Source organism: Vulpes vulpes, chromosome 9 (assembly GCF_048418805.1).
Source record: "Vulpes vulpes isolate BD-2025 chromosome 9, VulVul3, whole genome shotgun sequence".
Taxonomy (NCBI): Eukaryota; Metazoa; Chordata; class Mammalia; order Carnivora; family Canidae; genus Vulpes; species Vulpes vulpes.
Genome location: NC_132788.1, coordinates 107,438,047 through 107,574,683, shown reverse-complemented (window position 1 = coordinate 107,574,683; position 136,637 = coordinate 107,438,047). Strand labels below are relative to the sequence as shown.

The 136,637-nt window shown below is 60.7% G+C and overlaps 5 protein-coding genes and 1 long non-coding RNA gene across 47 annotated transcripts in view; 5 read left to right on the top strand and 1 right to left on the bottom strand.

Moving 5' to 3' along the window:
• GNA11 (G protein subunit alpha 11) overlaps positions 1–10,954 on the top strand; it is a 19,844-nt gene extending 8,890 nt beyond the window's left edge. Inside the window, exons 2-7 of the mRNA XM_072721854.1 lie at positions 1,987–2,171; positions 5,018–5,172; positions 5,705–5,833; positions 9,015–9,144; positions 9,276–9,429; positions 10,598–10,954. Of these exons, the coding sequence (XP_072577955.1) occupies positions 1,987–2,171; positions 5,018–5,172; positions 5,705–5,833; positions 9,015–9,144; positions 9,276–9,429; positions 10,598–10,788 (944 nt within the window). The 3' untranslated portion in view covers positions 10,789–10,954. The remainder of the gene's footprint in view (positions 1–1,986; positions 2,172–5,017; positions 5,173–5,704; positions 5,834–9,014; positions 9,145–9,275; positions 9,430–10,597) is intronic.
• A 9,358-nt stretch (positions 10,955–20,312) lies between these two features.
• Positions 20,313–40,402, top strand: GNA15 (G protein subunit alpha 15). The gene is made up of 7 exons (XM_026019399.2): positions 20,313–20,944; positions 27,582–27,766; positions 31,844–31,998; positions 32,608–32,736; positions 34,981–35,110; positions 36,401–36,554; positions 39,510–40,402. The coding sequence occupies exons 1-7, from the start codon at positions 20,800–20,802 to the stop codon at positions 39,734–39,736; spliced, it is 1,125 nt and encodes a 374-aa protein (XP_025875184.1). The 5' UTR covers positions 20,313–20,799; the 3' UTR covers positions 39,737–40,402.
• A 7,631-nt stretch (positions 40,403–48,033) lies between these two features.
• S1PR4 (sphingosine-1-phosphate receptor 4) lies at positions 48,034–49,604 on the top strand. Its single transcript, XM_026019457.2, has one exon. It carries the CDS (start codon positions 48,034–48,036, stop codon positions 49,180–49,182), a length of 1,149 nt encoding a protein of 382 aa, XP_025875242.1. The 3' UTR covers positions 49,183–49,604.
• A 3,813-nt stretch (positions 49,605–53,417) lies between these two features.
• Positions 53,418–70,849, top strand: NCLN (nicalin). Of its 2 annotated transcripts, none has more exons than XM_072721853.1 (15): positions 53,418–53,762; positions 57,950–58,140; positions 58,926–59,070; positions 59,817–59,911; positions 62,380–62,460; positions 64,377–64,480; positions 64,866–64,954; positions 65,031–65,170; positions 65,331–65,509; positions 66,744–66,831; positions 66,915–66,953; positions 67,034–67,197; positions 68,687–68,740; positions 68,886–68,964; positions 69,145–70,849. In XM_072721853.1, exons 1-15 carry the CDS (start codon positions 53,579–53,581, stop codon positions 69,202–69,204), a joined length of 1,692 nt encoding a protein of 563 aa, XP_072577954.1. In that variant the 5' UTR covers positions 53,418–53,578; the 3' UTR covers positions 69,205–70,849. The 2 variants fall into 2 exon arrangements, with proteins under 2 accessions (XP_072577954.1, XP_072577953.1); XM_072721852.1 differs by having other exon boundaries at positions 53,460–53,762; positions 67,037–67,197.
• Positions 70,850–82,023: 11,174 nt separating this feature from the next.
• Positions 82,024–131,304, top strand: CELF5 (CUGBP Elav-like family member 5). 41 transcript variants are annotated; one of them, XR_011994514.1, is made up of 13 exons: positions 82,024–82,721; positions 101,719–101,801; positions 112,629–112,677; positions 114,415–114,543; positions 117,080–117,159; positions 119,201–119,347; positions 119,978–120,119; positions 120,215–120,361; positions 121,858–121,920; positions 122,326–122,409; positions 125,699–125,801; positions 127,948–128,115; positions 129,425–131,304. XR_011994514.1 is itself a non-coding variant. In XM_072721820.1 (13 exons), exons 1-12 carry the CDS (start codon positions 82,463–82,465, stop codon positions 128,073–128,075), a joined length of 1,458 nt encoding a protein of 485 aa, XP_072577921.1. In that variant the 5' UTR covers positions 82,024–82,462; the 3' UTR covers positions 128,076–128,115; positions 129,746–130,716. The 41 variants fall into 41 exon arrangements, 36 of the variants coding, with proteins under 36 accessions (XP_072577921.1, XP_072577920.1, XP_072577923.1 ...); XR_011994513.1 differs by having other exon boundaries at positions 112,629–112,680; positions 129,746–130,715; XR_011994512.1 differs by having other exon boundaries at positions 112,629–112,680; positions 129,425–130,713.
• Positions 130,975–136,418, bottom strand: LOC140593979 (uncharacterized). Its single transcript, XR_011994516.1, has 2 exons — positions 136,043–136,418; positions 130,975–132,263 (listed from the first exon to the last, which is right to left on the bottom strand). It is a non-coding gene; the product is annotated as an uncharacterized lncRNA (long non-coding RNA).
• Positions 136,419–136,637: the final 219 nt, after the last annotated feature.

Below are 136,637 nucleotides of genomic sequence, written 5' to 3'. Positions count from 1 at the left end.
CTCGGGTCTCCTCGAGTGTGGTCAGCCCCTCGGATGCGGCCGAGGGCCTCCGGACTGCGGGACAGCGTGGACACGTCTCGAGGCCCCGGTCCATCAAGGAGGCCAGCCGTAAACCCCGGCAGGGAGGCTCCCCACTCGGGCTGCAGTCGTGGGTCCGAGCGTGGGAAGGGTGCCCGCCTGTGGGGCGCTGGAGCTTTCTGGAGCACAGGCCACGTCGCGGGTGTGAGTGGGTGGTATCTGCCTGGGGACACCGCTCAGCCAGTGTATGGACGTGGGGGGACCCGGTGGTGGAGCCGCAGGGGCAGGGCTGGGGGTTCTGGGCCCTGGGAGGAGGCTCCGGGGCTTCAGTCTGTGGGGGCACCAGGCGGCCGCTGGGGGCAGTGCGCTCTTACACTCGGAGGCTCTCTCGCCGTGTAGTGACGTCACCCCATGACGTGGCCTCATGCGACAGGCTATCACCCCGCGGGGTCAGGAGTCTGGCCGTGCAGCTGGGGGTCCTCACGAGGCTGCGGAGCACATGTCAGCCGAGGCTGGAGGAGCCCGTTCCTGCCTCGGCCTCTCCCCGGCACTCGTGAGTGTCCTCCCGGCGTGGCGGTGTCCGCTGCTGTCCCCCTCCGCCAGTGTGGAGCAACCCGCTGTGCCCCTCATGACCTGGTCTCGGAGGTGACACCCCATCCTCTGCCCTACTCTTGGCTGGAAGCGAGTGGCCGAGTCCAGCTTATGCTCCTGGGAGGGGATGGTCTCCAGCCTTTGCGGGGGTGAGGCGAGGTTTGCGGGCATCCCCTCCCCAGCTGCTGGCCGTGTGTGGGGGCTGAGCCAGCGGAGGAGGCAGGCCCGCTGCTTGGCGGGAGAGACTGTCGCCCGAGGGGACCCGGGGCCGCGCTGGGCCAAGCGGGCTGGAGCGGGAGCAGAACGTGCTGCTCGCGGCTCAGGTGGAGCGGGGATGAGGGCGCCGTGGCCCCGTGCCCCTGTCTGGATGGCCTTCCAGGTGACTCTCTGATCCTTTGGATCCCTCGAGGCTGAGGTGGGGGTCAGCATGCTGCCCTGGGAGAGCCCGCTGAGCCCCGCATCCCCTCAGCGCTTGCGGAGGGGAAGGGAGACGCGTAGGTGTCATGTTATGTGTGCCAGGGCAGTGGGCCGGGGTGACAGCAGTGGACGCCCGGGCTGAGGGGGACCTGGGGGCCGTCTGCGTGGGCGTGGGCCATGGGGCTTGGACTGGTCCAGGTGCTGCGGTCACTTTGGCTGAGTGTGGAGTGCTCAGCAGGTGGCGTGATGCTGAGTGGGGGTTTACGAGTTCACTGCTACTGGGGAAGGAGCTTTTGGGGATCATTGTGGGGACAGATTCCGTCCTCAGACCACTCTGGCCGCCATACAGATACCAAACCCTTGCCCCAGAGGAAGATTGGGCCTGGGGGGTCCCCCAGGAGAGGAGTGTGGTTTGGGGGTTCACAGAGACGTCAAGTTAAGCTTGGTGTCCCCAGTGGGCGTGGGAAGGTGGCTTCCCACCAGCCTCCTACGGGGCTGGTGCCGCGTGTGGGGTGCGCCGTGTGGGGCCTAGAGGAGCTGTAGGTGGTCCGCCTGAGTGGTCACGGAGGCAGTGGCACCCGGCGGAGGCTCACGGTCTGGGCCTCTCGGCAGCCTCGGGGCTACTTGGTGCGCGTAGGGGCCGCTCACCTGCTGTGTGGCTAGACAGGACGCTTGGAGTTCCCGCCTGCGTTGGGCTTGGTGCCAGGTGCCCTGCAGACACCACAGCTCCCCACGCTGAGCCTCAGTTTCCCATCCTGTAGAGGGTCGTATGCCTGGGTGCATGACCCAGGTAACACAGGGGACGCCCCTCGCAGAGTGGCCGCCCGCTGGCCAGCTGTGTCCCACACCCCGTCTGACGGCTGAGTTCTTGAGCTCTGACCCCTCTCACCCCCCCACGACCCTCGGCGTTGGGGCCACAGGCCTGGGCCCCGCCTTGTGCTCACGCGCCCTGCTCTGCAGGTACGGGCGAGAGCGGCAAGAGCACGTTCATCAAGCAGATGCGGATCATCCATGGCGCAGGCTACTCGGAAGAGGACAAGCGGGGCTTCACCAAGCTCGTGTACCAGAACATCTTCACCGCCATGCAGGCCATGATCCGCGCCATGGAGACGCTAAAGATCCTGTACAAGTACGAGCAGAACAAGGTGAGGCCTGGGTGCCGTCGGGGGGTCGCTGCCATGGCAGCAGGTGCAGGGGATGCAGCATGGCCTGGCTCCCCTCCCCGTCAGGTCAGGACCTGCCGCCTCCAGCCCCTGCGCCTGGTGTGTCCTGCCATGCCTCAGCCCTCCCGCGGGGTGGCCCCCAGCGCCCCCAGCACCCCGTCCTATGGCGGAAGCTGGCCCAGGGTGCGCAGTACAAGCTCCCGGCCCTCGGTCGGCCCAGCGTCCCGCAGGCCCCGCACACACCGCATCCGATGCTCTGGGGGAGCCCGGGGGTGGGGCGCTTCCTTTCCTTTTTCTTTAGTGATGGCTTGTTGAGACCAAATTCACTCACCGGGCAGGTGTCCCCTTAAAGCGTGCAGTTCAGTGCTTTCTGACACACGCAGCTGTGCAGCCACCACCAGTGTCTAGTCTGGGGACATTCTCATCACCTAAAAGGCAACCCCGTCCCCATCAGCCGTCGCCCCCCCTCCATCCTGGCCCCCCCAAGCTCCCTCCCCATCCATGCAGCAGCCCGTCCTGGACGTGTCACACACGTGGACTCACACCCCGTGGGGCCTCTTGTGTCTGGTTCCCTCCCTGAGCGTCATGGGCTCAGGGTCCATCCCTGGGGTGGCGAGTGGGCGCCTCGCCCTTGTTTGCAGCTGGGGGATGTGCCCGTGGTTGAGGGACACAGTGTGTGTGTCCACTCATCTACTGATGGCCACCTGGGGTGTTTCCAGTGTTTGGGGCATGTGAGTCATGCTGCTGTAACAGTCATGAGCAGGTTCTGTGTGCACCTGTTGTCACTCTCCAGGCTGTGTTCCCAGGTGACCGGGGGGTGGAGGGGGTCACAGGGCTGCTTGAGGTCTGCCCTTGGGAGGAGCTGCTGGCTCACCCTTGCTGCAGCAGCCCCCACCCGTGCACCAGTGGGCTCTCAATGGTGGCCTCCCTTGGCTTTCCTTTTGTAGAAGTATTGGGGGCTGGGATCCCTGGGTGGCGCAGCGGTTTGGCGCCTGCCTTTGGCCCAGGGCGCGATCCTGGAGACCCGGGATCGAATCCCACGTCAGGCTCCCGGTGCATGGAGCCTGCTTCTCCCTCTGCCTGTGTCTCTGCCTCTCTCTCTCTCTCTCTGTGTGACTATCATAAATAAATAAAAGTTAAAAAAAAAAAAAAGAATTATTGGGGGTTCTTATTGGACCCCGGAAGTTTGCCCTGGGCTAGCACAAGGCACCGGAGTCCATGTTTATGCAGTGTGGTTTAAGTGCATCCGGTTGCTCTGAGGCTTAACAAGGTCAGTCGGCCAGATGCTGCTGCGTCTCCGATTGGCACCTGCCCCCCTTTACCCCAGTTCTCAGATGATCAGGGACCCCGTATGGCCTGGCCTTGGGTCGGGGGGCCTGCTGGAGCCCCTTGTGCTCTGAGTCTGGGTTTGTATGGTCTGCTCCACTGAGGCCCTCCCCAGCATCCAGCCCACGTGGTCTAGCTGGGCCGGCGTTTGGACCATCGATGTCCGTCAGCACCTAGAACAACGGTCGCCAACTGTGCCCGCTTTTGTAAATAGAGTTTTATTGGTACGGGTTGCGCCTACTCACGTATCATCCTTGCTACAGCGGCAGGGATGGGCCGCAACCCTGGAAATACTACAGTCTGGGCTTTTGTAGAAGCAGCTCACGGATCCATGATCCTCACGCATCGGCAGTGGGGTTTTCCGGGGCTGCTGTCTGCTTCTCTAGGGCAGACGGAGGGGCAGACGGAGGGGCCGCCGAGGGCTGCAGGCCACGGCTGTGGGGGGAGGAGAGCACCACTCGGAGGCGGCTCCCCAGCCCAGGAGGAGCCTGCTGGCTTTCAGAGCCCAGAGTAGGGCTCCCTTAGTCCCCATTTAGGCTTCTGCCCGGGTGTGTCCTCCCCAGTCCCTCAGCTGGTGGCTGGTGCGGGCACACGGAGTGGCTGGAGGAGAAATGCAGAGGCTCCAGAGTCGTGTGCCCGGGGTGTGTGTGTGTGTGTGTGTGTGTGTGTGTGTGTGTGTGTCTGTGTCTGGAGCATCGCCCAGGGCCTGGTTCCTGAGGAGCCAGCGGGTCTCCAGGCCACGCGGGTCACAGGGTCTCGGGGGCTCCATCACGCTGCTGGTGACAGTTCACCTGCAGCCCCTCCCGCCCCCTCCCCTGGGGGCTGCCTCTGGCTGGTGTCCCGCCCCCCCACCCACTCTCCCTCAGAGATCACTGGGGTTTTGGGAGCCCTGTGCCGGGAAGGGGGTGCAGAGCACACAGACTTCTGAGGTGACGCCCTCGCCTCGTCGGTGAGATGGGGACGGGGAGCAGCTGGCCGGGGTGTGTGTTCCATTGCTCTGTGTGTTCTCTTCTGGGTCCAGCCCTGGGCCCCTTTTTAAATTTTTTTTAAAAAATTTATTCATGAGAGCCACAGAAAGAGGGGCAGAGACACAGGCAGAGGGAGAAGCCGGCTCCATGCAGGGAGCCCGATGCGGGACTCCATCCGGGTCTCCAGGATCGCGCCCTGGGCTGAAGGCACCGCTAAACGCTGAGCCCCCGGGGCTGCCCCCTGGGCCACTTTTTAAAGAGCCTGCTGCTCGATTTTGCTTCCGGTCCCACCTCCTGCCCCCCCAGAGCAGCACCCCAACACTGGGACCCATTGCACCGGGCAGGGCCTAGCCCCAGAGCTGCCCGGTTCTCGGGCTTTGCTCGGGGGACCCCGCCCCGAGGGACGGCCACTGTTGCTCACTGGGCTCCTTCTTGACTTGAGCTCGTGCCTGACGGGGTCAGTGGTCCCCACCCCGTCAGGCACCCCCGGGGCCCAGCCCCTGACGAGCCCATGTTCTCCCTGCCCGGCTCCAGGCCAACGCGCTCCTCATCCGCGAGGTAGATGTGGAGAAGGTGACGACCTTCGAGCACCGGTATGTCCACGCCATCAAGACCCTGTGGGACGACCCTGGCATTCAGGAGTGCTACGACCGGAGGCGGGAATATCAGCTCTCGGACTCCGCTAAGTAGTGAGTAGGGCGCCCGCCCCTCGGGCCCCAGCCAGGCCGCGTGGGGCTGTCGCACGGGGGCTGTGGCGCAGGGGCTCTCGGGCGCACAGGCCGATGCTGGCTTGCTGCTCGGGACAGATGGCCGGAGTGGCGGGAGATGCTCACGGCAGGCGCCTGGCCGGGCCGGAGGGCCGTGGAGCACCTGCCGTGGACTCTGCCCCTGTGCTAAAATGAGACGGTTCGTTTGGGGCCTGGCCAGTCCCCTTCCTCCCGCCGCAGCAGGCGTTCTGGGGCAGCTCTAGGAGCGAGGACCCCAGCGCCGACCTAACATCTGTCCTGTGGCTCCCTGTGCCCTGAGAGCCCAGTCAGGGGCGAGGAGGCCTCTGTCCCATCTCAGGTCCGCCTCGTCCCGAGTCTTTGGAGCCGCTGTGCCCCTGTTGCTGACGCACGGTGCCAGGCCTGTTCCGGCTGCATAGGGGGACCGTGGTGGCCGGGCTGTCCCCTCCCTGCCTTGCATGCTGACCTGAGCAGCCCTGTCCCTGCTGTATTGCAGCTACCTGGCCGACGTGGACCGCATCGCCACCTCGGGCTACCTGCCCACCCAGCAGGACGTGCTGCGGGTCCGAGTGCCCACCACTGGCATCATTGAGTACCCTTTCGACCTGGAGAACATCATCTTCAGGTACCTGTGCCCTGGTGCCCCAGGGCGGCTCCATGCGCTGTAGTGGGGGCCGCTCACACCCCAGCACCTTTGCGCCTGCTGTGAGGACAGCAGTGGTTCACCCAGTCCCAGTCTTTGCTCTTGGGAAGCTTTCAACCCAGGATGGGAGAAGGCTTATAAATAACTGCCACCGAGTTTCGGGGTGAGCCACGTCCCAGTAGTGGTACGCGGGGGGCCTCTGTGACGGGGCCGTGGAGGAGGGAGGGTGCCCGTGTAGATGGGGTAGGTGGTCTGGAGGTGCGGCCAGAGCTGGGTGGGCTGTGGGGCGGTGGAGAGGTCCTGACGGCCCTGGGGGCCTGTGCCGAGAGCCGGGTGACAGATGGTTCCCGGGCTCCGGTGCTGGGGCCCACGGTGGCTGGTGGCACATTGGCAGAATGGGGGGGTTCTCCCTGGGGGCCCAGTCCTCCCAGTTGTGCGGCCGGAGTAGATGTGGTGCCATCCTTGAGGAACGGCCCGTCACTCCGCGAGGTCACGGTGTACCTAGAGCTGCCAAGCGGCAAGGGCGAGCGTGTGTCTCCTGGGGCTGCCGCGACAGAGGACCGCTCGTGGGCGCTTTCAAGCCACAGGTCTGACTTCTCTCCCGGCTCCGGAGGCGGGCGGCCGAGGATCGCTGTGGGCAGGGCTGGGAGGAGGCGTCTGTCCCCTGTGCCTCCGGGCTCCCGGGGGTCCTCGGCCATCCTGGGCGTCCCTCGGCTTGTAGACGCGTCGCCCCATCTCTGCCTCCGTGGTCACGTGGCCTGTCCCCCTTGTGTCCATGTCCAGACGTCCTCTCTTTGTAAGGACACTGGTGACGGGATAGGGCCACTCCATTCTGACGTGACCTCATCCTAACTGATGACATCTACAGTGAACCTGCTCCCGAGGCAGGTCACGTCTGCAGGTTCTGGATGCACTGAACTTGGAAGACACCGCTCAGCCCAGCGCTCCGAGGGCCGGGGGCGGGGGGGCTGTCTGCCGCTGGGAGCCCCCCCCGCGCCGCCCCCACCCTGTGGTGATGCCCTCTGCTCCTCTTGCGTAGGCTCACGCTGGGGAAGGAGGTGATGCCGCCCAGGGCGGGCGTCCCAAAGACCTAGTCAGCTGTGGCAGTTGTCACTGGCTGTGGCCTTCTGCTCCTTGGCCTCAGAGCGCTAGCTCTGAGGAGCACCTGAGGGGACCGCTAGGTGTGCTTTGGGGTGCTCTTTGGCCCGAGACCCACCTGGGCAAGGGACCCCTCCGAGGAGAGAGTGGGGGCGCCGCCAGCCCTCACCCCTCCCTGCCCTCTGCGCACTCTCTCTCGCCCCCCGGGCTCTGTCGGGAGCCCTCGGCGGCTGGCGGCCTCCACCCTGCGCGGTCTGATGGCACATTTTCCGGGTGAGGGTTCAAGGTGTTAGTTTTCTTTCTTTTTTAATGGGACTCCTGATGGGACTGTAGCCTCTGGATTCCAGTGCCCCCCAGCCCCCTCTGCAGGGCGTCTCGTGACCTCAGCCTGACCACGCCACAACCTCTCTCTGCCGTGTCCTCTGCCTGGAAACCTGTCCCCACCTCCCCGGTGCCTCCTCCCCGGTCTGCGCTCTGCTCTGTCGCGGGCCCCCGCCTGCCACTGCTGTTTCTCTGCCAACCCACCCTTTCCTTAGCAGTGCCCCTCCGGGGCGGCTGTGCACCCATGGGGGCAGCCTGGGACGCTGGCACTGAGCTTGTGGCCTGGCCCCTGACTGTCCCAGTGTGTGACGAGATGGGCCCGGTTCCGGGGAGCCTTGTGTGGAGACCCACTCCATACCGGGGAGGCCTCATGCTCCAGAAGGGCAGTGGTCCCAGGTCCCGTCGGCCCCGATGGCATTCCCCAGACAGGCCACAGCTGTCGCTCTGGGCCTAGCAGCCTCGCACGGGGCCCTTGGCCAGCCACCACCCTGCTGTCACCACCCTCCTGTCCCTTCAGTGTCATCCTGGCACGTCTCCCACCCACCTGTGCTTCCTGGAGTCTCCTCTGAAAGCTCCGCCAGGCGGCCCCATTTCTGTTGGCGGTGCCTAGGAATATCCTGAGTGTTAGCCCCCCGACCCTGCAGCCCCCGAGGGGCCCAGTTGCGGGACCCCTGCCCTCTCGGGGCCTAAGGGCCACTGTCCTTGCCTGCTCGTCGTCCTTTTAAATGATGACATCTTTGTTCATCATAGAAAACTGAGGGAATTCACAGGTAGCCAGTGGCAAACCCCTGTGCTGAGTCCACCAGCTGCTCCCTTCCACCGGCTGCTCCTTTCTGCTGGCTGCTCCCCTTGCACAAGCTGCTCCCTTCTACCAGCTGCTCCCTTCCACACTGCTGCTCCCCTCCACCAGCTGCTCCCTTTTCACCAGCTGCTCCCTTCCACCAGCTCCCTTCCACCCTTCTGCTCCCTTCCACTGGCTGTTCCCCTTCTACCAGCTGCTTCCTTCCACTGGCTGCTCCCTTCCACACTGCTGCTCCCCTTCCACCGGCTGTTTCCTTCTACCAGCTGCTCTCCTTCTCTCCTTCCACCAGCTGCTCCCTTCTACTGGCTGCTCCCTTCTACCCTATTGCTCCCTTCCACCCCTCTGCTCCCTTCCACCCTGCTGCTCCCTTCCACCAGCTACTTTCTTGTGCCTGGAAGCCTCTTGTTAGTTCTGTTATGTTGCACGTGCTTCTTGTGTAGGACAGGAAACTGTGCCACTTGCTGTTGCTCCTGGCAACAGGGGAAGCGTGTCACTCTCCGAGCCGCCCCCTTGCAATGCCGAGGCGTGTCCACTGCGTGGATGTCCTCAATATATCTTGGTCTCCCTGTGGCAGATACCGAGGCAGTTTCCTGTGTTCCAGACAGCACTCTGGTGGGCATTTGTGCACGTCGCCCAAATGAGAGGGTGGGTCTCCAGATGGGAGACAGGAGGTCCAAGGATTGGTCTTAGGTCCCATGCTCCCTACAAGTGCTTGGGTTCTGGGACCCCCATAGTCGTGATGTCTCCTTCAGGGGCAGGTGCAGATGCAGCACCACCAGTGTGTGTATCGTGTTCTCCTGGCTCTGACCGATGTGAGAGACAGGGGCTCCCCTGGCTCCAACGAGTGTTGGGGGCCCTGGCAGGTCTCTGGGCCATGCTGGTGGAAGGGTTTTGTCAGAGGGACCCTGGTGCTGAGCCCTATGGGGTTCCTGTTTCCTGTAGGATGGTGGATGTGGGAGGACAGAGGTCAGAGCGGAGGAAGTGGATCCACTGCTTTGAGAATGTGACGTCCATCATGTTCCTTGTAGCCCTAAGTGAATATGACCAAGTGCTGGTGGAGTCGGACAACGAGGTGAGGCACCTTTCTCTGTGTTCTTCCCACCCTGCACCTCTGGGTCCTCCTGATGCTGTGTGGGTTGGGGCCCTGGGGGGACCCCCCTTCCATCTTCCATCCTCCATCCTCCCACCTCCTTCTTCCCACAGAACCGCATGGAGGAGAGCAAAGCCCTCTTCCGGACCATCATCACCTACCCCTGGTTCCAGAACTCCTCGGTCATCCTCTTCCTCAACAAGAAGGACCTGCTGGAGGATAAAATTCTGCACTCCCACCTGGTGGACTACTTCCCCGAGTTCGATGGTAAGCCAGGATGGAGGGATGGGTGGGGAGGCTAGAGCAGAGAGTGGGGTCCCTGCCCCTCTGCACCCGTGTCCTGGTGGGGAGGGCCAGGCGCCTCCAGCACATCCCTCATGCTTCCTGGGCCTCCATGTCTTTGTGATTTGGCGGCTGGGGTGAGGAGGGCGTTTCACGCACGCCCTGATGGAGGCACAGTGTAGGCCGGGGAGCTTCCTGGAGCGCTGATGGCTTCACGGTCCCCCAGCCTTTGACCAATGGAGGGGCCCTTGTGTCCCAAGGGAGAGTGTCCTCTCAGGGAGGGGATGCCTGGTGGTGTGTGCACAGCCCCAGGGGGGATGCACGGAGACACTGCCCCCCAGACCTGGCCCCCTGTTTGCCTACAGCCTGAGTGGGGAGGAGCGAGGCCCTGGGAATGAGTGGGTGAGCCGGGACCCTCTTCTGCTCCCCACTTAGCTTGAGCTCTACAGAAGGCTGAGCGCTGACCATCCTCACCTCCTTTCTGGCCCCCCTCCCATGTGAGCACCAGCTGCAGCTGCTGTCTCTCGGGACACAGGACCCTGGGGCAGTCTGGGCCTGGCCACTGCCTCCCTGGCAGCTCGGTCCCAGCTGGTGGAGGAGCATCGGGGACCTGGCTGTGGCCCCGGGAGACAGCAGCTGTGCCCATGTGTGGTGTGCACAGGGGAGCGTAGGGCCGTGTGCGTGTGCGTGTGGGCACCTGTGTACATTCAGTAGTGGTGTTTGGGGGGATGTGGTAACACAATGGGATGAGATGGGGCCGGGCAGGAAGGTCGGCGCAGTTTGGAGGTGGTGGGGGTGTCTGATGTGGGCTGCAACTGGCGGAGAGGCAGAGGGGCCACAAGGGGAACAGGGCCCAGAGTGGAGGCTGCCTGATGCCGGCCGAGCTGCCACCTCGGGAGACCCCCAGCTCGCCTCCAGGCCGGTGGTGTTGCTCGGGGGGCCGGTTGCTCAGGGGCGGCAGGAGGAGCTGCCTTTGCTCGGCCGGCACCGGGCCCACCCTCAGTGGACGTCGTCTGCACCTGGCAAGTGTCAGTGTGTGCACGGCAGGTGTCTGTGCACACTGTGGGGGGGTCGTGTGTCCATGCTTGGGGGTGCGCTCGCTCGGCAGGTGCAGGCCGGCCTTGCTCACCCGCCGCTGCCTCCGCCTCCCCAGGGCCGCAGCGGGACGCCCAGGCCGCCCGGGAGTTCATCCTGAAGATGTTTGTGGACCTGAACCCCGACAGCGACAAGATCATCTACTCCCACTTCACGTGCGCCACCGACACGGAGAACATCCGCTTCGTGTTCGCGGCCGTCAAGGACACCATCCTGCAGCTCAACCTGAAGGAGTACAACCTGGTCTGACCCGGCCGCCGCCGCCGCGCCCAGGAACAGGGACCGCCGCCGGGCGGGGGCCTGCCTCCGGTGCCGAGCCCGCCGCGGCTCTGCCCGCCCCGCCCGCCCGGCTCTGCCCGCAGACGAGTTGATTTTGTTTTCATATTTTTAACAAATGGTTTTTATTTCACAGTTATCAGGGGACGTACGTCTTTCTTTCTATACACCTCGTGCACCTTCTCACCTGTGTCAGCGGCGAGGCCGCCTTTTCCTGGCCTTGACTTGTGGCTCGCTTTTTTCTATTAAAAAAAAAAAAGGAAAAAAAGAAAAAGAAGGAAAAGGAGACAAGAGCAGCAGAGACGAGACACATGAGCGCACCGCGCCCCCACTGCAGGCCCCGCGCCCGGGCCGGCGGCCCCCCGGCGCTCAGCGGGGACAGAGCCACCCGCCGGCCCCCTCCTGCGCTCCTGGCCAAGGCTGGGGACTGTGACCTCTCCTCTCGCTCCCTAAGTTATTGACATCCCGGACTCCAAGAAGTGGGGGTGGGTGGCGCCCCCCGCTGCCCGCCCTGGGAAGTGCCTAACCTTTTTTTTTTCTTTTTTTTTTTGGTGAGGAAACAAAACGCAGTGTGTGGGCTCCCTGGGCCTGGGGGCTCCCCTGCCTCCCGCAGGCTGCTGCCCAGACACCCCCGAGGGGCCGAGGGTGCCTGCTACACCCGGGGAGCCAGGAGCAGGGCCTCTGGGATTGGGAGTCGCTTTTGATTTGTTCTGTTTGGAAACCGATTTGAAAATCGTGGGGGTGGGGTGGGGACGTTTTCAGAATATTCTCAGGTGTGTCCCCGAGAGGCAGAGAGGGGAGTCGCCCGCTGTGGTGGTACCAGGCATGGCCCCAGGCGCAAGGCCTCACTCCCACTCCTATCCCTTCTGCCCCCAAACCCCCTGTCGTCCCCCGCCCCCGGGAGGTGAGCACGCAGCACGAAGCGCACTTTGCCCAGAGCCACGGAGGGCCGGCGGGAGCGGGCACCGCGGCCCCGGGTGGCTTCCAGGCCTGGCCACGTCCACGGCCGCGCACTGAGCCAGAGCCACGGGCCTTGCCTGGGCCCCCTCCTTCCGAGGGGCTGTGGGGGTGGGAACAAGCGGGGGCTGCTTATTGGGGGCAGTGGCGTTTTCATCCGATGTGGACTGAGCACTACAGTGTTTTTCTGTGGGTTTGTTTTGTTTTGTTTTGATTTGCACAACGTAGCGGGAATGAACTGCCAGTGATGCCTTGGACCCGCCCACCACATCTGGACGCTGCATGGTCGCCGTCGGCCGCTGCGTGTTTGGGCCGGCAACACAGTGGAAACAAGTCGGGATCCACCCGGATGCTGGTCCCGTGTGTCCGGCCGCCTCCCTCCGCTCTCCTGACGCACAGGCCCTGCTGCTGAGGGGGGCCCGAGCCGGGAGGGGTTCTGTGGCCACCACAGGGAGCCTCTCTGGGGTGGGGCGGCTACATTCCTGGCCATCAGCCCTCTGTGGGGGCAGAATGGTGGGGGGGGCAGCTTTCTGTGCCAGTTTCCCCTTGGGGTCTCTACCCAAAGGGCCCTTGTGCCAAGTGTCTACACGAGAGGGCGTGTGCCGCAGCCTCCGGGCGCACCCTCCGTGCCAGAGCAGATGGTGCTGCTGGCGGTGGGCCTGCCGGGGGAACTTGGGGTCCTCGCAGGTGGGCATCTCCATGTCTTTGGCCCTGGGGGGCGGTGACAGGAGCATGCGGGCCTGGGCGCCCGAAGTATTCTTTCCGGAGGGAGAAGTGTGCCAAGCACCTCACAGCCAAAGCCTGGCTGGAGCGCCAGCGCCCCGCCCCCCCCCCCCCCCCCCGCATCTGGGACCCCAAGGGCCCCGGACCCGAGGGCGGGGACGGTGGTGTGCGCCCCAGGGGGCCTGAGGCCCGTCCTGTGCCAGTGCCGGGAGCCTGGGGGGCCGGGGCCCCTCGCCCGTTGTGTGAGGTTGGTTTCTCGCGTCCTCCCTGGGGATCTCTGTCCCCCTCCCACTGTGTCAGGCCCCCAGCAGAGGCAGGGCCGCCGCCGGGGCCCCCGGCCCCCCAGAGGTCCCGAACCAGCGCCCGAGCGGCGGTGCGGGGGGCGCCGGCCTCGGCCTCGGCCTCTGGTGACACTTGTACATTACACAGTCCTGATTTCAGACGGTTGAAACCTTAACCTATTTTAAAGAAGAATATTATATAAAAATACTGTTTTTAAACCTTTTGTCATTTGAGATGCATGTATTGTCGTGCGCGCCGGGGGACAGGCGCTAGCTCGGCGCCCAGCTCCCGGGCCGAGGCTGCGGTTCGGCGGGCGGGCGGCAGCTTCGCTCAGCGTGTCGGGGCCCTGACCCCTTAATCCAGAGGTAGCTGACGGAAGCGGACTTTTCATATCTTTCTCCTGAAATGAATTCTGTTTTAAATTGGAATAAATTTTGTTCCTAAACGCTGTGGCCCCCTCTGGCTTATTTCCTCCTGGTGGGCGCGGTGGGTGGGGGTGGGCGGTGCGGGGGCGCCCACCAACCGCAGGGCTTGCCCGGGGCCTCCCTGGGGTCTGAGTTGCCCCGGGGGGGCCCCCTGTCCCCCTGCCCGGCTCCGACCCGGGCCCCTGCCCTGCGCTGGGCTCTTCCCTGCCCCGACCTCAGGTCCCGGAGTCTGCACCGCGGGGCTGGAGCGGCGAGCAGAGCCTCCCACGTGGGGGCGGGGATGGAGGAGCCCAGCTTCTGGACCTTTCTGTATTTATTTCTGTAAACTGGGGAGGTTGGCTGTCGCTGCAGTCTTCTTCGGCTTTTTTTTTTTCCGTTTTAAAAAATGGTAAGCACACATAACAGAATTCACCCTCATAACCCCCTGCAGGCGCACAGCTCAGGGTGTGGAGCATGCTCACCCCACCCTGGACCCCCCCCACCGTCTCCAGAACCTTCCATCTCCCCACAGGGAGATCCCGTCCCCAGGAAGCACTGACCACCACCCCCCCCCCCGGCTCCCACCACCTCCTCTGTCTCTGGACAGGCCTCCTCTGGGGACCTCCTGGGAGTGGGGTCCTGCGGGTGGTGACCTTCTGGGTCTGGGTCCCCTCCCAGCACGGTGTCCTCAGGGTCCGTCTGCGGGGGGCAGGTGTCAAGGCCCCTTCCTAGGGCCGAATAATGAGTTTACGGATGAACCACTTTTTGCTGTATTGTTCATGCCTCAGTGGGCACTGGCGTGGTTGCTACCTCTTCACTAGCGCGAGTCATGCTGAAGGGAACATGGGTGTGCAAATATCTGAGGCCCTGCCTTCCTGGATCACGGGGCAGTTCTGTATTTGACTTTTTTAAGATTTTGTTTTATTATTTATTCATGAGAAATAGAGAGAGGCAGACAAAAGGCAGAGGGGGAAGCAGGCCCCCGGGGGGAGCCCGATCTGGGACTGGATCCCTGGACCCCGGGGTCACGACCCGAGCCAAAGGCAGAAGCTCAACCGCTGAGCCCCCAGGTGGCCCTGTACTTAACTTCATGAAGAACCACGACGTCCACATTTCACACCCCACCAGCCGTGCGCAGGGTTTCCGTGTGCACATCCTCCTGTGGTTCTATTCACTCATCAGCAGGATCTTCCCCGAAGGCCCCTGTGCCAGGCGCTGTGGACGTGGCAGCGGAGGCGGCCGGTTACCACCAGGACTTAATCTCTGAAGAAAAGTAGAGCAGGAAGGCAGGATGGGTCATGAGAGGGATGCGAGGGGAGGGCATTCCAGGCAGAGGTCACCGCCTGTGCAAAGGTCCTGCGGCGGAACAGCCAAGGGGGCCGGTGTGGCTGGAGCCAAGTGAGCGATGGGTGGAGCGGGAAGGGGGGGCCTGCGGGAGGGGACAGGGCCCAGGGGACTGCGGGGACGCGGGAGGCCCAGAGGGCAGGGGGAACAGGTGGCCCACCCGGCTCAGGTGCTCATGGGCGCCCTCTGGGGGCCGCCGCAGGGAGGACGGAAGGGGGCAGGAGGCCCGGCCAGGCTGCCTGCCCCCTGGACGTCCTGGCCCATCGACCGTGTGTCCAGCAGGTGGGCAGGTGTTGCTCCCGCGCCCTCAGCCTGCCCCCCGCCCCTCCCCCGCAGCTCTAACCTGCCTCTTGCAGGTGGGGGAGGGCCCCTCATCTCGCTCTAATAGGGAAACCGAGGCACGGAGTGGCCAGTCCCCTGCCCCGACTGCAGCGCAGCGGTCGCCGGGCTTGGCCTCCAGCTGCGAGCTGCCCAGCTAGACGCAGGCGGGGGCGGAGGGGAACACAGGGCCTTTGTTAACAGCAGGAGGATTTCAGGGCGGAACAGCGCAGAGCGGGGTCCGAGCCCCGCAGCCCGCCCTGCTGACCTGTGCACGGACAGCCCTTGGCTGCTGAGCGCAGTGCGCTGAGCCGCAGAGCACATGTTTAAAAAGATGTATTTATTAAAAAAAAAAAAAAAGTATTTGAGAGACAGAGAGAGAGCTTGAGTGGAGGGTGGGTCCGAGGGAGAGAGAGAGAAACCCAAGCAGACTCCCCTCCGAGTGCAGAGTCTGACGTGGGGCTCGACCCTAGGACCCCGAGGTCACGACCTGAGCCGAAACCAACAGTCGGACGCCCAACCAACTGAGCCACCCAGGCTCCCCGAGAAGAAAGGGCGTTTTTATTTTTAAAAAGATTTTGTTTAATTTTTTTAGACTTTTTAAAATTTTTATTTATTTATGATAGTCACACACAGAGAGAGGCAGAGACACAGGCAGAGGGAGAAGCAGGCTCCATGCAGGGAGCCCGACATGGGACTCGATCCCGGGACCCTGGGGTCACGCCCTGGGCTGAAGGCAGACGCTAAACCCGGGCTGCCCAGAAAGGGCGTTTTTAATACCAGAGGAGCAGCAAGGAGTACGAGGTTGTTTAGGAATAAAGGCGACCGGGAGGGAGTAGTGCCCCTGAAAACTCGCCGGAGCTCGACGGAGCGTAAACCAGCGCTTGCGCTTGGGCAGAAGGTCGTGTCTGGGAAACACCGTCTCCCTAGCACGTCCACACTCAGGCATTTGTCCACGGACAGTGGTCCAGGGGGTCGCCGGGCGGCGTGTGCCGGGTGTCGGGCAGCCCCGAGATGCAATTTAACCAGATGCCCATGCAACGGGGCAGTCAGCCCACCTGCAAGCTGCTGAGCGCAGATCGTAGTTTTCATCGCAGGAAGACGCAGCGTGACTACGTGTGGCTGCGGATGGTAAGTGGACCCGCTGCGGGGATCATTTCACAAGATACCCAAATATCGGGGCCTTATGTCGGACACCTGAAATGAATGCAAAATTATATGCCAATTAAAAATAATAAGTTGGGGATCCCTGGGTGGCTCAGCGGTTTAGCGCCCGCCTTCGGCCCAGAGCATAATCTTGGAGTCCCGGGATCGAATCCCGCGTCAGGCTCCCTGCATGGAGCCTGCGTCTCCCTCTGCCTGTGTCTCCGCCTCTCTCTCTCTCTCTGTGTGTCTCTCATGAATAAATAAGTAAAATCTTTAAAAATAATAATAATAAATATGAAATACTGATCAGAAAAACCAAAGAATGGACGAACAGACGGTGGGATATTCGGCCGAAGCAGCAGCGAGGACTAACGACCTCCCGCCGTGGGCAGCAGCACCACGTGTGTCCCAAACCAATGCAGCGCGATAGGTGGAAACCAGACTCGCCACCAGAGGTCACCTTGAGCAATTCTATGTGAGGTTCAGAAGCGGCTAAAATGAACCGCGACGTGGAGGTTCGCCCGATTCTGAGCAGCAAGTTGCTGCAAGGGGCGACTTTCCGGGAGGGCGTCGTCGACTCAGCCGAGGCCGTGATGGTTCTCGCGTGCAAGCAGGAGATGCACGGAGCCAAGGGCCCGGGGTGTGGGGAGGAGTGGGTGCGTCCACGCACCGCCCCGGCCATCAGCCCGCCCCACTCAGTGATCCTCCCGGTGAGCAAGTGGAGTAGCCGCAGGGACACATCTGAACGGGACCATCGATCCCAGACTCGCAGAAATCCGGGGATGGGAGCTTTGGTGCCAGAACAAGTGGGCATCGGTGTGCAGAAGAGGGAGGAGGAGACGAAGGGGAAGGGGAGGACGGAGAGGACGGGGAGGGAGGAGAAGAGGAAGAGCTCCTTGCTCCACACAAAGCGAGTACGTGGACCACAGATCTAAGCGTGACGTGCAAAGTGGTAAAAGTCCCAGAAGAAAAGCCCAGGGAGCATCCTGACGGCCTCGGGTTGGGCGAAGAGCTGTGATAGGACGCGGAAGGCACGGTCCTCGGAGTTAAAAAACAACATGGGGGGATCCCTGGGTGGCGCAGCGGTTTGGCGCCTGCCTTTGGCCCAGGGCGCGATCCTGGAGACCCGGGATCGAATCCCACATCGGGCTCCCGGTGCATGGAGCCTGCTTCTCCCTCTGCCTGTGTCTCTGCCTCTCTCTCTCTCTCTGTGACTATCATAAATAAATTTAAAAAAATTAAAAAAAAAACAAATAAAAAAAAAAAACAACATGGGTACATTGAACGTCTTTGAAATTTTTTAAAAAAGATTTTATTTATGAATTCCTGAGAGACACAGAGAGAGGCAGAGACAAGGGCAGAGGGAGAAGCAGGCTCCCTGCGGGGATGCAGGGAGCAGGACTCGATCCCAGGACCCCAAGGCAGACGCTCCACCGCTGAGCCACCCAGGCGCCTGGAACATCATCGAAATTTAAAACGTGTGCTCCTCAAAAGGCCCGGTGAAGGGATGAAAAGCCACCATCTGGCCTGGGAGGGACTATCCGGGAACCCCGCACCCCATAAAGGACTTGTATCCCGACTGTCCGAGGATTTTCCAAATGTAGGAAGGAGAACACAGGACACAAGGCACTAAGCGCGATGGCAGATTCGGTGACCAGCTCCTTCCCAGGGGAAGCACATTAGGTCCATGATGGGACGCCACCACGCACGAGCTTAGATCGGCTGAAACGAAAAACACGGGCAACGGCAAGCGTCGAAGGGGACGCTGTGCACCTGGGTGTCTCATCCGTCGCCGCTGGGGCTGCGAAACAGCGCGGCTGCTTGGCGACCCGGTTAGCCGTGTCCTACAGACCCTGGCCCTGCAACCCCAGCGCTTAGGGATTTGTCCCAGAGAGATGCCCACGCGCGTTCGCAGCAGCCCTCTTCTCGAGCACCCCGCGCGGGGAACAGCCGCGGATGTCTGTGGGTGATCGTGAACCCCGCTGGGCGAGGAGGCCCACCCGGGAAGCTACGTAATGGTAGGATTCCGTTGACATGACGTCCTGAGAAATGTGGGAAAAATCATCGCGACGAAGATCAGCGGTTTCCAGGGACTGGGGACGGGACGAGGACCTGACGACCCAGGAGTACCTGGCGGGACTTTTTCTGGCAACTGCACGGGGGTAATTTCCATGACTCTGCACTTTTGTCCAAACTCGTAGAACTGGGGCGCTCGGGTGGCTCTGCGGTTGAGCGTCTGCCTTGGGCTCAGAGCATGACCCCGGAGTCCCGGGATCGAGTCCCGCATCGGGCTCCCCGCGGGGAGCCTGCTGCTCCCTCTGCCTGTGTCTCTGCCTCTCTCTGGGTCTCTCATGAATAAATAAATAAAATCTTTAAAAAGCCCCAGCTCCTAGGGCCCCGATGATGAATTCAGCACCGCGTAAACCTGAGAAATGAAGGATGAGATCAATCTTCCGACCGAAAACTACCCGCGGGCACAGGAAGACGGCGGGGTCGCAGCAGCGGGGACCGTGGGGCAGAAGCGAGGCGCATCTGGGTCCCCTCCCGGGGCTGACGACGTGCTTCGGCTTCTCCTGGATGCGGATCACGTGGCCGTGGGTTTCACAAGAATTTATTAGGTTATATATTCATGTTTTATGTGTTGTGTGTGTGCGCGTGTCTTAAAAACACACGCACAAGCTCGCCCTGGTATTCCCCGTGCACTAAAACGTGACAGATGTCCCGAACGGCGCCTGGCACGGGGAAGGAAGCAGCTCGCCGGTTAAGGGACCGGAAAGAAGATTTATTTTGAAGCTGGGGACGCTCAGGGCGCCCGGGGCCGCTGCCGGGGGGGCCGAGGGAGCAGCCGGGGCTTTGCTCTGAGGCCAGTGGGAGCCACGGAGGACGTTAGGCCGCGGCCCCCACCCGGTCCCGCTGCGGCGTCCCCTCCTCCGTGTCCTGCGCTCGGCACTGGCATCGGCGTCTGTGACTCAGCTGGGCCTCCCGGTTTTGCCAAGCTGGTTGTTTCTGTTCTGCCGCCCGCCCCCCCTCGCCGCCCCCCTGCCCGCCCCCCTGCCCGCCCCACCTCAGACCTATTTCTGCCTTTGGTCCTTTGCCCCAAGACTGGGAAGTGGCCAGGCCGCGGCCTCGGGGAGCACCTCTCCTCTGGGCCATGGCCATGGGGGGGCGGGAGGCCAGGGGGGCGGGGGCCCGGGGGTCGGGAGAGCGGGGCCGCCCCTACCAGGCCCCGGGGACCCAGCAGGGGCCTCTCTGGAACTTCCCATCTGCCGAGCGTTATGAATCAACGGCCAAGACAACCGCGCAACCTCCGGCCGCGCAGGGGGTGGGCGGGGAGGGCTGCCCGCGCTGCTGTGCGATCCCGGGCTCCTCGCTCACCCTCCCTGAGCCTCGCCCCGCCGCCATCTGAGAGGTATCCAGACCTCCCGAGTTATGTGTAGTTCCGGGGCTGGGTGGGCGTGGGGGTAGGGCTTCTAGAACTTTCCAGAGCTTTCTAGAACCTCTCAAAGGGCAAAGATCTGCAGGACTGGAGGCCACCCAAGACCTCCCCTTTTGCTGTGAGTGTCCATCCAGGAAGCGGCCGTGTACTCACCTCCCGTGTCACCGTCCTACTTCTAGAGCTTGGGGGTACAGGGCACAGGCTCAGGTGGCCCCGCAGGCTGTCGGGAGAGACCCTGAGCTCTCCCCGGGACCCCTGTGCCCAGGCTGCCTGCCCCCCTCCTCCTCTTTCTGGTGCCTCACGTCATCTGGTCAGCGTGACCTTCTTGACCCCCTATGTAATGCCCCCAACTTGAGCACCCCAGCACCTCCTACCTCCTGCTCTGCTTTATTATTATTATTATTATTATTATTATTGGACTCAGACTGTATCATCATCCGACAGGCTTCACTATTTTTTTTTTTTTTTTGGCTTCACTGTTTTTTAAAAACGTATTTATCTGTCCCTCTATCTAGAGTGTTGGGCGGGGAGGCCAGGGATTTTGTCGTTTTGCTCCCTCTCGTGCTAGAACCGGGTCTGGCACACAGTAGGCCCCCGGTAAACGTCTGCCGGGGAAGGACGGCCGCTCCCAGGCGGCCCGGTCAGCGCCTAGCGCCCGGGCCTGCGGGCTCCCCAGCCCATCCTGTCCTTCCGCCAAACACTCATCTGGGGCTGCCCGGGCACGTCATTTCCTGGCTCTCGGCCTCAGTTTGCTCATCTGCAGTTGGGGGGTGAGAAGAACTCCCATACACGGGAGCCCCCCCATCCCCACGCCCCGCCCCCCAGCCTTCAGGGTTTTTTTGAGAAAGATCAAAGATTGGCATTCTGATCACCTCTCCTAACTGGTTCCCCGGAGGGGAAGAAGGGGTGGGCCTGGGGCCACCCTGGAGGCGGCGTCAGAGGCCTGGACGATGGAGTCCACCCCTTCTCCAGAATGAGGAAGGAGGGCCCAGCGGGCGCTGTGGGGACGGGGACGGACGCTGACTGTGGTCGGGGCCTTTCCTCGCCGGCAGCCCGCCCTCCCCGGGGGCACCCACCCTCAACCAGTTTGGCAGGGCCGGGCAGGTCTGCAGATGGGCGGGGAGCCCTGAGCCTCCACACCTTCTCGGGCTCCTCCTCTGCCCCCCACCCGCCTGAGCCGGGCACTCAGGCCTCGTAGAGCTGGGCCCCCGGTGCCCGAGGCCGGGACATCAGGGGTCCCTGGGGTGACCCCCCAAGGAAAGCCCCGCCCCCGGCCAGGCCCACGCGCCGGCGCCAGGAGCCCTCCCCGGGGCCGGCCGGGGTGCCCTCCCGGGGCCGGGGCCATGCCGCCTCGTGCCCGCTGAGGCCCCCACCATGGCCCGCTCGCTGACCCGGCGCTGCTGCCCCTGCTGCCTGACGGACGATGAGAAGGCGGCGGCCCGGATCGACCAGGAGATCAACAGGATCCTCCTGGAGCAGAAGAAGCGGGATCGCGGGGAGCTGAAGCTGTTGCTGCTGGGTGAGTGGGGCCGGCAGGGCGGCGGGGCACCCGGGTCCCGGGCCAGGACGGGGGGTGGGGGGGCTCACTCCTGGCAGGGCCGGGAGAGCTGGAGACTCGCTTCTGGGCGAGAAGACTAAGGCGCAGAGAGCCCCAGGTCTGGTCCCAAGGGGTGGCCCGCGGCCCGGGCCGGCCAGCCGCCTCGCGGGGCATGTGCCAGCGGAGGTGGCCCCGGGGGCGGCAGGCCCAGCCCGCCCTACCGGCTCCGGCTCCGGGCTGCGGCTCCCGGGCCTCGCTGGGACTGCGGGTGCGGGGTGCCCTCCCGCCCTCTCCCCTGCCCGCCGCAAGGGCCCCGCCGCGGGGAGGGCTCGACCCCGTTCGTCCCGGGGCGGGACGTTGCCAGTGGGCTCGGGCGACCGGCCAGTTGATTGACTGACTGACGGATCCACTCATCCATTCATACCCACGATGTATTGGGTAACTCCTGGGGCCCAGCGGCCAAGGACACGGGCAGCGTCCGGGCCCCCGAGGACCACGTCGTGCCGCGATGCTCAGACGTTAGCCCATAAACCAAAGAGCAGATAAAATAATTTCCTGCAGCAAGAAAAGCAAGCAAGAGAAGAAAACAGGGCGGGAGGGAGGAGCGGCGGGGCCGGCAGGCTGTGGGGCTCGAGGCCGTGGCCTCGGAAGCTGCAGGCCGCGTCCCGCACGTGTGACACCCCCCGCCCCCCCCCCATCCGCCGCCGCCTCGCTCTGCGTGGGACGTGGGATGTCCTGAACCCCGGGCGGGGGTCACTGGGGAAGCGGTCGGGTGTCCCCGAGGCGCGTCTGCGGGCCCCGGGCCAGGAGGCCGGCCGTCTGCACGGTGGCCTCGTTTTTCCTGGTTTGGGGGGGAGCGGGAGGTGGGGGGAGCCCGGAATCCCAGGGTCGCGTCTGAGCCCTTCTGACTCGAGCCTTTTATGTAATTCAGGTTTATGTGATTTCCAAGGAAGCCAGCCTGGGGGGCCCCGGGGGGTCCCGGGGGGCCCAGACCCCGGCACGCGGCCTCTCACACCCCGGCTCCTGCTGCTTCCCCACAGTCCTTCAGGGGCCACCTGGCTTCTCTGCTTTTCGGGGAATATTTTGTTTTCCGTAGACGGTGGTGAAGTCATCAATGAAGGCTGTCAGAGCCGGGAAGGTTTTAATTAAGAATTTAATGACTTTAATAGGTGTGTCTGATTTCTTCAGACTCGTTAGGCTATTAGGTTAATAATACGTATGATATACGATGTTTTATTGGCTGCTTTTTAATAATACTGTTAATGAGGGCTAGTTGGGCTTTTTTTTTTTTTTTTAAGATTTCTATTTATTTATTCATGAGAGACACACAGAAAGAGGCAGAGACACAGGCAGAGGGAGAAGCAGGCTCCTTGCGGGGATCCCGGGCCCCGGGGTCACGCCCTGAGCCGGAGGCAGATGGTCACCGCTGAGCCACCCGGGCGTCCCGGGTTATTTCTTCTTGAATGAGTTTTGGCTGTTGGTGCCTTTCAAAGAATGCGCCCATTTTTCGAAGCTGTCAGAGGTCTGGGCATGCAGTTGTATACCACAGCCCCCGTGCCGTCATCTTTTTCAGGCCTGGAGCATTTGGAGTGGTGTCCCCCCCCACCCCGCACCCCTCATTCCATTCCGTCTGCTAGCTTTTTCCCCATCCATCAGGCTCAGGGGTTATCAGTGTTGGTGATCTTCCCTTGCACACCTCAAGTTCATATGTGCAAACCGCAGGGCCTTTGCACTTGCTGTTCTCCTGCCGGGAGCTGTCAGCGTCCCTCAAGACAGCATAGGCTCATGTGTCGCCCCCTCGGAGGAGTCTTCCCGGCCTCGCTGGCTACGAGGGCAGCCCGTCCTTCCCGTTCCTCCACGTGATGCCCTTGATCTTTCTTCAGCGCACTCACTCACCGACACGCTCTCAGATTTGTTTATTTGTTCTTCATTTTCTGTGTCTCCGGCTGCACAGCAAACAGCACAAAGGTGGGGACCGTGTCTCTCCCCAGTTGCTGGGTCCGGGGCATCGGCCCTGGAGTGCGGGGGCGTGACACAGAGCAGAGGCCCAGAGCGAACTTTATACACCAACAAGGCAATGGATGAGCATCCTGTTTTGGGGGTGCCCTCCCCTAGAGCCGCGCCGCGTCCCCTGGCCCACCCACTCGGTCCCCTGCACCCCGGCCAGGCCCCCATCGGGAGCCCCCTTCTCCTGCCGTGGTGGGGTTGGTTGTCCACGGCCCCAAGCACTGACCGGCCCCATGGACGGCGCCGTGGACTGTGGTCTTGACCGCCTCCCCCAGCCCCCAGCCCTGAGGCGGCCTCCACACCACTCTCCCCTCTCGAAAACAGGAATTGAATCCAAAAGTTATTTTTTCCTGGAGGTGGCTGATCTTTTTGAGGAAGCAGGGTCGGGCCGGCATCTGTCCCCAACAGGAAGCCCTTGGTGTGTTGGGGAGTGAGGAGCATCTGAGGGAAGCCGTTAAAGGAGCCAGCTCTGTCCACCAGTGCCCGTCCCTGGATGGGGACACCGCGGCCCAGTGAGGCGAGGCCATCGGCCCAGGGTCGCACGGTCAGGATCAGAACCCGGGATTCTGGCTCGAGAGTCCGTGTATTTGACCTCCGTGTGTGTGTGCCCCCTGGAGAGGAAAGCCCCTGCTCCCCAAGGACAGATGGGGAAACTGAGATCCAGGGAGGGGATGGACCATGGGATTGGTCTGGGGTCTCCAGCCTGAGCCGCCTGCCCCCCCAACCCCCTAGGCCAGCTCCCTGTGCCCCCCGAGGCTGAGTTCTTGGAGCGTCCGAGGTGCCTGGGCTGCATCCTCCAGGGAAGGAGCCGCATGGGTGTCTCGTGATGCTCGGGGTTGGCACGGCCCCTCCTGGCATCTGTGAGGTTCCAGTTCCTCATCCATCCCCAGAAGGAAGCAGTCACTTCCCTTCTGGCCCCGGCCGGTGGGAAGAGCTCTCCCCGCAGCCCCCAGCCCCGGGGGGGGGGGTCACGTTCCCGCAGGGGACCTGGAGCCTGGGGCTGGAGACGGTCCACAGCCCTTGGTGGCCTCAGGACAGTCACGGGCTGCAGGCGTGGGGGGGGGGGTCCACCCTCAGACATCAGGTTGTGACCCATGTGTGAGGCACACAATCCATATTGTGGGGGTGACCCAGACTTATTTTTATTTTATTTATTTGAGAGAGAGAGAGAGAACACAAGTTGGGGGGAAGAGGGAGAAGCAGACTCCCCCCTGAGCAGGGTGCCTGACGCGGGGCTCGATCCCAGGACCCCGGGATCATGACTTGATGCTCAACCCACTGAGTGACCCAGGCGCCCCGGGACCAGGATTTTTTTTTCCCTTTCTCGAAACAGAAGAGAAGAAAATCGAGGGAACTGTTGCCCTGTGAGGCCTCTGACTGCCCTCCTCACTCCCGGGGGAGCCCCGAGGCCCGGAGGTCAGAGGGCGCGGTCCCCGGGGCTGGCCTGAGTGCACCCCCGCCCCCGGCGGAACCCCGGCAGCTGCCCGGCTTCCGAGTGTCCACAGACGGACGTTGTCTGATGCCCTGGTGACGCCCCACCGGCGGGGGGGGGCTCCTGCTTCCCCGCTAGCTGTGTGCCCCTGGGAAAACCGCCTCACCTCTCTGGTCCTCGGGGTCCTCTGGTGAACCAGAGGGCATGTCTGTGTGGACTGACCGAGGACAGGCACGGAGTATCGTGGCCCCGGGCCCGGCGGACGCCAAGAGTTAAGTCATGCTCCCTGGGATTACTGTTATGGGGAACTTTCTGGTGTCGTCCTTAACACCCACGAGCTCTGGCCTCAGGCAGAACGAGGTCTGAGGCCCACGGCGATCCCATCAGCCAGTCTGGGACTCAGTTTCCCCACATGAAGAGTGAGCCAGGAGCCGTCGGTCCGTCAGGTGAGGCTCTGGAAGATGGTGCGTGTTGGGCTCGGGGGAGCCCCGGGGGCCGGAGAGCTGTGCCCCGACGCCTGACGTTCACGTGATCGCAGCGGGGACATTCGCTGGGCCAGAGGCGTCCGTCCCGGAACCCGAGACATTCCGCAATGTGGGGCACATGCGGCTTCACGTTGCGGAGTTTCAGGCCGTGGACCCGTGGCGTGGGGCGTCCGGGGGCAACTTCTTATGTTGGAACGATTCTAGAAGGACAGGAAAGTGGCAAAGGTGGTAGAGGGAGCCGCTGCTCCTGAATGGCCTCCCCTCGCGTTGGCATCTCGGGTAACACACACGTTTGTCACCGCTGAGAGATGCACGTGGACGCCGCTCGGGCCGGGTGGGGCTGGTTTACACCGCGGCCCTTTTTCTGCTCCGGATCCCACTCCGTGTCTCACGAGCACCTGACGCCGGGAGGTTTCTCCCCCTTCTCCACTCTTCCTCCGCCCCCCCCCGCCCCGCCAGACGAGCAGGTGTCTATATTCACAATTGACACGGTGACACGGTGCGTAACAGCTACAACTTGCGTGCTCTGTAGTCCTATAGTTAACACACACATTCTCGTCGTTTCCCTGAACGGTTTGCAAGTACGTTGCAGACCTGACACCTTTTGTCCCTAAATACTTGGTGGGTTTGAGCCCACCACGAAGCGGGGCGCCCCAGGTCAGGGCTGAGAGCAGGTGAGGAGTTCCTGGCCTGCACCCCTGACCCGCAGCCCGAAAGCTCGCCCCGTTTCCCCGCTATTGTCCCTCGGGGCTAGAGCTTGGGGTCTAGCGGACCTAACGAAGACCCGGTGTCCCCCCGGCCTGCCCTTGTTGCCCTCGGATGTGTAGGGACAGGGAGCCCGGGGTGGGGGGTGACGCAAGACGGCACCTGCTTGTCTCCCCGCTGCCCCGCTCCCCGCTCCCCACCCTCCACCTCCCTCTGCCCCCTCTGCCCCGTTTCCTCTTTCTGGGCTCCAGCCAGGCCACCCCTTCCTTTGCTGCTGCTTCCCTGTTCTCCCTCCCAGCCCACCAGCCTGTCCCTGGAAGGACCCCATGCCAGGGCCCCCAGGAGGAGCCGGGCAGCGCGGGGTGGGGAGATGCTGGAGGAGCCAGGAGGGAAGACAGAGACACCAGAGAGGGAGGCTGCGGGGCTCAGCCTCGGCTCTGGGCTTCCAGCCCCGAGGCCGCAACACCCAGTGTCGAACATCCAGGTGTGACTGCGGCAAGTCCAGGGCTGGCTTCTGGGGCAGGGAGGGAGGACCTGGGCAGGCCCGCGGCGCCCCAAGCTCAGGAGGGCCTCGTCTTGCACTTGGCCCCGTAAATCGTGTCCACTGGTCCCCACTTGTTGAGTCGCCTCCCAGATTCTCTCGAATGGCCCCTTCTCTCCACCTGGGTCCAGCCCCCACTGAGCTAACCTCCACCCCGGCCCCCGTGCTCCGGCCCACGCGCACCACAGTTTGTCTTCACTACAGCAGCCACCCAAGGACACCTGTGAGGACGCGGGGCAGGTGTTCCACTCCCCCCTCCCACTCTCCAGGGCTCCCTCTTCTCGGGAGTAAAAGTCCAAGTCCTCTCCGCGCTCCCTGAGGCCCTACGCACCTGCCCTGTCCCCTCCCTGTCCTCCCTGTCCTCCCTCTCTCTCCCTCACCCACTCTGCTCCAGCCATACAGGCCTCCTCGCTGCTCCTCCAACACGCCAGGCCTGCTTCTGCCCCAGGACCCTTGCACGGGCTGTGCCCTCTGCATGATGTGCCCTTCCTCCAACCTTCCCAGCCTTTGGATCTCAACTCCACAAGTCACCTCCACGGAGAAGCCGCCCCTGACATTCAGCTAAACACTATTTATCCTATTGTCTCTCCTTTGTAAAAGTTTGTCTACTTGAAAGTATTAGAACAAATAATAACAGCAATTCTAACTACAGTCAATGCTACTACTCCTGACGATAGCGCGAGCGCTGCAGGCATCTGTAACTCTTCCTGTACAAGCAGATAGTAAATATTTTCAGCCCTGGGGCCCAGATGGTCTCTGTCTGGCTGCTCGACTCTGCTGTTGTGGTGAGGAAACAGCCGTAGACAATTCGTACACATGTGGAGGTGACTGTGTGCCAATAAAACTTTATTTATAGACACCGAAACATGAATTTTGTATCATTTCAACATGTGACAAAATAGTTTTTTTTTTTATTCCTTTCAATCGTTTAAAAATGTGAAAACCACAACCATAAAAAGTGTTAGAGACGCAGGGCGACTGGGTGGCTCAGTGGCTGAGCATCTGCCTTTGGCTCAGGGCGTGACTCCGGGGTGCCGGGATCGAGTCCCACATCGGGGTCCCCGCAGGGAGCCTGCTTCTCCCTCTGCCTGTGTCTCTGTGTCTCATGAATAAATAAAATGTAAAAACCCACCAGTCTTAGAGACGTAAAAGCCATCCTACAAACTGTAAACTTGCTGGCCGTGCAGGAACAGGTGGCCAGCTGGATGGCCCCTCGGGCCATGGTTTGCTGACCCCTCCTGGGAGCACCTGACGGTGAACTCCTTTACCATCAGGTAGAGCCAGCGGGCAGGGTCTGTTGCGAACCACATCTTACAGCTGGGGAAACTGAGGCCCAGAAGGTGAAGGCACTCGCCCAGGGTTGCAGAGTGCGGCCCTGGCCGAGCCAGGGTTTGAGCCCTGGGGGTTGGGGGGGGACCCCGGGGCTGAGCTGGTGGTGTGCCTCCCCAGGGCCTGGCGAGAGCGGCAAGAGCACGTTCATCAAGCAGATGCGGATCATCCACGGGGCGGGCTACTCGGAGGAGGACCGCAAGGGCTTCCGGCCCCTCGTCTACCAGAACATCTTCGTCTCCATGCGGGCCATGATCGAGGCCATGGAGCGGCTGCAGATCCCCTTCAGCAGGCCTGAGAGCAGCGTGAGCATCCTGGGGCCTCCCCTCCTGGGCTCCAAGCTGGGTGGGGCCTTGGGCTTCAGGGTGGGACGTGTCCCTTCGGACCCCAAACCCCGGCTGTGTCCACTAGGGCCCCCAGGGGCAGGATGTGTGTCCTCAGACCTCAAAGTCCAGCACTTGCCCCCTCAGATCCTCCCAGGTCAGGACTGTGTCCCCTCAGACCCTGCAAGCAGCACCTGGGGCCGGGCCGTATTTGGGGTCCCCAGGGCTTGTTTGTACAGCCCAGGAGTTTCCTGGGGGTGTTCTGTGTGTCCAGGCAGCTTGGTGTCCCTCCATGTGTCCCCGTGGACCTGTGGGCTCTGTCACCTCTCCCTGGGCCCCAGCTCCCAGGGGGGAGTCCTGAGCCACCCCGTTTGGCTGGGGTGGGGGGGCAGCCATGCGGCGGCCGGCACATCACCTTCCAGGGAAGTTGACTCGGGAACGCTCTGTGCCATGTGCCCCCGTAACTGTCTCGGTGGCCGGTGCGCGGTGGCCGGTCCGGTGGCCTGTGCAACGTGCTCATCCTGCGTAACTACGACGTCGTGCCCCGCTGGTGGCCCCCGAGTCCCCTCCGCCAGCCCTACTCTGCTCTCCATGTCCGTGGGTTTGCCTTTTCTCAATGTCGCGTGGGAGCGGGACCGTCTGTGCCTCGCTTATTTCTGTTACCACGACGTCCGTGGGGCCACGCGCGCTGTTACCGAGCAGAATCCTGTCCTCTCCCACGGCTTGTGCTCGCGCCATCCGTCCGGCGACGCGCAGGGCCGCGGGCCGCCAGGACCTCTCCAAGATCCTCATCTCCGCCTGCGGGTCAGACCCCCAGAAGCACTCGCTGGACCCCAGGGCAGGCGGGTTTCAGGGTTTTCGAGGAAGCTCCGGGCTGTTTCCCACGGCCGCCGGGGCGCAAGCGTTCCAGTTTGTCCACACCGCTCGTCTTTTCTTTGGGTTTTATAAGAGCCATTGTGACAGGTGTCAGCTGACATCACCTTTCTCAGATCAGGAGGCTTCTGAGTTTGAATCTGGGCCGGTCCCGGGCTTCAGGAGATCCTCACGGGGCTTGTGGTGAGAACACGATAAATTAAAGGAGCCAAAAGCTCTCGGCACGGGGCCTGAAGGGGGTAGGGGGCGGTGAGCATCAGTGGATGGGATGACTTTAACCCCCAGGAAACCCCTCCCGCTGGGGACCGTCATCCCCACCTCCCAGACGAGAAGCAAGAGGAGAGGGGACACTTAGCTTGATATTCACAGTCCCCAAGTGGAAGACTCAAGATAAGCACCTGCTGGCCCTGTCACCACCTTCCGTTACACCGCCTTTCCTTACAAAGTAACGTATTTTTTTTTGTTTTGTTTTTTTTGTTTTTTTTTTATTCGGACATAACACGCGAGCCAAAGAAGCCAGGTGGTGGGCTCGGTGAATCATCACAGAGCAAACACGTGGGTAACCACTGCCTGGAGACAAGAAGCAGAACATGAGGTCCCTTCCCGAAATCACTACCACCCTCCGGCCCAGGCCTAACCACTAGCCCATCTCCCATCAGCACGTTGCCTAGTTTTTGAACTTCCCCTACATGGAATGACACGGAATTTTCTGCCATGTGTGGCCTGTGGCACTGCATGGTTCATCTGTGGCCCTTCCGTGTTTGGAGGCGCAGTGGCGGTTGGTTCGTCTCCACCATGAGCCGTTTGTGAAAGTCTTAGCGTTTCCGTTGGGTGTCCGCGTAGAGGTGGATGCGGATCATAAAGTGGATTAGGTTAGGGGGAGACACCGAACTGTCTCCAAGCAGTTGTACCAGTCCACGCTCCCGCCTGCAGCGCACACGCACGCTCGAAGACTTCCACCTGCCCCACGTCCTCACCTGCACATGGCGCCGTCACCTCGGTGTAGCCGTTCTGGAGGGTTCTTAGTAGTGTTTTTACTGTGGTTGTGATTCGCCCCGCCCTGATTAAGGGGTGTTGCACACCTTTCCATATGTTTGTTGGGAACTGGGATGTTCCATTTGGTGAGGCGACTGTTCACATCTTCTGCCCATTTTTGTTTTTTGTTTTGGCCTTTGCCCATCAAAAAAGAAGTAGTTCCCTTTTTGTTTCTTCTTCTTCTTACAGATCTGTGGCATAATAAATTTTATTTATTTATTCATTCATGAGAGACACAGAGAGAGAGGGGCAGAGACACAGGCAGAGGGAGAAGCAGGCTCCATGCAAGGAGCCCGACATGGGATTCGATCCCAGGTCTCCAGGATCATGCCCTAGGCTGAAGGCAGTACTAAACCACTGAGCCACCGGGGCTGCCCAAGAGATGGTTTTCCACCCCAAAGTCATGATGAAACTCTCTGCTGCCATCTTTTATTTATTTATTAAGATTTTATTTATCTATTCCTGAGAGACACAGAGAGAGGCAGAGACACAGGCAGAGGGAGAAGCAGGCCCCACGCAGGGAGCCCGATGTGGGACTCGATCCCAGGACCCCGGGGTCACACCCTGAGCCGAAGGCAGTCGCTCAACCACTGAGCCCCCCAGGTGCCCCCATCTCTGTCTTTTATTGTTTCGTATTTAGACTTACATTCCACCCGGAATTGATTTTTGTGTACGGTGTGAGGCAGGGATTATGTTTCTCTTTCCTTCCCCACCCACATCCTGCGGGCAGATATTCAGTTGTGCCAGCGCCACTTACACTTTTCTCATGGTATCAAGGTCTCGTCTTGGTGATAAATCAGGTGTTCAAATATGCCTGGATCCGCTAATCCTCCCTGTTCTGTTCCATTGACCAATTTATCTGCCTTTGAGTGAATATCGCTTCATGGTGATGAGTGTAGCTGGTATCTAGGCTTCGAGCCTGCCAGTGGAAATCCTGCCACTTTATTCTTCTCCAGAATTGTCTTGGCTACTCTGGGCCCTTGTGCATTTCTACATAGTTTAGAATTATCTTGTCAGTGTTTACACACACACACACCTTCACACCTTTCTGGGGTTTTGGTAGAATTGCGTGGCATCTGTGGATTGCTTTGGGCAGAATGGGCAGCGGAAAAAGATGCTCTTTCAATCCATGAACATGGCATAGCCCTCCAATTATTTAGATCCTTAAAATATTTTCTTAGTGATGTTTTCTACATTTCAGTGTAGAGAGCTTTCACGTCTGTTGCTGGATTTATCCCTAGGCATTTGATGTCTTTTGGTGCTACCATAAATGGGATTTAAATTTTTAAAAATTTGCATGGTCAGTGGTGACTATATGGCCACCCGTTTGATTTTTGTTTATGGATCTTGCATGCGGGGACCTTGCTAAGTTATATGTTCTTCTGATAGCTCATCTCTAGACGATTTTGGATCTTCTACACATAGTCGTGTTACCTGTGAATAACAGTGTAACGTATCCGTTTCCAAACCTGACACCTTTCGTTCCCTCTCCCTGTTGTATGGCACCGGGGAGGACCTCAATGCAGCGTGAATTAGAGCTCTGGGACATCTTTGTCACACTTCCAGCCTCGGAGGGACACACAAGTCCACATAAGCACACATGCATGTGCCCAGATGCGCGCACGCACATACACGCACAGATTCACAGCGTATGCAAGCCCACCTGCACACATACCCGCGTGCATGCACACAGCGGTGCACACACGTGCCTGTGCACAGGCCAACCCAGGAGTCTGAGCAGCAGTGAGGTGTTCCTGCTGGAAAGAAAGGAGGACAGAGGAGCAGAGGTTGCTGTGAGGAAGAGGACACACGAGGGGCCACTGGGCGGGTGGCTGAGGCCGCACGTGCCTCTACCTCCCCGAGAGACCTGGCCACCTGGGTCATGGCACTAAGTCTCTAATGGTGACACCTGCGGCGACCTGCCCCGTACACGTCAAAGAACCAGAACTGACATCCCTGCACATGTGTCCTCTGCTGCCCTTCTGCCCTCCATCTGCGGACAATCACGTCGGGGAAGGAAGGAGCGGAGCGGAGGGCAGGAGCGGGAAGGGCAGCGGGCAGCGGGCACGGAGACAGGCGGCGGCTCGCAGGGCTGCACGCAGGATGCCCGCCCCACAGGCTGCCCTGACTCGCCCGTCCGTCCCTCCCCAGCACCATGCCAGTCTGGTCATGAGCCAGGACCCCTACAAGGTGACCACTTTCGAGAAGCGCTACGCCGTGGCCATGCAGTGGCTGTGGAGGGACGCCGGCATCCGGGCCTGCTACGAGCGCCGCCGGGAGTTCCACCTGCTTGACTCGGCCGTGTAGTGAGTCTGGGGTCTGTGGGCAGTGGGTGTGGGGTGCAGGGCACAGCGGAGACGCCCCCAGGGATGAACTCCCAGGAGGATGGTGCCCAGGCTGGTTGGCTGCCACGGTGGGACACGCTGTGGGGTGGGCTGGCTGTAGATGGTCTTGCTCCAGGGTGATAATGTCATTCCTGCGGGGATGTAGCTCTTGGGGTGATGCTGTTCCAACAGTGACATCATTCCGGGGGTGACGCTGGTCGTCATCACACAGTGACACCGTCCTGAGTACGATGCTGCGCATCTAGGCTGATTTGGCAGCTGGGAGCCTACTCCCAGGCCATCACTTTTCTTGGGACAGCACCACCCCTGGGGTGACAGCTCCCTAAAGGTGACACCCCTCCCCAGCGACACTGTCCTTGAGGTCACACTGCTCCGAGGGCGAAACCGCTTCTCCTCGATGCTCCCACAGCCTCAGGGTGATGTTTCCGGGCCACCTGCAGACCCACAGATCCTGGGCCCTCCCCGGGAGCTCCCCTCCCCGAGCAGGCACCTCATTGGGCTTGCGGGGGGGCGGGTCTGAGAAACAAACTAAGGCTGCAAGACCGGGCCTCAGGGCTCCTCACTCCACAGCTACCTGTCCCACCTGGAGCGTATCACCGAGGAGGGCTACGTGCCCACAGCACAGGACGTGCTCCGGAGCCGCATGCCTACCACTGGCATCAATGAGTACTGCTTCTCCGTGCAGAAGACCAACCTGCGGTGAGCTCACAGCCTGGGGGGTGGGGGTGGGGGGAGCTTCCTATAGGAGGGGCAAAGGCCCTGAGGCCCTGAAGGATGAGTAGGAGTTCCCTAGTCACAGTCCTCAAGGGGCTTCCAGGCCACAGAGGGCAGAGCTGGATCTAGGCACCTTCAGCCCCCTCGAAGGGGGGCAACCAGAGCTCCAGGGGTGCAGGTCTATGGAGAGGACATCGATATTAGGGCATTGAAGGATGAGTAGGCGTTCACTAGGAGGACTCTCGAAGGGCTGCTGGGCAGGAGGAGACAGAGACTGTGTGGTCAGTGATAGTCCAGAGGGATGGGCTCAGGGCTGGGGAAGCTCAGAGGGTGACCCCCTTGAGGGCGTGAGGCTGGGGGTCAGGAGACTCAGGAGGAGGCAGGAGCCACGATCCAGGCAGGAAGGGTTGGTAGGGGCCATGGCAGTGGTCATGGGGATTGTGCAAAAATCGTTTTGGTGTAGAATGGGCAAGACTAGATGCATGTAAGGATCTGAGAATCAAGGGGACGGGGTACACGTTGGGCCACAGTGGCGGCAGCAGCGTGGAGGTATTTGATTAGACAATGAAGTCATTTGGGCACTGCAGTCTTTGGGGTCCGGGGCATCTCAGAGGTAGCTGGACACACAGAAGCCTGAGCTGGAAGGCAGAGGTGTGAGTGGCCAGCGCAATGAGGGGTCGTCCAGGCAGAATGAGGGCCAGTGTCAAAGGCTAAGGCGAGGTCAGGAAGAGTTCACTGAGAGCAGTGACTTCTGGGGTTGGTGATGAGAGGGTCATCGGTGACCTCCACGAGCTCTGTGTCTGTGAGCTGATGGCAGGGAGCTGTGGAAGGTGCAGGGTGCAACACGGGTGTGTTCACTTCACCCCACTGTGTCCCATGCTTCGCTGGATTGACCCCCCAAACATGCTCCTCTGGCCTTTTCCTGATGAAGATGGTTCATAATTTTCTGTTTGCCATCAGTCTCCCCTGATGGGGAGCCCCCCAAGGCTAGGGGATGAGTTTGATTCTCCTGCTTTCCTAGTGATGATCAGCTCAAGATCAGAGGGGAAGTTGGTGAATGTGAGAGGATGACTGGGAAGACGGAAGGATGAACAAATGGATGGAGGGATGGGTGTATGTATGGAGGGTGTGTGGACGGGCGGGTGAATGGATGGATGCATGGGGGGTAGGTGGGTGGGTAGATGGATGGACAGATAGATGGGTGGATGGGTGAGTAGGTGGGCAGGTGGATGGATGGATGGGTGGGTGGACGGATGGATACATGTGTGATGAATGGATAGGTGGGTGGGTGGGTGGGTGGATGGAAGGGTGGATGTGCAGATAGATGGATGAATTGATCAAAGTTTAGGAATGAAGGTAGAGGTTGGAGAAGCTCACAGGAAAGGCTGGGCTAAGGCACCGATTTTCAGGTGGGAGCCTTGAGTGTGTTCTTAGGCCTAATCCAGGGAGCGAGGCTCAGAGGAAGCTGGGACCAGGAGCATGGAGGCTGGCAAGGAGCCTCCCCACATCTGTCTGTCTCCAGAGCCCCACTGTCAGCTACTGCTCGCCCCGTTCTGCTCTGGGGTTTCAGGGAGTCTGCACCAGCGGGGTGGGGCTCAGGGATCGGGAGCCACAGGGCACCAGCCTTGGTTTCCCATCCGTACAAAGGGGCAAGTCTCTTCTTGCTCTGGGGCTCCTGGCATTTCCTGTCGGCTGCCTGGGTAACAGTCCCATCCCCGGGGAGATGATGCAAGGCTTGTTATCAGTGACCCACATTTCTTAGAGAGAAGAGGAAGACGGGAGGGCTCGGGCTTTTGTTGCGGTGTGTGGAGGTGGAGGCTGGGCCCTCGCCCTGGGCCACACACAGAGGGATGGTGTCCGCTGGTCAGAACAATGCGCATGTCACGGGTGGGGAAACTGAGTTCTGGACATGTTCTGCAGTTTGCCCCAGGTCACCGGGCCGGAACCGGGGCAGACCCCGGGTGTGTCTGACCTGCTGTCCTCCGCGGGGTGCAAATCAGGCAGCCCAGTCCAGAGGCTCGTCAAGGTCTCCCCTCCCGTGCCTCAGTTTCTTCACGGGCCGAACAGTAACACCTGCCTCATGGGGTGAAATGCGGTAACACAGCAGAGGCATTGGCCCAGAGGCTGGCATTGATTATATATTGATCTCGACATGCCCCAGGGTGCCCGGGGTCTGGGGTGCCACAGCAGGGGGGGTTAGGTCTGACGGGGTGATTCCCGAATCGGCAGGATCGTGGACGTCGGGGGCCAGAAGTCAGAACGCAAGAAGTGGATCCACTGCTTCGAGAACGTGATTGCCCTCATCTACCTGGCCTCGCTGAGCGAATACGACCAGTGTCTGGAGGAGAATAACCAGGAGGTGAGGGCCACCGCGGGGACAGGGCGCCGCCTCCTCCTGGCCCGGGCCGCGGCTGAGCAGGGAACCCACTGCCACTGTTGAGCGGGCCCGTGCGTGTCCGCCGTGGCTTTCAGCTCCGCTCTGCACCCTTCCGTGGCCAGAGCACTGAGTGCCCAGACCCAGATCCATGAGCAGTGTGTGGCCAGGACCCTGGACTCTCTCTCTAAGGGACACTCAAGCCCCCGAGACAGGGCCCCCAGGAAGCACAGTGCAGCTGGCCCGGGAAAATGGGTCCCGCCCCGGGGATAGCGGCCTGCCTTCATCCGGAAAGGCCGCGCTTCGCTCTTTTGTGAACTCTTCTCCCGAGTAAGACCCGGATCACTTCAGACCTTTGCGCTTTTAGGGTGTGAAGCTTTACACGCACAGTCTGAGGGTCCAGGGGTCAGATGCTATAATTTTTACTTTCAGACCAAATGAAACAATGAGTTTGAGGTCATGCCGCCACAGATGTTGCTCGAATGCAGCCGCATGCGATGTCCTAGTTTGCTGGGGGCTGTCGTGATAAAGGACGGCAGCCTGGGGGCAGGAGCCACAGAGACGCCCCCTCTCCCAGCGCTGGAGGCCACACGCCCCGCCCCGGATCAGCCAGGCTCCTTCCTCCCGAGTCGTGAGGGAGACTCTGTCCCCAGCTCCCCTTGCTTCGGGGTCCCTTGGCCTGTACAGTCGTCGCTCCATCTCTGCCTCTGTGGTCACCTGGCCTTACCCCCGTGTATCTGTGTCCAAATGTCCCCTCTTTTTTTTTTTTTTAAAGATTTTATTTATTCATGAGAGACACACACACAGAGAGGCAGAGACACAGGGAGAGGGAGAAGCAGGCTCCATGCAGGGAGCCCGATGTGGGACTCGATCCCAGGTCTCCAGGATCACGCCCTGGGCCGAAGGTGGCGCTACACCACTGGGCCACCCAGAGATTCCCACCAAATGTCCCCTCTTTAGAAGGGACCCCTGGCAGTGGAGGTGGCAATCTATCTAGCATGACCTCTTCTTACCTCTTTACATCTTCAAAGACCCTATCTCCAGATAAGGTCCCATTCTGAAGTTCCAGAGGGACATGAATTTGTGGGGGACACTAGTCAAACCAGTACAGGCTGTGCCAAAGCACGGGCGCACCCCCTCTGACCTGGCCGGGAATTGGGGACTGCGAGCCCCTGGACGTTAGGCTGACAGCCCAATGTGGAGACGTGGGGGAGGGCTCCTGTCTGGGCCAAGCTGGCTGTTGGATCAATGACCTGCCCGTTCCCCTCGACCCAGAACCGAATGAAGGAGAGCCTGGCCCTATTTGGCACCATCCTGGAGCTGCCCTGGTTCAAAAGCACGTCTGTCATCCTCTTCCTCAACAAAACTGACATCCTGGAGGAGAAGATCCCCACTTCCCACCTGGCTACCTACTTCCCCAGTTTCCAGGGTGAGTGGTTCTAGAACTTTCTGTAGCCTTCACCTCCCAAAAGCAGCTCCCAAGAGAGATGCTGGCCTGGACCCTAGCCCAGCCAGAGCCAGTGGAGTTTCAGATGGGATGGGGCAGGCCCGAGTTCCAGACCCAAGCTGCGCGAGTCTCCGTGTCCCCCTCTGCAGCGTGGGGGGAAGGTGACAGGTGCCATCATTCCCGATGCCGTGGCTGCGAGCAGGGAGCCCTGGAGAGGCAGGTGTAGATCTGTTGCGTGTGGGTCCGCTGTAGGGTTCATTGTCATCAGCCACACCTGGAAGGCGTCAACAGCTATTTCCAGAATCTTCCTAGATTTTTGAGACTTCTTTTTTGACTCTTTCGCAGTCACCTTATCTATCTCAGATAGCAGATTAGAAAGGAAACCAGTGCCTGACCTTTGGACAAGTCCTTCCAAGGCACGCAGCTCTGTTTTCCTAGACACGGTGACCTCCTTTCACGCAGTGGGTTGTAGCAATAGGTTTGCGTCGTGTCTGGGCATGTGCATGTGGCAGGAGCAGGTTTGGGAGCGAGCCTTCAGCGCCGGCAGCCCGAGGGGCACAGGGCCTGGCCGTCTGGACAGCAGGACACGGGGTCAGGATGGAGAGGGGACGTGGGGGTCTGGTGGGTCCCAGGAAGGGGTGCACTGGCTCGCACTTCCCTGGGGGGCCACTGGGAGGGGCTGGTGGACGTATCCCAGCTGAGCGACACACTGCCCCTGACGCTTGGGGCTTGAGGCCTCCATTCGACTTTGCTCACGTTTTTGTGGGGCAGGAACTTGGGAAGGGTGGAGGCGGGTAAGTTCATGTTCCATGCGTGTGGCATCAGCTGAGGTGGCCGGATGGAGATGCACCTCCAAGGTGGCTTCTTCCACTGTGGGTCTGATCCCTCTGCACCTCTCTCCCTCTCCCTCCCGCCTCCCCCTCATCCCTCTCTCCTGCTCCTCACTCCCTCCTACTCTCCCCCTGCACCCCTCCCTGGCCCCATCTGGTGTCTCCTAAGCCACGGCCCCTTCACGAGGCTTGGGCTTCCTCACCTCATGGCTGTTTTGGGGTAGCCAGACTTCACCCCTGGGATGGGGGGAGCCTCAGAAGTTGCGGGTGGTTACAGACGCCTCACTCTACTGGTCAGGCAGGTTGCTCAGGGCAGCTCAGTCAGGAGGAGGCAAGCAGACTCCCCTCTTCATGGCCAAATGCCCCCCACCTACAGCGAGGGGGTGATGGCAGCCGTCCCGGAGACAGCTGGCTTTATTTCCTGGGGCCATAAACAAGGGGGCAGAAAACAAGCAAAGGGTGTCCCCTCGATTAAGGAGGCCAGAAATCCGAAATCAAGATGTCGACAGGATTGGTCTTCCGGAGGCTCTGACTCCTAGCATCTCCCCTAGCCTCTGGTTGGGGTCCCTTGGCTTATAGACACATCTCTCCGACCTGCCTCAGTTGTCACATGGCCTTCTGTGTGTGTTTTTGTGTCTTTCCTCTTCTTATAAGGACTCCAGTCGTTGGCTACCGGGCCCACCCGAATCCAGTATGACCCCAATTCAAGCCAACTAATTACATCTGCAAAGACCCTATTTCCAAATAAGGTCATACTCTGAGGTTCTGGGTGGACATAAATTTGGGGGGAGCTATTCACTCCCATACACAACAACCACGGTAGCTTGGTGACATCACCATGAGTGTGACCCTTGGCCCTGTCAGGTCTCAGAGCCCACGTGAACCCATCCCAGCCAATCAGATCCAGAAGACTTGGGGGCCTGGGAGACAGATGTGAACTTGTTCCATCATGGGGGACAGCCCTGACTCCCTCCCCAGCTGAGCAGCCTTGGGAATGGGGGCATGGCCTGGAGATTTGGGGATGGGGATAAAGTGGGCAGTTTTGAGGGACTGTTTTCCTTCACATCAAAGGGAACCTTCGTGACTCATCTTTTTCTCCCAGCCACAGGCTGGAGTACTCTGCCAACTTCTGGCTCTTGGTCCTTTCCTCTTCTATACTAAATAATATCTGTGGTTATAATGGCAGCTCACGCATCTAACACCGTTGGAGGCACCCTAGTGTATGAACTAGTCTAATCCTCACTAAAAAGTCCTGTGGAGTAGAGTTCTTTCTTCTCACCACTATAGATGGGGAAATCGAGGCACGGGGAAGTGCAATCACTTGCCAAAGGCCACACTGCCAGTGAGTGGCAGAGGCAGGCTTGGAACCCAGGCTGCCTGGATCAGGAGCCACCACCAGCCTTCCCCACTGAGTACCCTGCCTTTCTGGAAGAATGATAATAACATTCTGATTATTGAGCCCAGAGCCCTCTACATGATTGCACCGAGTCCTCACAACTCTGGGAGGCTTGGGGCTGTCAGGATCCCCTTTTTGCAAATGAGCAAACTGAGGCTCACGGCAGTTACATGGACGTCATAAGGCAATCCGGCGAGTAGCAGCAGAGTCGGGTCTTGGGCTCCAGAGACAGAGAGAGGGACGGAGATACTGACACAGAAATAGAGACTGAGCATGTCCACTGCCTCACCAGGGTGGCCATCCCTCCCCTTCCCTTGGCCTCAGTTTACCCATCTGCACCTCTCAGCGAGATCTTTCTCCGCAGCTCCAAGTTCCCATCCCATCAGCTGGAAGCCCAGCCAAGAGGGTTTCTTTCTTTGACGTAGTTCTGCCCAAAGTCTCAGAGCCAAGTCTTATTGGTCCATTCCAGGTCACATGACCAGCAGAGCGCTTTCTTGAGGCTCCCATTGGCTGGACCTGGCGGTCACGTGACCCTCTAGGAAGGCTCAAGATGGCGCCGCCGGCACCGCGGTGCGTGGTCCCTGTGGGCCGCTGCAGCCCCGGGGGCGGCCACGTCTGGAGCAGGGGCTCCAAGGCCCCTCCTGGCCCAGGAGGGACAGTCTCCGCCTGCCCCACGGGCCGCGTTCCCTGACCGCCCCCCCTGCCCCCCAGGCCCGAGGCAGGACGCGGAGGCAGCCAAGAGGTTCATCCTGGACATGTACGCGGGCATGTACGCCAGCTGCGTGGACGGCGCTGACGGGGGCAGGAAGGGCCCGCGCTCCCGGCGCCTCTTCAGCCACTACACGTGCGCCACGGACACGCAGAACATCCGCAAGGTCTTCAAGGACGTGCGGGACTCGGTCCTGGCCCGCTACCTGGACGAGATCAACCTGCTGTGACCCAGGCCGCGCTGCCCCCGGGGCTCAGACCCGCGCGTGGCAGCGGGACCTGCGGGCGGACGGGCCCGGGGAGCCCCGCCGCCCCTTGCGCTCAGCCCCACGTCCAGGCGGCGGAAGGGCCGAGTGAGTCGGGGCTTGGAGGCCGGTCGCCGCCCCTCCGTGGTCCGCCGCCCCGGGACAGCCCTGGGCTCGCCCTCCCTTGACCCCGTTGACCTCCTCGGAAGGGGAGCACCAGGGCCACTGGGGACGAGGGGTGGAGGGGTGAGGAGCAGGGGAGGGGACTCGGCCCGCCCTGGGCAGTGCTGGGTGCTCTCCGGGGCAGAGGCCGCGACCTCCCCCACCCCACCCCGCGGTCGGGGTGCGCCGTCCCGGGGCGGGGGGCGTGGTCCTGCAGCCCGAGGGACCGGACTCTGGCGCCCCCTAGCGGGCCGGAGGCGGCACCGCCAGCCTGAGGTCGGGGAAGCCCGCGCGGCAAGAGAGACCTGCAAAACCCTGCGTGTTCTCACCTGTTTACAGACGAGGGAAACTGAGGCCCACAGGCATTTCCCCCGCTTCCCAGGCTGGGGGCCGGGCGCACTGCATCTTACAACCTTCTGTATTTATTCCCTCCCCGTCTGTGGGGCCCCTTGCAGAACATTAAAGACATGACGGTCTGGAGCCCTGTGATCTGAGGGGCGTCCCGTGTCTCACTGCGCAGCCCCTTCTCAGGTCACCTGTCCCAGGTCGCGTAGCAGCACAGAGAAGGAGGGGGGACATTCGTGTTGTCCACTCACCTGTGCAGGGCGCGTCCTCAGAGCCGTGTGAGGCCCATGCTATTCACCCCAAATTCCAGGAGCCACCCCTCACCTGGGGTGAAGGTGGAGCTGCAGATGGCGATGGCTCCAGGGCCCTCAAGCCAGCCCGCCTCGGTCTTCAGGTGAGGGAACAGGTGCAGGGGAATGCAGGCGTGTGACCGCGGCCCCCGCCTGCGGGAGGGCAGAGCCAAGGCACTGATCCCTTCAACACTTTTTGTTTTGTTTTATTTTACTTTTAAAAATATACGCTTTATTTTCCAGAACGGTCCTATTTACAGAAAAATTGTGACGCTAGTACAGAGTTGCCGTATGAAACCGTACCCAGTTTCCCTACTATTAACATCTTCCGTTAAGATGGTCCTTTTTTTTTCTTTTTTTGTGGATGATTAATGGACGAAGACTGACTTGTTCCGTGATGAACGGAAGTCTGTTCTTTATCCAGATTTCCTCAATTTTTCCCTAGTGGCCTTTTCCTGTCCAGGACACCAGTCAGGACACCTCAGGACATTAGGCTGTCATGTCACCTTAGGTGCTGCTGGGCTGTGGCAGTTTCTCAGACTTTTCTCACATTTGGAATTTTAAAGAATTTACTGGCGTCCCCCTGCCCCAGCGATTCATGAATTGGGGAGCATCCAATCTAGTGGATAGATAGAAGCTCCTGACTTCCCTTGTTTTTTTGATGATCCTGACAGTTTTTCTTTTAAGATTTTATTTATTTATTTATTTATTTATTTTAAAGATTTTATTTATTTATTCATAGAGACAGAGAGAGAGAGGCAGAGAGACAGGCAGAGGGAGAAGCAGGCTCCATGCAAGGACCCGATGCAGGACTCGATCCCAGGACTGGGAACACGACCTGAGCCTAAGGCAGGTGCTCAACGGCTGAGCCCCCCAGGTGTCCCCGATGATCCCGGCAGTTTGAAGCAGTCGAGCAGGGATTGCATTCATTTCCCCCAGCTGCTAAAACAAAGTACCACACACCGGGTGACTCTGTCTCAGTTCTGGGGGGCGGGAGTCAAGGTGTGGCAGGGCACGCTCCCTCTGGAGGCTCCAGCGCAGGGTCCTTCCTGCCTCTCGAGCTTCGGGGGCTCCAGGTGCCCCTCGGCCCCGTCTCCACATGACCCCTTCTTATGTGTGTCTGTGTCTGTGTCCACATTCCCCTCCTTTATGGGGCCACTAGTCATACTGCATGGGGACCCACCCTAATGGCCTCGTCTTTGCTTGATCACATCTGCGAACACCCTGTTTCCAAAGAAGATCACATTCGCACAGACCAGGGGTGAGGACTTTCCCATCCATATCTCCTTACAGGTGTTTTGTGGAAAGTCCCTCGGTGAGGTTTGCCTAGGGTGTTCCTCATGCTTAGGCTCCAGTTACGGGTTTTAGGGCAGAGGGCCACAGAGGCAAAGGGCCATTTCCACCTCATCATATCAAGAGCACATGCTGTCAACCTGCCACCACTGTGGGCCTCGGTCACCTGCTGAGGAGTCACCCAACTCTTTTGAAAACTTTTTTTAAAGATTTATTTATTTATTTATTTATTTATTTATTTATTTATTTATGATAGACATAGAGAAAGAGAGAGAGGCAGAGACACAGGAGGAGGGAGAAGCAGGCTCCACGCTGGGAGCCTGACGTGGGACTCAATCCCGGGACTCCAGGATCGCGCCCTGGGCCAAAGGCAGGTGCTAAACGGCCAAGCCACCCAGGGATCCCCTGAAAACGATTTTTTTAAAAGATTTTATTTATTCATGAGAGATACAGAGAGAGAAGCAGAGACACTGGCAGAGGGAGAAGCAGGGTCACTGCAGGGAGCCCGACTCAGGACTCGATCCCAGGACCCAGGAATCATGACCTGAGCCACCCGGGCACCCCTATAAACTGTTTATTTTATAGTAATTTCAGATTTACAGAAAAGCTGCGGAAGTAAGTGCAGAGTTTCTAGACAGCGGCCGGCCGGCTTGCCCGATGTCACATCTCAGGTGACTGTGCCACAGGCCAGGTTAGCGAAGCCAGGAGTTGGGTGTCTGCTGTGCCCGTATGAACCAGCCAGGAGACTTTGTTCCACATTGGCCAGTGTCCCCTTAATGCCCTCTTTCTGCTCCAGAGCCCCTCTGGAAAGGAACCCCAACACCAGTCCCCGTGTGGGTGGACCCTGAGGACACCGGGCTCAGGGAGGGGACCCAAACCCAGAAGGACACCTCCCGCAGGACCCCACTCCCAGGAGGTCCCCAGAAGAGGCCCGTCCACAGAGACAGGAGGTGGTGGGAGCCAGGGGTGGGGCAGGGGGTGGGGGGTCAGTGCTTCCTGGGGACGGGGTCTCCCTGTGGGGAGATGGAAGGTTCTGGAGACAGTGGGGGGGTGCTGTGTGTGGCAGGGTGAGTATGCTCCATGCCCTGAGCTGTGCACTTAGAGACAGTTAAGATGGTGAATATTATGCTCTATGATTTTATCATAATTAAAAATAATTTTTAAAAGCCTAGCATGATAAAAAACAAAAACAAAAACCCTCTCCCCCTCCAATTATTGGTTACCTAGACATAGAGGCCGTGCAGAGAGACAGGGTACAGGCCCGCTCCTCTGCTCCGTGCCTCTGGTTTCACAGTTTTCGGAACAATGACTCAGTTCCCCATCATCCGCAAAAGAGAACCAAACACTCATTACTTTCGTGTCTCCGAGAACTAGTGGATGTTAAGAAATACTCGTCGACGTGTTTCTGTGGCAGGCGTTACTCTGTGCCCACGTGGCCATGGGCTCCTCAGGCCTCCTGACACGCCCCACCGGCCTCAGGACTTCAGGGCCTGGCACAGACAGAGGGACGCTGTGGGCTCCTCCCGCCGCTCCCAGCCCCGGACCCCGACGCCGTCATTCCTCCCAGGAGCCCTGCTGCTTTTGTGACATTGAGGGACCACAGTCCGACCACAGAGTTAGGAAAGAAGTTGCAAAACGACTACAATGAACTCCCATGTACCTTCATCTAGGTCAGAGGTCAAGAAACTACCTGCGCTAAGCCCGTGTTTTGCAAAGGAAGTTTTCCGGGCTCGCCACCAATCCTGTGCATATTGGCCCAGGCAGCTCCCGCTGAAACAGCAGAGTTGAGTAATTGTCACAGAGACTGGCCCGCAGAGCTGAAAATATTTACCATTTGGCCCTTTGCAGAAAAGATCTAGATTCCAGAGCTGGATCTGCCCATGGCTAGCCTCTTGCTTTGTATCTGCCTATAAACACAATCTAGAAGTATATAATATATACCATAGAAAATATTCTTCCCCCTTTTCTTAATTTTTCTAAATATTTTGAGAGTGACTCGGAGACATCGTGAACCTTTATTCTAAAACAGCATGCGTTTCCTAGAAATAAACACCTTCTGGTAGCTACATGAGCAACAGACGATGGTCAAATTCAGGAAAGCTAACATTGGTAGAATAACATATTTTAAAGATTTTATTTATTCTTGAGAGACACAGAGAGAAGCAGAGACACAGGCTGAGGGTGAAGCAGGCTCCCTGCAGGGGGCCTGATGCGAGACTCGATCCCAGGACCCTGGGGTCACGCCCTGAGCTGAAGGCAGACGCTCAACTGCTGAGCCCCCCAGTTGCCCCCCGGTCTGTCCAATTTTAAGGTCACTCAGTATTGATGCTCACCCTGCCCCAGGCTTGGCCAACAGCTGCCCCGTCAGGCTGGCCCCTGTCCTTCTCGGGGCCCCTCCTTACTTTCTGGCACATCACATGTTCCTGGCCCATCAGACACTCTCCGTGCCTCATTCCTGGATCAGCCCTTTCTCCCAGGAGCCCTGAAGGTGGGATTTAGGAGCCGAGATCTGGGTGTTAGATAGATGCACTTGTGGCTCCTGGCTTGTCTCAGCAGACGGAGTTACAAATAGATTTTTGTTTAAATCATGGGCCAAGGACACCTGGGTTGCTCATCAGTTGCTCTGCCTTCGGCTCAGGGCGTGATCCGGGGGTCCTGGGATCAAGTCCAGTCCAGGCTCCCTGTGGGGAGCCTGCCTCTGCCTCTGCCTGTGTCTCTGCCTCTCTGTGCATCTCTCATAAATAAATAAATAAATAAATAAATAATAAACAAACAAATAAATAAATAATCATGGGTCCACCCTGACACTTTCCATCCTATTCCATCCCCATGGGGTCGAGGGGTATGTCCTCCCATTCCATATTTACATCGTATTTCCTCCCCGGTGAAGACCTGGCTCTTAGCAACATCAGTACACTTGCTACTTTGCTCAGTCCCATACACACATGAGACTTGCAGCATCACTACACCTCCTCCACTCCTGAAAACAAATCTACTAAACAGGTTCACTTTTTTTTTTTCTTTTGGTAGTTCCTTTTGTCTTTAGAACAAGTGCATGTCCAAAAGTTGCATGGGCTCGTTTTCCTCTATTTCTCAGGTGGTTATGATTTCCATCTGAAATACAGTTCGGTTCATCCTTTTTCGGTTCACGATCCATTCTCAAGCTTTCTGCTCCGCGCACTTGTTGATTTAATTTTATTGCAGAATAGAAATCATGGAGTTTGAAAACTACACAAACAGAAGTGTTCAGAGGTTGTCATCCCCTCCTGCCTCCTTCCATTCTAACTCTACCCACCCCCCGGAGGGAACCAATCTCACTGGTTCCTGGTTTATCTTTGCCTTATTTATTTTGCAAAAACAAGCAGCTATGCGTATGTCTTATTCCTCCTCCTTGTTTTGCAGAAAGTAGCCTACTTTCTATACACTTTTGTATTTTTTCCCCACTTAAGCAATACAACCTGGAGGTGGCTCCAGTCCACTCTTGCTCATGGCCATGTGGCATGGCTCCTCCCCTGTGTGCAGACATTTGGGCTGCTTCTGATATTTTGCATTTACAAACAACAATGAATAACCTTTTGCATTCATACTTGCACACGGTCAAAGCTGTGCCTTTGGGCAGGTTTCCAGAAGGGAGATTGCTCTTTTGTAGCATGGGGGTAATCGTGAGATTAAATGAAGTATAATGAACATAGGGCCTTCCACCAGGCAGCAGGTAATTCATGGCAGGAGGTCACTGTTGGATGGCTGGGCCTTGCTAGTCCAACCTGTGCTCTCATTACATTTACTTTAGTCCTGAATTTGCTCTCTGAGCCTAGAGTCAGGGATGCAGCTGGACTGGGGATTAGGCAGGGGTTGGGGCTCAACTAGAATTGGGGCTCAGCTTGGGGTCAGGGTCCAGTCCAGGGCCAGGTCTCAGCCAGGGTCAAGGTCAGGGTTGTGGCCAACCTATAATCACATACTCAGCCAAGGTCAAGGTTCAGCAAGGATCAGGGCTCAGTCTAGCATCAGGGCCAGGATTAGGGCTCAGTCTGGGATCAGAATTTAGCTTGGGATCAGGCCTCAGTCCAGGGTCAGGGCTCAACCTGGGATCAGAGCCAAGATCAGAGCTCAGCCTAGGATCAGGGCTCAGTCTGGGATTGGGGCTCAGTCCAGGATTGGAGCTCAGTCTAGGATCAGGGCTCAGTCTGGGATCAGGGCTCAGTCCAGGATCAGAGCTCAGTCTGGGATCAGGGCTCAGTCCAGGATTGGAGCTCAGTCTAGGATCAGAGCTCAGTCTGGGATCAGAGCTCAGTCCGAGATCAGGGCTCAGTCCAGGATCGGAGCTCAGTCTGGGATCAGGGCTCAGTCCGGGATCAGGGCTCCGTCTGGGATCAGGGCTCAGTCTAGGATCAGAGCTCAGTCTGGGATCCGGGCTCAGTCTAGGATCAGGGCTTGGTCTGGGATCAAGGCTCAGTCCAGGAGCAGGGCTCATTCTAGGATCAGAACTCAGTCCGGGATCAGGGCTCAGCCTGGGGTCAGAGTCAAGATCAGAGCTCAGCCTAGGATCAGGGCTCAGTCTGGGTTTGGGGCTCAGTCCAGGATTGGAGCTCAGTCTAGGATCAGAGCTCAGTCTGGGATCAGAGCTCAGTCCGAGATCAGGGCTCAGTCCAGGATCGCAGCTCAGTCTGGGATCAGGGCTCAGTCCGGGATCAGGGCTCAGTCTGGGATCAGGGCTCAGTCCAGGATTGGAGCTCGGTCTAGGATCAGAGCTCAGTCTGGGATCCGGGCTCAGTCCGGGATCAGGGCTCAGTCTGGGATCAGGGCTCAGTCTAGGATCAGGGCTCAGTCTGGGATCAAGGCTCAGTCCAGGAGCAGGGCTCATTCTAGGCTCAGAACTCAGTCCGGGATCAGGGCTCAGCCTGGGGTCAGAGCCAAGATCAGAGCTCAGCTTGGGATCAAGGCTCAGTCTGGACTCAAGTACCATTTTAGGGTCCAGGCTCAGCCTCAGGACACACAGTGTGTCCTCTGTGAATGTGTCTAAGTGGGATGGTTGCTGACCGAGGCTCAGTTCTCAGCTACGGAGGATGGTCCCTGAGGAAGACGGGGCTGCTCGGCCCCTGCCTGTCACACCCCCACTGCCTGGGCAGCACTTGTTCCCAGAACTTGCTGTTGGGGCTGCTTGTGCTCCGTCACCTCCAGGGACAGGAGGCTATGGCCTCCCCTGGCAGCACCTCTATTTGTGGCTCCCTGTGACCACGCGGCTCCCAGGGCTGGACGGTGAACAAAGGGAGGGGTGCTGCCCGGTGGCCCCCGTCTCCCGACTGGCCCGGCCCTTACGGGGCTGCTGGAGCCCCTCATGGGAACCCGTGCCTCCCGCAGCCAGACTCCCCAGGACGGGCTCTGCTCTCACCCCTCCCCCACCCGCACCCCAGGCCCCGACATCTCAGGCTGTGTAGGCCTGAGCGGGCCAGGATGGGCATGGGGGGGTGAGTTCCCACTTTTCCCATGAGCCCCTCTCCCTCCAGGGGTCAGAGGCTGCCTCGGGGGCCGTCCGGGAGGCTCCTGGCAGGGCCAGCTCGGGGGCAGGTTGGGCAACCCCAGGAAGGGGACCTGCATGGGTCCGCGAGTGGGTGTTGCCCTCCCGCTGGAGGCTGGAGGCAGGTGGACCTGTCTCCGGGCCTCCACCTCCCCTTCTGTGCACGGGCCTGCCGCAGGTGCGCCGTGGAATGAGATGGGATGCATCTTCGCCTTCCCCGGGGTACCTGGGGGCGCTCACCTGCGTGCCGTCACTGGGCACGCTTATTAAGCACCTGCCGTGTGCTGGGCAGGCTCGGAGCCTCTGAGAGAACCGCCGGTCCCGGTCCGGAGCGGGTGGCCCATGGGGGGCCGGGGAGTGGCCCGGCCCGGGGGAGCACGGGAGCGCCGCGGAGAGGCCGTTCCCCCCCTCCCTGGGCCCCGCGCCTCCCGGGCTTTCTAGGACCACGAGGGGCCAGCGACAGGGCCTGGCCGCAGGGGGCGACCGCAGGGCCCTCGGGAGCCTGGGTGGGGGCCGACCGTTGGGATGCCCCTCCCCGTCCGCGGCCTCACCCCCGGCTTGGGGGTACCTTGAACATAACAGGAAATTTGAAACAACAGGAAACCGAGGCCGGCGGCGGGCGGCCCCACCCTGCCCGGGCCAGCCACCCCGGGCTCAGTCTGCCCCAGGGGACCGCCATGAACGGCACGGGGCCCCCCGCGGCCCCCGAGTCCTGCCAGCAGCTGGCGGCCAGCGGGCACAGCCGCCTCATCGTGCTGCACTACAACCACTCGGGCCGGCTGGCGGGGCGCGGCGGGCCGGACGAGGGGAGCCTGGGGGTGCTGCGGGGCGTCTTCGTGGCCGCCAGCTGCCTGGTGGTGCTGGAGAACCTGCTGGTGCTGGTGGCCATCGCGACCCGCATGCGCTCGCGGCGCTGGGTGTACTACTGCCTGGTCAACATCACGCTGAGCGACCTGCTCACCGGCGCGGCCTACCTGGCCAACGTGCTGCTGTCGGGCGCGCGCACCTTCCGCCTGGCGCCGGCGCAGTGGTTCGTGCGCGAGGGCCTGCTCTTCACGGCGCTGGCCGCCTCCACCTTCAGCCTGCTCTTCACGGCCGCCGAGCGCTTCGCCACCATGGTGCGGCCGGTGGCCGAGAGCGGGGCGAGCAAGCGCGGCCGCGTGTACGGCCTCATCGGGCTGTGCTGGCTGCTGGCGGCGCTGCTGGGCCTGCTGCCGCTGCTCGGCTGGAACTGCGTGTGCGCCTTCCCGCGCTGCTCCAGCCTGCTGCCGCTCTACTCCAAGGCCTACATCCTCTTCTGCGTGGGGGTCTTCGCCTGCATCCTGGCTGCCATCACGGCGCTCTACGGGGCCATCTTCCGCGTGGTGCGCGCCAACGGGCAGAAGGCCCCCCGGCCCCCCGCGCGCCGCAAGGCCCGCCGGCTGCTCAAGACGGTGCTCATGATCCTGCTGGCCTTCGTCGTGTGCTGGGGCCCGCTCTTCGGCCTGCTGCTGGCCGACGTCTTCAGCTCCACGGACTGGGCGCAGGAGTACCTGCGCGGCATGGACTGGATCCTGGCGCTGGCCGTGCTCAACTCGGCCGTGAACCCCCTCATCTACTCCTTCCGCAGCCGCGAGGTGTGCCAGGCCGTGCTGGGCTTCCTCTGCTGCGGGTGTCTCCGGCTGGGGCTGCGGGGCCCCGGGGACTGCCTGGCCCAGGTCACCGAGGCCCAGTCCTCCACCACGGACAGCTCGCTGAGGCCGAGGGACAGCTTTCGGGGCTCCCGGTCGCTCAGCTTTCGGATGCGAGAGCCCCTGACCAGCATCTCCAGCGTGCGGAGCGTCTGAGCCACTGTGGGGGCCCCGATCGGGCTGTCCTATCCCCCGTCGTCCCCCGCCGGGCAGGCCTCGGGGCGCCCCGTCGGGCCGCGGGAGTCGGGAGCGCGCGGGGAGCGTGGGGGCCCTGAGGGAGAGGCAGGGACATGGCAGCGAGCTGGACGTGTGTCCCAAGGCGCCAGGGTCCTCCTCACAGCGCCTGGGCCCGCTGGTGCCAAGCAGGTGTCCCGCGGTCTCCCTGGAGGCGGCGATTGCTCACTGGAACGGGGAGGGGCCTGGAGTGGGGGTGAGCGGGCTTGCTCTGTAGACCCCCAGCTCCTGCACGACGCTGGGGACCCCCAGCTCCTCCCTGAATTCCGGCGGGGGAGCCGCCAGGCTGCGAGGGGCGGGCGGTGGTGGGGGTTGACACCCTGGCAACACGGAAGTTAACGACAGTTTGTCCCAGCGTCGCTCTTATTCACCTGTGGGCACCGGGGCGACGGGGCTGTGGGTCGCTGGCGGCGGCGGGCACGTGCGCCCCTGGCCAGGGAGGGCGGCAGGTCTGTGCGGAGCGGGGCGAGGGGCAGCGGCACAGCGAGGGTGCGCCTGTGTGCACACGGGGGTGAGGGCCGGAGGGGCTGCCGGCTGGCCCCCGCCCCTCGCTCACTTCCCCTTTCCCTACCCATCTCTCGTCTTGGGCGCCTCGCGGCCTCTTCCCCGCCTCGGGCCTCTGTGCCCCTCGGGGTCCCGCCTGGGGGCCAGCGGGGCGCAGCCACCTCGGCCTCCCGGCCACAGGAAATCCGGCCCGCTCCCCTCCCGGCCCCTCTAGCACCAAGTGCCTTGCCCTCACCTCCTGTAAAACGGGCTGATGAGGGACGGACCCCGCAGCCCGGGGCCGTGGGTGCACACCCTGTGCTCGCTGCGGCACGTGGTGTCCAACGCGTCCGACGAAACTCCTGGCGACCGTGGGAACCTGCCACCTGTTTCGGGAGCCCCGGCGGCGGTGGCGCACTTGACATGTGGCCGGTGAGATCCTAGAAGTGAACTTGGAGTTGGTTTGCATTGAAACCGTCCTCCATGGCCCTTGTGGCACCCGTGCTGGACGGCCCAGGGGTGACACGCCCTCCACGTGCACCCACGTCCAGCTGGGAGAAAGTCCTCTCCCTCCTTCCAGGCATGACAGTGCCGGCCGAGCTTCCTGCCACCGTCTCGCCAAGTTCTGGGGCTGCGGGGTGGGGGGGGGCAGCACCCTGGCCGCCACTTGGGCACCGGACAGCTGTGTGCACGACCAGGGGCGCCGCGGTGACGGGAAGCTGCACTGCCCGGTCCGGTGGCCGTTGGCCACGCGCGGCTGCTTACAATTAATGAAAACGAAATGAAATCTTAAAAGTCGCCCTCCCGGTGCCTTGGTGTGCTGCCGGGCCGCGGCGGGGGCAGCTTCGCAGGAGTCCGCTCTGTGCTCTCCGGTGGTTCTGGAGGCCGCACATCCGCGGAGCCGACAGGGGCAGAGCCTGACCCCGCGCTCTCCTGGATTCCGGCAGGGGCGCCCCTCGGCCTGTGCGAGCGTCCCCCTCTCTGGGGTCTCCGGGCCCAAGCCACCCCTTTCTAGAAGGATGCCAGGCCCACCCTAAACACCTCGTTTTCAGCTCGATCGCCTCTGTAAAGACCCTGCCTCCAAATCTTGTCCCATCTGGGGACTTCGACATGTGACCTTTGGGGGACGCGATTGAGCTTGCACCATAGTGGCCTCTTCCCTGCCTGTGGCCCGTGCCCACGCCCAGTCCTCACCTGCCTTCTCTCTGCCCATCCTTCGGGTCTCGGCTCTGGCACCATCTTCTCCAGGGTGTCTCCCCTGATTTCTTCTCCTCCCTTCGGTTTCCCCTCGTGTCCTGACGCCTGCGTGTCCCACATGGATGGCAGCTGTGACCACTTCTGGACGCTCATGCGTCTCTTGCCTGGGCCGTGAGCTCCGTGAGGGTGGGGGCTGGGGCAGTGTCCGGGTCACTACGGCGACCAGAGCTCTGGGAGGACTGGACGCAACAGCGTGCCTTCCTTGGAGCCTCCAGAACCTTCTTCTAACCACCCCCCCACCCCACCCGCCGCCAGCCCTCCTCCCTGACAGCAGCGCAGCTGTCCCAGCAACCCTGACTTAGGCGCTTGGATGGGGGAGCGTCTGGAACCCGCCACCCTTGCCAGCTGTGCCGCACACCACGGCCTCGGCTTCCTCGTCTGTAAAGGCAGGGTATCGACAGCCCGGCCCGCGTGTGGACAGGGGGAGGCCCCCAGAGCCTCCCGAACCACATGCATACGTTCTTAAGCGAATGACAACAGCAACTAAGCCTTATATGGTCCTCGGTGCCTGGCCCTGCTATCCCCGCCTTTCTATTAACGTTTAGATTCCTCAGAAATCCTCTGGGAGGAAGGTCCCACCGTTAACTCCATTTTACAGACCGGGACACTGAGGGCCAGAGAGGTCAGGTCCCGCAGCTGGGAAGGGGCAGAGCCGGGGTTCCTGGGCTCAGGGGCGCGCAGGTGGCTGCTTGGCCCCCGCCGGGTGGGGCTCAGCTGAATCTCTCCGCTCTCCAGACGGAAACCCTGGCTCGGGCAGCTCTGGGGTCCTCACCTTGTTACCTGAGCCAAGTTCTGGCTGCGCTCTCGGGCTGTCTATGGGTGAGCGTGTGTGACTCTCGTGCGTTCACAGCCCGACCCGGAGGAACGGGGACAGACGGAGGAATCGGGGATGAAGAGCACCAGGGCCAGGATGAGCTCTGGTTCTCTCCCCTGCCCTGCCAGGCCAGCCCTGATCCTTAGGCCCGGCGGCTCCCTGGCAGCGGCGGCGGACAGGACCTGGCGGGGTGGGGGTGGGGGCACTGGGGGCTCCCTTCTCATGCATCTCACTCATTCATTCACTGAACCACTGAGTGTCGGGCTCACTTCTGGGCACAGGGCTTGTACCCCTAAGCAACCCGCTGCCAGCCCCCGTAGAGGTCCCACTTTGGGGGGGGAGACAGACCCCCACATGGCACCTCAGGACGATGTTACCCCTGGAGGGGGGAGCAGATACAGCAGACCTGGGTGCGTTCTCTCCCTACCCACACGCCCTGAGCACTGAATGTGGGCCTGGCTCTTTCTGAGCCGGTTCATGGGGATCATTACCCCTGGGGGGTGGGGAAAGGGTGTTGGATTATTACCATCAAATCTGGCAGCTGAGAAAACTGAGGCTCCCAGAGGTGAAGCAGTCTGCCCAAGGTCACACAGCCCAGAAGGGGAGGCGCTGGGACTTGAATCCAAAGTGCTGTGAGTCTGCGCCACCTCGCACCTGGGACAGAAGGGAGGCGGCCCTATGGGAGCCTGGAAGTCAGCTCGTTGTGTGTGTGGGGGGGCTTTCCTGCTCTGCACCCCTGGCCTCAGCCTTCCCATCTGTAGGAGTGGGTATGACCCCTGGCTGGGACACAGTGCCTTCTTAGGGTCGCCACATTCGAAAAAACAACCTTGGGACACCCAGTTAAATTTGCATTTTTGATGAACAACGAAAAATAAAAAACTGCTTCAAGCTATGAGTATGCCCCAAATACGAATAAGCCTTAAGTATATATATATTCCTCATCACCACCCCCTTCACGAACTCCAGGCTCCAGACTACAAGTCCCACAACCCATTGCGCCATCCCTTTAAGAAACTTCTATCATTTCTTTATTACTCTTTCATTCATTCAAAAATGGTATAACCCACCCACCGTGCGCCAAGCCTCGCACTAGGTTCTGGGGATACATCAACGCACGAAGCAGGCAGAAGTCTTCTCCCTCGCGGAGTTTAACATCTACGACCCTTGGCACTGTTAAGTGATTTTTTTCAGACTCCGTCCACGAAGACTACAACTCCCATGAGACCCTGTGCCCGCGCAGGAGGACTACAATTCCCAGGAGATTGCGCGCACAAGGCCGCCCCCCCGCTTCCCCCGCCTTCTCGGCTCTCATCCCAACTTCCTTCCGGGTCGCAAGGTCATGGCCTGCCCTCGCCTCTCGCCTCCCCGCGTCCTCCCGCCACACAGATGGCGTTGGAGAAAGTTCCGCTGCAATAATTGCTGTCGAGTCTCCGCATTTTTCTGACTCGCGTGTCAGGTGACGCCTCATCAGCAGGCCTAGCCGAACAGTCCGTCACAGCGTCCCGTGTTGCGACGTAACGGAGCCGGCCTACCACTCCCAGGAGGCTGCGCGCGCGCGCCAGGAGGACTACAACTCCCCGGAGGCTGCGCGGCGGGCGGGGCGGCCCGCGGCGGTGCCCGCAGGACCCCGGAGCAGGCGCGGGCTGCCCGGCGCGGCGCCCGCAGGACCCCGGCGGCTACCCATGCCGAGGTGAGTCCGCGGGAGCCGCCGCCGCCGCCGTCCCGTCCCCGCCGCCGCCCCGCGCGGCCCCGCCGCCGGCCAGGATGCTGGAAGAAGCGGGCGAGGTGCTGGAGAACATGCTGAAGGCGTCGTGCCTGCCTCTCGGCTTCATCGTCTTCCTGCCCGCCGTGCTGCTGCTCGTGGCGCCGCCGCTGCCCGCCGCCGACGCGGCGCACGAGTTCACCGTGTACCGCATGCAGCAGTACGACCTGCAGGGCCAGCCCTACGGTGCGTGCGCCCGGCCCCGGCCCCCGCCCCCGAGCCCCGGCCGGGCCCGGAACCCGCGGCCGCCTGCTCCCCTCTGCCCGCTTCCCGGCGCTTTCCCGGCCGCCCCCGCGGTGCCCATCCTCCCCGGGCCGCGCCCCCGCGCCCCGAGCCCCTGCGCCCCCCCCCCAGGGGCAGTTCCAGCCGGTCCTGACCTCGGGGGCGCCCCGGAGCCGGGGTCCTGCTCCCCTCGGGGCTCAGGAGCTCTGATCACAGGCCCCGCGGCTGGGCCCCTGAGCCCCACCCTGCAGTCCCGGCGCCAGGGTGCTCCTGGGGTCCCTCGCCCGGGGAGCGTGGTCCCTCCCTCTGGTGCACACCCCTGCGCGGGGCTCGGCCTCCCCGCCCCACTCGCGCCCTCCGTCCAGGAGTCCTGGATGTCTCTGACCCCCTCAGTGCCCTCCCTGACCTGCTGGGCCTGCACCCGCTCGGCTCTCGCTCCCCCGTCCTGCTCCTTTTCCTCTCGGGGTCCTGACCCCAGCACCAAGCCTAGATTCCCTCATCTCTGCCTCATTACAGCTGTCTCTGGCCTTCCAGAACCTTCCAGGCTCTGGTTTTTTTCTCGGCTCGCTGCCTTGGGTCCCTACGGGTCAAAGTCTGCCCTCTCCAGAGCGGGGCTCCCTCCGCAGTCCTGGTTCTTCTCGGCCCTGAGCCCACCTGCTCGTGGACTGGCCCCTCCTGTCTGAACACCTCAGGCCCAGCCTGACCCGGTGGATCCCCAGTCCAGCCCTGGGGCGGGGGGGGGGGGCGGTCCCAGCCTCCCATGGAGTCCTGTCCAGACTCCCCTTCGCATCCCTCCTCATCCCAGAGTTAGGCCGTTGCTGTTTAGTGGGTGTCAACCCGGGGGTCGTTGGGTGATGACTTCACGGTTGTCACAGGTACAGAGGTCCTGGCATCGAGTGGGGGGTGGGCGGGGGTGCCAGGCAGCCCTGCACAGAGAAGCACTGGCCCTGCATGTCCATGGTGCCAGGGGGCAGACCCGGGCAGGCGGGCTGAGCGATGCTCTTCAACCCGAGGCCCCAGGCTCTGGGTGGGGGGTGCAGGGAGGGAGGACCGGGAGCCCCTGGGCCGTGGCACGTTCTCTGTGGCGTGCTTCACACTCTGCTGGGGAGGGGTCCTTACCCACACGGTCTGGGCCGTTCTGGGATGAGGGTGTGTGCCCTGTGCCAGGATGGGAGCCGCAGCCACAGGTGGCCTCTGCGCTCCCGAGACGGCTCGAGACGGGGCTCAGGCAAGGCAGGAGGGGAATTTCGAGGGTTTGTCCACGTACCGAACCGAGCCGCAGCCCGGAGCTTCTCTTGGTTTCCCGGGGGAATTTGACTCCCGGAGGCCGGGGGCCCCGAATGTGAGATAAGCCGCTTCTCCAGATCCGAGTGGGTTTCTGTGGTGCCTTTTCCACTTCCCTCCCTTCCCGGAGCGCATCGCCCCAAAGCCCTGGGTTCCCTCCAGTCTGGGTCTCCACGCCCCCCCGTCTCTGCCGCTCCCAGCGAGAAGCCCAGATGCTCTGTGCCTCACGCCGGGCGTCCGGGAATACTTGGGCTCCGGGGGTGAGCTCGGGGGCCTGGGGGCGCCGCCTGCCCCCGCCAAGTGCTGCTTGTGTGCAGCAGGAGGAGGCGGAGGCCCGGCTCCAGGTGCCCGTGTGAGGCCCCCGTGTGCGGCTCACTCGCCTCCTGGCCCCCCTGCCAGGCCCAGCAGGCCGCGTTCAGCCACCAGTGCTGGTGGGGGGACGTCGGCGCGGTGCTGGGAGGCGCGGCCCCTGGCAGAGGGACCCTGGAGGGACCCCAGGTCCTTGAGAGCTGCCCTGCTGGCTCACCGCCCATGGTTCTCCGCCCTCCCCAGTGTCCCAAGCACCCCCTCCGAGCCCGCAGGCTCCCCGCCTCCTGCGGCAACCCTTGCTCTGGGTTTCTCTTCTTTCCTAACTTCCTGTTCGCTCCTCTTGAGAAACCGGGCTGGCTGCTGGGAAGGAAAGGCGTGTGCTGTTTCTGCTCAGGGTGATCCACCAGGTACAAGGCCGCGGGGTGTGACCTCACCCCCTGCCAGGCAGACTCTGGCCCTCCCGAGGGCACGGCTGGCCTCCACGGCGCTCGCCACCGTGTGCCAGTGCTGCTCAAGTTGAGCGGCCCGCTCGAGCCCAGCTCCCCGCATGCCCTGGGCTGACCCGAGCCCCTAGGAGGTGGGGGCGTCGGCACCCCAGCGCCCGTGCCAGCCCCCTCCACCCGGTGTTGTGGATAAAGTTTACTGGCGCACAGCCGCTCCCTCTGGTTGGCGTGCCTGCCTGGGACGGAGCTGAGCAGTTGAGACAGAGCTGGTGCAGCCAGCAGGGCGAGAGGGGTGACCTTCTGGCCCCCGACAGAGCCGTTGGCAAGCCCCGCTCAGGTCTGGGTCTGTTGCCAGAAGCCGTGACTTCTGTCCAGGGGTCCTGCGCCCACCTTCGTGGCACCTGCCAGGCCTGACCTCTTCCTGCCTAGACTGAGGGGTGAGGGCAGCCGCGCCAGCTCAGGAAAGAGGGGGCCTCTGCCCTTGGGACTCTCAGGGCCTGGGGGTGCTGGTGGGGGACCCGCGTCTACCCAGCTCTGCTCTCCGCCTCCGTTTCTCTGGCTTCCTCCCTCTGAGTCCTGCCCTGCAGGGGCTCCAGGCCAGAAGATGCATACAGTAGGTTCCACGGGTGACCCTGTGTCTCCACCCGCAGCTGATTCTTAGGGCCTCTGGGAGGCCGAGCACAGGACAGGTGGGGCAGGGGGAGGGGCCTCCCCGGCCCTGGAGAGCTTCAAGGACGCGCTGAAGGTCCTGCTGCCCTCTCCCCGCTCGGCTGTCCAGGGGCTCCCACAGGGCTGTCCGGGGGCTCCCACAGTGGGGCCTGAATCAGAGAAAAGGCCCCTGGAGGGTTGGGGTGGAGGTGGGGGGCGCCCCCTCCAGGCCTGGGCACGTGGCCCACCCTTGCCCCGTGGTCACAGGCCCCCGCTCCCGAGATGGCCTTCCCCGTCGCACCTGGGACGCAGCTGGGACGCCGTCCGCCTCCCTGACCCGCCCCATGGAGTGCTCCCCTGGAAGCAAGCCCTCTCCCGCCTGCCTGCTTTCCCAGACCACGTCCCTGGGGGCTGGGCTGGCCCCGTGGCCTGGTGGCGGTCCCCCTGTGCCTGGACGGCCATTGTGTCCCCCTGCGACCTTGACCTCCAGGACGGAGGGAAGCCGGCCCACATCTGTGCGTCCTCTTCTGAGTCACGCTCACTGTGTCACAAACCAGAAGCCCCAGGGGCCACATCCAGTCCCCCCACACAACGTGGTTTGCTTGTTTAGCGCATCCTGGGTTGGCCTGCGGCTTTTGAAAGGTTCTGGAATCGTCGCTTACCTTTGCTGTTTGGGTGATTTGGTGTAAAAGTTGGGATTTCTGGCAGCATCCCCATCGAGTGCCGCGACCGTGGGAGCTGCCTGAGTCCGTTCCTGCAGCGCACGGGGCACAGACGGGGGTCTGCACTGGGCACAGACAGGGGTCTGCATGTGCTGAGGGCCTGTGCGAAGGCCCCGGGGATGTCAGCGCTCCTCCACGTTCCTGCGTTTGACGTCCGCGTGGCTTCTTTCGGCGGGTTTCCTCCGGCAGCAGTGCTCTCCGGGCAGCAGTGCATGGGTGCTCTGTCTGGGGAGACCCCCCGCCGCCCCGCCCCGGCCTTAGAAAAACTGTGTGCGCGCCCTGGTTCTGAGCCGCTCCTTCTCCTTGAGGAGGGGGCAGGTTCAGTTTCCTGGAAACTCCGGCTCTAGCGCTCTTCCTGATTTTCTGGAGCTTTCTTCAGCTCTCAGCTGTCCAGGGGTCCTGCGCCCACCTTCGTGGCACCTGCCAGGCCTGACCTCTTGGGTTTAGAGCAGGGGCTCCCCCGCCCCCCCCCATGCGATCCTGTCCCAGGGGACACTGGGCCACGTCTGGGACGTCTGTGGTTGTCACGGTGGGAGACCGTCCAGCTCCTGGCGGCACGGAGTGGGTGGGGGCTCAGTCCCCCCGACAGCGCCCAGGGTGGGGATCGTGACTCCGTGGGTTGGAGCGGGCACTGCGTCCGTGATGCCCGTGGCCCAGTGACAGGACCCTGAGGGCTCCCGAGTCGGTGGTCTCCAGGTGGGGGTCCCGGCACCCCACTGAGGGAGGCCCTCCCTGCCCCCTGCAGGCACCCGGAACGCAGTGCTCAACACAGAGGCCCGCACCATCGACGCCGACGTGCTGAGCCGGCGCTGCGTGCTCATGCGGCTACTGGACTTCTCCTACGAGCAGTACCAGAAGGCCTTGCGGCAGTCAGCCGGCGCCGTGGTCATCATCCTGCCGCGGGCCATGGCCGCTGTGCCCCAGGACGTCATCCGGGTGAGTGTCCAGTCTCCTTCTTCCGCACAGACTCGGGCCCGGGAGCTTCCACAGAAGAAAGAGCACTGGGTTTGGAGTCAGCTAGGTGACCTGGGGCACGTTGCTTCACGCCCGTGTGCCCTCTGCCCTTCAGAAGGCGGGATGTTTGCTTCATCGTCGCCTCCTCCTGCCCCGAGGGACTCTGGGCCGTGTCTGGGCTCTGCTGTGCTCAGGACGACTGGGGAGCTCCTGGCCGCCAGCGGGAGGGGCTGGGGATGCTGCTCAGAGTGACCCGCCCCACGTACGCAGTGTGGAGAGGGGGCTCGGCTTGGATGAGCCGGCTTGGTAGGATCCCGTGAGACCCCTCGGATGAAGATGCATCTGCAGATGGGGAGCAGGTGTGGGGTGGTGGAGGCGAGTGCTCGGTGCCGGGCACCTGGTACCCACAGGTGGGTGCCTGCCATCAGCCTAGGGTGCCAGCATCTGTTGCCCACTCGCAGCTGAGGGCGTGATGGCCAGTGGGGCTGGGACCAGTCCCCGGTGACCCCAGACCTGACCGGCTCCCTTGCCCGTTCTCCCAACCTGCTTCCCCCCCAAAGGGTACCCCTGGGAGCCCCGTGGGCATTGCCACCCTCACCTGTTCCTCCGTCCTCATCCTGTTGTACCCTGGCCCCCGACCCACCCTTTTTTCTGGCGTGAGTCTAGCCTTGTTAGCCAGCCCCAGAGTTGGCGTGCCTGCGTTCCCGGGACAGCCTCCGGGCCCCCACCCCACCCTGGAAGGCCTCTCAGTGTGTGTTTCTTTGCAGCAATTCATGGAGACCGAGCCCGAGATGCTGGCCATGGAGACCGTCGTCCCCGTGTACTTCGCCGTGGAGGACGAGGCCCTGCTCTCCATCTATGAGCAGACGCAGGCCGCGTCCGCCGCCCAGGGCTCTGCCTCTGCCGCCGAAGGTAGGCTCGTGGGGTCCTTCCCATTGAGGCTGTGGCCTCACCCAGCCCTTTCCAGGGTCCTGTCTCACACCTGCTATGCTGCAGCCTCGAGGCTGGAGGCCAGGACTTTGCATTTTGCAGCCCCCACCCCACTGCTGACTCCTGTGAAAACAGAAGCTCGAGAGCTGCTAATTTGGAGGGAGGGGTTTCCCAGGTGCCTCTGGATGGTTTAAGGAAAACAGGGGCGTCTGTTCACCTGCTGACGACACTCTCAGTGTCAGCATCGTGCTTGGGCCCATCGGGGCGGGGCAGCGGTGTCGTTGGGGAAGGAGGACACGTTTCTTCTGCACCGTGGGCCAGGGATGGGCCAGGGACGTCCCGTCCATGAGCTTGGGGCAGGGCCGGGGGCTGTGGAGAGTGAGCTAGCTAAAGTAGTCGAAGGAACGCCACAGAACGGACCCGCCTGGCCTTCCGTCCTCCCCCGTGGAAGTGGCGAGTGTAACGGGAGGCCGGCGCTCGGAGCTGGCACGGGGGCGCGTGTCTCCCCTGCCGGCCAGCTGGGGCCGGGCAGCGGGGTCAGCAGCCCGCTCTGGACCCAGGCTCTTTCCCGCACCATCACCACGTCATGCTGGAGCTCACGGGGCGCTTCTGCATACGGCTTGGCTTAGCCCAGACCCCTGCCTTCTGGGGCCTTGGGGCCATGGGGATGCCGGCCTGGGTCCGGGAGCCCCCAGGGCTTGGGCTGACCCTGCCCTACCCATCCTCAGTGCTGCTCCACACCGCCACTGCCAACGGCTTCCAGATGGTCACCAGCGGGGTCCAGAGCAAGGCTGTGAGCGACTGGCTCATCACCAGTGTGGAGGTGAGTGCCCGGCCCTGTGTGCCACACTGAGACCCGGCACAGGGGGCACTCGGGCTCCCTGAGCTCCCCCCCACCCGCTCCCCCCTGGAGGGACCTTCTGATAGGGAAATCGAGTCAGATCTCCCACTTTCTGTCACCATCCCTGGCCGCACATGGAGCCTCCTCATCCTGCCTCAGGGCCTTTGCACTGGCTGTCCTTGTCTCACAGAGAGCTCTCTCTCCCACAGTGGGTGCTCCTCTTCATCATATAATAGTCCTTCTAGTGCTGCATCCCTAGAAGTTCTCAGAACTTTTTGGGGCCACACACCCCCTGTTTTCAGAGCTTAGCTGAAATGGGAGGGCGTTAAGCTCTGGACGTGGAAGTAGCCGATTAAGACAACAAGCCAAATGCGAGAGAGTTCAGCCTGTCATCACCTACGGTGGTGGTGAAGGCAGGGGTCTGGGCCAGAGGAGACCCCGGCTCTGCTGCCCTCCTCCCCATGGTCGAGGGTCAGCTCCCCCCTGGCAGACGTGCGGGGCTTGGACAAGAGGCCCCAGCACTTGTGTGGACGCGGGGCCGGGAGTGTCTTCTCTGGTGTTGTGTCCCCCGCCCCAGTGAAGAGGTCGCCTTGAGACCCTCACAGAGGCCCTGGCCCCGGGGCTGAGTGCTTGGTGGCAGCCCGCCAGCCAGCAGCGCCTGGTGTGCCCCAAATTAGTGCAGGGGGTGCCCTCCAGGCAAGGCCTTGGACGCATCTGGTTTCGGGCCTGAAAAGCCACAGATTGTTTTTACCAGGAGCTGCAGCCCCGCGCTGCCACACCAGAACCGTCCGGGCTGCACTTTCTCTTGAGCAATCGTCCCACCTGACTCATTTAGGAGCCGCGTGTCCTCGGGTCCTTTCCCATCAGCCTGAGTGTCAGAGGCACTGAGACCGTGTTTGTTGCGCCTCCTGTGAGGTCCCCAGAGCCAAGCAGGAGCCCAGTGCCCAGTGGGCACCTAGCGAGCACTCGTCCCTGAGCCTGCTGGTCCCCCCAGGTCCCCATGGCTTCCACCAGACGGGGCAGGGCTACTGGCCAGCCCGTGGTGTCGGCGCTCGGGCACGGGTGGGACTCGGGTGGAGCGATGCTCCAGAACTGAGTGAGTCCACCCGTCCGGAGCCCCGCTGTTAGGGAGCAGCAAGCGAGATGCATTTCCTTCCTTGAGGAACTCACTTAGGGTTGGGGGAGGCGTGAGGGCAGCAAACAGGCAGGTGGACACAGCGGGGAGGGGCTCTGGGTGGAGGACGCGGGGCAGGGGGTGCTGGGCGGCCCAGCAGGGTGGCCAATGGGACTGGACGGGCCAGCGACATGGTCAGCGGGGCCGGATGGGCCGGCGGGGTAGCCAGCGGGACTGGGCGGGCCGGTGACGTCAGCAGGGCTGGACGGGCCGATTCAGGATGTGGGGAGGCCCCTGCCTTGTCTGAGTGATCAGGGAGGTTACAGATCAAGGAGTTTTCTTAAAACTGTGGAGGATCGTGGCCTTTTGGGCAGAGAAAGCTCCCAGGAGCCAGAGCCCTCGTGGTCAGGCTCCTGAAGGTCGGGCTGAGCAGCTGCTGGCCGGGTTTGCTGTGGGTGAGGAGCAGCTGGGGTCGGGGGGTCCCTCCCAGCACCAGGAGGTCTGTCTCAGCCTGGCTGCCCTGGCCTTTGCTTCCAGAATCCTCTGCTCTGCCTCGAGCCCTCTGCCACCCGTTGTCTGTGTGGACATGGGGTGCCCCCTCCCCCCGCTCTCCCGACCCTGTGGTGCCAGCATTGGCCTGTCGGTCGGGGAAGGAGGCCCGGGCCTCTAGGGTCAGCAGCACGCCCACGGTCTCGGGCCAGGAGTCCCACCCGGGCTGTGGCCCTGGGTCTCGGGTGGCTTGCTGTGGGCTGCCGCCAGGAGAGCTTCACTCTGACACGGCCGAGGCCTTCCCGGGGCTTGCCCTCTGCTCGGGAGCATCAGGAAGACGGGCCCGGCCGTGTGCTGCCAGGGGCCCCGCGCTGTGCCGTCTGACCCCGGTGCACCTCGGGACTGGCACTTGGACGGCAGGAGTGGACGCTGAGGCATTTGCTGACGGAAGGCCGTTCTCGTCTGTCACCATGTGACTTCAGCGAGGGCCAGTTCACGTGGCCAAGGTGGCAGGCGGGTGTGGGCGCCGGGACCTGGCCCGTGGCCGCGGTCGGTACCGGCTGCTCGTCCTCGTCAGCAGAGCTCTCCCGCCGGCCCGCCAGGGCTGGGGGCTCTGCCGTCGAGGATGGGCTGGGTCTCGGGGTGGGGGGGTCAGCGTGCTGCGGCCCCCTTGACTTTCTTCTGTAAATAAAGTTTTATTGGCACGTGGCCACAGGCTCTCATTCACATGTCGTCTGTGACGAGGCGGCCAAGCCGGAAATGCTGCCCCGCCGCGTGGGGGAGGCCGGGGCTGTGTCTGGCCGCTGGGGTCCAGCCAGCGTGCGCTTCACAGACCGTCTCTCTGCAGGGGCGGCTGACGGGGCTGGGTGGAGAAGACCTCCCGACCATTGTCATCGTGGCCCACTACGATGCCTTCGGAGTAGCCCCCGTATGTATGCGTGCTCTTTGGGGGAGGGGCACGGGCACCCCCCACCCCCGCTCTGCTCCCGGCACTGCTCCGGGCTAGCTCGGGGCGGGGGTCAGAGCAGCAGCACCCACCCTCTCAGGGCCCAGGGCGTCGTCACGAAGCAGAAATGGGCTAACCTGAGGCGGGTCTTGTGGCCCAGCCCCCACGGCTGACAGGTGCCCGGGCCGGGGATCAGGATTAGGTCTGTGTCAGGGTCCCCAGGTGCAGGGGCGGGCGGGGACACCAGGGTCCTCTCCCGGGTGACCCACAGGACACGCTCAGTTCCCCCAACACGAGCCGTGAGTGTGCACACAAGGTGTGGTCTCGGGGCCTGGGAGAGACCCGGCGCCCAGGTTCTCCACGGGGGTCGGTCTCGTGGGGCCCTCTGCCCGGTTCGGCCGGGACCCCAGGCTCAGGAGGGCAGCAGGTGCTCAGCACGAACCCCGTGTCTGCACAGATGGTTCAGGCACCCGAGTCCTCCACCCATGAGGGAGGCAGGAGCCCAGAGTCCAGTTCAGACGCCGAGGAGGGCCAGGCATGTTTGCTGGGCCCCAGACCTCCCCGGGGCCGTGCTTTCAGAGCCCCTGGCACAGCGAGGTCAAGGCTCATGCCAATGGGTGAACAGTGCCCGTGTCTTCATCAGGCTTGTTTTGCTTTGAAAGACGAATCAGCTGAACCAGAGAGGTGGCCAGTGGCAGCCTGGTCGGAGGTCCTGACCGTGCGACCGATTGAGGGCAGCTGTTCCAGGCCCCACCCGGCCTAGCAGGCAGGGCCTCAGCGGTCACCTCGGAGTGCCCGGCCTGCTCATCATCTGATCCACACTGCTCATCAGTCTCCCCGCTCAGCTGACCAGGAGCCTCTTGGGATCCTCCTAATCTCTTCCAACCCCTGCTGTGGAGCTTTTATCCATTTTTATTTATTTTTGAGATGGAATTGACATAACATTTGAGTTGTTTCCCTAGAGCGTGTAGTTTAGTGTGTTGTAGGACATCCACAGAGTTGTGCCACCGTGGTCATCTACTTCCAGAACATTTCATCTCAGAAGCCATGTCCCTGTCAGCAGCCACCCCCCTGAGCCCCCTCCCCGTCTGTGGACAAGCTTGTCCTGGACATGTCACACATGTGGGCTCACTGCGTGGCCTCCTGTGTCCGGTTCCCTCCCTGAGCGTCATGGGGCCATCTCTCTCTGAATTCTTTTATTTTTAAAAAACTTTTTTTGAAAGATTTTATTTTATTTATACATGAGAGACAGAGAGAGAGAGAGGCAGAGGGAGAAGCAGGATCCCTGCAGGGAGCCTGACCTGGGACTCTATCCCAGGTCTCCAGGATCACACCCTGGGCCGAAGGTGGCGCTAAACTGTTGGGCCACCTGGGCTGCCCTCTCCCTGAATTCTCATAGTGTCAATACGTGACATGTCAGTGTGTGGATTGTGACCTTGGGAGGGTCCCAAGCCCCATCACAGAATCCAGTTTCTTTTTTTACTTCCCAAGATCCCATCATGCTGTCGGGGGTGTCGCTTTAGATGATAGGATCCAGAGGAGTTGGGGGCTTTCACAGCTGGAGGGAACCTGTGCTGACCCCACTCCCAGCAGCATGGGCGGGCAGCGATCCTGGGGACCATACCGAGGCGGCCGCCCAGGGCTCTGGGCTCTGCATTCTGCACGGAGGTTCCCGCGGGCACAGGGCAGAGTGTTGGGGAGCAAGGAGAGGGCGCTGGGCTCCGTGTCCCGGGGGCTCGGCCCTGCAAACCCGGAGCCCCGTCATTCTGGGGTTAGAGCAGAGCGGTGTCCGCAGGCAGGTGGGGGCTGTTAGCAGCTGCAGGCACCGCGGTAGGGGCAGCGAGGTCCACCGCGGGACCCGGGGCTGACCGCTGGCCTTGTCTCCCTCCTGCCCACAGTGGTTGTCGCACGGTGCAGACTCGAACGGGAGCGGCATCTCCGTGCTGCTGGAGCTCGCCCGCCTCTTCTCCAGGCTCTACACCTACAAGCGCACCCACGCTGCGTACGCGACAGCCGGGCGGGAGGGGCTGCCGGGCGGGTGGAGCCACTGGGTACAGGGGCTCACGCACCTCAGGAATGACCACATCTGAATCGAGGGCCCCCTGTGTACCAGGCCTGGAGCTGAGCCCCACCCAGATCCTGCACCCCAGGGCCCGGCGTCCTTTCTGGGGATGTCTGCTGTCATCACAGCTGGGGGTGTCCTGGAGCCAGGGATGCTGCTCAGCCCCCCACAGCGCCCTGGACACCCCCAGAGAGTCTGCTTTGCCAGGACAGGGAGACCCTGCTCGGAAGGCTGCTCAGGGTTCAGTGCTTATGGGGAGACCACCTCCTTGTCGGGGTCCTGGTCACTCGCCTGCAGCGCTCATACCCCACTTCCCCCACACCAGGTACAACCTTCTCTTCTTTGCCTCTGGAGGGGGCAAGTTCAACTACCAGGGCACCAAGCGCTGGCTGGAAGACAACTTGGACCACACAGGTGAGTGGCCCCGTGTGACCTGGGGCTGGGGCCGTGGCCCTTCCTGCCCCTCCCAACCAGCTTGGCCGCCCCACAGATTCCAGCCTGCTCCAGGACAACGTGGCCTTCGTCCTGTGCCTGGACACCGTGGGCCGGGGGGACAGCCTGCACCTGCATGTGTCCAAGCCGCCCCGCGAGGGGACACTGCAGCATGCCTTCCTGCGGGAGCTGGAGGCGGTAGGTGCCCTCCTGACCTGTGGCCAGGGAGTGGGGCCCCTCAGGGCAAGGGAGGTTCGGGCAGGGACCTGGGACCCTCCCAGCTGTCAAGATCCCCTGTGGACGGAAACGGCCAGGACCAAGGGCGAGAGCACCACCCTGACAGCGCCACTGCTCGCAGGTGGCCGCCCACCAGTTCCCGGAGGTGCGGTTCTCCATGGTGCACAAGAAGATCAACCTGGCGGAGGACATCCTGGCCTGGGAGCACGAGCGCTTCGCCATCCGCCGGCTGCCTGCTTTCACCCTGTCCCACCTGGAGAGCCATCGCGACGGCCAGCGCAGCAGCATCATGGATGTGAGGTGGGTGCAGCCGCGGCCCCGGGGCCTCCCCTCCACCCACAGCTGCCCTGTGCGAGCCTTCGGGCCCAGGCGTAGACGCAGACGCCGGGGGGGGGGGGTGGGGGGGGGGTGGACCTCAGGTGCGGGTGGTGGCGACTCGAGGAATGGGACGGAGGAGGGTGGCCAGCCTGAACCTGGTGAGGGGGGAGCTGGGGTCGGATTACAGAGACCCCCCTACGTGGGGGTTGAGGGAGTGGCTTGGGGGCCCTTGGCCCCCCGGTGTGAGGTCCAGACCCCACATGTACCCCCCCAGATGCTGGGCACCTCGGTCTGCCCTGTGGCTCAGATGCCGCCCCTCCTCCCCCGGGGCCTTTGCGCAGCCGTGTGGAGGCCTGGACAGTGGTGTCCTGTCTCGTACCTCCTCAGGGAGCCCTCCCCCTCTTCCTTCCTCACATTACCTCTCGTCAAGACTCTGGGCACCTCTGGCTTCTGCCACTATAGGACTTTGCTTCCCGTCTGTGTCTCCCAGTGGTGGGTTGGCCCTGCATGGGGCCGGGGTTTTATGAGCAGGTGCGGGCAGAGGTGTTGACTGTTCCTGGGACATCAGGGAAGCTTCCTGGAGGAGGTGGTGCCAGAGCCAAGGGGTATGAGCCAGGAGAAGGATGTTCCAGGGCCGAGGGAGCTGGAGCAAAGGAGTGCACTCCCTCCGCCCTCCCGGGAGGCCCGGCACCACACAGCCGCCCAGTCAGCAGTGTCGGCGCTGGTTTGCACTGTGCTCCTTTCACGGGTGTGTTGCTGGCAGTACTTGGGGTCCCTTGGCCTGCAGTCCCCCGGTCTTTGCCCCTGGGGCCGGATTGTCCCCCTGTGCGTGTGCGCATCTCCCCTTCCTGTGGGGGCGTCGGACGAAGGGCTGTGCTCCTCCAGCGCGACCTCGCCTGTACCCGCCTCTTCCGTGGAGGCCCTGCCTCCAAACCAGGCCCGTTCCCAGGTTCTGGGCGGGAGCGACCGTGGGGAGCACCGTTCACCCACTGGGCACCACCTCGGCTCCGCCGCGCCCACGTCCCCGGCGATGAGCGGGCCCAGAGCTGTGCAGCCCTTCCGGCAGATGCTGGGCAGGCGCCCGCCCTGAGGCCCTGAGGCCGCTGTGGCTTTGCTGGTTTTCATTATTGTGGGAAATACGCTTGGGCTTTTTCGGGTCATTTAAACGGATGCCCGTTCCAGACACCTGTGTGTTTTTTTCAACTCCTGCCCTAAGGTCCCGGGTTGACTCTAAAACTCTGACCCGCAACACCAGGCTCATCGCGGAGGCCCTGACCCGGGTCATCTACAACCTGACCGAGAAGGTGAGGCCCCTGCCACGCCCGCTGGCCCCCGGCACCCCCCGCCCACGGGTCAGACTCAGGGTGCGTCCCTCCTCTCTCCACAGGGAACCCCCCCGGACATGCCCGTCTTCACGGAGCAGATGGTAACGGCGGGGGCAGAGGGGCAGGGTGGGGGGGGCACTGGCGGGGGGGGTGTCCCCTGACCACGGCCGCGCCCCCGCAGCAGATCCAGCAGGAGCAGCTGGACTCGGTGATGGACTGGCTCACCAACCAGCCGCGGGCCGCCCAGCTGGTGGACAAGGACGGCACGCTGCTCAGCACGCTGGAGCACTACCTGAGCCGCTACCTGAAGGAGGTGAAGCAGCACCACATCAAGGCCGACAAACGGTGAGCCGCCTCGCCTGCACCCGTCGCCTGTGGCTCGCCGCTAGCGGGCTCGTCTGGAGCCTCCCACCCTGGGTGCGAGGCTGAGCACGTAAAGCAGTGGACCAGAAATAAAACAATCGATAGGAAGTACAGGGATTCTGTTAAACGTGAATTTCACATACATGGTTTTTTCTTTTCCTTTTTTTTTTTTTTTTGGTGTAAGTATATCTCACAGGATGTTTGGGACATACTTATACCAGAAGCCAATTTCTTTTTTGTCTGAGAATTGTACATAACCGACGTCCTATGTTTTATTGGGCAGCCCTATTCCCCCACCCACCCTCTGGTTCTTTCGTGCTCTGGGTGTCAGGCGGCTTGTGCCCGGGGGCCCCACCTGCCCTCAGGATGCTCCTCCCCACCGTGGGCCACCTGGGTTTTGTCTTTTTTCCATTCCGTGCTTCAGGGCTCCCTACTTGGCCTTGCGAGGAAGGGCACCTGCCGCTGTCCCCCAGTAGGAGATGCCCCCACACCGCATGGTGCCCCTTCGCTGGCTCTCGGCCTTTGCCCCCCACGGTGTGTGCAAGAGTCCAGGCTCTTGGACAGAAGAGGAAACTGAGGCCCAGAGTGGACCCAAGGCTGTGGAGCCGGGGCCTCCAGTTCGCAGACCATGATCGCCTTCCCTCCATGCTCTCCAGACCGGGAGACTCTCCACAGAGTCACCCTACTTTGTTCTTATTTAAAGATCGTATTTATCGGGGTCCCTGGGGGCTCCGTCAGTGAGGCCTCTGTCTGCGGCTCAGGTCATGGTCCCATGTCAGGCTCCCTGCTCAGTGGGGAATCTGCTTCTCCCTCTGCCCCCCTCCCCCCCCCCCCCCCGACCTTGTGCTCACACAGTCTCGCTTTCTCAGTAAGTACATAAAATCTTACTTATTTGAGAGTGAGAGAGAGCTCGGTGCAGTGGGGGAGGGGAGGGCGACTCTCAGGCCGACTCCAGCTGGGCTCAGCGCAGGGCGGTCTCACCACCGAGATCATGACCTGAGCCAAAACCAAGAGTCAGACACCCAACCGACAGCCACTCAGGCGCTGCTCCCTCATTTTTTTTTATTTTTAAGATTTGATTTACTTATTCATGAGAGAGAAAGAGGCAGAGACACAGGCAGAAGGAGAAGCAGGCTCCATGCAGGGAGCCCGATGTGGGACTCGATCTCAGAACTCGGATTACGCCCTGAGCTGAAGACAGACACTCAACCACTGAGCCACCCGAGCGCCGCCCCCCCTTTGTTTTTTTTGTTTTTTTTTTTTTTTCCCCCTTTGTTTTTCAAGAGTATGATTGACACCCAGAAAAGCAGCAGAGACCCCAGAATAGAGGCTAGTCCTTCCCTGGCAGGGTCATTGGCAGCCTCGTGCTCGCACGCCCTCCCCCTCCTGGGCTGGCAGGGCCTCCGGGTGGGCTGGTGTGTGGGGGCTGTGGGAGGCGGCCGGGCTGTGGGTGAAAGCGCTGTCTCCCCAGGGACCCCGAGTTTGTCTTCTATGACCAGCTGAAGCAGGTGATGAACGCCTACAGGTGAGCTACCCTGGACCGGCAGCCGTGGTGCCCCTGGGTCACGGCCCGGGGTGCGTGGTCAGGTGTCATCTGGGGACATCTGGGGGTGGTGAGGTGAGGTGGGCTGGTGGCCACGCTGTGCCCTGACCCTGCCTACCACCCTCAGGGTCAAGCCCGCCATCTTCGACCTGCTTCTGGCCGTGTGCATCGGCGCCTACCTCGGGATGGCCTATACGGCAGTCCAGGTGAGCAGGGGGGAGGGAGGTACGGGTGGGAGGCCAGGCCCCCCCGTGGGAGGGGCGACCTGGCCAGGTGAGCCCTCGGCCCCCACGCTCGCTGCCTGGGAGCAGTGGCCCCACAGCGGGCCCGGCCTTCCTCGGGGTGGATTTGCCCCGGCCTCACTCGAGCCCTCCCGCTGCCTGCAGCACTTCGACCTCCTGTACAAAACAGTTCAGAGACTGCTCGTGAAGGCCAAGACGCAGTGACGGGCCCCTCGCCCGCGCCGCGAGCCCCTGCCTGCCGCCACTCCCCACTCCTCCACGCAGGAGGGCAGGGCTCCGCCCCCGGCTCAGAGGCCGAAACCCTGAATTACAGAGCTTTTCTGTGTTGCTCTTGAGGACTTGGGGGATTCTTTCTCTGTTTTGTCCTTTGAACTCCCTCGGAGGAGCGTTTGGTGGAGGTCCCCAGGGGCCAGGCCACAGACTTGGGGACGCGTCTGCAGAGGAGCCCCCAGCCCCAGAGGCGGCCCCGCAGCCCTCAGGGCTCGCCCACTGTGGACGACAGAGGAGACGTGCCCAGCACCGCCTCAGCGTCCCTCCTCTGGCCCACGACCGACCAACCGACCGACCGATGGACCGATGGACCGCAGCCCGAGGGGCAGGGGGCCTCCTTCGCCGGCCCTGGGTCCGCCCACCACACCGGCCAGACCACTCTCGGGTGACTGAGATGCTCTCCCTCTGGTCTGAAGAAGGGCAGCACTGGCCTCTAGGTCCCCAGGTCCCGACCCCTCCCTGTGTCCCCCACCCTGGCCTGGGCTGCAGGGAGCCGCCTCAGGGTGCGGCCTTGGAATGTGTCTCCCTCGAGCCCCCGTGGACACTGGTGCCCTGAAGACCCGGTGGCCTCCCAGCCTGGCTCCCTGTGCCATTGACCTTCACGTGTATTTCTTACCGTCTGCCCCCACCCACGTGCCCCGGGGAGCTTGGGCCTGCCCCCCAGGAACCTGGGTGCCTTCAGAGCCCCAGGGGCAGGAGGCAGCCATGGAGGAGGGAGGAGGCCCCTACCCCGCCCCCACCCCTTCCCTGACCTCAGGCTCTCTGGGCCTCAGTTTCCTCATCTGTAGAAAGGAGGTGTGTGCTGGGGCAGCTGGTGACCCCGTGTCCTAGGAGGGCGTCCAGGCTGGGGGTCCAGGGAGAGCATTTGCTGGAGAGGATGCGGCTGCGGCCCCCACGGGGCTGCCCTCCCAAGGACCTGGGACGTGGGGAGGACGGTCCAGGCCCGAACCCCACAGATGAGGCTCTTGTAGGGGAGGGGGTGCGGAGGAGGCGTCTAGCGCTGCTGAGATTGATCTCAGGGAGACCCAGGCGTACAGATTCATTAGCAATATAATCAATTAGGTGTTCTGTGCTAAGGGCAGGGTCGTCATGAGGGAGAGGGCTCTGGGCGCCCGCCTCAGCTTCCAGGGAGGCCTTAATAAGGTGTGGGGGACCCCCGCTCCCTCCGTGTGCCCCCAGCCAGCCCCCTCAGAAGCCAGCTCGCCACTTGCTGCGGGGATGGGGATGGGCTCCTGGGGGCCGCGTCTCTAACTCCGCCTCAGGCCTCCTGCCTTCTGAGCCGACCCCCCCGGCAGGGCTGTGGTCTCAGCCTCCCCGGGCGGGGCAGGCATGGGGGCCACAGGCTCTCCTGTCCCCCTCACCCCCCCCCCCCCCGCAGCCAGTCTTCCCCCAGAGACTGTTTACCGAAGCCCAGCCGGCCACCTGTGGGGGGCAGGACGCGGGCACCGGCGTTGGCTCAGGCGCCGAGTGGGTGTCCTCCTCCCGGGGGCGGGATGTCAGGACTGCCGGCTGTTCAGGGCTCAGGCTCGTTGTGGGACGCACTTGGACGATCAGAAAATAAAGCCATATCGAATGATGAGCGTCGCGTGTCCTGTCGGGGGGCGCTGGGGCTCAGGATTTGAGCGTACCCACTCCTCGGGGGCTGGCCTTCGTGCCCCCACCATGCCCCGTGGTCTTGCCCTCCTCCCCAGCTGCCAGGTGGGGTGCAAGCCAGCTCCTCATCGGGGAGGGGGGACCGTGGGGCGTGCGTTTCCCGGGTCAGCTGCGCCGCACGCTGGGCGCCTTCAGGCAGCTCCGAGGCCAGGAGTCTGAGCATCAGGGCGCGAGCGGTCAGTGGCCTTGGGGTTCCTCCCCGGGCTCTCGCGCTCATAGACGTCGGGCTCCAGCCTCTGCATCCCTGTTCCCGCGACATGACGACATGACAGGTTTTCTCTGCATCTCCTGCTGTTTGAGGACCCCATGTGGGGTGGGGGCCCCCCTGCTCCCCTGTGTGGCCTACAGTGTCATCTGGACCCATCACATCTGCACGGACCCTCCATCCAGATCAGGTCACATGCTGAGGTCCCGGGGGATGTGGATTTGAGGGGGGGCACATTCCACCCAGGATGGGGGGGGCAGCAGGTGGACCCGGGGAGCCCGGTCTGGGGCGTGGCCCTCGGTCCACCCAGCTCCGCCTGTCTGCGAACAGTGGGCGTGTGCCCTGCTCTGTGACGTTCAGCGAGAACAAAGGGAAGGTCTGTCCTCAGGAGCTTGTGTTCTGGGTGCAGTGGGGGGGGGGGTGACCGCACGTGGTCTCGGGGTGCCTGCGGTTTGGAAAGATCATCCACCTGCTGGGGTGCTCACAGGCGCCCCCAGTGGCTGCTGCTGGGGAATGAGGGTGGGAGGGGTCCGGGTGGAGGGATGGGCTGGACCCAGAGCGTGGGGCCTAGCGAGGTGCGTGGGCTGGGCCTGCAGCAGGCACAGCTGGGTGCCCCAGGGTCGCAGCCACCCCTTCTCAGGCCGGCCCCTTCCGTGCTGCCCTCCCAGCCCCAGGGCTAGAAGGCAGCCCCTGCCCCGACCAGGTGGGAACTCCCCACGTTTCAGGGGGGAACGCCAGCCTGGCAGCTCGGATTAACACGCAGAGGCTTCCTTTTTACGCAGAAAGTTCCGTAGCCTGAAACCAGGAAAACGAGCCACCAGGAGCCACAGCCGGGGTCTTCCATCCCGTGTCTCAGCGCCCGTGGGCGTTTGCGGCCGCTCGTCTTGAGGATAGGGTTTGGGTGTAAGTCTTGGTACGGTTGAGCCTTGCCGTACGGGTGCATGTAGGTGCATGTCCCCCCGCCCCCCGGGGGAAAACCCTCGTGGATCTTTCGACTTCCCAGAGCCCACTGCTGCCCAGAAGCCGGGGCGGTGACACGAGAGTCGACGGGCCGTGTTACCATGTTCCGTGTATTTCGCGCCGTGTTCCCGAAGTAAAGCGAGAGAACCAGTTGCTAAAATTACAGTCGGAGACAGAAAATAGATCACAGGGCTGCCCTGTAAAAGGTCTGCGTGCAAGTGGGCCCCCGCGGTTCAAACCTGCGTTCGAGGGTCGGCTGCCTTTCTCTCTAAATGGCTTTTTTTTTTTTTTTTTAAGATTTTATTTATTCATGAGAGACACAGAGAGAGAGACAGAGACACAGGCAGAGGGAGAAGCAGGCTCCCTACGGGGAGTGCGCTGTGGGACTCGATCCCAGGTCCCCAGGATCGCGCCCTGAGCTGAAGGCAGGCACTAGACCGCTGAGCCGCCCGGGGATCCCCTCTAAACAGCTCTTTGGGGCACCCGGGTGGCTCAGTGGTTGAGCGTCTGCCTTTGGCTCAGGGCATGATCCTGGAGTCCCGGGATCGAGTCCCACAGCGCACTCCCCGTGGAGAGCCTGCTTCTCCCTCTGCCTGTGTCTCTGCCTCTCTCGCTGTGTCTCTCATGCATAAATAAATAAAACGTTAAAAAAAACAAACAGCTCTTTGCTGGTGTGGCAGGCAAGCCGCGAGCGGCTGGTGTGTGAAGTGTGCAGCGTCCTGTGCACACCTGTGAGGCCAACCCTGCACCAGGGTGGGGAATGGGGCGGGGGGGGGGGGTGGGCTGGGCCTGGGGACACATGGTAGGGGGTCTGCTGTCCCAGCCGTCCTGGGGCTCATTATCAGCAGGGGAAGATAGGGAATGACAACAGATGGAGAATGGACCGTGAGACTCCCTAAAGGGGGCTTTTGAGTGAAATCGGGATGAGGATTCAGCCGTGTGGAAGTTAGGGATGGTGGTGCAGGCATTGGGCGGCGCGTGCAAAGGCCCCGGGGCAGGACTGTGCCTAGTGTGAGGAGCGGGCGAGCCGTGGGGGGAGCAGGAGAAGGGGCCCCTGGGGAATGGGCAGGACGTCTGCATCTGACTCTCAACGTGATGGGGAACCAAGGACAGGGTGTGGCTTGACGTGGCATTTGGCAAGGTCACTAGCTCCTGGAGGTCAGTTAGGAAGATGGTTTGGCTCCTGCGCTTCCCGGGCACCGGTGAGCTTCATCTTCATTAGCCTTGGGCAGCGGCAGCAGACATCTGGGCGAAGGCCAGAGGCCCTGGAGCCTGGACCCCCAAGGTCGTGCTTGGACCTCCGCCCAGGGGTCTGTGCTTTCGGGCAACAAAGCACGAGTGAGTCTCCTTCCAATCCACCTCCTCCTCTCCCCGGAGACATTTGTTCCCTGTCTCTATCCTTTCTGGTTTTTTTTTTTTTTTTTTTTTTAAGTAGGTTCCAACATGGGGCTTGATGGGTTCACCATGACCCTGAGATCAAGACCTGAGCTGAGATCAAGACTCAGAGGCCTAACCAACTGAGCTCCTCAAGCGCCCCTTTTTTTATTCTTTAAAATACATTTTTAGGGATCCCTGGGTGGTGCAGCGGTTTAGCGCCTGCCTTTGGTCCGGGGCACGATCCTGGAGATCCGGGATCGAATCCCACGTCGGGCTCCCGGCATGGAGCCTGCTTCTCCCTCTGCCTATGTCTCTGCCTCTCTCTCTCTCTCTCTCTCTCTCATTCTCTCTCTCTGTGACTATCATAAATAAATTTTTAAAAAAATTTAAAAAAAATAAAAAATAAAATAAAATACATTTTTAGGGGCGCCTGACTCAGTAGCTGAGCATCTGCCTTCCGTTCAGGCTGTGACCCCGGGGTCCTGGGATCAAGTCCTGCCTCAAGCTCCCCGTGCGGAGCCTGCTTCTCCCTCTGCCTGTGTCTGTCTGTCTCTCTCTTTGTGTGTGTCTCTCATGAATAAATAAGTAAAATCTTAAAAAAAAAAAAAGGGGGGTGCCTGGCTGGCTCAGTCGGAGGAGCATGAGGCTCTGAATCTCGGGGTTGTGGGTTTGAGTCCCATGTCGGGTGTAGAGATGACTTAAAATACATTTAAAAAATAAAAGCATTTTTACACACATCCCTAGGAAGATGCGGACGGCGTTAGGACTTTTGTGTCTGGCGTGAGCGTCTTCCGTAGACAGCATCGTGCTGTCCTTGTCCTGCGTCAGCTTCCTTTCACAGTCCTTGCCCGTGCACGCGCCCTCCCGCCCCCCGTCCTGGAGGGTGCTCTGCCGGCGGCACACGGCTCTGCCCAACTTCCAGCATCGCACACCCCCGGCCCCAGGAGGGAGCGCGTTTACCCGGAGGTCAGCACGCAGGCGGCCCCCGGCCTGGCCCAGCCCGCTGCCTGTGGTTGTAAATAAAGTTTTATTGGCACAAGCCCCCCCACCTGGTTATGTATCACTTGCCAGGACAGAGCGGTAGGGACCCTGTGCCCTCCCAAGCCCACGCAGCTCCGTCCAGGAACAGCCCGCGAGCCCCCGCCGACATCTGGTTTTCCTCTCACTGGGGAGGAACTGGCCACTGCCAGCGACAGAGTGGACCCTGGTCCTTGGGCAAGAAGGCACAGCCCTGGCCTCTGAGAGACGCTCTTGAGTTTGGCCACCCCAAGAGGGTGGTGGGGGCGCTAGAGGACACGTGGCCCCAGGGGGCTGCAGAAATGTGTCCACCGGTGGCCCTCGGTCCACGCCGGGCGCCTGCCCAGGGCCAGTGTCCTCAGGGAGGCCGGGAGAGAGGCTGGCAGCCCCGGGCGGGTCTCCAGGGACGGACGGGGTCTGCGCCCGGCGCTTCAACAAACATTTGCTTTCTGTGTCCTAACTTTTTACTGGGACATAATTTCGGGAATATGGACAGCAAGCACCCTCTAAACCCGCGCGCTCTGGGAACGCGCACGTTGCGCACCTGCTTCATCCCCTTCTCCGTCCCCCTGCCTGTCCCTGCCCCCTTCACCCCTAAACCCGTCCGAGTGCGTTTCCTAAAATGCGTGGCGCCGCCGGCCCCCCTCACAGAACACTCCCCCGGCTCCAGAAGCGGACGCCGATTCTTGGCAAGTTACAGACCAGAGTTGGACGTAGGAAGGAATGTTCTAGATCACACCTGCAGCCCCCCGGGGTCCTGTCTCTTGAGCCTCCTTGACCCTGGAATGGCCCCCGTCTTGGCCTCTTAGGACCTGGACGCGTTTCGGGGTCCTGGGCAGGCTCCTGTAGAGTGGCCCCAGCCTGGGTACCCTGGTGCATCTGGGGGCGGGGGGCAGGGCTACCGCAGAACCAAGTGAAAGCCCGGATGCCGGATGCCGTGTCCTTCCAGGGCGTGGAGCCCAGTGACGTGGGCCAGGTGGCATCTGGGGTTCCCCGCCCCCCGCCGTGTCCCCCTTGAGACTAGGCAGTGGTGGGAGGGGCCCCTCCGTCTGCCCACCTGGGATCGGGCACTTCCCACCCCTCCCTGCTTCCTGGACCTGCTGGGATTGTACGTCCACGCGTGGTTCTAGTTCTCAGAGGACAGAAGGGAAATTCAACTGTCTTGCCTTGAGGTCGAGCGGCAAACAGGAGACAGAGCTGGCATTTAGGGTTTTTTTTTTAATTTAAAACGAAACAGCTTCATTGAGATCTTCGCTTACCATAAAATCCGCCCTTTTAAAGTGCACGTTTCAGCGGTTTGTGGTACGTCCATCACCCCTCATTCCAGAATATTCCATCACCCCAAGAGACAGACGGTCCCCATAGGCTGTCACGCCCCACCCATCCCCCCCACACCTTCCTCCGGTCCCTGGCGGCCACCGGGATCCACTTTCTGTGGATTTGCTGCCCCGGACACTTCACGCACACAGGATCCTGCGGGGCGTAAGCCACGTGGCTCTGATGGCGAGTGGCAGGAATTCCGAAAAGACAATTATCCGTCTCTTTCATTCTTAGTTGGGGAAAAGACAAAAAAAAAAAAAAAAAAAAAACTACAACCCGTTGGCGACTCCCAGGTCCAGCACGGAGCACTCGGCCCCGTAGGGGACTCCCCTTGTTCTCAGCCTCAAATACCCCCAGGGGATGGTGGCGGGAGAGTTCACTGGCCCGACAGGGCAGGTGTCCACGCTGGGGTCCCTGGGGCCGAGGCCCCCTAGGGGAGGGGAGGGGAGGGGAGGCCCCTCTTCCCAGGCTTGCTTGGGCCGTGGGAGTTTCTTGAGAGGGAGCGTGGAGAGCTCGCCCCGTGAAGAATCATTTTCCGTTCCTGGGGTCAAATGGCAGGATCGGGGACCTGGGACAATCCCAGGAAATGTCGGGGTTCCCTCGGGAAGGCGAGTGTGCAGCTCTTTGCCTGGCAGAGGGAGGGCGGGTGAGGTGGGTCAGCTGTACGTCGGGAGGCGTCTGGGGTGGCTGGGGACACATGCCAGCCACTAGGCCCTCATGGGGGGTGGGTGGGCCTCAGCTCTCTGGAATGTGCTAGAAGAGCCGCAAGAGGCCAGGGGGCGTCAGGGCCCAAGGGGCAGGGTGAGGCTGACCACCACCCGCATCCCCCCACCAGCAGCAAGTTGGCAGCGGGGAAGCAGGGGTGGTCAGGGACCCAGGAAGGTCAAGGAGCCGTTTCTGACTCGTCCTCCTGGGGCTCAGCCCCCTGCATGCCCACGTCCCGTGAAATCAGAGCCTTTTGCTGCGGAAAGCCCGGTCGGTCGGGATCACCGCCGACACCTCCGCAGCCCCGCTGCCCCTCACCTGGACGCTGGTTGGGAATGCAGAGTCCCAGCACCCCGCACCCCCCTCCCGGCCCCGTGAGCCCAGCGGGATCGGGATCCGCACGTTGGACAGGCTGCCCGGAGGGGCGCGTGCGCCTTCTGGGACCAGACCCCCTCTCAGCGGGCTGGAGCAGGTGCGTCTCCTGCTGGCCCTGAGGCAGACGGCCCTGCCCTGGGTGAGCTGCCCGGAGCGGGGGGCGCCTGGGGAGGACGTGGTGGGCATCTGGAGCCGAGCGAGGCAATGGGGACAGCCGCCACCCGAGCTTGGAAGGGGACCTTGCGTCCTGGATGCCGCCGGCCGACCCCTCGATGGCAGCTTCGTGAGGCTCGGAAGAGAACCCAGGGACTCCCTCGCTCGAGGTACGGGGCCAGGGAAACCACGAGGCGCTGACGGCCATCGGGGCCGCTGAGTGTGCGGCGAGCTGTTACGCGGCAGTAGCTGGCTGATGCCACGGCAGCGGGGGGCTCCTCACTCGGCCTCCGCGTCAGTCTCCGGACTCTGCGCTGCTCCCCCCAGAAAGTCACTACTGTGGCCGAGGTGGCTTCTGGCTCCCCCGAGACGTCTCCTTACAGTTTGCAAAGTGCCTCCTTCCAGCTGCTGTAGGGAAGGGTCCTGCATCGGAGGTGGGGGAGATCTCGGGGCACACACGGGAGCCAGCGGTGCCACTCAGGGCCGCCTCCTGCACACTTGGGAGCAAGAGGCTTTGACACAGGGGTGTCAGTCCCCGGGGGCTTCCGCTCAGCCAGGGGTGGGAATGAGGGCAAGATTCAGGATTTAAGTGAATTTGTAGAGGGTGTGGAAGCTCCGTGTCTGTTGGCCACCGTTATTTCGGGGCTGGGGCTCACCCCACTCCCCATGGGCCGCACCACGTGAGCCTCCCAGCTCCGCTGCACGGAGCAGCCCCTGCCCCTCCCCACATCTCATGGACGGTGGAGCTGGGGCCCAGAGAGCTCAGGCGATTGGCCGCCGAGGCCACACAGCGCTCACCACCTTTTGTTAGGGTTAGAGCCCCATCCCCTAAATAGGGTTTCCCCAGAGGGTGGGGGGCCCACTGTGATTTTCGGGGGCGGGGGGGTTGTTGATGGAGGGCCCACCCTTTCCAGCTGGCCTGCAGTTTCACGGGGAGAAAGCCTCTCCAGTGCTAACGGGTCTCTAACGCCTCTAATGTTTACTAATCGCCCTTTTGAACCCAAGAGAGTGTCAGCCTCTGGTTTAAACCTCCTAACAAATACGATTTTCGCCACCTATCTAATAAACCACAGTCCTTTTTTTTTTTTTCTTAGATTTTATTTATTTATTCAGAGACAGAGAGAAAGAGAGAGAGGCAGAGACACAGGCAGAGGGAGAAGCAGGCTCCATGCAGGGAGCCCGATGTGGGTCTTGATCCCGGGACTCCAGGATCACCCCCTGGGCCAAAGGCAGACGCTCAACCACTGAGCCATCCAGGGATTCCCCCACACACACACTTTAAAAAAAATTTTATTTATTCACTAGAGACACAGAGAAAGAGAGGCAGAGACACAGGCAGAGGGAGAAGCAGGCTCCCTGCGGGGAGCATAGTGTGGGACTCGATCCCAGGACCCCGGGATCATGACCTGAGTCGAAGGCAGACGCTCAACTGCTGAGCCCCCCAGGCGTCCCCAAACCGTATTCCTTTTTAAGGCAGCAACGTAGATTTGCTGTTAAAATCAATTTATTTAAGTTTGTTTTGTTTTTAAAGAACTGACTGAGGAGCGCCTGGGTGGCTCACTCAGTTGAGCATCCAGCTCTTGATTTCGGCTCAGGTCGTGATCTCGGGGTCGTGAGCTCGAGGCCCTCATCAGGCTCCACGCTCAGCGCAGAGTCTGCTTTAAATTCTTTCTCTCCCTCTCCCTCTGTCCTGCCCCCACTCACAGGTGAGGCCTCTCTCTCTCTCTCTCTCTCTCTCTCAAATAAAATCTTAAAAAAAAAGCTGATTGATAATAAGGGAAAAATGTCATATAAATAGCACCAATGCACCTCACCAGCACCAAGGTGGTTACTTACTTAAAAGAAAAAAGGAAAGGACAGAATGACAGGTGTCGGCGAGGATGTGGAGGTCGGAGCTGGCGTCGTGCACGGGTGGGGGGACGTGAGAGAGGGCGGCCGCCGTGAAGTCAGTCGGCAGCTCCTCAGAGCGTGAAAGATGGGTGCCTGTCTGACCCGCTGGTCCATCTTCGGGGTGTGGGCCCCACAGAGCTGGGTGCAGGGACTCGAACAAGTACCTGCGCACCCATGTTCCCGGCAGCAGGATTCAGAACGGCCAGGACGCAGAAGCCACCCACGCGTCCGTAGTGTGTCCATCCGTACAGAGGGAGGTGACAGCCAGCTACAGCCTGGCCGGGCCTGGGAGACGGAGGGCCCGGTGACCTGCTGGAAGCCTCCTACCCCGACCCTCTGCTCCCACCCCCCGTTTCTTTTGTAATGTCCCAGCTGGCGGGACCCCTGCCGCGATGCACATTGTGACCAGGTTCCCCCCCACCCCCCCACCTCCCCGCCGCCAATGCCCCCACTGGAAGCAAATCAGAGAATCGGCCTGGTGGGCTCCAAATGCTTCCAGATGCACAGGCCGCTTCCCCTGCCCTGCCCCCATCCCTGCTCAGGGAGGTGCGCTGCGGGGTCAGAGAGGGAACTCCAGGGGCGAGCATCATTCGGAAGGTGGACTGCTGAGTGGAAGCTCCCCAAGGCCAGACTGGAGCCGGACTGGGCTCTCTCCCCCGCCACCCGGGCTCCCCCCGCCCCGCCCCCCCAGTTCATTTGAGGTAGAAGCAAGAGGCTGAGGAAAACGCATCTCTAGCTCACAGGGTGCCTGCTGGGTTTAATTTTTGTCCTTTTTACTGACTCTCCTGGCACATCAGAGGCCCACAGGGCTTCGGGCATCGTGCTCCGGTCTCCATGGAGACAGAGCCTGTCTCCGGCCCGGCTCCTCCAGCCCATCCTGGGGCCGAGCCGGGCGGAGCCCAGCGGTGGGATGCTGTAGGGGGCCTCCTGACCCCCCCACCGCTGCTTGCCAGCCAGCCCCGGTGTCCTGCTCCCGTCCGCGGTCCGGCAGGTGGCTGGCTGCTGCTAATAGTCAGGATAATAGCCGTTTATTGAGTGTTAAGAATGTCCCAGGCACTACACTAAGCCTCGCCAATGAGCACTGAATCCACGCCAGGGACTGCTCACATTCTGGTGTCATGAGATGAGCAGGGAAACTGAGGCTTAGGCCCCTACAGCTCGAGGAAGGCGGTGTGTGATCGTGGGAAGTGCGTGGGGTCCAGAGTCCATCCCAGCACTGTTCCTCTGTGACTTGACCTCTCGGAGCCTCAGTGTACCCCTCTGTAGAGTCGGTATAGACACGGCACTCCCCTCTTGCGGTTGCTTTGAGGATTGTGCTGGGGGGAACCAGGGTGAGCTCACCTGGGGAGGAAGTTTAAGGGGGGGGCAAAAACCCCAGCCATCAAGATAATGATTATTTTAATGCAATTAAAAAATAAATCAACACGGCTGACCCGACAAATCCATACTGAACAAAATGTCGATGCTTTAAATAGAACCAGTATTCCCGAGTTTCCCTTTTGGCTCGGCGTGGCATTGTCACTGGCCCTGCCTTTGTTTTAAAATAGAATTTTTAATTTAAAATAAAAATAAAACAAATTAAAAATTAAAATCAGGATCACTAACAGTGCCATGCTGAGCCATGCTGAGCCAGTGGGAAAACTCAGTAATACTAATTCCGTCTTTATTTAAAATTTTGATGTCTTGTTCATTGTACGTTTTTGCATTTTGATCTCTTAAATATCACATGAAGTGTTTTTTATTTTTTTAGGAAGTTTTTTTTTTTTAAGGTTTATGTAGTCACTCTAGAGAGACAGTGCTCGTGAGCAAGGGAAGGGGCAAAGGGAGGGAGAGGATCTCAAGCAGGCTCCCCACTGAGCACAGAGCCTGACACACGGATCTTTTTTTTTTTTTTAAGATTTTATTTATTTATTCATGAGAGACACACAGAGAAAGAGAGAGAGAGACAGAGACACAGGCAGAGGGAGAAGCAGGCTCCCTGCAGAGACCCTGATGTGGGACTCGATCCTGGGACTCCTGGATCACGCCCTAGGCCGAAGGCAGGTGCTAAACCGCTGAGCCACCCAGGCGTCCCTCGACACACGGATCTTGATCCCAGGACCCTGAGATCATGAATGAGGCAAAATCAAGTCAGATGCTTAACTGACTGAGCCACCCAGGCGCCCCCACATTAAGTGTTTTTTAAAGTTCACTTAAGTCATCTCCATCCCCAATGTGCGGCTGGAACTCATGACCCTGAGATCAAGAGTCCCATGTTCCACCGACTGAGCATAGTCTGTGAGAATCTATTTATTTGTGCTCACCCGGGTTGTTGTATGGACCACATGAGTTCCCACGTGTGAAACACCTCGCACAGAGCCTGGCACCTAGAAAGAGCTATGTGGTTTGTTAACAAACAAGTAAGTATACAGCATATTAGAATTAAGAGGGTTTACATGCTGTGGAGGAAAAAGCAAGCCTGAGAAAGGAGGTGAGGATGGCTGAACGATTTTGGAAATGGTGGAGACAGAGAGTGATGAGGATCCAAACACTGAGCCAGCCATGCACCTTCCGGGGAGCCAGCCGTGCACTCCATTGCAGGCGGGGAGCACGGCCCTGTGCAAAGGCCCTGGGGCAGGCCCCTGCCTGGTGTGCTGGAGGAACAGAGAAGACCCATGTGGCTGGGGCAGAGCGGGGCGAGGGGAGAGAGGGAGGTGCGGAGGGCAGGGAGGGGACGGGGCAGGTCCTGCAGGGCCCGGTGGGCTTCGGGGAGGGCTCAGGCTCTCATCTGGGGACATCTCTGGAAGAGTCTTGAGTCGGGACGACATGACACCCATGGAGCACTCGGCCCAAACGTGTCAAAATCCTTTGAGATCCTTTGGACACTACGTGCTCGTAGCAAGTGTGCGAAAAGAACGTCACCTCCGGTCGCTGTTGACAAAAACCCAGTGGTCGCTGTTTGTTTCCTGGTTTTGGTTTGCGCGTGTGCGCGGCTGTTCTGCTGAGACCTTAGGCGACTGTTGCGGGTCCTGCCCGGTCGTGTATTAACTTCAAAGTCCTGAGCCCCAGTGCCCGGCACGGGGTATTGTCAAAGTGCTCCCTTTTGGGTTTCTGGTGCAGGGATGATGATGATGATTATTATTATTATTACCAGCGCCACCGCTGCCGCCACTGTTGTTGAGCCCCGGAGGAGGGCCGAGGGCGGCGGGTCAGCGCCAGGCCCCCGCGCTGCTTTAGCACCTGCCCTGGCGGCGGGGATGCGGGGATGGGGGCGCTGCCCGGCCCGGCCCGGCCCGCGGCCTCGGTTTCCCCGCCCGGGCGCGGGGGGCGCGGAGGCTGCGAGGCGCGCGCCGGCCGCCAGGGGCCGCTGCGGAGCCGCCCTTTTGTGGTCCTGATGCTGGAGCGAGCGGGCGCGCGGAGGAGGGAGGCGGGAGGAGGGCGCGGGGACGGGGCGGGAGGGAGGCGGGAGGCGGCGTCCGTCGCTCCAGCTGCGAGTCCGCCCGCCGCCCGCCGCCGCCGCCGGCTCGGTCCCGCGCCCGCCGCCCGCCTGCGCCCGCCATGGCCCGCCTGACGGAGAGCGAGGCGCGCCGGCAGCAGCAGCAGCTCCTGCAGCCGCGGCCCTCGCCCGTGGGCAGCAGCGGGCCCGAGCCCCCCGGGGGGCAGCCCGACGGCATGAAGGACCTGGACGCCATCAAGCTCTTCGTGGGCCAGATCCCGCGCAACCTGGACGAGAAGGACCTCAAGCCGCTCTTCGAGCAGTTCGGCCGCATCTACGAGCTCACGGTGCTCAAAGACCCCTACACGGGCATGCACAAAGGTGGGCGCCCCGGCCCCCTCCCTCCCTCCCTCCCCTCCCCTCCGTCGGCCTCCCCACCCCACCTTCCGGCATCTTCTCTCCCCCAGCCCTCCTCTCCTCACCTCCTCCCTCTGCTCGCCTCTGCCACAGCATCATCCCCCCCCCCCGTTTCCACCCACCCCTCCTCCCCCCTCTGGGGGTGCAGCTGACAGATTCGAGCTGGCCCCCTCCCCTCCTCCGCCCCCTCTCCCTCCCTCCCCACCTTCCGGCATCCTCTCTCTCCCTCTCCCTCTCTCTTTCCTTTTCTCTCCTCTCCCGTCTCCCTCTACCTCCCATCCTCTCCCCCCCCAGCATCCTTCTCTCTCTCTGCCTCTCCCTCCCATTCCCCCTGGACCCCCACCACTTCCTCCCTCACCCACTCTTCCCTGCCCCTTTGCTGGGGTTGTTGCCTGAACATTGCCCCCCCCTCCCCACCCCCCCACCCCCATTCATTCGGCCTCCCCAGGCCCCGTCGGGGAAGTTTGCACCTCTGGACTCCATTGCTTTGGTCATTTTCACAAAGCCAGGCCAGCGGGGCAGGTCCAGCCAGCCGCAGGGGGCACGGATGCCCAGGACCCCGGGCTAATCGGTAACTACAAAGAAAGCGGGGTGGGGGTGTCAGGGAGCTGAGGTGGGCTGCGGGTGGGCACCGGCCTCCCCAGCCTCCGTAGCTAACATACTATGGTTCGCCCTCCCCCCTGCCCATCCTCTCTGTTTGGATCAGCATCCCCCCCTCCATTTCCCTGCCCTCCCCCTCCCTGCCTCCACCTTTGGCTCAAGTTAAAACTGGCCTAGCCTGTTAGCAATGTGTTGAGGTCTGAGGCCAAAGACGATGAGCCTGGACCGTCCATCTGGCAGAGCGCAGATCCCAGGGTGGACAGGGAGGCGTGGGCGACCTGGGAGCCCAGTGGGGGAGGCAGGAGGGGTGGGGAGGCCTGCCCACCTCCCTCCCACCTGATTCCCTCTCTGATGGGATGCTGGGAGGAGGTGCCTAGGGACGTGGCCCCGGCCCTGGGCTCCGATCATGGGCCCAGTGTCTGAATTACCGTGGCTTTGATGGTTCTCCTGTCAAGTGTTGGCAACTGAGGGTGGGGACAGGGAAGGCTTTGTGCTGGACACCCCTGGCAAGACCCTGGAGGTGCCTGGGGGATGGACCAGGGCCCGTGACCTATTTCAGACCCTGTTTGCCCCCATCTTCCTCTCTGTTGCAGGCATGGGAAGCAGGAATGCATGTTTGTTGAATGAATGAATGAGCGAATGAATGAATGGATGGACGGATGGAGGATGGACCGTGGCAGGCCATAGGGAGAGCCTGGTGGGATGGAGCCAGGGCCTGTTACCGTAGCTAGACCCTCCAGCCGGTATCTGAGGGGGAGAAAAGAAACCCCTCCCATCCCCCACCTCTTTTTCAAATCCAACCATTACCAAAAAAAAAAAAAAAATCGGGCTTGGAAAATCTAATTCCTCTATGTGAACTAGGAGGGCAGGGGTTCCCATTCACCCATGAGTCCCACTGAGGGGCCCTCGGCTGCGTGGAGGGCTGTCTCCACAAGCCCCTACTCCTCGTATGCCTGGAGGGCCCATTTCTAGAAAGATTCTGATGGAGGTTGGAGGGGGTGTCCACATGGCCCCCAAACGTTGAATTGAAAGGCTGAGCTCTGGATCAGGGAAGCTGATGGTGTGCAGTGGATGGACACACTGGGTGATCATTCCCCTTTTTCTCGTTTTTTTTTTTTTTTAATCTCCCTTGGAGCACCCCTCCCCCTCCCCCATCCCCACCTCCCCCCACCCTTGTAAGGAGGAAGGGAGGGACGTTGGCTGAGTTCTCCCCTGGGCTGGAACCTCAGTTTCTCCCACTGTCAAGAGAGCAGGGCCCCTTGAATGTGAGGTCCTGTTTTTCTGGCTGGAGATTGTTGGGATTAGGAGCACCCCAGAGGCTTTCCCAGGAGGGTGAGAAGCAGGAAGCAGGGTGTCCGTGACACCAGCCTGTCACCCTCCACTTCCCAGGGACCTTGGGTGCAGGGCCTGGGCCAAGGGGGAGGGCTTGCCCTCATATCCGCTCTCCGACACCACCCAAGGGTCAGGAATGGACCTCTCTCCTGATCCCCCTGTGCTGGGCCTGCTGGGCCTCACCTGTGGGAGGGAGCTGCTGGAGGGGGGAGGCCCAGCAGCCAGGAGGGAGGCTCGCCCTGGGACCCGTGGCCAGCGGCTGCCCCTCTCTGAGTCTCAGCCAAAGGGAGGTGCAGTGATGAATGGGAAGTCCAGGGGGTGTTCAGGCTCCTCCCGCCAACATTTAGCTGGTTTAGTTCCTGGGGAGCCCACAGGGTACAGGATGCCTGCTGGTGGTGCTGGCTCGAAGCAGCGGGGTGGGGGTGTGGTCCCGGCTGGGGAGGAGGGGAGAGAACCCCCCACCCCACCCCCCGGAGCCTTCTGGGCTCCTGAATGCTCTGGGATCCCGTGGGGGAGCTGGAAGGGCCAGAAGGGGTGAAGTGGGTCACCATGCTGCTGGCACCCAGTGCAGGAAGGACCACCCAGCATCACCTTGTCCTGATGATCGTTAACTGTCATACGTGGGGTCCGTCCAGGGCCCTGAAGGGATGGCCACTGAGGTGGGCTGCGAGCATCAGTGCCTTCCACATGGAAGGGAAACTGAGACCTGGAGGGGCCAAGACTGGCTCCCAAGAGCTGGGACCCCCACTGTCACTCACCTGCCTCCCTCCAGCCCAGGGAATGCATGAGTCTGTCTGTGTGACGGAGGGGTGACAGCTTCCCCAAGCCACGAGGCTGGGCCCCCAAAGATGGAGTCGGGGAGGGAAGGGGCTGTGACGTGAGGGCGCCCCAAGGCCTCAGGGCCTGTGCAGTGGGGTCCCCTGTGGAGACCGAGTGACAGGCAGGAGGGCCAGCCACGCCCGCGCCCGCCCGGGGCTCTGGGAACGTGGCCGTGGCGGGCAAGGGGGAGCCGGGTCCTCAGAAAGAGGGCAGGCCCTTGGGCGCTGGCTTGTTTTGTTTTTAAGAGAGAAAGGGATGGAGACAGAGAGACCGAGGAACATTTAGGGACCTGAGAGACAGAGAGGGACCCCCTGGGCAAGAGCAGAGAAAGAGACGCACAGAGACAGAGACACAGGGGCAGAGGGAGGACCCCCACCCGCAGGCGGGAGAGCAGGGGGGAGCAGCGAGGCCCCGAGGCCGCGTCTCCGCTCAGACCTGCCGCATCCCCGAGCTCAGGCCGGGAGCTGGGGGGCTCCCACTGGCCCGGGGCCCCAGCCAGGGCACAGCGCCCTCAGAGGGGGCCCAGGGAGGTGCCCGGCGTGGCTGCGCTGGCCCTGTCTCCCGAGGGGGTCCACCACCAGTGCCCACCCTGCCCGAGCCGCCCCGCCGCCAGGCCCCCCATTTATGGTAATCGTATATGCATTTGCATGTTAATGACAATATTTGTCTTAAAGCGGAGGTTGTGAGGGGGGCCGCCGCAGGTGGGGGGGCCGGGTGGAGGCCTGTGGTTTCCATGGGAGCACCAGCTGCTCGGCTAGGCGGCAGGAGGGGAGGCTGGAGCACGCTGAGCTCTGAGGCGTGAGATTCGGGAGGGAGCGGGCGCGCCAGCCCGGGGACGGAGGACTGCCTGGCGGGGGCGCCCAGGGAGGAGTCGGCGGGCTGAGAGCGGCGCGTGGGGGTGCTGGGGCCTGACGCCGCACTAGGCATGCACCCCCTCCCCGTGCCTCGGTTTCCCCAGCTGCCCATTGTTCCCTGATTTAACAGGCTTTGGGGAGGCCCACCGGGCCTTGCGGCCTGTGACGGTGGCATCACTGCCGTCTTCCGTCACGCAGAGAGCGTTGACTGAGCGCCTACTGTGTGCAGTGTCTGTGGGGATGTGGGCATCCGCGTGGGCGGCCGTCAGTGCGGGATTCTCGATGGAGTGAACAAGACCTGAATCCATCTACCCGTATAACCCGCATAACCAACATTTACTGAGCACTTGCTGTGCACCAGGCCCCGTTCTAGACCAAGGACACGATGTTGGGCAACACAGATAAAAATCACCTCCAAGACCTGACCTGCCTTCAAATCCCAGCCTGGTGGGAGGACACAGTGAGGAACCAGGAGGCAAAAGGCATTGATGTGAGGGCCGTGACGGTAGAAAACACGGGCCTCCGGGGTCAGCCCAGAGGAGCCCCTGCCCCTGCAGGTGTGGAGACCAGGAGGGCTTCCTGGAGGAGGTGGCCGGTCAGTGTGAAAGAGCAGTTCCGAGCTTGGCCTTGAGTGGAGTCTGGTTTCTCCACATCTTACTGGCAGACCGTGTGGTCCCCTATGGGATCGGGAGACCAGGGGGGCTTTCTATCCCAGAAATAGGATGAGGACCATTCTGGCACAGGGCTGGGCTCATGATGTGTGACCGAGCCGAGGCCTGCAGGGTGAGAAGGATCTGTCGACGGGGACAGGCGTTCCTGGCACAGGGAACAGCATGTGCAAAGGCCAGAGCAGTGCTAACTCTGGAAACTTCTGCGGTGGGAGGTGGTGGAGGTTTTGCCCTGGCGAGGACGGAGCAAAGGGTCTTAGGAGCCCCAGCGTCCCCTTCTGATGTGGGACTTACCTGGCAGGGCTCTTCTGAGGGGCTCTGGCCTCGGGGGTGGGCCCGGGAGCTGTGTCTGGCCTGTGTCTCTCTCATTCATCCCGGACATTAGCTGATGAGAACCTGGCCGTTAGGAATCTGAGGGGGAACCATACTCCCTCAGCCATTCATTCATTCATTCATTCATTCATTCATTCAGCCAACACCTCCTGAAAGCCTCTGGGGCCTCGTCTCGTACAGGGTGAGAGAAGTATGAAGGCTCTCCGATGGCAAGACAGAGCCAGCCATAGCACCTAGGCCAGTGGTCGGGCCCGGGTCAGAGGGAGGGATGCAGGGTTGAGGGAACAGGACAGGGGATCCGGCTGCACAGAGGAGGGGCTTTGGAACAGGAGCTTTGAAAGAGGACGAGGAGCTTGCCTGGTGGAGGAAGCATTTCGTTTGTCTATTCACAGAAGCACTTACCATGTCCCAGGCCCCGTGATGGGCGTGAAACACAGCGTAGAGTCTGCGAGGCAGTGTCCCTGTCCTCACGCATGTGGGCGGAGGCAGGTGGCCTCACAAAGGCTGGGAGGTGTGAAGGGCACACCTGGAGTACAGGACGAATGAGGTGAGACAGGGACTTGAGGCCGAGTCAGCGCGGGCCTGCAGGGCCTGGGATCCCAGACTGAGGCCGCCGAGGAGCCATGAATTTAGAGCAGCGGAGGAATTCAGACTTATGTGGAAAGGGAGCTTTGTGTCTGTTTTCCCTGCCATTGCCAGCCTCTTTCTGGCCTCCCAGCCTCATTCAGGATACGCCTACTGCCTACGCACCTGGCTGGAGAAAAAGGAAACTTCCCCTTGGGGCAAGCCCACACTGTGGGCAAAGAGGAATGCAAAGAGGCAGACATGTGTCCTCAGAGAACCAGTTCCCTTCCCCCACATGTATCACATGAGGAGTTGGGGCTCAGAGAGGGGTAGCACTCAGCCCCAAGTCACATAGCAAGTTAGCTAGGCATCCCACCTCCCAGACTGAGCCTTGACTCACTTTGGAAGAAGAGTGGAGGAGGCAGAGACACAAGTGTGATCGTGGAGATGGAGATTCAGGGTCAAAGCCATCAAGGCGGGCTGACTGTCCTTGGACTAAAGGGGCTGCTTATGTTTGGAAGACACTGACCCAACAATGGTCCTGTTGGCCTGGGGTCATGGGGATCATTGCTGTACATAAGCTCTATGAGGACAAGCACTGTGTCTTCTTTGCCATTTGGAAGTGGAGCATGTGGATGGACGAGGGCAGGGAGGGAGTGAGAGGATGGGGGGTGAGGAGCAGTTGGATGTGGGAGGATGGGCTGGCTACAATATGATGGATGGGTGAGTGAGTAGATTGATGCAAGGATGGATGGATGGATGGATGGATGGATGGATGGATGACAATTTGTGGATGAGTGGACTGGTAGAAAGGACTGTTGGAGGGGTGTGTGGGTGGATAGATGGATGCATGGATGCATGGTTGGATGGGGAGAGGATAAGTAGATGGGGAGGTGGACAGATGCATGGGTAGACAGATGATGGGTGAATGGATGGATGGATGGATGGAGGAATGGGTGAGTAGATGAGTAGGTGAACAGATGGAAGGATGGATGGGTAGACAGATGATGGATAGATGGATGGAAAAATGGAAGAATAGATGAGTGGGTGGTTGGATGGATGGAGGGGTGGGTGGGTGGATGGATGGATGGATGGGTGGATGCCATGGTTGGAAGGGGGAACTGATGAGGAGATGGACAGATGGAAGGATGGATGGGTAGACAGATGATGGATGGATGGATGCATGGATGGATAGAGGAATGGATGAGTAGTTGGGTAGGTGGACAGATGAAAGGATGGATGAGTGGACAGATGATGGTTGGATGAAAAGATGGAAGGATGGATGGGTGAGTGGATGACTGGATGGTGGATACATGGATGGATGGATGGATGGATGAATGGATGGATGAATGGATGGATGGAGGAATGGATGAGTGGATGAGTAAGTGGACAGATGGAAGGATGGATGGGTAGACAGATGATGGATAGATGGATGGAAAGATGGAAGGATAGATGAGTGAGTGGATGGTTAGATGTGTGGATAGATGGAAGGGTAGATGGTAGATGGATGGGTGGATGGATGGATGGATAGATGGATGGATGGGTGGATGGAAGGATGTGTGGGTGGATGCATGGGTGGAAGATGGGTACCTCCCCAGCATCAGCCGCCTCCCTCCTCACATGGTGGGTGGGAATGACCCATCAGGTTTGCAGTCTGACATGCCTGGTTGCTGTTCCTGGCTCTGCTTTTTTGCTTCTGTGTGATCTTAGACAAGCCACTTCGTCTCTTCGGAGCCTTAGCTCCCCCGTTTGTAAAAGAGAAGGGCTATGGTAGCTGTCTTTGGAGTAGTTGTAGACATTAGAGTCCACTGACGTCATGTGGCCAATGTAACAACTCTGAGTGATGCCCCTCATCTCGTAGGTGGCCTCAGTACATGGCCCGGCAGCCAGATAGTCGGCAATTGTTTGTCGAGTCTCTGTTATGTGCCGGGCACTGAGCTGGGCTCTGGGGACACAAAGCAATCCCGGGGAGAGGAGGGGCTGATAATAAACGGGAAACAAATAAGCAAGATTTAGACTGAACTGGATTGCTATGAAGAAGATAAAGTAGGATGTGTGCTGGAGGGTGACAGCTTCCCTCGGGCGGCCGAAGACGGCCTCTCTGAGAAGATGACATTAATGACAGATGAGGAAGCTGTGGTTCTGAAGCCAAGGGAGAGGCATCCCAGGCCTGGAAACAGCATGTGCAAAGGCCCTGAGGTCAGAATGAGTGTGACCTGTCGGAGGAGCAGCAAGGAGGCCGGTGTGGCTGGAGCAGAGAGAGGGAGGGGAGGAGGGAGCGAGGAGGGGGCGGGGCAGGTTGTGCCAGGTGTCATGTGTCTTGGAGAGGACTGTGGGATTGTGGGTTTTACCCTGAGTGAGGTGGGAGCCCTTGAAGGCCGTGGGCAGGGAAAGAACAGGATCCCTTAGGGAGCTCAGAATCTGGAGAACGTGAACTCTGGGTCTCCCGTTTCCTAGGTGGGGAAACTAAGGCACAGAGAGTCCCGGAGAGCAGATGGGGCTTTCTGCCTCCACGGGTACACCCAGCCCCGCTGAGGGGCAGCCGGCCTGGCGGCGCGGTCAGGGAAAATGCGTGAAGGCTAGGAGAGAGGGCCTTGCCCCGCGGCCCTCTGCTGGGGGGGAGCAGGTGAGGCACCCCCGCGGAGGCGCAACCTCACCACGAGGGGAGATGGAGGCTCAGGTCCCCACGGACACGCAGATGGTTGGGGCTGCAGGCTCTTCGTCCACCTCCCTACCCCGACTGCCAACTGTCTCTTGAGTCCCTACTGTGTGCCAGCTTTGAGAGAACAAGACCAGGGTGTCTGTGCTGATCCTAAGGAGCTGCGATGGGTGGCGGGGGAGGGCAGAGAGGGTGTCCTGGAGTCGGGGGCGGGTGGCCCCCCACGTGCAGTGGGACAAAACAGACCACAAATGTCTGCGAGGATGTGGAGAAATCGGAGCCCTCGCCGCCGTGCGTGGCTGGGGAGATGCGAGACGGGGCGGCCCCCGTGGAAGACAGTCTGGGGGTTCTGCAAACACACACAGTCACCATGTGATCCAGCGGTTTGTACAGACCCAGAAGTGTTCAAAGTCTCCAAGAGCTGTTTGCACACGGATGTTCACGGCAGCACAACTCACAACGGCCCAAAGTGGAAACAACCCAAGTGTCCACCGCAGGACGAGTGAATAAACAGGAGGCGGCCCGTCCACGCTCTGGAACCTGACCCAGCCTCGGGGAGGAAGGGCCCCGACACCTGCCCCGCGCGGACGGACCCCGAGGACACCAGGCTCGGGGAGGGGACCCAGACCCAGAAGGACACCTCCTGCAGGACCCCACTCCCAGGAGGTCCCCAGAGGAGGCCCGTCCACAGAGAGGAGGTGGTGGGAGCCAGGGGTGGGGCAGGGGGCGAGGGGTCAGTGCTTCCTGGGGACGGGGTCTCTGTCTGGGGAGATGGAAGGTTCTGGAGAAGGTGGTGGGGGTGGGTGCAGGGTGGGGTGAGTGTGCTCCGTGCCCTGAGCTGTGCGCCTACAAGGGGTTATGATGGTGAATTTTACATTGTGTATATTTTAGCAGGATTTGGGGGAGAGAACTGGGATCTGGGGGACGGGCTGGAACTTCCGAGGCAGGCGTGTGCGGCAGGAAGGTCGTGTGTCCAGGGGACTTACAAGTGGATCCGAGTTAAGGGCAGTGGAGGGAATGTGGAGGGAAGAGCCCAGGAGGCGGCAGTGGTGAGGCTGGGAGGGGCTGCAAAGCTGGGCGATCTTGGCTTTGACCTGAGGGTGCTGGGGAGACGGATTTAAGAGCTCAGATCATCAGCTCTTGGTGGGGAAGGTAAGCAAGAGGAAGGATCTAGCAAAGTGGTTCTCACCTGAGGTACTTCGGCCCCCAGGGGACGCCAGGTGATGCTCAGGACGTCTGTAGTTGTCGCAGGTGGTGGTGCTCCTGGCATCCAGCGGATGGGGGCCAGGGATGCTGCTCAGCCCCTCCCGGTGCCAGACATGGCCCCGTTCCAGAGAGTGACCACAGTCCCCTCGGCGGCGCCCCCAGACCCTGCACGACCTGCCCCGCCCCCTCGCTGCCCTGCCCTCCTCCCTCTCTCCTCCTCCACCCACTCCGTTCCAGCCACATGGGTCTCCTGGCTCTTTGTCCAACACACCAGGCCAGTCCCGCCCCAGGGCCTTTGCACATGCTGTCCCTGCTATCTGGGATGCTATTCTCCCAAATCTCCGCGGGCTTCACTCTCTCACTTCCTCCAGGTCTCAGCTCCGATGTCACCTATTGGGTGAAGCCTCCTCTTCCTCCAGATTCTTGCATCCTCCTTCCTCGTGCCTTTCAACCTTCACCCTCTCAATGCCACCTCCCTGCAGACATGATTTATAATCACAGCCACCCTCCAGCACTCTAAACCCTTCTTCCCTGCTTTCCTTTTTTTCCCTGTGAAAACGAAGACTTCTGACATACCATAGATCCTGCTTTTTATGTTTTGCTTTCCTCTCCTCCTCCCCCTTGGGCTGGAAACCCCATTAGGATGGAAACTTTTTTTAAAGATTTTATTTATTTGAGATTTATTTATTTGAGAGACAGAGAGAGCATGAGCTGGGGAGAATCAGAGGGAGAGGGAGAAGCAGATGCCCTGCTGAGCAGGGAGCCCAGATATGGGGCTCGATCCTGGGACTACAGGATCATGATCTGAGTTCAAGGCAGACGCCCAACCAACTGAGCCACCCAGGTGCCCCCACGGATGGAGATTTTTGCCTTTGGTGTTCACTGCTGTGTCCCCAGGTCCCAGAATGGTGCCTGGAACACAGCAGGTGGGGGATGGACAGATGGATGGACAGGTGGATAGATGGATGGATGGACAGATGGGTGGATGAGTGGAAGAATGGGTAAATGAAGGGATAACGGATGGATGGACAGGTGGATGGGTGGCTAGGTGGATGGACAGGTAGATGGATGGGTGGATGGACAGATGCATAGATGGGTGGATGAGGGGGAGAATGGGTTAACAAAGGGATAACGGATGGATGGACAGGTGGGTGGGTGAATATATGGGTGGCTAGGTGAGTGGACAGGTGGATGGATGGATGGGTGGGTGGACAGACGGACAGATGGGTGGATGAGTGGAAGAATGAGTTAACAAAGGGATAACGGATGGATGGACAGGGGGTGTGTGTCTGGATGGAGGGATCAGTGGTGTGGAGTGGTGACAGTCTGTGGGGTAAGGCAGGATGGCTGTGGACAGGAGGTTGGGGGGTGTGTCCAGATGAGCCCTGAGAAGCCCGGGGCAGAGGAGGGGTCAGCAGTGGAAACTAAAGAGACTGGCCAGGGGGTAGGAGGTTGCCCCAGAGACGGCGCACTGGACTGAGGGGCCAGGAGCATGAGTCCTGGGCGTGAAGCCGGGCCCCCTTGGACAGGGGCCGGTGAGTTTGTAAGCGAGGGGCAGGGTGATGAATTCGGGAGAGAGCCGGTCAGCCCCGCTCTTGTCAGCCAAGTGGGGAGAGCCTGGGGCTGAGAGGACGGAGGGGAGCAGAGAGGCTGGCCGGGGGCAGGTGGTTGGTGGAGGGTGGCCCCACAGCACAAGGGAGTGTCTTCTGTAACCCCTAGTGGAGGCTCAGAGAGGTTACATGACCCAAGATCACACAACAGAAAGGGGCACACTAGATCCCAGAGCCGAGGTTAAAGACTAAGACTGTGGGGCACCTGGGGTGAGGCCGGTGTGGGGTCAAAGGGGTTTGTGATGGGGCTTCACAAGAGCAGCTGTGATCAGGTCCTTGCTGGTGGAGGGAGCCGGAGGTGTCGGTGATCGGAGATGAGCAAGGGTGTCTTTCCTGCGTCTGTTTCCACGGTACAGCTGGCGCATAATAGGTGCTCAGGAAATCTTGGTAACCCTGTGCCACGCGTGGTCGGAAAGGGAAGGGGTAAACATGAACCCGCCGTCACTGCCCTCAGAGAGGTTGCCTTGATGCGAGCAGGTCAGCCTGAAAACACGAGCCTTCAGTCCACGGAGCGCCTACTGCGCGCCCGGCGCTGCCTCGATCCCCGCCCCCCAAAATCATCAAACGTGTATAAATCTCTGTCCTGGTGGAAGGGACATGTCAGTGGGCGTGGGGAGCACAGGTAAACACGATGCGGGGGCCTCCAGCTTTTGGGAAGTTGGTATCACGCGACTTCACCTTTTGGTAACAGAAAGAAATCTGAAGGGGATTTTTGCTTTTGGGGAATAAAAGCAGAAAGCAGAACCCACATTCTGAGTGGGCTCCCCGGGAGCACGCTCGGCACCTGAGCATCGGCCGCCCGGGCTCGAACTGTGCCTGTGAGCACCTGTGCTGTGTCCCATTCCTTGCGTGCACCCGTTAGCGAGATGTGTATCAGAAAAGCCTAAGAAGGGGTGTTTTTTGGGGTTTGGTTTGGGTTTTTTTTTTTTTTTTAGTCTGGGAATGTTCAGAATTTCCCCATGTAAATTAGCAGTGATTGCCTCTTTACTTTGTGCCGTTTAGGCTGATGGAAGTTTTCGCAGGAACGCTCCACTTATGGAGAGTGAGGGAAACCTGGATGCGTCATGCGGGTCGGGATGAGGGCACTGGAAAAATAGAGCAGGGCGAGGGGGCGATTGGAGGCTGTAGCTTGAAACAGGGTGCTCAGGGGAGGCTTCACTGAGGAGGTGACATTTGAGCCAAGACCTGAAGGAAGGGAGTGGACTGTGCAGAGACCTGGCAAAGCATTCAGAACAGCCCATGCAAAGGTCCTGGGGCAGGGTGGCCTGGAGTGTTGGAGGAGCTGAGGGGCCGCGTGTGTGCGGGGGGAGGCGTGGGGGGGGGGCGGGGGCAGAGTGGGCTAAGGGAGAGAGAAGGAGGAGGGGAGGGGAGGGGGGACAGGTCATGCAGGGGGCCTTAGGGGCCGCGGCAAGGACTCAGGCGTGTACCCCAGGGAAGTGGGCAGCCCTGGAGGGCTGTGGGCAGAGGGGGTGCTCCCAGGGGCCCTCTTGTAGCCCCCGGGGAGTGCGGATTGTGGGGGTGAGGGTGGCAGCGGTGGTGGCATCGGGGAGACCAGGGCGGAGGGGCCGCAGGTGCGGGAGGGTGTGGGTGGGCCTGGACCAGCAGGGAGGCCGTGAGCCGCCGCCGGATTCTTGCTGAGCACACAGCGTGCTGGGCCCAGCGCCGGGCCCTGGGGACACCTCGTTGGCCGGCGTTCCCGGCTCCCACCCTCAGGGAGCCCCCAGTCCAGGGGGAGAGTAACCCCTGAGAGGCAGCTACAGCGCCCTGCAGGCTCGCAGGGGCAGCTGGGGTGCCCGACGCCCTCGGCTGGGCTGGGCTGGGCCGCGGGCAGAGGAGGAAGGGTGGGGACACAGATGAGGGCGGACCACGGCGTGGGGAGCTCCGGGGTGGTGGGTGCGGGATGTGGGGGGTGCAGCCAGGGACGTGGCCAGTTCCCAGCGCCAAGGGTACTGCTGCAGGACGTGCGTCCAGGATGAAGCTACCCTCGTCCTCCGGGCTTCCCCTGGCCCTTTGTCCTTCCCTCCGCCCCAGGCTGACCACAACGGGGGACGGGGGGGTGCCGATTCTGCTGTTTCCCAGCCTGGGAGCCTTCGCGTGGTCCCTTAGCCAAGGCCTTGTCCCCGGAGCCCAGGGTGAGCAGAGAGCGGTTGCTACGGAGGGACCACGGCCTCCTTTGCCCTCTGGTCCTCAGACACAGTGGCTCCCGGGCTGGATGCAGGAGGGTCCCCATGGGCTGGGGGCAGCCCCGGGCAATGGGCCAGGCAGAGATGGGCTCGGTCCTGGCCCTGTCGCCTGCCGTGGGTGACCTGGGCCATTGAGCACCTCGGCCTTCTCCTCCGTGTTGGACGCTGTTCCTTCCCCCACTGCAGGCTGGGCCCGTGGGGCTGCCCCAGAGCCCGAGTGGGGGGCCCCTATCATGCCGTAACCCCCTGCTGATCCCATTTACCTGCGTAACCAAACAACTGGCGTCTCCACTAGATGGTAGGTGGCGCGCAGTGATCTTTTCACAGATGCTCTTGGTGGCCACCTTTGTCTTAAAATATTAAAGGTTTTGGGTGAGCGTCCGGGACGATGGTGGAATTGGGAGCCCCCGCCACCCCACACCCCGGAGAGCGAAGCCTCTAAGCGCCGCAGATGGCAGCGGAGCCCATGACGTCGGGTCCCCCTGGGGTCAGAGCCAGCTCTACCCTTATCTGCTTGCACCTCAGGCAAGCCTTCCCGCCGCCACCGAGGGTGCAGGACGCCCACCCTACAGGCTCCCCGCAGGGAGGAGGAGGGGCGAGGGGGAGAATCTGCTTGGGATCCTCCCTCTCTCTCTGCCCCTCCCCCGTGCGCTCTCTCTCTCTCTCTCTCTCTCTCTCTCTGTCTCTCCAAAATTAAAAAAAAAATCTTTAAAATAATAATAAATACAATCATGCAATTCTCTTGGGCCAGTCTGAGGATTCCAAGGGTTGATATGGGTGACGTGCCGCTATCAGATGCCTGGTGCTCAGTGGACACCATTATTATCATCATTACGTTAAGTCATGAAATCCCAAAGGCTCAGATCTCAGACCAGGGAGCAGAGGATCTCGGCATGAGGAGGGACTGTCAGGATTCTCTGGCAAAGACGTTTCCTCTCTGGGGAGTCACTGCTGCTTGCCTCCAGAGTTGGGGAGCTCCCTCCCTCCCAGGGGAGCTGTGATGATACAGATCTAGTTATTAGGAAACTTTCATACATGTATACTCTTGTTCCCCAGTGATTTTCCCCATTTTTGGTCCCTGCTCTGTCCTTGGGCCTAGAGAGAGATCTGTGAGCATTGACACCACCCCACCCCACCTGGTCCAGGTTTTGAGAATTGGGTGTGGGGGTGAAGGGTGAAGAGCACTCTGGGAAGAACGCCGGGGCTTGGCCGGCATGGGAGGGTGCTGCTGGACACCAGACCCGGCCCGCTTGTCATTGACGAGGCTGATGTGTGGGGTGCGGGTGGCCGGGACTGAAACTGAGGTGAGAGGTTCAGGTGTGTAGGCTTCGCATGGGTTCTGACCTCCCTCAAAAGGTCTCGCTGGGTCTGCGAGGCAACAGACAGACCTCGAACGATTAAAATGGGGGCATTTGATCCCGCATTCGATAGCTGGCACTATTTTAAAGTTCCCTTTGGGGAGGGGTGAGTCAGGGGCCTGTGATCCTGCCCCCCCCTAGGCCCCAGGGAATTTTTTTTTTTAAAAAGATGCAAGCTCCAGGCAGTGTTACCCCAGTGGTTAGCACACGGCCCATTGGAGCCTGGATGTTCCACGTACCACCTGTGTGACCTTGGGCAAGTCACTTCCCCACTCTGTGCCCTGGTCCCCCATCTGTGAAATGAGGACAACACCAGCAGCTACTCTGTGGGGTGGTTAGAAGGATCAAGTGAGTCACTGCTGAGTACAAGAGCATTAGTGTTAGAAGCCACCAAACTCTGTTAAGATCCTAAAACTCCGTGCTGATTGGGACTGTGCTCATTTGCTGGGGCTGCTGAAACAGCGCCCCACGAACTGGGGTGGGTGGGGGCTTCAGAAACAGAAGCGCATTTGCTCGCAGTCCCGGGAGCCGGAAGTCTGAGATCTAGATGTGGATTGAGCTGGTTCCTTCCGAGACTGAGGGAGAACCTGGTTCAGGTCTCCACCAGCTTCGGGGGGCGGTTTGCTGGAAGCGCCTCCTGTTCCTTGGCTTGTCAATGCATCACCCGGACTCCTGCCCTCACAATCGTGTGTCTGTGTGCCCACATCTCCTCCTATTGTAAGGACACTAGTCCCTACGGCATGGGGGCCAACCCCCCCTCCGGCACAGCCTCCCCTGAACTCCTCGCATCCGCAATGGCTCATTTTCCAGATAGGATCCCACTGTGGGGTCCTGAGGGGTTAGGAGAGCCGCATATGAATTTTGGGCAGCGGGGATCCAGTTCAGCCCCAACAGGAGCTGAAAAGTCAAGGCTGTATTGACCCAGAAAAGGGTAAACATCACACGTTCTCCCCCAACTAGAAAAGAGAAAATGAAAAGGTCAGGAAGAGAGAGCCGGTCAAGAGAACAGGCAAGCGTTTCAGCACCGGGGACAGTGGCACGCAGTTGGGGCCTGTCCCTGGGGCTGCAAACCGTCGGGGCCCAGAGGCTGATGGTCTCGAAGGTCGCGGGGGGTCAGGGGGTGGTGGTGACGGGGGTGTCCTACCCCGGCCTCGGCCTCGGGGACCAGCGCACTCCCGTGTTCTGCAAATGAGGCCTCGTGGGCAAGAAGGGGCCCAAGGAGGAAGGGTTTTGCCTGGATTGTACATCTCCCCTGGGGTCCAATTTCTTGCTGGCTCCACCTAATTTCTCTCAGGCCCTAGGCTAGCTGTCTTCACGCCTCCCCTTTCCCTGAAAACCTTGAGGGATTAAATTCAGAAAATAGGAACCCTGAAAAAAAAAAAAAAAAGAGTAGAAGGACCGGCCACGGATTGGGGAAAGACGCGTGCATCCGATGTAGCCATAAAGGAACACGAGATATTCTTTATTTGTGCAGTACATATAGGGCTCCTACAAAGCAGCAAGGTGCCCGATCTTATTAATAACCACAGAAAGGTATGTGACCATCTCCATGAAATAGAGTGATGCACCCCCTCCCCCGCCCCCCACAACGACTGACATTTAAAAGGCCGGCAAATGAGGCATTGATACCGTCAGACCCGTTGGCCGGAGAATTCTTTGGTGCAACCCACTTTGGGAAAACGGTCTCCGGAAGAACCAGTCAAAGCCGACGACCATAAGCCTACCTCATAACCAGCAGTCCCACTCCTGGATCTGCCTTTGTGCCTCAAAGCACCTATGTCAGGAGCGCCCCGCAGCAGCCCTATTCACGATCGCGCCTAACAGTGGGCGCCCCGGATGCCCACCCACCAGAGAACGGAGAACCCGCCTGCGGCATATGCGCGGGATAAAACACGACACAGCTACCCGAGGAAATTAACCCCCGATACACAGCACCCCCTGCGCTTGGGTAGCAGAAGCCAGACACAAAGTGTGCGTATGCTCCGATCCCCTTTCTGTAAGTCCAGAGGCAGGAAGGACGCAGCTACGTTGACGAGTGACACACACGGGGCGGGAACCCCTAATGAGAAAGGAACCACGTGGTTATCATGGGAGCCAGAGTAGCAGACACCTCTGGGGGGTGGAGGGGATTCTCCTGGGGTGGGAGCCACGGGGGCTTCTGGTGGCTCCCCAGTCCTATTCCTTGACCTGGGGAAACGGTTAACAGGATTTTATAATTATTTGTTACATTGTACACTTACATGTTCTGCACCTTTTTTTGAGAGGGGAGTATGTTTTTAATATAGCCCGATGACAATTTTTTTATTGTGGTAAAATACACATAACATTAAATTCACCATCATAACCATTTTTCCCCCAAAACATTTATTTATTTTTAGAGGGGGGGGAAGGGCAGAGGGAGAGAGACTCAGGGCAGAGGGAGAGAGACTCTCAGGCCTCTACGGGGCTCCGTCTCACGACCCTGAGACTGTGACCTGAGCCCAAGATAAGACTTGACTCAGACATTCAACTGACTGAGCCACCCGGCGCCCCCTCCATTCTGCTTTTAACTGCGTATCTCAGTGGCATCAAGCACACTCACCCTGCCCTGCAACCACCCCCCCCCCACCGTCTCCAGAACCTTCCATCTCCCCACACAGAGACCCCGTCCCCAGGAACCACTGACCCCCCCCGCCCCCCTCCCCACCCCCGGCTCCCACCACCTCCTCTCTGTCTCTGTGCACGGGCCTCCTCTGGGGACCTCCTGGGAGTGGGGTCCTGCAGGAGGTGTCCTTCTGGGTCTGGGTCCCCTCCCTGAGCCCAGTGTCCTCCGGGTCCGTCCACGTGGTCACATGGGTCAGAATTATCCACTTCTTAAGGCAGATTAATACTCCGGTGTATGAATGGGCCGCATTCTGCTTATCCATGCATCTGCGGATGGACACTTGGGCTGTTCCACCTTCTGGCCGTTGTGAACGATACCGCTGTGAATATGTGTAAATCTGAAATATCTGTTTGAGTCCCTGTTTTCAATTCTTTTGGGTATAGACCCAGAAGTGGAATTGCTGGATCATATGGTAATTCTATGTTTAACTTTTTTGAGGAGCCGCCAAACTGTTTTCCACAGGGGCTGCACCATTTCACATTCTCACAACAATTTTTTTTTTTAAATGCTAGAAACCCATCCTCAGCTCTGCCTGCTGGCCTCCTCCCCCAGGGCTCCGGGGGAGCCTCTGGGGGGCCCGAGGCAGACCCCTCCCCATCAGTCGGCCCAGCCGGTGGGAGAGGCGGCGTGGTGAGCACGTCCCAGAAGGAAGGACATGGCTTTAATTAGCTCCTGCCTGGAGCAAAAATGAGCACCAGGAAGCTGTTCCCAGGGCCTCTGCACAGGGGGTCCTCGGGGGAGGGAGAGGCAGAGAGACTGTAGGGAGGGAGGTGGGGGTGGTGGACACAGGGTCCAGCAGCATCCGAGCAGCCAATGTTGGGCTCGTTGCACACGCAGTGAAAGTGAGGCAAGGCCCAGGGCTAAGGCCCAGTCCCCTGGGTCCATCCAAGGGGACCTGGCACCTGCCTGCCCTCCACACCCCACCTCAGGCAAACATCTTTCAACTACCTTTGATCTCCTCCGTCTTTCTCTGGGGGCTTCTCTGTCCTTGCTCCTCTGTCTCTCTCAATGTCTCTTGTCTCTGCAGTTCTCCCGCTTCCCACCGCCTCCCCCCCCAGCCCCACCCCAAGACACCCTCCCTGTCCTTGTCCATCACACCCTGGCTCTGGACCACTTCGGGGCTGGCCGGCCCCTCCTCTCCTGATTGGCTCTGCCCTTGGCCACTGCACCACACCCCGTCTAGCTCCAACCCCACCCCCGGCCCGTCCTTCCCCACTGGACCACCCTCTCTGATGGGGCAAACCGAGGCCCAGAGAGGGGTGTTGCCCCGTCCAAATCCACTGGCTCGACTTCTGCATCTTTGAGGCCGCTGGTGCGCCCCCCACCCTCGTCCCTGAGGCAGCCGACCCCTCCCCCACCGCACCTCACCCAGCCTTCCCCGTATCTCTTTATCTAGCGGCAGCCACGGATTTAATTAACAGCTGGGTCTCCTCTCCCCCTCCCCTACCTCGCTGTTTGGGTGGGGGGCGGCTGAACCACGGCTGTTGTCCCCCCACATCCTCAAAAAAAGTTGGCTCTGGTCTCCTCTGCTTACCTTTAACTTGTATTTTAAAAGAACATAAAATCTACCATCTTAACCAATTTTTCCTTTTCTATTTTTAATTTTTTAAATTTTTTATTTTTTTATTTTATTTTATTATTGTGATGAAATAACACGTAACATTAAATTCACCGCCTTAACGGTCTCTAAGTGCACAGCTCAGGGCACGAAGCATACTCACTCCGCTGTGCACCCACCCCCACCACCGTCTCCAGAAACTTCCATCTCTCCACAGGGACCACCCCCCGCCCCACCCTGGCTCCCACCACCTCCTCTCTGTCTCTGTGGATGGGCCTCCTCTGGGGACCTCCTGGGAGTGGGGTCCTGCGGGAGGCATCCTTCTGGGTCTGGGTCCCCTCCCTGAGCCCAGTGTCCTCAGGGTCTGTCCACATGGGGGCAGGTGTCAGGGCCCCTTCCTTCTTGGGGCCAGATAACATTCCAGCGTGTGGATGGGCCACACTGTGTTTATCTGTCCATCCACTGATGGACACTTGGGTTGCTTCCACCTTCTGGCCATTGGGATCGATGCCACTGTGAACAGGGGTCTACACATCGCTTTCTCTTAACACCCCCCATTTCCTTCCTTTCCAGGCTGTGCCTTTCTCACCTATTGTGCCAGGGACTCCGCCATCAAAGCTCAGACTGCCCTGCACGAACAGAAGACCTTGCCCGGGGTGAGTCCTGAGTGCTGCCTGGGGAGGAGGGAGGGGGGAGGGGGAAAGGGGCTGCTCTCAGCCCGGGGAAGGCTGAGGCCCTTCCTGGGATCAGCTGTAAAGCCCACGTGCCTCTGGACTCAGAAAGAGGTATAAGGTGCAGACAGATGGAAATGATCACTGGAGAGAGCATTTATTGAGTGCCTACTGCATGTCATGGTCCATACTTCACAACAGAGTGGTTGTGTGGGGTTGTGCAGCTTGCATACTGCCCAAGGGCACCTGGCCCGGTGTGGTGTGTAAGTGTTGTTGCGGTGAGGCCTGAAGGATGAGGAAGCACTAGCAGACAAATGGAACAGCCCATGCAAAGGCCCTGGGGCAGGACCAGGCTTGGCGTGCTGCAGGACCAGCAAGGAGGCCTCTGTGTCTGGAGCAGAGCAAGCAAGAGGGAGAGGAGGAGAAGGGGAGGGCAAGGAGGAGACAGGGCAGGCCATAGGGAGCCTTTAGGGCCACCAGGAGGAACTCAGGCTCTGCCTGCTTCTCCCTATATAATGGAAAGGGATTTACTTATCCCTGGTCTCTGTCCCACAGCAAATAGAGCTGTAGCCCTTGATGCAGGGGCTGCCTGGACAGCTTTTCCATCCCCAGGGGAGGCTGGCCCAGGCCCCAGCCCTGCTGGCTCTCCCTTGTGATGAGGTCCCTGTCCCCTGAGCCAGCTGAGCCCAGGCCCCAGGCAGCGCCTCTTGATGGAAATGAGAGGAACCGTAGTGAGATCCGTGGCGCCCCATGAGCCCTGGGGGTGTTCACTGGTCCCTCTGGGATTCTCAGGGAGGGACTGCTCAGCATCGGAGGCATCCGGGGGCTGCTTGGGTGGCATCTGCAGCCACAGATGCTGGGAACATGGGTGCAGCACGGCTGGCTGGGCAATGGGGGGCGCACCTGGTGGGGACGTGAGATCGTGGCATTGGCAGACTTGATTCTGAACGAGGCTCAGAGATGCTCCCGGGGCTGGCCTCAACCTCAGTGTGAAGGATAAAGGGCCCTGTTTGGGGGGGCGAAGTGGAGACGAGCGTGGTGGAAGGATGTGGCGGCCACACCGGCGGGCTCCTCGCTGAGCTCCAAGCAGCCCTTGCTGTGTGTCCGTGAGCCAGTGACTGAGCCTCCCGGATCTTCAGCACTGGAGGAGCACAACAGCGCGGAGTGGAGGGAGGAGACTGTAGAGAAGGTGGTCAAGGAAGGCTTCACGGAGGAGGTGACATCTGAGAAGAGAATTCGCAGTTCTCCCTCCCTCGGCCCTTGGCTAGCACCTCCCCAAACCAGCCGCCCGGAACTGGAGGGCAGGTGCATCCATACAGGTTAGCGCCCGGGGAGGGGTGGGGGGAGCAGTGGAGCTCAGTGGGCTGTGTTAGTTCTCTCCTGCTGCCTGGCAATTACCCCACAGCCTGGTGAGAGGAGCCCGGGGGGCGTTGGGCATCTAGACCAACAAACCAGTTTATACTGGATTCGTCCACAGTCGAGCCGCCAGCAAACAGCAGGATGGGGATTTGACCCCAGACCCCGAGCGGCGGACGTGCGGGTGTCTGTGGTCAGATTTGGGCTGGACGCTCGGAGGGTTCTGTCCAGGGAAACCCGCCGCTTCGCGGACCTGCTGACCCCAGCCGTGCCCCAGCCAAGCCCCAACTAGTTCCCCCTTGCTCCCACCTTCCTGATGGAGACTCAGACCCGAAGCCAGCCTCCGTTCCCGACCCGAGGCCCAGCCCCCTCTGTGCTGGGGGCCGAAGCAGGGCTCTGGGCTCCATCCGCGACCGGGAGGGAAGACAAAGAAGGTCTCCCCCTAGGTTGGGGGCCCCTCCAGGGCAGACCCCGGGCCGAGGCCTCAGCACCCACTGGTTCATTCCGCAGACACTGAGCCCCTGATCTGTGGCCGGGGGGAGCCCAGTACAGATAACGGATGAGCAACCAGCCCGGCAAGAGGACTTCTGGTGCTGAGGGCAGCACAGAGCTGAGACGCGGGGACACTTTTGGTGCCACTTGCAGACTCAGGATGGCGGTTCAGGTCACAGGGGGTGCTCGCGGACACCCCTGCGCAGGGCAGCAGGGCCAAGGGGCAGCAGGGAGCTGCGGTGGCTGGGGCGGGGACAGCGGAGGGGGAAGCAGGGGGTTTGAGATGCTTGAGGAGCAAAGCTTTCCTGGGGCAGGAGTGGCGGGGGCTGGTTGTCACCCCGCGGGAGGGGGGGCCCCCTGTAACAAAGCACCATCCGCAGGAGGGGGCTTAAAGCGACAGAGGTTTACCCTCTCACAGCTCCGGGGGCCAGGAGTCTGAAATCAAGGCGTCAGCAGGGCCACGTTCCCTGTGGAGGTTCCAGGGGGGGAATCTGTTCCCCCGTCTCTCCAGCTTCCGGTGGCGCCAGCAATCCTTGATGTTCTCTGGCTTGATGATGACGCATCCGTCCGATCCCTGCCTCTGTCACCACATGGCTGCCCTCCGTGTCTACACGGCTCCCCCCTCCCTCTGCCTTTCTCTTATGAGGACACCTGTCATTGGGCTGAGGGCTCGCCCTAAAGCCAGGATGACCCCATCCCGAGATCCATGTCTTCATGACATCTGTAAGGAGGGACGCCTGTTCCAAATAAGGTCCCGTTCACGGGTTCCGGGCTTAGGACTTGGGCGTATTGTAGGGGAGCCCCCCCACCCCACCGCTGCTCCCATTCAACCCGCCATAACGGACAAGCACAAAATGAACAGCGGGTATAGGGCAGCCAGGGGCAGCATCACAGTGGGACGGGGGGGAGGGGGCCTGCGCTGCCACCGTCACCCATGACTTCCTCGCGGCGGCGGGGCAAACAAGGCGGCTTCTTGGAGGAGGGAGCGATCGAGCTGCGTCTTCAGAGATGGGGAAGACTGTGGCAGATGGAGGTGGGGGTGGCGTGGGGACCGAGTGTGCCGAGACTGGGAGGTAGGAACGTGCCAGGCGCATTCCGAGTGCGGGAGCCCAGCAGAGCCCCCGTTGTCTAAAGGAGGAGTTCACGTGGGGTCAGAAGGGGGCTCAGCCCGGGCGGGGGGCGCGATAGTGCCCCCACGGGACGCCGGGCAACGCCTGGGGGACGTTCGTGACGGTCATGATGATTGGCATCCAGTGGTCAGGAGAACAAGGAGCTGGCGAATGTTCTAGAGCAGTGCCCATAGCCATGCAGTGCGGGCCACGTAGAGCATTTACATTTTTCCAGGAGCAACATTTAAAGATCAGAGAGGAACGGGCGCAGTTAATTTTCATGCTAGATTTCACGTGAACCCCCCACCTCTCCAAAATAGCATCATTTCAGCGGGCGGACGGTGTAGTTAGGGAGAACCCACGTTCCTGTTTCCCTCGCGGGCGCCCCCCCACCCCATGTGTGTGTCCTGCCTCCTCTCAGGCCACCTCAGGTGGGACGATCAGTTGTCACCAGAAATGCTCGATGTGCCTCTGCTCTTTGCCCTCCGTGACAGTGGCAGTCGGAAAACCAGGTTCTCACGCCCGCTCGCTCGAAGCGGACTTAAAAGATTTCCCAAGCACAGCGTCACGAACCGGCTCTCACTCGGGTTTACACTTCCACGAATTATCATTAGACAAAATTTAAGCTTCTGTTCCTCGGCCACACAAGCCACGTTTCGAGGTGCTTGATGGCCACACGTGGCCACATCGGACAGTATTGTTCAAGAATGTTCCAGGCCGCGAGTCTGCAGACTCCTAAAGGAACCTAAAGGATCAGAGAGTAAATATTTGGGGCCTCATGGGCCATAGGGCCTCTGTTGAATCACAGAAAAGAGACCACAGACAATACTTAACTGAATGGGTGTGGCTGTGTATCGATAAAACTTTATTTACACAGAGACAGAGGCCCAGACTGCAGCTGGCAGATCCCTGTTTCAGACCATTGTTGTCCAGTAGAATTCTCCACGGTGATGGAAATGTTCTGTCTCTTGCTGTCCCCTTTGGCAGCCACTAGCCTCTTGAGCCCCTGCAATGTGGCAAGTGTGACTCTCAGGAGCAATTTCTTTTTTTTTTTTTTTTAAGATTTTATTTATTTGTGAGACACACACACACACACACAGAGGAAGAGAGAGAGAGAGAGAGAGAGAGAGAGAGGGGGGCAGGGACACAGGCAGAGGGAGAAGCAGGCTCCATGCAGGGAGCCCGACGTGGGACTCAATCCCGGGACTCCAGGGATCACGCCCCGGGCTGAAGGCAGGTGCTAAGCCGCTGAGCCACCCAGGGATCCCACAATTTCTAATGTCACTCAGTCTCAACACGTTTACATGTAGACCTAGAAAACCCGCCACAGGTGGCTAGTGGCTACCACATGGAACAATTCTAACCCAGAATGTTCTAGATCAGGGGCTCAGCTACAATGTTAGACAGAATGTTCTAGATGGGGGGGGGGGTTACCTACTGTATTGGCAAGTTCAGACCTAGAAAATTCTGGCCTAGGAGGTAGCTACTGTTTGGGGTATAGCACAAATGTAGAATGTTCTGGTAGCTCTAGAAGGATCAGCTACCATGTAAGACAGTGCAGGCCTAGAATGTTCTAGACCCAAGAGCATGAGGCAGTGCCATCATATGTCTAGATTGTGGAGTTTGGGGGTCTCACTTGGATGATACCAGCTCACGGTTGGAGGGGGAGAGGGAAGAGTCTCCAGCAACACCCAGAAACCATCCCTATCATGTGCCCAAGCCTGTGCTGTCACTCTCCCGACTTCAGGGTAACCAACCCCTGCTTGTCGTCACGTTCTTCGCCCTCGTGAATAGATCTCTAAGATATTGGGCGGCTCTTCCCCGTCTTGCTTGTTACCTAGTATGAATGGAACCGTGTTATATGTAGTCTTTACCATCTGCGTGGTTTTTCCCCCGTAACACGATGCTGAAGAGATTCGGTATCACCTGCTGGTGCCACGTGCCTGGGTGGCTGGGGCCTTTTCATCCCCGGGTAGTATTCCACGGCGCGAAGACGCAACGTATTTGTCCATTCTCCCGTCGGTGGACATTTGGGTTGTTTCCAGGCTTTTGCTGTCACGAGAGATCCTTGTCCGCGCTTCCTTTCTGATGGACACGTGCCGGGTTTCCCCTGGGCGCGCACGCAGGAGTCCCCCCCCGGAGTGTGTGCGCCTCCAGCTTGGGCAGCCGACACCCACCTGACGAGCCAGGGGGTTTGGCCGGCGGGTGAGCCTCCTGCCCGCGAGGGCGCCCGCGGAAATGGCATCAGCACGCTCAGGGCCGCAGCAGGGGCCTCGTTCGTGGCTTGCAGGAAGAGCGACGGGGCTGCTGGGGTGGAAGGCGCCCCCCTTGCCTGTCAGCCGCATCTGAGCACGGATGTCTGAGCCCCCCCTCCAGGCGACTCTGCCCAACGACGGAGCAGCAGGAGCAGCAGCCGCACGAGGTTCGCCCCGTGCTGGCGGAGCCCACCCAGCGGGCGCATGTGCCCGCACACGTGGGCGTTAGGGGCCACAGCTGGGTCATGCTAGAGACCAAGACAGCCACCGTCTCTCCCGTCGCCGCGTGTGTGCGTGGGTGTTGGGGGAGACGGCGTGGAGTGGCCGCTCCTGTCTTTTTACCTCTCTGTACGCCGGGAGGGGACTGAGCCGGGTCGTTCGCTGGCTCTGGGCTTCTCCCCCGCACCCCCCCCCCCAAGTCCAGAATGCTGCTTCTGAAGCAAGTTCCAGTTCCCATCTCAAGTGTGACAGCGGCGGCGTCCGTGGGGGATGCGGTTTAATCAAATCTCAGCATTCTGGAATAGGATCCTAAATTGAATAACAGAATCCCAGAATAGAACCCAGGATGGACCGCAGGACCCTGGAATCCACGCTGGGCAGATGCCTCCGATTGCAGCGGAGGCCCTTTGTGGGGCTGTCAAACCCCAGGATGAGGCTCCCGGAGATGGACCAGATCCGTGGGGACAGAGGGGAGCAGCGGTGGCGGGTCCGGCTCCTGTCTCGGAGAGGCCGTGCCATTCCAGGGGCACTATCCATTTCTTCCTGAAGGTCTTGAGGGGCAAAGGACATCCCAGACCTGATGGCTGCCCTGCTGTTCCTCTGAGCACCCTAGAAAGGGATAGGTTTGTCTGGCTGGCTTGGAGGGATCCCCCCCCCCCCCCGCCACAGCCCGCTGCCAAAAACCCGTCCTGTGCACACAGGGGTTTCTGAAGTGCCCCCTCACAAGGCCCACTCCCACATGCCGTGACGTGGCTCAGAGCCAAGCCAAACCTGAGAATGTGCTAGGGGCCCCAGGTGCCGAATGTCTGGTGGTTTGACCTTCCCAGGCCTCAGTTTCTTCACTTGTGAAATGGGGCCGCAGAAGGGCTTTGAGGATCCTGTGGGGTGACACGGGCCTGTTGCTGAGCTCACAACAGGAGCTTGGCAAATCCATGCTGAATGATCGAATGAATGAATGAATGAACTGTCCCATGCAAGTCAAGCCTGCAGGACTCCTGGCCAGTCACGTTGTCTGTCCAAGCCTGCTTTCTCCCCCCGGGATACGGGGATAGCGTGGACACAGCTGGGCACAAGCGCCTGTCACTCCCCGGGCAGGGTGCTGTCCCCAGCACGTCGTGCCCAGCTTGCTCTTGGCCCATGGGGATGGGGACTGGGGTTCCATAGGTCTCGTATCATGTCATTTCGGTTGTCGTTTGCGTACTCTGTGTTGGGCGTTTGGTGGGGAGGGAGGCGCAGGGCCCCTGGGCCCCTGCCCACCCCCCCAAGAGCTCACCCTAGAGGGACACTGTGTCTGTTGGGGGATGTACCACAGTCAAAGTCGTGCCTCGGCAGAACCCCTGAAGCAGATGGCCTTGGGGGGGACAACTTCAGGGGGAGGTGGCATTGGAGGGGTGGGGTGTGGAGGGGTGAATTCCAGCCAGTGGGTTCAGCAGTCCGGGAGTGGGGGGTGGGAGGAGGAGTGGGGAGGAATCCCAGGGTGTCACCCCCAGGGCAGTAGGGCCACAGCAGCACCTAGAGCAGGAGAGAGGCCTGGCCTGGGTGTTGGACAGAGGCCGGGCTGGGGCCGAGGGGCCGAGGGGAGGCTGGAACGGTGGCCTGGGCACACCTGGCCTTTGCCTCCTTATCACCTGGAAACAAGCCAGAAACAACCCCGTCTTCTAAAGGCACAGCTTTGCATCTTCTAAAGGACCATTTGGGGGCCCCAGCCTGACAGCCAGGAACAGCTCCTGCGGTCCCCCTGCCACCTCCCGCACCCTCGCCGTTTCCCCGTCTGCAATATACGTGGGTCAGACATGAGGGACGCTGGTTTCTCAATGATGTGTGGCTTGGCTGAGGTCGCCCAGCAAAAGCTGGGGGGTGGGGGGCAGAGCAAGGCCTGGGGCTCAGCTATCTAATGTGTGCCACCCCAAAGGCACAGACGTTCCCCCAGAGCTCTGGCCCACGGGACCGCTGCTGGCTGGGTCCTAGAGGACCCTGGGGGAACCGGCAGGGGGTTGGGCCTCCGCCTCTGACTCTCTCCTCTCCCTTTGTGACCTGCCCATCTGTAAAATGAGAACGTTCCCATCTCGTACAGTCGTTTGGAGATTAAATGAGTCAGTGGATGTAGGCATCCCTCCAGCATGAGAAACTGTCTCCCCCCACCCCAAACTCTTACTCATACTTCAAAACCCATTGCGGATTTTCCATCTTCAGGGAAGCCCCAGGATAGCCTTTGGCTCTTCACCGTTCTATGCTCCAGGGTCTCCCAGGCCTGGATCCCCACCCTCAGGTCCGGGAGCGGCTGTATCTGTCTCTGCCTCCCCTCCGGGCACCTCCCTGGGGTCGCCAGATCACTCAGCGTGGGGGACACCAGATCACTCAGCCTGGGGGACACCAGGGAATGTTGCTGAATAAATGGAGGGAGGAAAGGAGGGGGCAGGGAAGGGACGATGGGGAGCCGGGGAAGGTGGAGGAGGGAGGGAGGACACTAGGCAGAGACCTCTCGGTGGGACAGATGGAGAGAGGGAGCCGGAAGGAGGTGGGCAGAGCCAGATGGGCGGGCAGGGGCGACAGGAGGGGCGGGTGTGGGGAGACCCAGCTCCCCCCAGCTCCCCTCCCCCCGGCACGCCTCCTCCCCTCCCGGCTCGGGCGGGCTCCGCCGGCAGGGCCCGGCCTCTGGCGGGCGGGCGGATCGGCAGCAGCGCCCGCCTGCCTGGGCGTCGGGCGCGGGGAGCGAGGCGCGGGCCGGTGCGCGTGCGGCGTGTGCGCGCCTGTGCGCCCGGGGCGGCCGGGCGGGCGGCGGCACGTGGAGGCCAGCCTGGCGCGCGTCTCCGGGCCGGTGGGTAAGGCGGGCCGCGGTGCGGATGGCCAGGCCTCGGCGCCTCGGCTCCGGAGCGGGGGACGGGGAGGAGCGGCCCCGCAGCCTGGCTCCTCGGGCCCAGACGGGGACCCCTGCCCCGAGAGCCCCGCAGACCCGGGAGGGGGGAAGGGGCCTCCCAGGGGACGCGGAGGGTCCCGGGCCCCGCAGCGGCGCGCGGGGGAGACAGACGGGGCGCAGGTACCCAGGCCGCGAGAAGGGGGGGCGGGGTGGAGGGTGCCGTGATGGGGACCAGGTTCCCTCCCCGTGGCCCCCCTCCCTCGCTCCCTCCTTCAGCTCATCCATCTCCAGAAGATTATATTTAAATATCTCTTTTGTGCAAGGCAGGAGCTGGGCTCGCCCCTAAGAGGCGGTTTCCATGGCAACAACAATTGCCAGCTTCCGTGTGGTGAATCAGCGTTGCCATGGCAACCCCATCCTCATCTGCCCAAGGTGCTGGGAGGAGGGAGGAGGTGAGGGCCAGCGGAGGCGGGGTGGGAGGGGTGGAGGCGAACGGGAGGCTGGGCTCAGGTGCCCCCACTCCCCCCCCACCTCTCTTCACAACCACAGCCTCCCCGCCGCACCCCCAGCCCAGAAACTGGTCCCATCTGGTTAAAATAACCTTCCCTCCTGCCTCCAGCTAGCTGGGTGTGGTACCCAGGTGGAGAGGGCCCTGGGTGTGTGTGTGTGTGGCAGTGCGTGATGGGGGAAGGGAGACGTGGTTTGGCCTTTCCCAGGTGGTCAGGGTCCCTCTAGGGATGCGGCTGGGTGGCAGGAACTGGGGACACTGGAAGGCCTCTCTGCTTCCGGGGCTCCCGAGGCTGAGTTCAAATAGAGGCAGCCCATGTGAGCCTGGGAACAAACAGTCAGAACGGGGGGGCTCCTGGAAAAGAGGGTGCAGAAGGAGGGAGGGGGCTTGGATGGTGTGGGGTTGCTCAGAGCTGAGATCAGGTCTAAGACAAGGGGAGGAAGATTTAGGAAGAGGGGTCTCTACTCATGGGAGCGGGTCGAAAAGTCCTGACATGTGAAGTCTGCGAAGGCTTAGTGCCTCGACTCCCCCACCGTGACCTTGGGCACATCGTCTGGGCCTTGGTGTCACCATGTGTAAAGCCCGGTGAAAACCATGCTTCTCCCTGGAGCTTGCTGGGGACCTGCGCCGTGACTAGGAAGCTGACATCTGTCAAGCACCTGCTCTGCCTGGCCAGGGGGACGGTCTGACCTGGGAGGGGGTCCGGGCCTGGCGCTCATTCCAACCCCGGGCCGGGCACAGAGGCACCAAACGGCCCTCCTATGCTGCTGGGCATGAGCCACTTCCTTCTGGTCAATTCGGTTCAGCAAGTTTCTCGGATTCTCCCTGTGTGGTGTGGGGAGAGCTGCCTGCTGTGAGAAACCAAGACATAGACTCTTCCTGCCCTGAGGCAGAGGGAGGAAGGGACCCAGAAGGGTGGAAGGAAGGTGCCTGCATGGGGGCTTTGGAGGTGGGTTTTGAAGGATGAATAGGAGTTCACCAGGAGCCACCAGGCGTGGAGGATTCTATTCTCAGACCAGTGGAGAAGCAAATGCCACCCACTTCCCACATCCCTTGAGTTCATTCTCAAATATCCACATTAGCTCACACCATGGCTGGGTAAGTTTGGGGGAGGGGGGTTAGAGGAGGATTTCTGTCATTAGATGTCATTTCCAAAAAACAACAAAACCCTGTCATTTTCAGTGCTGGGGGTGGAGGATAGAAGTGTCCAGAACAATGAGTCCAGATTGAAAGCTGGTCCACTCAGGTATGACAGTCCTCCCGCCCAGGGCTCAGAGAGCAGAGAGTAGCTGCCTTGGTGTCACCCCAACCATTTTATCTGTGCGTGATTCCCTGGGTTAGGAAGCTCAGACCGGGCTCAGCCGGGTGGCTCTTCCGCGGGTCTCTCCCGGGGTCATTCCTGCAGGGGTAGGCAGGGCTGGCCCGGATGAGCTGGGACAGGCCAGCCTCACCCCTCCGCGTGTGGTTCGTTGGTGGGGACTCTCAGTGCATGAGCTCTGTCCTCCCGCCTTGCCTGGGCTCGTCACCTGACCACGTCAGGGTCCCCAAAACGGAAGTCTCTGGAGGCCAGAGCTTGGAACCACTGTCCTTCCACCACATTCCACTGGCCAGAGCAAGTCACACCAAGGCCCAGATGCAGAAGGGTGGGGAAATAGACTCCAGTTTTTGATGAGAGAAACTGCAAAGTCACATCACATCCGGGGACTAGCGGGGTCGGGCGTCTTTGCAAGAGCCTCTACTGCCCTTGGGCGGGCAAGGAGGCCTCTTCCTACAGCAAGAAATGGTGTTACTGGGTTTTGAAGGTAAAGTAAGAGTTTTGCAGAGGGCAGTGAGCGAAGCCCTGTCAGTGGGACCACATGTCACTTGTTTGACTGGTTTGCTGCTGCAAGTTTGGTGGGATGCTGAGCCTTGGGGCGGTGGGCAGGGTGCCCGCCAGAGCTCAGGTGAAGCCCGCACCCATGGTGCCCCCCACCCCCACCGCCAGCTTTGACGTCCTCCTCCCCTCTCACTCCACAGATGGCGCGGCCGATCCAGGTGAAGCCGGCGGACAGCGAAAGCCGCGGAGGTAGTTGTCATCTCTCCGTGGCCACCAGGCTGGGTGGGGGGGTGGCAGGAGAATGGGTGGGGGAAGGAAGGGAATCCCCGATCAGAAGGACGTAGCAGTCACCTGTCTGCTCACACCTCTCGTGGTGGCAAAGGGGCAGGGGTGCTGTGTCCCCTCTTCCAAATGGTGCCACAGGCCCAGGAGTGGAGGGGGGGGGTCCGGCTAGGTCCAGCTGCTTGGCCCTAGAGCTTGAAATGCACCACTCCCCCTAGGATGCAATGTTGGGGGGGTCTTCTGACGCAGAGGGGATTGCTTTCAGCACCCATGTTTGTGCGTATGTGAGCATACGTTCCTTGGCACACCTGTGTACAGATGTGCGTGAGCACACGCACATGTGCATGTGTGTTTCCGGGGCTTACACCCTGGGGGTGCCTGCCTGGCCCGTGCGTGAACGCATGGGCCTGTGGATGTGTGTGTGCGAGCCTGTGTGCTTGACTGTAGTTCCAGGCTGGGCGTGTGGGTATGCAGGCTGGAGGCCTGGCGTCTGCATAGGTCTGGACCGTGTTGGGGACGTGACCATGGGGGAGGGGATGCTCGGCTGTCCCCCAGGCTAGTCATTCTTGGAGATTTCCCTACCTCCTCCCCATTTCTGGGGGACTGGGGTCTGGGAGGTGGCAAGTGGGGCAGCGCTGTTGGGACGTGTGTGTGTGTGTGTAGGACCCGGTACGGCCCATCTGGGATGGGACCTTGTTCACGCTGTCCCACCAGCTGCTAGTGTAGGTCACGGATTAGAGGCGGGTGGTCTGCAGGCTCCATCTCTAAGGCTTCTCTGTCTCTATAATGCTCCCTCCTCTCTCCCCCTTGCTCTTCTGTGTCTCTCTGTGTGTCACCTTCTCTCTCTCCGTCTCACTCCATCCCTCTTTCTCTCTTATCTTTTTCTCTCCTTTCTCTCTGCTCCTCTCTGTGCTCCTCTTTATGTGTCTCTCTGTCTCTTACTGTCTCTCTTTGCCTTCTCTGTCTCTGCTTCTCTCTGTCTCTCCTTCTCTCTCACCTGTCTCTTTCCCTCACTCTCTGTTTCTCTGCTTCTGTGTCCTTCCCTTCCATCCCCGTGAGTGACAGCTGCCAGAGAACCCGTTTCCATAGTAACCCAGCTCAGCATCCCTGGGAGATGCTGCTGCCCTGTTCCGGATTACAGGGGACGGAGGGGGACTCTGGTGCCCCTTGCCGGAGAGGCTGGCCCAGCTGGGCCTCCAGCCAGAGCCCCCCACCCCAGCGCCACCAGATGGGGGCTCAGGCTTCCCGGGCACCTGGTCCTGTGCGCACACATGCCCTCACTCACTCAGCAGACACTGTGCCTGGCTCCTGTCGAGCGCGCACCCCAACTGGGAAATCTAGATGGCAGACAGGCAGACAGACAGACAGACAGCCGTGCAGTTCGTAGCTAGAACCATGCGTGCGTTCTCGGAGGGCAAGGAGAGAGGCACCTCGGCCCGGAGGGTGGGAGCAGGGACGCGGAGGCCCCAAGACTGAAGGCAGGACGTTCCCGGAGGTGGGCACTGCGCGACAAGCGCTTGGAGAGGAGCCGCGCGCGGCACGTGGGAGGATGGAGAGAGCCGGGCCGCGCGGCGGGTCCTCCCACACGCAGGCAGGGCAGGGGCCGGCAGTGCTCCCCCCACGCCCGGCTGCCGCGGCTCCGTTGGAGGGACCGAGAAACTCCCGGAGACCAGGACTCGGCTGAGGGGGTGTCTCCGCCCACAGGGGACCGGAAGCTGTTCGTGGGGATGCTGAACAAGCAGCAGTCAGAGGAGGACGTGCTGCGGCTCTTCCAGCCCTTTGGGGTCATCGACGAGTGCACCGTGCTGCGCGGGCCCGACGGCAGCAGCAAAGGTGACCGGCGGGGGCGGGACTGCGGGGAGGGGGCTGGGGCGCGGAGCTGGGCGTCTGAGGGGATGGGCCCAGGCTGGGCGAGGGGGGCGGGCTGGCTCCTGGGGGCGGGCTGGCTCCTGGGGGCGGGGTTGGCACGTGAGAGGGCGGGGCTGGCTCCTGGGGGCGGGGCTGGCTCCTGGGGGAGGGGCTTGCAAGTGAGAGGGCGGGGCTGGCTCCTGGGGGGGTGGGCACGTGAGAGGGCAGGGCTGGCTCCTGGGGGGGCGGGCACGTGAGAGGGCGGGGCTGGCTCCTGGGGGGCGGGGCTGGCTCCTGAAGGGGCGGGGCGGGCACGTGAGAGGGCAGGGCTGGCTCCTGGGGGCGGGGCTGGCTCCTGGGGGCGGGGTTGGCACGTGAGAGGGCGGGGCTGGCTCCTGGGGGCGGGGTTGGCACGTGAGAGGGCGGGGCTGGCTCCTGGGGGCGGGGCGGGCACGGGGGGGGGGGCGCGGCTGGCTCCTGGGGGAGGGGCTTGCAAGTGAGAGGGCGGGGCTGGCTCCTGGGGGCGGGGCTGGCACGTGAGAGGGCGGGGCTGGCTCCTGGGGGGGTGGGCACGTGAGAGGGCGGGGCTGGCTCCTGGGGGCGGGGCGGGCACGGGGGGCGGGGCTGACTCCTGGGGGAGGGGCTTGCAAGTGAGAGGGCGGGGCTGGTTCCTGGGCGGGGCTGGCTCCTGGGGGCGAGCATGTGAGGGGGTGGGGTTGGCCCCCGGGGGCGGGGCCGCTGCTTGAGAAGGTAGGACTGTCTCCAGGGGGCGGGGCCAGGGCCAGGGGAGGAGGGCGGGGTTGACTCCTGGGGGCGGGGCCACGCACTTGAGTAGGCGGGACTGGCTTCAGGGGCGGGGACAGACATTCGAGGGGCGGGGCTAGCTCCTGGGGCGGGGCCGGGCCTGAGAGGGCGGGGTTGCCCTGGGGGCGGGGCGGAGTGAGCAGAGACAGCCTGGTCCCACCTGCTCCCACCTGCTCCCACCTGCATACCCAGTCTGTGGCGTCATCTGTACCTCCCTGACCCTGTGGGACAGTTTCCCGTGGACCCTCTGCCTTATCCTGGCTGATCGTGTAGGAAAGACTTGAGCTGCTTCCCTGTCCACCTACGTCTCGGTCTCTTTTTCTCCCTGAGTGTCTAAATGACCCTTTCGGTGTGGGTCTTCATGTGTCTGGTGGTCTTTGTCGGCTACGTTTTTGGGTTCATCTGTCAGGCACCAACTCTCGCCCTACCTGTGCTACTTTTTATCGTCTAGGATTGAATGAATCCCATGGTCCTTATTTGCTTGGCTCTCTGTTTTTTAAAATTATCTTCATTTTTAAATTTTTTAAGTGTTTTTTAAAGTTTATTTATCATCTCTACACCCGGTGTGGGGCTCAAACTCACGACCCTGAGATCAAGAGTCACAGGCTCAGGCAGCCCTGGTGGCTCAGCGGTTTAGCACCACCTTCAGTCCAGGGTGTGATCCTGGAGACCCAAGACCCACATCGGGCTCCCTACATGGAGCCTGCTTCTCCCTCTGCCTGTGTCTCTGCCTCTCTCTTCGCTCTCTCTGAACGAATAAATAAATAAATCTTAAAAAAAAAAAATCACAGACTCTACCCATGGAGCCAGCCCGGCGCCCTTCTTTTTTTTTTAATTGTTATTTACGTACTGTAAAATTCACCTTTTCCAAGTGTACAGAGAAATGCTTTTCAGTATATTCGAAAAAATGTGCAACCATTGCCACTCTCTAGTTCCATTTGTCCTACCCCACCCCACCTGCCTGGCTCTTCCATAGTACTCTGCCTGTCTGGAACTATGTCTCTCCTTATGATCGTGTCTCTGAATTTGCCTGTGTCTGGTGGTCCCTGGCCGTCTGTCTGCCTGATTTCTGATTTCTTTCTGTGTGACTGGTCATTTGGGTCTGACCTGTTTGCTTTTGTTTTGTTTTTTTTTTTTTTTTTTTGGTTTTGTTTTTTGTTTGTTTTTTGTCCCCATCTCTCTGACTCTGGTCACACGGGCATATCTGTCCGGGTGTGAATGTATCTATGCCTGAGTGTGCCCACAGGACTGTATCTCTGCACCTGTGTCTGAACATTTGTCACCTTCTCTCTGCATATCTGATTACAACTCTGGATCTCGTGGCGTCCAGCGGCTGATGGACGTTCTTAAGCCTGTGCCCTTCACTCGTTCTGGTGGGCAGGACCTGCCTCCCCGACTGCGCACCGCCTCACTGTGTCTGTCCAACTGTGTGTGTGACAACTAGCTGTGTAGCTGGCTGGTTTCTGAGTGAACGGATGGCCGACTGGCCGATGTTGTACTCTGCGGCTGGCTGCATGCTTGTCTTATTGCCTGATCCTTTACTGTCCAGCTGTCTATCTCAACAGATGATTGTCATCTCTCTGTTCTGACTGTCTGACCTGGCTGCCTATGTCTGACACTGACCAGCCATCCAGGGCTCCCTGTCCCCTCCCCAGTGGCCTCTGCCCACCCGGAAAGGCCCTGTTGCCCCTCACGCATTCTCCTTCTCTTGGGGCAGGCTGTGCCTTTGTGAAGTTCTCCTCGCACACCGAGGCCCAGGCGGCCATCCATGCCCTGCATGGCAGCCAGACCATGCCGGTGAGTAGGAACTGCCCTGGGTCGTGGTGGTGGGCATGGGGACGGGGCCAGGGAAAAGGGACAAAGCCTCTCCCTACCGTTCCAGCCACCCTGTAGCCTCTGGCTATTCATCAGCAAGGCACAGGTGGAGAAAGAGGTGCAGTCTCTCACGGTGGTGTGGGTGGGCGTACGCATGTGAGTGTGCGATCGTGCATGTGTGCTGTGAATCAGTGTTTGTGTGAGCATGCACGTAATTCTGCAGGGGTGTGCATGGATGTACTGCCGGTGTGTGGCTGCATGTGTGGTTATGTGTGGACTAGCATGTGTGTGTCTATGTCTGTGTGTGTATTTAAGAGAGAAATGGATGTGAGTGCATGTGTGTGTGGTTGTTAGTAGGTGATTGTTAATGTGTAGTATGAGGTGTGTGTGTGTGAATATGTATGGATAGGCGTGTGTGCTAGTGTACGTGTTTCTGTGTATGAGTGCATGTGTGTAAGTGTGTTGAATGAGTGTGCTTGTGTAAGTGGGTTTTGCAGTATGTATGTAGGTGTGTGCGCATGTGTGTTTATACATGTGTGTACTGAGTGCACGTGTATGTGTGGGTCTGCCTGGGCGATGGGGGGAATGAGTGCATTGTGCATCTGTAGGTATATGTGAGGGCAAGTGTTTGTGGATGGGTGAGCACTTGTGTGTGAATATGTGTGTATGTGATTGCATGTGTGATTGTGTGCATCTGAATGTATTGTGTGAATGCATGTGTGCAACCATGTGTGATATGCATGGTGAGTGTAAATATGTGCACATATTTGTGCGTGTGTTCATTATGTGAGTGTGTAAGTTTGTGTGTGTGGTGTGTGTGCAAATGGACATGAGCATGCACAGGGAGTATGCATGTGTATGTGAGTGTGAGCATGCATAATGTGTGTACGTGTGAGTGTATGAACATGTATGGTGTGTGTGTGGCACATGTGGTGTGTGTATTTATGTCTTCAGCTGCATGAGTCTGTGAGCATGCATGGGAAGTATGTGTGTGACTGTATGACCATGTGTGTGCATAAGTGTGCACGTGTGTGGTGAATGTGTATGAGTGTGTGTGTGTGAGCGTACAAGAGGGCGTCCTAGAGAGGCAAGACCCAAGGCCAGCAAGGGGACGTGGAGCGTGGGGAACAACAACAAGGATGGCGGTGGGAGTGGGTGGCCCCAGAGGAGTGGGGGACATGGCTGGAGGGGCTGCAGTCCACGGCCTGGGAGCACGGGGCTGCTAGGGTGATGAAGGGCCACGGAAGGTTTGGGCAGGGGAGGGAGGGACGGGGCCAGGCCGGTTGGAAGTGTCCCCTGGGCCAGAGTGGGGACGGGCGGGGGGCAGGCCTGGGGCGGTGAGAGGCTGGGGACGACCAGCCAGGCACTGAGAACGGCCCTGCCCTCTAGCAGGCCATGCCAGGAGCCACCGTCCCTGTACACAAATGTCCAAATTTGCCACAGGCCTTAGAGAACCAGCTCCCCTCTCAACTGTTCTCAAAAATGGGTGTGAGGAGCCGGGCAGCGGGAAAGCGCAGTCGCTCTCTGGGCATCGGGCATCGCTTGCAGTCCCCTGAGGGGCAGGTTCAGCTCACCAGGAGGTCAGGCTTTCTCCTGCACGGAGCGGACCAGTGGAGTGAGCTCTCCATCAAAGGGGACATGTCCCCTCTCTGACAGTTGGGGTCTCACCTGTCCTCAGGGGTGAGCGACGGTCATAGGGGCCTCCTCCACTTGGGTCCCCATCGTTCCTCCCGAGCAGTTGGATTCTCAGTTTTTGAGAGTGTGGCTGATAGTCAGGGTCCCCTCATTCCCCAGACACAGCCCCACCCGCGCACACAGGCGGCTGCACCATCAAGCCGCAAGGCCCGGGATGCCGACCTCTGAGCTGTTCTCGCTGGGACACGCGTGTCCTGCAGCTCCAGGCCCGTGGGCAGGACTGGCAGCTGCTGGCATCACCGCTCACCCAAGGGCCGGAGCTGACGTGGTCCCGGGAACCCCGGAGTCCTGGCTACCTCCCTCCTTTCCCTCACGCTTGCCGCTGTAGGGTGCCTCCTCCAGCCTGGTGGTCAAGTTTGCCGACACGGACAAGGAGCGAACACTGCGGCGCATGCAGCAGATGGTGGGCCAGCTGGGCATCCTGACGCCATCCCTCACCCTGCCCTTCAGCCCCTACAGTGCCTACGCCCAGGCTGTGAGTGACCCCAGCAGATGCACTTCTGTCTCCAGCGGGGCCCCCGACACCACTCTGGGGGTCCGGCTCAGTCTGCTCGTGTGCTCTCTCTCCCCATCTCTGCTCTGTTGGGGGTTCAGTGCCTCTCTGCTTGTCTTTCGGCCTCTCGCCCAGTCTCTCTGACTCACGGTCCTATCCTGGTCTTGGTTGACTCCCTAGATCCAGGCTGGTTCCTGAGCACCCCCACCCCAGCTCAGCCCCAGCTGAACCCCAACTCTGGCGCAACATGACCTCATGCTTAGCCCCTAAATCTAGGCTGGGTCTCAAACCCCAAAGAAGCCTCTAAATCCAGGCTGACTCTAACTGGGACCCAGCCAACCCTGGTTGAGTTTAATGTTGGCTGATCCCTGGTCCCAGACCAAGTCCAAATTCCTGACTCAGTCCTCATCTCAAGGCTTGGCCCTGATCCGAAACTGATCCTTGATCCCAATTCCTAACTGAGCCCTGACCCCAGCCTGTGCCAAGATAGCCAGGCTGACCTCCCCCACCCTCCAGTTACTTGAGGGAGCCGGGCCTCCCTCCCGCTGTGAGTCATGACCTCAGGGCAGGTGCCACCCCTATTGTGCACGCTGACTCCCTTTCCACCCCCAGCTCATGCAGCAGCAGACAACGGTCCTGTCCACGTCGGGCAGCTACCTGAGCCCTGGCGTGGCCTTCTCACCCTGCCACATCCAGCAGATTGGCGCCGTCAGCCTTAACGGGCTGCCTGCCACGCCCATCGCCCCCGCCTCTGGTGAGAGTCCGCCAGGGGCCTAAGGATGGGTGGGCAGGGCAGGGCCAGGGCCAGGGCCGGGCTCAGGCTCCTCATGATGCTCCTCTGTCCTGCAGGACTGCACTCACCCCCGCTGCTTGGCACCACTGCCGTGCCCGGGCTCGTGGCTCCCATCACCAATGGCTTCGCAGGTGTCGTGCCCTTCCCTGGGGGGCACCCCGCCCTAGAGACCGTATATGCCAATGGCCTTGTGCCCTACCCAGGTAATTTGAATGGTCCCCTGGGACCTAGGAAAGGGGGTAGGACAGGGAGTTCCTGTGCCATAGTGGGACACAGAGGGACACAGGAAATCTCAGCTGACTAGACGTGAGCCATGGGCATACAGAAAGAGGCTGTAGCAGGGCGGTTAAACATGGGAACTTTCTATGCAGACATTTCTGAGTTCAAATTCCAGTTCGGGGGCCCTGGGTGGTTTGTGTGAATCTCTGGGCCTCATTTTCCACACCTGGGACATGGGCAGATGACATCAGTCATCCCATGAGGTTGCATTGACAATGAAATTGGCATGTAAAGTGCTTAACACATCACCTGTACCAAGAACAGCAGGGTCAGTCTTCACTGTGAATCGTCCCTATTTAGGAAGACATTTCATACCCATACCCATACCCATATGCATACCCATACCCATATTCATTCACGTACGCATCCATTCAGTATTAGGCACCGAGTCAGGCTGGGCCCTGCCCTTGTGAAGCAGAGGCCCCACCCTTCCCTGCCCTACACCGCGATTCCCAGGCAAGCATCCTCCAACGCCGTGCTTCAGTGAAGTCAGCCATCCGCGTTTCCGCCATTGAAGAGAATTTATTTTTATTTTGAAATGAGTGGAGCTCACTGGGAGTTTCAAAAATAGTACAGAGAGGTCCTGGTCCCTTCAGCCCAGCCACCCCCCACCCATGCAACATCTTACATAACCTGAGCACATGGTCGAAACCGGGAAACACACTGGTACAGTCCAGTGAACTCAGCGAGAGCTGGAGACCTTATCCACACGGCACCACGTTCTGTGTGCACTCGTGTGGGTGGGTGGGCAGGGTGGGGGTCTGTGCCATTTCATCACAGGCATAGATTTGTGCAACCACCACCACCATAATCAAGACACAGAACTGCTCCGTCTCCGCAGAGTGATCCGTTCATGTGATCCCTGCATGGTCACCCCCACCCCCACCCCATCCTCTAGCAACCACTCTCCATTCAGAATCTTTTGGCTAAATCCCCACCACCACCACCACCACCACCATGCACCAGCTCCAGTGGTCTGGACAACCTCCTCTCCCCTTACTTCTCCCCCCACTGGGAGCAGGTGGGAGGTCACAGCCCTGTGGGGGATCCACAGGGTGTCTGATGAGTGAGGCAGGGGGTGGGAGAGAGAGAAACGGCGGGTGGGGGATAATCAGGAGCAGAGGCCTTAAGTCCTGGAGAACAGTGCAGGGGTTCATATGGGGGTGCTGGTCACACCTCTCTGGAGTCCTCTTCGACTTGTGCCGCTGCCGATCCGAGGGGCCCTGTGCCAGCTGCTTCATCTCTCTCAGCCTCTGTTTTCCCACCTGTAAAATGGGGACCCTACCTGTAAAACGTTTATGCAGGGGTGAAGCCGGGGCGGGGTGGATGTTTATTGCTCTCCTTCCGGGCTCCTAAAGCTCGGGGCGGACGGAAGACTTCTCGTGCCCCCGTCCCACTCAGCCCTCTGTCTGCCCCGCAGCTCAGAGCCCGACCGTGGCCGAGACCCTCCATCCCGCCTTCTCCGGAGTCCAGCAGTACACAGGTACGCGGGCAGTCGGGCGGGGGCGGGTCGCGGGCGGGGCCCCGCCCCCTCGGCTCCGGCGGCCTCCCTAGGCCAGCCCCGCCCTAGCCCCGCCCCGCTCTGGCCCCGCCCCTCAGAGACCGCCCCTCTGGCCCTGTTCCCGGTCTTGGCCCCGCCCCCTGCAGCTTCTGGTCCCGCCCCGTTTCTGCCAGGCCCCGCCCTCGGTCAGGCCCCGCCCCTCGAGCTCTGGCCACGCCCACTCCGGCGGCCCTCGTGTCATTGGCCCCTCCTTCAGCCCCGCCCCCGGCCTCGGCCCCGCCCCCTCCCGTGGGCACGCCCTCCGCCGCGGCAGCCCCGCCCCCCCGTCCCGGGGCGCCCGCCGGCCTCACGCCCGCCTCCGCCGTGTCTCGCTCCCGGTCTCCGCAGCCATGTACCCCACCGCGGCCATCACGCCCATCGCGCACAGCGTCCCCCAGCCGCCGCCCCTCCTGCAGCAGCAGCAGCGAGAAGGTGAGGGGGCCGCGACCTCCCCTGGGCGCCAGCCCCGCCCTCTGACCGCCCCCCCCCACCTCCAGGACCCCCCATCCCTCCTCCCAGCCCCGCCTGGTCGGGAGCGCGACCTGGGAGAGCCGCGGCCTGGAGCGCCGCCTGCTGGCCGGACAGACCTGGGTTCGAGTTCTGGGGCTTCTGGGGTTGCTGAACCCCGGAGAGCAGAGCGGGAACCCTAGGAGAGCGGTGACCCCGCCACCGCCAGCCGCCCTCTGCAGGACCGGCTGATTCCCTGGATTTTTGGAAAGGCCGCTCGTTTTGAGGTCGGGAGGTGGAGGCGCCATGAGATGTCTCGGGTAAACTGAGGCCTCCCCAGCAAAGTGGAAGGAGGGAGGAGTTAAGATTCTGGAATCAGACAACTCGAGTCCAGGTCCACCCAGTTCTGACTGTGTAAGGGAAGCACTTCACTGCCCTGTGCCTCAGTTTTCTCCTCTGCGACAGGAGCGACCATCTGTGTCAAGAGGTGTCCCTGGGAAGGAAGCAGGGCCGGTGGGACCCGTGGTGCGGCTCAGCACCCAGCAAGGCCCCTTCCCTTGCGGGTCCAGCCAGTGGGGGCGGGGGAGAGGTGACCCACTAGAGAAGCCCCAGATCACCCCATGGCCAGGGGAGCTCCGCAGATGGCCTGGCACCAAGACCAAGTCCTTGGGGCCCCATTTCTCACTTGCCCTTGGCCTGTGGAAGGGGGGGGGACACTGCCAGGGTGCAGGAGCTGAGCTTTGGAGGCGAGCCCTAGGCTGAGGGGTCCCCAGCCCTGCCAACCAGATGCTACCCCGTTCCCCGTCAGGATGCTCTGTGGTTAAAGTCACAGACAACGGACATAAGGATTCGGCAGTGCCAGAAGCTCCAATGTGACTTTTGGTGACCTCCCAACACCCCCTGTACCTCCCACCCAGGGCCGGCCAGTGGGAGCTTCAGAGAGGGCCCAGCCGCCTCGGGTCACTTGGACCTGGGTGTCTCCCTTCCCGGTCCCTTCTCCAGCTTCCCCCAACCTGGGCTGGGGACGTTATAGCACTGCTGTAACTCGAGACGTGCGTCCTGGGGAGTTCTGGAGAGTCACCACGGCATGCAGAACCGCGCAGTACCAAGACTCCCGCTTGCATGGGGTCAGGATGCACCATTCCAAACCTTGGTCCGTGACACGTCAGAGCAAAACAAAACGAAAGACAGACCCTAATAAAAATGGGAGCACAATGTCACGCATGTGAACAGGTCCAAAAAACCCACAATGACCTGACCCTTTATCCTGGAAGAGGGCTCAGGTCTGCGCGTAGAGGTGGCACTGATGGAAAGGGTTGCAGCTGTGGGTGCAGTGAGGAGGCTTGTCTGAAGTCAGACGGGGAGTCGTGACCCCAGTCGGGGATGCGTGTGGCTCACAGCACACTTGGGGAGCTGAGGGAGTGGTAGGTGTTCCGTGTGTGTGTGTGTGTGTGTGCGTGTGTGTGTGTCTGTGGGCGCGTGTGTGCATACTTTGTTATCTCAAGAGGTCCGATTCAGCTGGGTGCGGCTTTCTGTGTTCACCCCGAGTGTCATGGAGGTGAGAGAGCACACGAGCAAGCGTAAAATCTGTGTCGAGGTCAGAATTGTGCCGTCCGCATCAATCGCAGTGATGACGTTGGAACACACTTGTGTTTTAAAAACGAGCGTTTTTAGAACTGTGGCCCTAATCGGGAAGGTAAGGGTTGGACGTCAATGTGTAGTCTTGGACTTTGTATTTCTGGGGTGGAGCGTACCCATTTCCAGGCCAAAGGGGGTTCTTGGTGGTGTGGTTCCCCATGTTTTGTGGGGCCATGGGAGAAGGTCATCCCTTGGTTTGGGATTAGGGGCAGGTTTGGGGACTGTTCATGGCTTCGGATGGTGGAGGTTTTTATTTTTTTATTTTTTTATTTTTTATTTTATTTTTTTGGTGGAGGTTTTTAAATTGGATTATTATTTATAGCTTTTACATGAGTCAGGCATTGGGGATTATTTGGGGAGGGGATGGTTTTGAGAGTTTGCTGTGCTTTTAAAAATTATTTCTAGTTGGCATAGTATATCATTTAAAAATTATTAGGTGGGGGGGGCGGGTTACCTGGCTGGCTCTGTGGGTAGGGGACACGACTCGACCTCAGTGTTGTGAGTTTGAGCCCCACGCTGGGCATGCAACCTCCTTAAAAATAATTTTATTTATTTTTATTTTTAAATTTTTTTAATATTTTTTTTCTCCTTAAAAATAAGATAAAATTACCAGGTGATTTGGGGGCTAGAGAGTTTTCTTCTTATCTTACTCGATTTTATTTTTGTGTCGTCTGACTTTTGAAAGTTATTCAGGCTTTGGAGGATCATCCACGGTTTTGAAAAATATCTGGAATTCTGGGGCTTGGGACCAGGGAGTTACTTGCCTCGTTTTACTCTGTGATCATTGGACTTATAAAGCATGAACGGTTTATTTTATTTTATTTATTTTATTTTTAAAGATTTTGTTTATTTAATCATGAGAGACAGAGAGGCAGAGACACAGGCAGAGGGAGAAGCAGGCTCCATGCCGGGAGCCCGATGTGGGACTCGATCCCGGGTCTCCAGGATCACGCCCTGGGCTGGAGGCAGACGCCAAACCGCTGAGCCACCCAGGGGTCCCCTAAAACCAGTTTTAGATTCACAGAATTAGTGCAAAGATAGTGCAGAGGGGCCGTCGTATACACCACATACAACTCGTCTGATGCTGTAAATGATCTGGAGTTTCAGGTTTAGGTTTTATTATATTTATTCATGAGAGACACAGGCAGAGGGAGGAGCAGGCTCCTCATGGGGGGCCTGATGGGGGACTCGATCCCGGGACCCCGGGGTCACAACCTGACCCAAAGGCAGATGCTCAACCACTGAGCCAGCCAGGCGTCCCAGGTTTGGGAACTTTTCAAGGGTTTCCGGTTGGCTGGGATTTGGGGATTATCCAGGGTCTGGCATTGAGGGTTTATCTCAGTTTTGGGGGTGTGGGAGGGACTGTCTGAATTGTGTGAATTATCTAGGGCCTGAGGATCCCGAGAGGTTCAGGGTCCCCAGGTGTGGGATTAGGCAGGCGAGGACCCCCTCCCTGCCGTCTCCACGCGCCCCTGCTTCCCCAGTCCCCCCACCAGCTGCAGATGCCAGATGTGGGCTCCGGTCCCGCGCCCCTCCCCCGGGGGGTCCGCCTCCTCTCCTTGGGGGCTTTATGTCTTTCTCTCCCCCACCTGCAGGTCCCGAAGGCTGTAACCTGTTTATCTACCACCTCCCCCAGGAGTTTGGAGACACGGAGCTGACGCAGATGTTCCTGCCGTTCGGCAATATCATCTCATCCAAGGTGTTTATGGATCGGGCCACCAACCAGAGCAAATGTTTTGGTGAGTACCTGCTCCGGGCACCCCGTCCCGTCCCGCTGGTCAGCCCCGTCCCCGACTCCGCCTGCCGAGGAACAGGGGCGCGGGCGGGCGTGGTCCAAAAGAATCCCCATTTATCAACGAGAACGAGCACTTAGTAGGCACCCGCTGTGTGCGCCAGCCAGTGCTGGGTGCTGGTACACAGCAGTGAAGGGAGCCAACGAAATCCCTGCCCTCCGGAGCTCAGGGCCCCGCTGCGCTGGCCAGTGGGGTTTGTCCACGGCGGAGATGTTCTGCATCCCTGCCGTCCGAGCCATCAGCCGCCGCTGGCCGCCCGGCACCCCACCCACAGAACCCAAGCTGTGGTTTTAACGAATCCAGATCTCAGTAAGCACCTGTGGCCAGCGACTACGGAGTGGGAAAGCCCAGGTTTACGGTCAGCAGATGGAAATACACAAAGCAGGACGTAGGCCAGGGGGCTGGAGGTGGCGTGACAAACGCCATCATCATCTACTCCTAAAGGCGTAGAAGCTGGCACACAGGAGGCAGTGTTTCGGCTGAGCCCCAAATGGTGAGATTTCCCAGCCACAGGACGTCGGGGGTATGGCGTTCCAGGCAGAGGGAGCAGCACATGCAAAGGCCCTGGGGCATGACCTGTCTGGCAGGTTGGAGGGCCAGCCAGGGGCCCCAAGTGGGTGGCTGGGGCAGAGTGAGAGAGGGAGGAGGGGAGGGGAGGGAGGGGACAGGGCAGGTCCTGCAGGGGCTCGGGGGGCTCCAAGTTCACACAGCAGCAAGAGGCAAATGTAGTTGTTTTTTTTTTTTTAAGATTTTTTTTTTATTTACTCATGAGAGACACAAAGAGATGCAGAGACACAGGCAGAGGGAGAAGCAGGCTCCCTGTGGGGAGCCCGAGGCGGGACTCGATCCCGGGACCCTGGGGTCACGCCCTGAGCCGAAGGTAGACGCTCCACCGTCCCCAAAACATAGATTAGAGCCAGTCTGTGTGACTCTAAAGTCTGGACTCTTAATCCCACCCTGTCTTACTCCAAAGGCCAACCGTTGCCTATCTAGTAGGCACCTCCTGTATATCTTCAGTATCCCCATGAAGTAGAAGAATTGCACCTATTTACTAAGGGACGAGGGAGAGGCTCAGGATGGCCACACAGCACAGCTGAGGCCACCCAGTAGGGGTGCTCGTCCAGTGCCGAGGCCCCTCCTCAGCGTCCTGCTTGCGGGAGGAAGCAGGAAACGTGTGCCGTGGGGAGTCCTGTGCCTTCTCAGTCTCTCTGTCAGTATAGTGGGGCGGGCGGGGCAGGTGTTAGGGGACATGACAGATACAAAGACGTCACCCCCTTGCCGGCTCCATGTTCCCTCATGGCTCCCCGTGGGCCTCCGCTCACTCCTGTCCCCTCCGCCTCTCCACCTGGCCTCCCACCTGGCCTCTCGCACAGAGCTCAGGGACCCCCGCCTCAAATGCTTGTGCATGCGGTCCCTCGGCCCAGAGGGCCCCTGGCCTCTGTGGCTCCCACACCGTCTCGGGAAGCCTGTGAGGGGCAGGAATGGGGCGGGTGGCCTGGGGTGGCAGGTGGAGGGAGCTGGGGCTGCTGGACACTGCAGGGATGGCAGGCTGGGATGTTTCTCATGGCCTTGGGGGGTACGGGGGGAGATGGGGTGGAGAGACAGAGATGGAGAGACGAAAGGCAGAAGGCAAGAAGGGTAGAAGGTGCACAGGACACTCAGAGTCCGATGCACAGTCAAGATCCCAGAAGGATAGAGGCCTCAGAGGGGCAGGGGGTTAGCACCCAGGACCCTGAAGGAGGCAGGCATCCAGGATGGGGAGGGAGGGAGGGAGGGAGGGAGAATGTGACCCTCCCAGGACCCCCGGGCCTCCCCTGCACCCTCTGCAGCGGGGGAAGCCACAGCAGAGCAGACCCCAGGTAAGGAGCAAGCACCCCATCCCCAGAGGCATGCAAGTCCAGAGGGTGTCAGAACCAGCCCCGGGCTGCCGTGTGTGCTCTGGTGCCCCCTCCCACCTCGCCGGGCCCATCTGCCCCTGCGAGCGCACACCCCCCGCCCCCAGGACCCCGCGAGCCGGGAAGCCGGGGCTGCAGCACTGGAGCAGAGGACGCCCACGTTGCCCACCATCGCGGGTCCGCCCCGGTCTCCGCAGGCTTCGTGAGCTTTGACAACCCGGCCAGCGCGCAGACCGCCATCCAGGCCATGAACGGCTTTCAGATCGGCATGAAGAGGCTCAAAGTGCAGCTGAAGCGGCCCAAAGACCCGGGACACCCCTACTGACCGCGCCCACAGCCGCCCGGAGGCTGCGGGCCTGGCCCAGGTGAGCCGCCAGGCGGCCCCACCCACACCCACCCACCCCCACCCTGTCTTGGCCAAACACCCCCTCATTCTCCAAACCCTCCCCAGCCCCCCGGGGGATGCTGCCGGAGACCACGAGGAGCCCCCAGTTGGGTCGGTGGGGACATAGTCACCCCCATCCCCCCTTTGGCCGGGGCTGGGACAGAGGGTGGAATTGGGATCCGGGGGTGGTTGGGGGATCCTTCCAGAAGAAGGCTTTGAGGGATGAATAGGAGTTCACCCGAGAGGCCAGGTTTGGTCTGGGGTGGGGCGGGCCGTGGGGAGGGGCTTGTGTCCTGTCCTAGGAATCGGGCAGCGGGGGCCCCGGTCCATAGCCCCTCGTTTGGTGTAATCGTGCTCAGTGGACTGGTGAGAAAGTGGAACGTTTGCCCTGCTCACCAGCGTGCCCCCCCAAAGATACCCCCAAACAGATCCCCAAGAGTGTATTTTGCCTTCAGAGAGAAACCTTTATCAACAACCAAACACCTTCCTTGGGGAACGAACAGAGAGCCTAAGGGGCCAGTGGGGAAACGTAACTGGCCGCAGGCCTCGGTGAGCCTCATCTGTGCAGTGGGTTCGTGAAAGTCGCCTCCCGAGAGGCAGCAGGGAGCATCCGCTTGGGGATGCCGCGTTTTCCCAGCCCAGCCCAGGACCCGCCACCTGGAAGGCTCCTGATCATTTGTTTCGATTCTCTTTTTTTCCACCGCGAGCGCCGTCGTCATCAAAGCGCTGCGCCTGGGGTCTGGCGCGAAGTAGGTGCTCAGTTAGGGGCTGCGCGTGCTTTTCAGACCCCGGCGAACCAGCACCCACAGATCCGAGGGTATTCAGTCACGGGATCAGGCACCCAAGAGACGCCCCATGCTCCTGAGCACTCCGGGACCGCACATCCTTGCTGAGCACCTACTATGCGCTGGGCTCGGTTTCCAGCGCTCGGGGTCACAGCTGTGAATGACCAGAAGCGGGGTTGGGGTTGGGGGAGGGCTGCCTCTGCGGAGCTTCAGTGCCCGGGAGCGGGGGAGGGGACTCGAGAAGAACCCCAACTCTTGCCCCACACCCCCCCACACCCCCACCCTGGGTTTGCAGGAGGAAATGGGCTTCGAGACCCAAAGTCCCCTCCAAGGCGGTTTGTTGGCCTCCGAATCTGAAAATGGACTCTCTCTCTCTGACAAGATAGGGGCCCCCCGGGTTCCCAGAACCCAGCCTGGCCAGGGCAGCGGGGCGTGTGGGGGGCACTGCCGTAGGCCTGTGTGCCCCCCATCACTGCGCCCTAACGCCCCTCCCTTCTCCGCCAGGTGAGGGGGCCTCCCCACCCCAGGAGGGCTTCCCGCTTCCAACCGATCCCGGACTTTCCCGTAAATTACAACCGAGTTTGGACACCAGCCCTCCCTCTCCTGTCCCACCTCCCCTTGCCCCCCACCCCCTAATGTGAATGGGCAGGGGGGTGTCGTGGTCCGCCCCAGCGCTGGAGGGGGGGGCGGGCTCCTGAGTCGGGGCCGAGGGCTTCACCGCCCCCTCCTTGGTGGCTTCCCCCAAACTAAATCTCAACGTTTCCTATATATATATATGCATATATATATAGAGCTATAGACAGTATATATATTTTTTGAGTGTAGATCATGGGACCAAACTTTTCCGACTTCCTTCCGTCCAAGAGAAGGTGACCCTGGCCCGGTCACTCAGCAGGGACATAAGAAGGGCTGAGGATGACCGGGCAGCCCAGTGTCTCCCCATCTCCCGCTGTCATGTCAGACCAGGGCACCGAAAAGCACTGGGAATCATCAGCCAACGCGATATACCTCCAGGACTTTGGGCCCCTGCCATCGACGGTTCTCGCAGGCCTCCCGGCTCAGCCAGCTCGAGTGTCCCTGGTCTTAGCAGCAGCTCCCGGAACCCCCAACCCCTCCCGCGCCCCAGGGCCCTGCCTTCCCCGACGATGTAGGCACAAGAGAGACCCCCGCCCCGGCCTCCCCCCATCATAGCCTTACTCATGTGACCAATAGCCCTTAGCTTTCCGTCAGGGGCAGACAGGGTCGGGGGAGCCCCCCCCAACCCTTCGTGCCCCCTCCCAAGGGCAGGCAGCCACCCTCCCTGCCTTCGGATCACCAGCCTGGAGTTCACGATCTCATGACCAAGATTGCCAAGCGCGTTGGACGAGCCCAACCTGCACAGCACCCCTTTACCAGAGATACCTCTACAAATGATTTTTTTTTCTTAATTTTGGTCTTTCTGAGCAGATACAAAGAAGAAAAGAGAAAAAAAATGGGGAAAAAAATCAGACGACAGTGGATTTTTGTTTCCTAGTTGGGGCGGGGAGGGAGGTCTTGCGGGGCGTCTCTGTATAGCTACTCAAACCGTGAAAACCCACCTTGAAGCACAGAGTCAAGTTCGTGGACGTCATTGGGGCCTCTTGCCAAGTGAGGCGCCAGAGAACTTAATAAGCTCAAGAAAAGAAAAAAAAAAATTTGTAAAGAAAAAAAAAACAGCATTCCCTTTTGTTTCTACCAAAATGTGTTGACTGACCCAGAAAAAAAAAAAAAAAAAACACATAGCAAAAAAAAAAAAAAAAAGGAAAAGAAAAAAAAAATCTTATGACCAACTTGTTTCGATATTCCAGAGTTTGATAATTGTTCCGAGACACTCTAGCGTGCCTGTGTCCCGTGCGTCTGCGTGTGCAAGCACGTGCCCAGGGGCCCCGAGGGGGCCTCGTCCGCGTCCCCGGCACCTGCCAAGCCCCCGCCGGGCCTGCTTGGGAGTGCGTGCTGGCGTGCAGTGGCGTGTGTCCTTCTGGTCCATGTTTACTGGCTGTAAATACCATTTTTATACTCCACATCGAAGACCTATGTGATTTGTACGATGTAACTTTATTTCTGCTACGAGTAATTTCATGAAGTTTCAACTTGCAAACCGACTTTTGGAGACAAACCGCCACACACACACACACACACACACACACACACCTCTACACGTACACACAAACACACACAGAAGAGGAAGACAAGAAAGGGACTTCGAGGGAACTTTGGGTTGGCGTGGTTTGGATTTCTGGCTGGAGAGGTCCTTGTCACTGTGGCGTGTTCAGGTGAGAAGCTGCGAGCATCATCTTAATGTCCAAACGCCTCTCTTTGGTCTGGAGAAACTGAAAGTTTATTTAATAAAAGTTTTACTTGCTAAAGGACCGGGTCCTCTCTTATTTGCCCTCTCTCGTCGGTGAAAGACCCAGCGTCCCAGAACACCCCCGTGACCGGGCTTCTGGCTGACGCGTGCGGAAGTTGCCCAGGTGGGACCGTTTCTTCTGCAGAAGAGCAGGTGGCTGTGCCGGTGGAGCCACACGTGTCCACAATGCAGACGCCGGCCGTGCGCCTGCCTCTGTGCTGGCCGCCGTGACCGGGGGGCTCCAACGTGCGTCTCCTCTAAATCGAGGTCAAATTCACGTAACGTAAAATTCTCCATTTTTGCCATTTTAAAGTGTACGATCCAGTGGCATTAGGTAGGTTCACAAGGTTGTGCCTAATTCCAGGACATTCTTACCCGCAAAAGCAGCCCCGTCCCCATGAACACTCACCCCTTGTCCGCCCCCCCAGCCCCCTTCCTGTCCGTGGACGAGCCTGTCCTGCATGTGTCACACACGTGGACTCACACCCCACGGGGCCTCCTGTGTCTGGTTCCCTCCCTGAGCGTCAGGGGCTCGGGGTCCGACCCCGGGGTGGCGTGTGGGCACCTCACTCCTGTCCGCAGCTGAGGGACGTGCACTTGGGAGCACGGACCACGTTTTGTGCATTCGTTCATCTGTCTGCGGACACTTTGGGTGTCACCTCCTTTTGGCCGTTGCACGCAGCGCCACTCTAGATATTCAGGTGTGTGTGTGTGAACACCTACCTGGGTTCCTGGGTGCAGGGAGTGGGGCCGCGGGGCCGCCGGCGGGGTGCCGTGAGCTCTTGGAAGGGCACCCACCTGGTGACCGGAGACAGAGATGCGCCGTCAGACCTGAAACAGCTGAGGACTCAGCAGCGTCTCAAAGAGGTGAGGTCCAGAGGAGGTGACCCTGGGGAGGTGACAGGGCTGTGGCTGAAGGAGAACCAAAACGAAACTGCATGCCGCTCCTTGCCGTGCTTATGGGAGGCCTAGAAGTCCCTAAAAAAAAAAAAAAAATTAAATAATTGAGACCTGGGGTTAGAGACACCGGCTTGGGGCAGGGTCTGGCTGGGCGGGGGTGTGAATAGTGGGGACGGCCACAGCCACACTCATACTGACCACTCATCAGTGAGCCACTTAACACCCCGCCAGCCACTTGCCACTAGCCACATCTTTCCATCTTATCAATGACTCCTCCCATTTTCTGGTTCAGGAAACTGAGGCCCAGAGATGGCAAGCGCCTTGCTCCAGCACGTCAGACAGGGCGGGGCCAGTTAGGGAGGAGGCTGGGAAGCTGAGTCCCCCTGGCAGGGTTTTGTGGGTGGAAGGAACAGCCTGGGCAAAGGCTCAGAGGCTGAGATGTTGTGGAGGTTGCACGGTCGGCTCAGATGCAGCACTGGCAGCAGAAGCAGCTGCGGAGGCGGCAGGGCCTCAGCTACACGGGCCCCTCGTGATTCAGCAGCTACCAGGTGCCAGGCCTTGTCCCCACGCTCCCATCGCGCCGGTCAAGGGGGAAGATGGCAAACAAAAACCCAAAAAACCCAGAAGTGCCCATCCCGGCAAGAAAGAGTAACTGCAGAGTGTGCTAAGAGTTGTAACCACAGCGACACGAACAAATCTGGGCTATTATCTCGAGGGCAGTGAGGCGCCCCAGCAGGGCTTTTTTTTTTTTTTTTTTTTAAAGATTTTTATTTATTTATTCATGAGAGACACAGAGACAGAGAGGCAGAGGCAGAGACACAGGCAGAGGGAGAAGCAGGCTCCATGCAGGGAGCCCGATGTGGGACTCGATCTCAGGTCTCCAGGATCAGGCCCTGGACTGAAGGTGATGCTAAACCACTGAGCCACCCGGGCTGCCCTCCCAGGGCTTTGAGCGGGGATCCGACTGGCGAATGAGAAGGACACGGGGGGCGGGGGGGGGACACCCTGCTGCTGGGAAGTAACTCAACGCTCTGGATGATAACGTGGCGGGATGGCGGGACGGTAGTTCCACCAAGCATTGATTAAGCACTTACTATTTGCCAAGCATTGTTTCAAGCCTGAGTCACACACGACAGTAGCTGCTCATCACGCACGGCTATTTAAAAGTTAAATCGATTTACCAAAATTATAAATCCACTTCCTTGGCCAAACCAAGCTGCGTTTCAAGGGCTCAGCAGCTCTATGTCCATCGCCGCACAGCGTTCCCGCGGACAGCCCTGGGCCGAGCGTCTGTATGATGTCACTCATGTAACCTGCCACCACCCTGTGAGGTATGTCCTGATGACAGCCCCATTCTAGGAGTGAGTAAACTGAGGCCCAGAGACAGCAAGTGCCTGCCTGAGGCAGCCCAGCAGGAAGGGGATCCCAGCCCTCTGGCTGGCCTCTTAACCACCGTGCCAGTGCTGTAGTGGCTAAAATGCAAATGTAGGGATCCCTGGGTGGCGCAGCGGATTGGCGCCTGCCTTTGGCCCAGGGCGCGATCCTGGAGACCCGGGATCGAATCCCACGTCGAGCTCCCAGTGCATGTAGCCTGCTTCTCTCTCTGCCTCTCTCTCTCTCTCTCTCTCTCTGTGTGACTATAATAAATAAATTTTAAAAAAAATGCAAATGTATTAGATTGTCATTCGAATTATTTATAAGACTCCAACAGAAGCTTTTAACCGTAACTCAAAGTTGCCAAACGTTTGAAACGTGCATCCTCACAATACAGCAGTTCGGGCGTGTGCTTGAGACACCGAGGCCTGCTGTGATGTCGGGGTCCACCCAGTGGCTCAGTGAGGTCCAGGGTGTATCAGTTAGCGATCACCGCCTAACAACCACACCCCCTCCCGGCAGTGTAGGAGCTCAAAACAACACGCATTTATTTTCTGATGGTTCCTGCGGTCAGGAATCTCGGAGCTGACTTAGCTGGGTGGTCCTGGCGCAGGGGTCTCTCCCGTCAGCACAAAGGCCAGCACATAGGAAGGCTGGACGGGGGCGAGAGGAACCAGTCATGCTGGTGCCCTTGCAGGGCTGCTCAGCTCCTTACTGCATTGACCTCTCTGTGGGGCTGCTAATGACCTGGCAGCCGGCTTCCCTGTGACCCAAAAGAGGAGCGGAAGAGGGACGGAGAGAGTGGATGCTGCCTTTTATGGTATGTGTCCAGGTCACACATCGCCACCCACACCTCGTCCATGTGGCTGTCAGAGGACACAACCCTCTCCAGGCCACATCCCCTGATGAAAACGAGAGAGTTGCAGGGAATACCGGCAGGGAATACCGTGCGTGTACGTAAAGCATGCATTCTGTCCAGGGACGCGTGTGTGATCGCAAGGGTGTTATGATCACACACGCTGGAGGCGTGTTCACCAGGATGGGGAAGGAGGTGGCTTTGGGGAGTGGGGAACGGAGGGTCTAGAGGAAGCACAGTGGAGCCTCACCTGCAATCTTTACAAGGTGGGTGTATTCATTGCTTAGGAAATTAAGAATTCATCTTCAATACATCTTGTGAAGATGCAAGAATGGAAAAGGCAGGGATGGGAGGCACTTTGGGAAGAGCGCCGGCATCTCCCACGACTGCCCCACCGCCCTGTGGAGAGGCCCGCGAGGCAAAGGCCAGCCGTCAGTGAGGGATGGAGTCCTGCCAGCAGCCACACAAGTTTGGAAGTGGGTCTTTCCCCCATCGAGCCTTCAGATGAGAACCCGCCCCAGCCATGCCCTTGAGCGCAGCCCACCACAGGCCGGGAAGCAGACGAGAGAACCCAGCTGAGCACCCTCAGGCTCCCGAGCCTCGGAAACTCAGACAATGAACGGTTTAGGCCACTAAGGTCAAGACTCCCAATCTTGAAGAGAACTTCGGCACAGTTCAGATCGCCAGGATAGAACTGGACTAACTGATCCTCACAGTCATGCAGGTAACTGAATTGCAAGGGAAGCGGGGCCGGAATGCGCCAAAACGAATGGCTGGTTACTGTGCGCATAGGACGTGCCTGACACTCCGGGCTCGGTTCCCTAAATCAGCCCTGCGCCGCCACCTGCGGGTTTTATCTACTTCCCTATTCCCGGGGCCTGGCTCGGAGCAGCTGCTTGCTGAGCGTCCTAAAAGCATAGTCCTGAAGTCTGGAGGCCTTGCGCCCGGGGTTGGAATCGCAGTCATGACACTTGTCAGAACGGCGGCCTATCCCTCGGCTCAGACCTCTCAGTGTCCCCTCTCTGCAGAGTAGGCTCACCGGGCACCCCGTTTTGAGGGTTCTTGTGGGAACGAACGCGTTAAAATATTTAGAAAGCGCGAAGGAGTGAGCGGGCTACACAAGCGCCAAAATAAATCAATCCCCTTTCCAACTTTCCAAAGACTTCCTCCCAGGACACCAGCAGGGGGCAGCAGAGACCAGTATTGGCGTCACCATTTTGAAAGGCCACGAGCATTTATTGAGCACCCACTGTGTGCCACGCACTGCTCTGGAGGCTGCGGGAGGTGGCAAGGGGACCCGTGGGTTCTCTGTGGGGACACTAAAGGAATACCCTGTCCAAATGTCTCAGCCCGTGCCTTAAGGCGGGTGGGGTCAGCTCCGTCCCCTGCGCGGCTGCCAGGCCTTGGCTCTCCTTCCCACTCCGGATGCTGAGATGCTCGGCTGGGACGCAGGCACACGTAACTCCTGAGCAGAGGGGACAGCACTGACCACGGTGGAGGGGAAGGGGTCAACCGGGCCGCAGTGGCGGAGCAGGGGACGCCAGCGGGGTGCGTGGTGGTCAAACCGAGGATAAGGTGGGGCACCCTCCCCCCCCCCCCCGCCCCAGGATGCGGACTGCATGCTCACCTCTGAGTTCTCAGGACCTGCTGGGTAGAGTCGCGGTCGGCCCGCCCTGGGCAGCCTCTTTCTCTCTCCAAACCTCAGTTTCCTCATCTGTAAAATGGGACTCGCGACAGCATGCCCCGTCCAGGACTGCGGAGCTCTCATCAGGGAGATTAATTAACGCGCCTAAGTTGCGACAGCCGGCGTCATTTTAATGCAGTCCGATGAGGCAAAACAGAACCTGCTCCCAAGTCGGAGCAGTGAACCCTCAGACATCACTCCTAGTGGGTCCCGGCGTCGGCAGCATCTATCGAGCACCTGCTGTGTGCACCGCGGCAGGTCCCACCAGACGGGAAAGCCCAAAGCTCCCAGAGGGCGCGTGCAGCACGGCGCCCCGCCCCCGGCCCCGCCTTCTCCCCACCCCTTCTCTGTCCCGAGCCTACCAGAGTGCGGCGGGGGTGGGGACTATCTACATATTCATGAGCCCATCAGCCAATCCCCGGCCGGGACTCGGGCGGGTCTTTAAGCCGGGTGAGTGACGCCTTAGGTGACCCTTAAAGGTACAGTACCGGCCTGCAGCGAAGGGAGCCTGGCACCTCCCGGCCCGCCTTGGGAGGTG

Bases quoted from the DNA above. Each gene is read 5' to 3' on its own strand.
- CELF5 (XM_072721813.1), top strand. From the start codon at position 82,463: ATGGCCCGCCTGACGGAGAGCGAGGCGCGCCGGCAGCAGCAGCAGCTC. The intron at 114,544-117,079 runs GTGACCGGCGGG...CTCTTGGGGCAG, and splicing joins GCCCGACGGCAGCAGCAAAG to GCTGTGCCTTTGTGAAGTTC. The intron at 122,410-125,657 runs GTGAGGGGGCCG...CCCCACCTGCAG, and splicing joins GCAGCAGCAGCAGCGAGAAG to GTCCCGAAGGCTGTAACCTG.
- NCLN (XM_072721853.1), top strand. From the start codon at position 53,579: ATGCTGGAAGAAGCGGGCGAGGTGCTGGAGAACATGCTGAAGGCGTCG. The intron at 66,832-66,914 runs GTGAGGCCCCTG...CTCTCTCCACAG, and splicing joins TCTACAACCTGACCGAGAAG to GGAACCCCCCCGGACATGCC. The intron at 68,965-69,144 runs GTGAGCAGGGGG...CGCTGCCTGCAG, and splicing joins TGGCCTATACGGCAGTCCAG to CACTTCGACCTCCTGTACAA.
- GNA15 (XM_026019399.2), top strand. From the start codon at position 20,800: ATGGCCCGCTCGCTGACCCGGCGCTGCTGCCCCTGCTGCCTGACGGAC. The intron at 20,945-27,581 runs GTGAGTGGGGCC...GTGCCTCCCCAG, and splicing joins GCTGAAGCTGTTGCTGCTGG to GGCCTGGCGAGAGCGGCAAG. The intron at 35,111-36,400 runs GTGAGGGCCACC...CCCTCGACCCAG, and splicing joins TGGAGGAGAATAACCAGGAG to AACCGAATGAAGGAGAGCCT.
- S1PR4 (XM_026019457.2), top strand. From the start codon at position 48,034: ATGAACGGCACGGGGCCCCCCGCGGCCCCCGAGTCCTGCCAGCAGCTG.